Below are 142,136 nucleotides of genomic sequence, written 5' to 3' on the forward strand. Positions count from 1 at the left end.
GCTGACGCTCGTTTCAATGTAGATGGACCTTGAACACACGGCGCTCGTGACAAAAGCCAGAAACACAAGGCCACACCGTGTGTGATTCCATTTATGTGAAATGTCCAGAGCAGGCACGTCCACAGAGACAGAGAGTGGGTTAGTGGTTGCCAGGGTCTGAGGGTTGTACGGTTCCTTTTTGGGGTAATGGACATGTTCTGGAATTATATAGTGGTGATGTTTGCACAACCTTGTGAATGAATGGAGACCCACTGACTTGTACACTTTAAAAGAGTGATTTGGATAGTAAGAGTATGTGAATTCTATCTCAATTAAAAAAAATAGAGGTATTCAGAAAAACTCACAGTTCCTGGCACATCCTAAGCAATGAATAAATCAAAGCTATTATCATTATTAAGTAAACATAGCACAGAGAGATGCAAAAGTGTTAATTTGTTTGACATTTATTAATTTTATTTAATCCTCATAACAATTCTATGAAGTAGGTACTCTTATTTTTCCCATTTTGCTGATGGGAAGATGAAGGCTCAGAGAGGTTATGTTTCCTTCCCAGAGTTGCACAGCATGTAAATTGCAAGTGCACAAAAATTGTAAGCGCTGGAAGTTCCAGAGTGAAACCCAGGCCACCTGGTCCCAGAGTCTCTCACTTACCCACCGCGTTGTGAGACCACTCAGTTACTGAGTGATTAACAATGAGATGTGTGCATCTTAATCCATGCAAGTAGGTCCCCTGCAGGGCGGGGCCGTGGCTGGTGCTGTTGCTCCATGCCCCCCTGCCCAGTGCTGACATTGAATGGATGCAGACTGGGGCCTTGGACAGGTGACAGGGCCAGGTGTGGGTGGTAGGAGTTCGAGCATTGGCAGTGGGGAGAAAGAGCCAGGGGGTCTCGGCCATGTTCATTGATTTCATTGATTCAGCAAACTCTTCTTGAGCGCCTACTGGCTACCCAGCACAATAGGTGTTGGGGACACAGCTAAGGATAAAACAAGTTGTTTGTGGTCCTCAGGGAAGTCACAGCCCAGTGGGGAGGGCACAGGCATCAACAATGAGGCAGTGGGATCCTCCAGGGAACCAGTGGGTCAGCAGGGAGACAGTGGGGGTGTTGAGGGGTGCATTTACTCCCGGTGGTTGGAGTAAATGAGAAAGGGGTGCCCCCTCTGCCTCTTCCCATTGCTGAGGTGGGGAAGCAGTTCAGGTCAATCTCTCTCCCTCTTTCTTTTTCTTCCCTTCTCCAACATCTTTTCCCCCTCCTTCTTCCTTTTCTCTTTTCCTCCTTCTCTCCTTCCACCCTTCCCTCCATCTTTCCTTCCTTTCTTCCAGCCCTAAGGTATTCAGATACATCTATTTATCAGATGCCCTGCTTGTGATAAAAAAGCAGACATTCTACAGTAACAGCAACGCCATTGTAAACAGATGGTTCAACACCTGTGCCAGGCACATGCGTGCATTATTCACGTGCATCTTGGCATGTATTATTCTCTACAAAAATTTACTGAGCCAGCACCTACTGTGTGCCAGCACCATTCTAGACACTGGAGTGTTCGCAGCAGTAAAACAAAACAGCCAAACTCCTGGCCCCATGGCACTTGGTTCTCTAATCCTCACTGTGGTGCTCAGAGGTAGAGGAGGAAATTGGGGCAAAGAATGTCCCCCAAACCCTGACTGGACACACCTTATGAAAGCAGGGACTTTGTTTTCAGGCACTTCTAAGGTCCTTGAGCACATAGTAGGCATTGAAGGATTAGTTGTTGAACAAATGAATGAACAAATGAATGAATGAATGAATGAATGAGAAGGGACCCCGTGAGTCCAGAGATTCAGGGCTGGGCTGGCTTTGGACATGATCTCAAATGGTACTTTTCCTGCCTTGCCGAGTCTGGGTGGGGCCAGCGGTTGGGAAACGTGGGGACCCAGCCCTGGAGGTAGGGAGGAGACCCTGGCATCCTTTCTGATGCTATCAGAGGCTCTGGAGCCAGTGCAGCCCATTAGTCACAGGCTCCGCCTGTTGCTCTGCCCTCGTTTTGCACATTTGGGCATCATTGAAAATTCCTGTCTCGGTTCTGGCCCCTGAGCTTGGAGCAGCTACACACTGATAAGCCTGTTATTATTACTGCCCTCAATAACAACAGCAGCAGCTCTTACTATTTATTGAAGCAGGGGGTCCCCTCTTTATCATCACTACCTATCTAGTCCTCCCATCTTTCAAAACAGAAGTAAACCAACCTCTGAGTCCCCTGGAGCTTTGCAACCTCAGAGAAGTTACTCCACCTCTCCGAGATTCAGTTTTCTTATCGATAAACAAGAACTAGAAAGCTGGGGGTGTGCAGAATTAAAAACAATCTCTGCAAGGGAGTGTGGGCAAAAGTAGAGAGAGGAACACTCATAGCTCCTTCTACCCAGAACTTTCTAGATGCAAGATTCTCTGTCAAATGTTTTCACGCACGTGACGGTGATCCACCCGAATCTGTTTTGAAGTCTAGTCCACAAGAAACATTGATTGAGCAGCTACCGTATTCTGGTTCCTGAGGTTACAATGTAGAATGGAGAAGACACAGCCCGTGTTCTCAAAGCCAGGTTTAGCGGGAGAGCCAGTCAGTTCCAGAGCAGCTGGACAAGTACTGGGAAAATGGGATGGCATTGGGCACAAAGGAAGGCCACCTGACCCTGCCGTGGGGGATTTGGAAGTCTTTAGGAGAAGGTGATACCCACGTGAGAGATGGAGTCGTAGTTGGCCTGGCAAAGAAGGGTAGTGGAGAGGGAGAGTGTTCCAGGCAGTGGGAACAGCATGTGCAAACTCCTGGAGATAAGAGGTAAGAGTAAGTATGGATCATTCAGAAAACTGAGTTATTCTTTCCACCTGGATTATAAAGTCGAGTTGAGAGAGGCGTGTAATGGAAGGAGTTTATAAGCCAAGTTTAAGAGTTTGGATTTTACTTATGGGAGTCACGGGTGTGTGTTTTAAATGGAAGCTTTAGAGTCTGGGAGACTGGTTGGTTCAGCATCCTCGGGTGTGTGTTGATATGCCCAAGGGCTGGTGTTTGGTTGAAGGCAGAGGGGATTTTGCCCATGCAGTATCCATGGCTCCATTTTCCTTTAGACAACTGACTGCTCCTCCCCTACTGGCTATGGTCTCGATGGGATGGTCAGTCAAGGTGTTACCCCTCCCCTGGCCAGGGGTGGGATGTGGTCCAGGCTATACTGTCCAGAATTTGAATCTTGGGCTTGAACATGAAGATGGAACATAATTGTTTTCATTCACGTCCAAAGTTTCCCCCTAAAGAGATTGTCCATTTGAGGGCCAGAGCTGTTCTGGTTTCTGGTTTTCCTTGTCTCTGCAGTTCCTTTGATTAATGAACTCCCCACAATAAATTAACTAATGAATAAATTAATTAACTATACACACATACATACTCACATATGTTTATATTTACAGTGTAAGTTCACCAGAATCATTTTCTGTTGCGTGCTACCAAAGAGCTCTAGCTAATATATGCATAGTGATGATTTAAGCAGTAGAAAGCTAGCTTAAACAAAAAACAAAACCAACCTCACAAACCCAAAAAAATATGTTATAAAAATACTGAAATATTTTAGAAAATGGAACGATGAGTTGCTTGGGAAGGTTGAGGCCTAGTGCAGGTCTGGAGGATTCAGCAGAAGGGGAAATACTACTCTTGAATGTTGGCTTTTATTCTCAGCCTCATCTCCTTGTGGTGGCAAGGTAGCTGCCATATCTTAAACATCACGACAATATCCCAGGGCATCTCTAGAGAGTTGTCAACAATGAGACTCAATTTTGGTGAATCCCAGGTGGTGTCTTCTTCAAGTTTCAAATTCCCAAAAGAGAAAATCTGATTGCTCCTGTTTGGGATAGGTGTGTACTCCACTGGGGTGGGGGTGGGTCTCGTGATACGGAGCAAGTGTTGGGGGTACCTGTCTGTTCTGGGACAGCTGTTATGAACTGGTGGCTGTCCAAGAGATGTGTTTGACCTTGTCCATTGGTAGAAACCAGAGACCTTGGCATAGAAAAGCAGGATGTGGGTGAGACCATGGGGTGGGACACCAGTTTGCCAAGGCTGGGTCCTCCAATTGTTACTTTTGAGCTGTTTCCACCATGAGCCAAGGAGAGCTATGGGCTTCCCTAGAATCAGGAGGACACCTGCCTTGGGAATTTGCACGGGTCCCCAGGCTCAGAGATGATGACATTGTATCAGGTGAATGATTTTCCCACACCCACTACTATGCTCTATATTTTTGAGTCAGTACCCTTAAGACCCAGGTTCCAAGAAATAACAGAGCGACCTAGTTAACAGAGCATGGTTCCTTTCCCAAGATGGGACACAGGTAGTCGAGGAGACCTTTACAAGGGGAAGATTTTATTGGGGAGCGAAGGGGGTAATTGAGCAAACCAGCCAGCTGACCTCAAGTTGGCAGGTCAACAAGACCATGGGACACTTGACAATGAACGCATGAGATACTGTGGCCCCGACATACGTGGGGGAACCTGTGAGGGGCCTTGCAGTGCTGCATGAGCAATTAAGGACTCTGAGCCATTGAATTCTGGTGCAAACGTTCTTGTGACCTTAATTGTACCCATGAGGGCTGGAGGCCTTTGAATCAACAGCACGAAGAGGCAGGTGACGTTATGCATATGTCACAAATGCATTAAAAGGGTTAAGGCATTGAAGTTACCTGCTCATGGCCCCACAGCCATTAAGGGAGCATGGATCCAAGCCCACATCACTTGGATCCCGAAGCCCATTCATTGGAAAGCTTTGGTTTCAAAGGAAACACCCAACTAAAACCAGATTAAACAGGAAGGACAATATCTTATTTTAAAAAAATAGGAGTCTGGACCTAAATGGTTTTGGAATAGGTTAACCGAGCAGCTCAACATCATCAAAATACTCGGCTCTTTCTGTCTTTCTGCTGTGCTATCCCTGAAGAAGTGGTTCTCACAATATTGTCCAGGGACCTCCTGGGGTCCCTGAGGCCTTGTCAGAGGTTCCTCGAGGCCTAACTTATTTTCATAATAATATGAAGATATTATTTCCCTTTTTCAATCTGATTATCTCATGAGGATACAATGGAATCTTCCAATGGCTACGTGACATGTGATGAATCCATCTCTCTGGTGGCCAAGGGAATGTGTGCTGGTGTAGTCATGTGTTTTGAAAATTTCTTGGATTCAATTTCTAATACCGTCGATTTTGGTTGATGTAACTCACATAAGCAAAAGGTCTTTGAGGTCCTCGGTAATGTTTAAGAATATAAGAGGGTCTTGAGACCAAACACTTTGAGAACCACTGTTTTTAAATATTTGTTTTTGCCCTCAGCCTAGTTTCCTCCTGGATGCAAAATGGCTGCCTCGTCTTAAACTTCACAATACTGTCCAAAGTCCTTCTCACTGGGCCTGATTTCAGTAAAGAGAACTTTCCCAGAAGTCCCTCATCAGCTCTTCCATCATGTTTCACGGCCAGAATTCTCTCACACATTTATTCCTCAACCAGTCGTTGGCCATGGTAATGATTCATGCCTTGGGCCTAAATCTTGCTTCCCTGAACGCCATGTCCTACTGATGCTTGAACACAATTCAGGTTTATTTAGCAAGGAAGAAAGGGGATATATATAATTTAAGATGTAGGTTCAGCTGCATTTTGGTTCACAGGAAGTGAAAGGCAAGCCTTAAGCTGCTTATTAAGAACAGACCTAGAAGTAATAGATTCATTTACATGCCTCTCCTATTGACCAGACCAGGTGACAAGGGCACAGTACATTGCAAGGACGGCTGGGAAATGTAGTCTTTAGCTGAGTAACTGTGTGCCCAGCTGAAACTTGGAGGATACTATCTCTATAAGGGAAAGGGGGAGAATGTGTTTAGAAGGCGAGTAGCGAGTCTTTGCCACACTCATTGGGTGAATGAAGCCCTGGGATAGTGGATGGCGTCATAGGTTGGTGACTGCTGATGACTCGCTGACTGTCAAGATCAGCTGACAGAGTGACGGACTCTGGGATGATTCATTGCCTGAAGGAAGGCAGGTGACCGCCTGGCGAATGACTGGGAGTTCGGACTTAGGGGCAGATGCCCTTTGCCTCCCCGTCTGACACCCTCTCTCTGTGTCCTCCTCTTCTCCAGTTCAGCAATGTCACCTTCTTCATCTTCGGGCCTCTCATGATGTTCCTGATGCACCCCTATACCCAGAAACGCTCCCGCTACATTTACAGTGTCTCTGTCCTCTTCATGGTCGTAGGTAGGTGGGAGCCTGTGACCGTGGGGTGGGGGTGGTGGGCAGGGCCACCCCTTGACCCCCTCCCTTTGTCTCCTGCTGCAGGCCTGTTCTCCATGTACTTCCACATGACACTCAGCTTCCTGGGCCAACTGCTGGATGAGATCTCTATTCTGTGGCTGCTGGCCAGTGGTTACAGCATATGGATGCCCCGCTGCTACTTTCCCACCTTCCTAGGGGAGAACAGGTGGGGCGGGGGGCGGGGCTGGCCATCTGGTGATCCTATCGGAGCCCAGCTAGGTCCCTGGGTTGCCTCCTTGAGCACTCTTGGGGTCCTTGGAATCCCTCCCCTGACCAGCCCAGGACTTTCTTCTGACTCTGCCTAACTTAACTGGGCTCCTAGGGACCCCGCCACTGAATGTACTTGGAACTTCTGGAATTCCTCCCAGAATTCCTCCCCTGATGTCAGATGGATAGCCTAGGACCTTCTCCAGACCTTGTCTGAGCCCACCTGGGGGTTCTGGGACCCCCTGCCTAAGCTTACCTGGACCCCTCGACCTCTCCCCTGAACCTATCAACTGAGCTCCCTGGAATCTTTTTATCTGATCCTCCTGGGCCCATCTCATGCTCAAGACTCATCTGCAACTCTCTCCTGACCCTGCTCAACCCACCCCAGCCTTCAAAAACCCCTCTCCTGACAGCCCCTGGGACTACTGTATGTCCTCCCTTAATCTCACCTGGGCTCCCCCGAATCCCTTGTCTGGCCTCACCTGGCCTCTGACAACCTTCACTGCCTCCTGGGCCTTGAGACTCTGCTGAGCCCACCTGGAGCTTCAAGACCTTTTTCTGAGTCCCTTTGGGTTCCTTGGAACCCCTTCCCTTTTCTCCTCCCCCTCTGCCACAAGGTCTCCATGTGACTCTGCCTAGCCCCCCAGAACCCTCCCCACCCCGACCCCCAACCCCCACAGCTGAGCCCTTCTCCTTCCAGGCCCCAGTTCGTCTGCCTGGTCGTCGTCACCACCCTGGTCAGTACCTTCCTGTCCTTCCTGAAGCCCACGGTCAACGCGTATGCCCTCAACAGTATCGCCGTGCACATTCTCTACATCGTGTTCCAGGAGTACAAGAAGTGGGTGGTGGCTGCAGGCGCCGGGAAGGTGGCTCCCATACCCCCTGTACCCTCCCCCATGCTGGCCTGCCGGTGTTCAAGATCATCCCTGAATGAGGGGTGGGGCCAGGGTCTGCACCTAAGGCTGCCTGACTGCAGAGCTTGTCCTTCTTTATTATGAACCCTCCACATGTATACAAACAGAGAGTCTTGTACCCCAAACCTCCATGTACCCACTAACCAGCCCCAACAGCCATCCACATTTTACCAACCTACATTATATATTCCAGATTTCATATCATGACACCCATTAACTTTTTAGGTTTTTAGTCTCCTAATAAAGAATTATTTTTTTCACCCATACTAGATCTTAGCAGGAAAAAGAGGAACTCACAAATGAGGCCATTTGAGGAGAGTTGAATAAAAGGTTATTTACAAAGGAGAGGGCAGGGTGTAGGAGAATCATTAGGGATCATTTAGAATCTCTGCTAATAAGACTGGGCTTCTGTGACGTCAGAGACCTGAGGTGAGGGGTGATGGGGGGAGTGATTGCAAGAATGTGGAAGGAGAGAGCCTGCATACAGGGAGGGTCTCCTTGGCAAGAGCTGTGACCTCCAGTTGTACTGGTTGCAGTCAACCTGTGCCAACTCCACGGAAAGATGCACTGGAAATAAATCTAACATCACCTGCTCCCACCCTTTGGTTTCCTGCTGGTGCCCCCATTGGCCAACCCAACAGGAAACCATTGGCCAACCCAACAGGAAACCATTGGCTAACCCAACAGGAAACCATTGGCCAACCCAACTGGAAGCCCAAGATCAAGGGAGCCCTTGGATTTGGTCCACACAGTTCAGTCCCCCTTCCCCCAGGGCAGAGGGCAGAGTGAAGAAGGGTAGGGAAGAGTCTAGACGGACAAATGAAAGCTATGGCACACATACTTCTAACGAAGTTAACATACTTCCTTAAAATAGTATCTAATACCCAGGTCTTATCGATGTTTGCTCAGTTTCTCAAAGATGCCTTCTTACACCTGATCTTATTTAAATCAGGATGCAAACACAGTCTCTTAGGTCTTTATTTCATGACAGTGCCTTCCTCCCCCTTTGCTCATGCCTCTGATTTGGTAACAGACACTTGGTCATTTGTCCTGTAGAACATCCCGCCTTCTGGATTTGACTTACTGCTTCCTGTGGTGTGTTTCCTTATTTTTGTATTTTCTGCACATGAATAGTTAGATCTAGATTTAGGTTTTGATTTCTTTTAGGCCAGAATATTCCATGTGTGGTGCTGGGTGCTTCTTGTTTTATCCCATTAGGACCCCAGAATGAATGGCTGTCCCACGTTTAGTGCTGTTAAGGAGGATCAGGGGATTTGGAAGGTGTCACCCCATACCTTCGCTATAAAGTTTTCCACCGACCTTTCACCTAATGACTTCAAGCAGCCACAGATGCCCCGCCTCCATCCATGAGCTCATTAGGGATTGTGAAAGGGGTGATTTGCAGATTCTGTTATTCCTTCTGCATCGATTAGCTGGAGTTCTTCCATCAAGAAAGACTTTCACTTACCGACCTTGAAACACAGTTGGAACAGGAAAAACAGGTGACATTATTGATTCTTTCTCCTTATTTATCAATTTCCAGAGGGATGAGTTAGTGCCGCAGTCATCTCTTGTAGGGACCACTGAAGTTGGTTTTGTTTTTAAGTGTCATTATGAACTCAAGAATGTTTACATCTCTAAAGTGTTTTAATCCATTTCAGTCACTGTGCTATATTTTTAACTTTTCGTTTTGAACTAATTACAGACTCATAGCAAGTTGCAAAAACAGTACAGCTTCCTGTGTGCCCTTTCCCCGGCCTCCCTGGTGGCAGCATCTTTTTTTTTCCTCTCCAAAATCCAGTTTTTATTTCCTTTGGATATATACCCAGAAGTGGAACTACTAGATCATATAGATCTATTTTTAATGCTTTTTAAAAAAAGATTTTATTGGGAGAAGGGGAACAGGACTTTATTGGTGAACAGTGTGTACTTCCAGGCCTTTTTTCCAAGTCAAGTTGTTGTCCTTTCAGTCTTAGTTGTGGAGGGCGCAGCTCAGCTCTAGGTCCAATTGCCATTGCTAGTTGCAGGGGGCGCAGCCCACCATCCCTTGTGGGAGTCGAACCGGCAACCTTGTGGTTGAGAGCTCACTCTCCAACCAACTGAGCCATCTGGGAGCTCAGCTCAAGGTGCCGTGTTCAATCTTAGTTGCAGGGGGCACAGCCCACCATCCCTTGCGGGACTCGAGGAATTGAACTGGCAACCTTGTGGTTGAGAGCCCTCCCAGTGGCAGCATCTTATGTGACAATAACACAGCCTCAAAAGGAAGAAATTGACAATGGGACAATATTGTTAACTAGAATGCAGACTTTATTCAGATTTCACCGGTTCTTACTCATTGTGCTTATTTTTTGATGTGGAGACTGTCTCATTTTAGGTTAGTGGGCAGGGCCTGTGCTTTTAACCAGAAAGGAGTTAATGCCTTATTAATCCCGGATATGCTCTTTCCTAAGGGACACTGAGTAAGCTCTGCTGTCAGGGAAACAGAGTCTGATCCCGAGTCGTCCCAAGACATGGCCATCCGAGAATCACCCTGCCACAGACAGATATGCATGTTCTCATAGCACACAGACAGGGATTTTCACACACTTCCTCACAGGCGCCGTCCCTCCCCCACCACACACACACACACACACACACACACACACACACACACACAGAAGGGCTTGTTGGTTAAAAATTCTGCAACCTGACAACCCTGGTTCAGACCCCAGCTCTGCCCCTTACTAGCTCTGTAAACTTGGGGTGGGGTTGGGGCATGACAATGTCATGGGCCTCAGTTTTCTCATTTACAAAATGGGAATATTAGCGTTGTTGTGAGGACTGAGTTTCTATCTGAAGCACTTTTAGAACTGCACTGGGCAACCTGTAAGTGCTCAGTAAATGTTAGCGATAAGCACAGATGAGGCCCCATACCCCTGGCACCCTGGTCCTTCCCTCCTCCCAGCCTCATCTCCATGATGGAGGAATTTCCCATCAGCCCCTGCAGGCTCTACTCTTGGAGTCAGGTTCTCATCTCCCTTCTTCCCTCTCTAGGACCAGCAATAAGGAGCTTCGGCATCTCATTGAGGTCTCTGTGGTTTTGTGGGCTTTTGCATTGACAAGCTGGATCAGCGACCGCTTCCTTTGCAGCTTCTGGCAGCAGATTAATTTCTTCTACCTGCATAGCATCTGGTAAGCACCTATCCTATAGTCTGGGGCCCCAGACCAGAATGCCAGAGCTTGGAGCAGCAGCCTGGGGACAGAGAGTGTAGGCACAGATACTGGTTTGTGTGTGTGTGTGTGTGTGGGGGGGGTGACTGACTGTAATCATGGGGGCAGTTCCAGAAAGTTCCTTTGGATGGTCAGGATCCATAAGAAGTAAGCAGAGGACGCAGGGGGCTGCTGTGCCCTCACCGCCCTCTCCTTGCCTCCACAGGCATGTGCTTATCAGCATCACTTTCCCTTATGGCATGGTCACCATGGCCTTGGTGGACGCGAGGTATGAGATGCCAGACCAAACCCTCAAAGTCCGCTACTGGCCTCGGGACACTTGGCCCGTGGGGCTGCCCTACATCGAGATCATTGGTGACCACAAGAACTGTTGAAGTCTGCCTATTTCTTGACTACCCAACCACCTGCCAACTCACCTGTGTCTCGAGGAGAGAGGCCTGGATGAGGAATCTGAAAGATGCTCACAGTTCCTTCCTCCAGCTGCCTTTTCCCATACTCCATGTCCTGCATGGCCTCTCCCCAAGGCAGGGCATGGACCACAGCCTCTCTGTGCAGCAGTCTGACGGCCCTGGGGGGCTGCGAGCATAGCTCCCCTTCATGACCTGCCCGTTCTCTTCCATCTCTCCTGTGTTCACTGCTTCCTCACTGGCTCCTGACCTGGTGGAGCCGAATCACCAGGTGCTGTGGTTATGTGGCATCTACTGGGAGTGACCTCCGGCTGAGGCTTCGTCCATGGTACCTAACTAATAGTGGCGGTCACTACCAGGCTCTTTGGACCTGTCTTTGGCTGTGCACTGTCCCTGGTACTTGGGGACCATCCCAGAGAAGGCACGTGTTTTCCAGTCACCTCGTTCTACCCTCACTCATGCCTTCAGAGACTCTGTAGGCCCTCACACACACTCACACATGGACTTATCTGGCCATCTCACTGGTTGACAGCTGAGCGATATGGACACCTGGGTGCTGGAGGTGCAGTCTGGGTGCCGTTGGGACATGGGCATCAAAAGGGGAGCAGGGGTGGCCACTACAGGCTCTCAAAGTGAGGGAGGAGGGGAGGAAGAGAGGAGGAAAAGAGGGGAGGATATTTTTCATGGTGGTTAAAAGCACAGGGCTTGGAGTCAAGAGACTTAAGTTTGAATCCTGCTCCATCATTTCCTAGTTGTATAATCTGGGGGAAGTGATTTTTCCTACCTCTGAAGCTCAAAGTACCTTGTCTGTAAAATGGAAATGTTCTTTCTTTCATGGGATTTCTATGTGAATAAAACAAGAGAATGTGTGTAAAATGCTTAGCATGGAGTCTGGCAAACATCCATCCATCCAGTCATTTTTTAATTTATCCATCTGTCCATCTGTCTGTCTGTCCATCAGTTCATCCATCTGTCCATCCATCCATCCATTATTCATCCATCATCTGTCACCTAGTATCCTTCCGTCCATCCATTCAACTGACTGTTATTTATCCCTCATCCTCTACTAATCCACTCATCTATATTTAGCTATCCATTTGTATTCATTTATCCATCCAAAGCATTTCATCATTCTTCCATTCATTCCACCTATTCATTCATCTCTTCAACAAATATACATTGAGAGTCTACTATATGTCTTCCACCAGTCCCCGGGGATACAAGACAACAAAGACATGCAAAGTCTCTGCCCTAATGAGGAACATAGGTCAGACAAAGGCCATTCCAGGTACTGATGAGTGCTTCCTAAAAGATGAAGCATCGTGTTCTGGAGAGCCACGAAGTGTGGGAGCAGCCCCTTTACATGGAAGGTGATGGGGATTGCACTTTCCAGCTGAGACCTCAATGAAAGAGGGAAACCGGACGTGTCAGAGCTGGGGAAGACCATTCTGGGCAGAGAAACGGCAGATGTGCAACTCCTGGGTGCGAATGCACTGGAACAACTGAAAAAAAGCTGTCGCTGGAGCTTAGTAATCAAGGGAGAGCGCAGAGTAAGAGGTTCTTAACCTAGGGGTCCTGGATGGGTTTTAGTACCCATGCACCATTTGATATTCTCTGCAAAAGATAGGTGTTGAGGGATGTTATCGGTGTCCCAGGAGTGCCTCACTCCAAAAGGAGTAGAGGCAAGCCCTCTGGCCCACTGGAGAGACGGGGGAAATTAAAGGGGAGGGCCCACTCATATTTACTGAGTGACTACCATGTGCTCGATGCCCATGACATGTTATTGAACCTAATACCCGCCCCCCCCACACACACACACGTCCCTTCAGACAGACATGAATATTCTCATTTTATAGAGGCAGCTCAAAGAGGGCAAGCAGTGTGCCCAGGGACACACAGCCTGATATGATCCAGCAATTCCATTCATAGTTATATACCCCAAAGAATTGAAAACAGATATTCAGACAAACATTTGTACAGAAATGTTCACAGAAGCACTATTGACAAGAGCCAAAGGGTGGAAACAACATAAACGTCCAACAATGGATTAATGGAGAGAAAAAAATGTGGTGTGTCATACAATGGAATATTATTCTGCTATAAAAAGGAGTGAGGCTCTGCCACTCGCTACAACATGGATGGACCTTGAAAACAGTGTTCAGTGAGAGAAGCCAGACAAAAAAGGGCACACAATGTGTGATTCCATCCACATGCAATGTCTAGGAATAGGCAAATTCATAGAGATAGGAAGCAGATTAGTGATAGGAGCTGAGAGGAGGGCATGGGGAGTGACTGCTAAGAGGTACAGGGTTTCCTTTTGTGGTGATGCAAATGTTCTGGAACTAGATACAGGTGGAGGCTGCACAACATTGTGCACGTTCTAAATGCCACTGAATTGTACCCTTGGATATGGTTAATGGTTAATTTTATGTTATGTGAATTTTACCAGTTAAAATTTAATAAAGCTCCCAGAGTTACTCTCTGCTGGTCTTAGGTCATGCCCCCTCTCCCTCAACCAATCCCAGTAGCCAGAGGGATGCGCTAGTCCTTTGATTGGTCAGGCCCGGTCATGTGTTTCCTGGGGGGTGGGAGGTGAAGGGGTGAGCCCGCAGGAGCCCCACTCTGACTGTGGTCTGAGAGGGGGTAAGAGTGGGCAGGTGAGGGCTGAAGCCCTCCCTCAAGCGGTGTGCTCCTGTCGTGAGTTGACATTCTCCCAGAAGGGCTGCCATATTAAAATTCATACAAAGGTGTCTTACAGGCTCATATTGGCCTGGGAGGACTCCCCAGATCAGGGACTGTTGCCAGAAAAAAAAAAAGGGAGGGGTGAATTATGCTAAGAGAGAAAATTTCAGTGCCCAGTGTACTGCCATTTTCTGGGGGAAATACCTTGTTGCACGTACTGTGTTTCCCTGAAAATAAGATCTAGCCGGACCATCAGCTCTACTGCGTCTTTTGGAGCAAAAATTAAAATAAGACCCAGTATTATATTATACCCGGTCTTATATTAAAATAAGACTGGGTCTTATATTAATTTTTGCTCCAAAAGACTCATTAGAGCTGATGGTCCGGCTAAATCTTATTTTCAGGGAAACACGGTAGTTTTAGTTGGCTCCAAACCCATTCATGGCTCCTCACTGCCTATTGGATAAGGGTCCAAGGCCCCAGTGTAACAGTTAAGGTATGCTCTGAGTAGAAGTTAATCTGGGGTACGTCTCCAACTGGCCCCTGGGCTCTGCTCCTGCTTGGTCATATTCAGTATTGCCATGAGTGGCTGTGTGTACATTTGTAGCTAGCAGGAAACTGTGCTGAGTATATTTGTTGCTGTCAAGAAACTGGGAGGTACAGGAAACATGCTGGAGGCCAGGAAAAGGATTCCAAAAACACATCTTGAAGGGCTGAACTATCTATAGGGTGAAAGGTGAATAAACACCAACTCCTCCCTTTGGGTGCAAACAAACCCGACCGCTAGAGAGCGTAGAGAGCTAACGTAGTAGCAGTTCAATTCAGACCGGAAGTTACACTCCCTCTGCTCAAAATGTCACTTTCTAGCTGTAGGACTTGGGTCCACTTATGTTCCCTCTATGTATCAATTTCATTCTTTGTAGCACCAAGATAACATGTATCAATCATGCACTCTGCCAAACGCTCAAATTATTATTTGCTTTATGTTTTTCTTTAACTCTACTCCCTTTGCTCACATTGATGTGTTTAAATAGGCAACATTGTGTCACTTCAATAACTCATTTGCCAGAGATCAAAAATAATCATAAAACTAGATACAGTAACAACGAAAAGTGCTATTAACTGCAGCCCAGAGAGTCCTAACCCAGTTTTCCCGTTACAGTCCCCAGCTGAACTTTAAGAAAAGGGGCTCTTCGCAACAATTGTAGCTTAAAAGTTCTTCACTGCAAGCTTTCTTAAGAGACAAATTGCTATTCACCCCCATTTTTGTCCCTTTACCTGGGGCAGTGGTTTTGAAAATTGAGTAAGTCACAGAACCATGTGCAGAACTGGTTAAACCAAAACTCTGGGTGCTACCCACGCACCCAGAGTTTCTGATTCCATAAACACAGGGACAAAAGAATTGGCATTTCTAACAAAGTTCCCAGGTGATGCTGAGCCTACTGGTTCAAGGACCACATAGAACCACTGATCTACTTATATCCAGTTACAGGATTAAAAAAATACTAGAGTTGTATGGACATTAAAGTTGCGGCTATTTTCTTAGCATGATCTCCATTCCCACCCCCCCAACCCCCACTCCCCACGTCTTGACCTAGATTAAAAAGTACAGTGTATGTATGATAGTGATCTGACCTTCTTCAGAGTTTTTGTCTGGACTGACAATCCAAAGTTACTGATTTTCCCGCGTTGTTCTTCGGCGCAAAGGGCCAACCCCACCACCTAATGAATACTTGCCTGACACTTAAATGCGAAGTGGAAGGGAAAAAACCCACCCAAACAACAAGAACAAAAACTGATTTTTAATTATAAGAAACAATTTTAATCACTGCATGAGGGTCGCCAAGTCATAGGCAGAAGTCCTAATGTCCGAGAGACAGGTGGCTTACAAGATCCTGAAAAAGATGGAGGGATGTGTCTATATCCATCTAAATAGTTTATAAGTAACTGAAATTATAAGATCATAGGTATATTTAAAAATCGCTTTTTGGAGGGCTTACTATGATAAATTTCGTGGATAAAGTGAGACCCTCTCGATCGTTTAAATGTAGCATGATTTCAAATTTGTATCATTCAAATTATCATCAACTAGCATCACACCCTACTATGACTGTCCCTATTTTACAGATGCACGAACTAAGACTCGGGGAGAAACAGTTGACCAGGCTTGCCATGGAGCAGATCCAGGATTAGAAAATTAACCTGTAGTTCCAGAGCCCGTGCTGCTATCACACGGTAGCAGAACGAGGCCAGAAAACAAGTGTCCCTGGGGCTCCCTCTCTCGAGCTCGAACCTGCCACCTCAGCTCCAGCCGGGGAAGGTTCGGCCGGGGAGGATCCAGCTACCAAGCAGCGCCCCCTACGGGCCGCAGTGCACAGGCGCGGCGCGGCGCGGCGCGGCGCGCCCGTCCCGCCCCCGCCCCCCTCCACGTGCGGCGCACACCTCGCGCTCCCTGCGCGGGGCTCGCCTCGCGCCTCCCTCCCTCTCTCCTCCCGCCCCTTCGGTCCGAGTGTCCCATTGGCTGAGGACTTCGTCCCTCCGAGAGCAGCCCAGCCGGCCCGCGCCAGGAAGGAAGTCCCGCCCCACAAGCGGCCTTCCGTGCTGTTGATTGGCCCATGTGGCTGTCAGTTGGGGCGGCCGGCCCGACTCGGCGGCGGGGGCCCAGGGTCGGTGCGCGACCCGGGCTGGCGGTGGTTTCCGGTTCCGCGGGGCTGGCGGGCGGGCGGGCAGCCGGGAGCGGCGGCGGCGGCGGCGCCTGACAGACAATGAGGGCGGCGGGGCGGCGCTGAGCGGCGGCGGCGGCGGCGGCGAGCGACGCGGGGCCCGGGGGCGGGGCTGGGCGCCAGCCATGGACAATCAGGTGAGGAGCGGCCGCGCCGCCCCAGCGCAGACCGCACCGCCCGCCCGGCCCCCCTCCCTCCCTCCCTCCCTCCCTCCGCCCGGCCCTCCTCGGTCCCGGCCTCCCCGCCCCCGCTCGGCGCCCGCCCGCCCCGCTTTGTGCGCTCCCGCCGCTCCCCCGGCCTTTATGTGGGGCGGGGGCGCCCCTCCCCCATCCGGGACCCTGGCGGGCCTGACCACCTCGGACCTTCCTGAGGACCCCGGGCCGGCCCAGGCCAGAGACCCCTGGGACGCACCTCTACCTCAGTCCGACCCAGACCTGGCTGGGACGCCGCTGGTGCTCCTAGTCCGGCCCAGAATCCTCTGGGACACCCCTCGGCAACCCGGCCCAGCCCAGAGGCGGCCCAGACCTTCCGGGACGCCTTTTGGGACCCCAGTCCGACCCAGTGCTCCCCGGGACATCCCTTGGGATCCCGGCCCGGCGTCCCCACAGGCACCCCTGGGACTCCTCAGATTCCTCAGGGTCCGGTACCCCCTTTCCCCTTTGGATCCAGGGCTGGTCTGTGTCTTCTTTTCACCCTGGACCCTTGGCCCTGAGTCCCTTCAAACTCCCTGAGTTCCCAACCTGCTGCGTCTTCTCTTCCTTAAACCTTGGTTGGGATTTGAGTCCCCCCAGAACCCCTGGGACCTTGGTGTGCAGCCCTCTCCTTCCTCGAACCCTAAGCCTTCTTACCTCTCCTCCTCTTCTAGGCCTGAGCCCTCTCATCCTGCCCCTGCCTCAGCCTGGCGTCGCTTTCCCCTCAAACCCTGGCTAGGTCCTATGTCTTTCCGCACAAGGACCCGGGCCTGTGTTGAGCGCCCCCATCGTTGGTCCTGGGCTTGCAGACCTCTGTGACCCACGCTGCTGCCTCAGCCTCTTTTGGTATGAGGCCGAGTCACCTTCTGTGCCACCCCGGTGCCCGGTGCCCGAGGGGCTGTATCTTTCATGTTCAGATCTGGCCCAGGGGCAGTTTCTGCTCTGACCTGGGGCCCCCGCACCCTTCACACACCAAATGCTTCACTCCCCTCAGCTTGGGCCCTCTTTGCCCCTGGGACCTTGCTTTACACATCCCCACATTTCTTTCCCCAAAATCCGAGTCTCTCAGTCCGCTTCCTCCAACCTGGGTCGGCCTCCCTTCACAGACCTGCAGTCTCCCCAGCACTCTCGTGCCTCTCCTTACTTTCAGGGTCTCCCACTTCATTCCACTGCTCCCCAGCCGGATGCTGTGACTTTCAGCCACTGCCCTCTCCTCCCAGCACACCGATTTCCCTGCTTTCCCCAGCATCCTAGAGCCTCCACCGGGAGCCTTGCTCCAAACACCTGGTGGTTCCCCAACCTCCATAAACTCTCCCCGTAGCCCCTGTCCTTTCCTTCTGGAAACGGAGCCAATCCTGTCAGTTCTGGAAAACCCAAGACCTTTTTGGCCTCCGGTGCCCCTTCACCAGCTCTGTGCTGTGTCCCCTTCAGTACCCAGGCCCTGTCCCCTTCTCAAGCCCAGGACCACTGCAGCCCCCAAGAGAGGATCATTTATTTCTTCATGCTCTCCTGCTGCCCTGGCTTCCAGGGGCGTGAGGCCAGGAAAGGCGTTGTGGGGCTGTGAGGGTGGCAGCTGAAATCTCCGCCATTAGCGAGGGCAGGTTGGGGCGTCCCTGGCTGCTGGCGCCACGGAGGCGGCTCTGCCTAGTAAGGCACTGTGTGGCTGTGCGGTTTCAGGGGGTTGGGGCAGGAGACCCCCCCCCTTACCCATCCCAGCCTCTAGGGCTGGCACAAGATCATTGAGACTTCTGTTTGTGGCACTCTCTCACCATGATTTCCCTTGTGGCTTTGGTGTTACTATCTTTTTCTTGAGGGGTGAGGAAGAGTTTATCACAGTTGAATGGTGGATTTCTACAACGTGGTGTGAGTTCACTTCCCTTGAAGGGACAGAGCTTGTTGTCTCCAGTTCATATTGAGCTAAAACAAAACAAAACATACCTTTGGTGTCCCCTTTCAACAAAGTCCACCTCTGGGAGAGGTGGGAGACCCTGAAAGTAAGGCTTGGTGGGCACCACTCAGTCACAGAATGTCGCTCCTGCCTCTCACCCTGTCGGTTAGTCCCCTGGGAGATGTCTCAGGCCCAACAGTGTCCGTTCCCCTTGTGATGTGCCGCGCCCTGGCTGCCTGGATGGTTGTCATTTATGTAAACGGAATGGTGAGAATAGGTGGCATTCTTGGTCTGTGACAGAGATAGCGCCTCGCTTGGATGGATTGGTGAACACACGGGCCACTAGCGCCTGTGGCTCTTTAAATGGAAACAAACCAGGATGAAAAAGCCGCTCCTCAGTCACACCAGCCACATGTTAAGTGTTCAGTACCCACCCCTGCCGAGCTGTGGGGCACCTCATTGGGCAGTGCAGAGAGATGGCAGGAAGTTCCATTGGACAGTGCTGGTCTAGGTCCTTGCAGAAATATCAGCAAGTGAAACTGGTCCCAAAGGAAGGTATGTGTCACACTGTAGACTGCTTCTCCATCCTTGGCTGTGTTTTCATGCAAATTTGGGCAAGGCCCAGGAGCTCTGTCCCGTCCTGACAGGGACAGCAGCCCCCGGGGAGATGGGAGAGAATAGTGTCTTGTTCCCCAATAGGCAGGTTGGCTGTAAGTGTTCCAGAATGAGTTCTGATGCATGGCAAAGGTTTTGAATCCTGCAGAATCTCAGCCTTCCCTTTCTCCCTCAGGCTGCCCTAAACCTGTAAATGCCCCAGTCTGATGGGGAACAACAGGACTTTCCCTTAAAATGCTTGCTGACTTTTGAAGGCTTTGCTTCCCTTTAACTTCCTGTTATGTTCTCTAGAACTTTCAGCCCAGCTAAGAAGAGGGGTTCTGCATATTGCTCTGGGCTCCCAACTTCTCAGTGTTGAAATCTTTCCCCATGGATAGGAAAAATCTTTCTGGTTCCCTCTGCCCTGACCCCCCAAGTCTGTACTTACAAGTCCATTGTCTGTGGGATTTGTATTTTTGGGGTGGTGGGGTGATTACTTTGGGGGACAGGTCTTCGTTTACTTTGGGACCATTTCTGGGAGGTGTGCGATGAGTCCCCAGGGAATGGGCATAGTTAAAGGCTGAGTAGATGCTGAAAATACCAGGAAAGGAGGATGTAAAGGGGTACCTGGGTAAAGGGGTACCTGGGGAGCTAAAAGTGGTGTCAGCGTCTCGGTGGCCATGTTCTCCAAAGGACCAGGGAGTCCTCCCTTCAGAGAAGCTCGGGTCTGGCACCTCGGGGGCAGATGACCCAGCGAATCACACAGTTGAATTGATGCCAGTTCCTCAAAAAGCTCTCCTGAGTTTGAATTTGGGAACAGCTGCTTGTGACTGTACTCTGTTGTTCTGGAAGGGGAGCTTTTTTCTAACTGTGATGGCCCATTTTACAGATGTGGAAGTGCAGGCCCGGAAGTTCCCAAGAGGAGTCCAGGCCTGGTGGATTCTTAGGTAGCTCTGCTCTTTCAAAGCCCGAGAACTTGTGGAGCAACGCTCGGAACTGTGCAGAGCACTGATGTGAGGGTGACCACGTTCTCCCCACCCAGCTCAGAAACTACTACTTGGAAAGTCGACCTGCCAAGTTTCTTTGTCCTGGAGTAAATAGGTTGTAAAGTACTTGAGGGCAGGGACCCGAGTCCCTTTGTGTCTGCCGTCATTTGTAGCACAGTGTGGCATGAGCTTCACCAACTGTTGGTTAAATAAAAGTAACTAGGAACCAGCCCCCTGTAAGCAGGGGCTGGCCACAGATGCCTGCATTGGTGTGGTGTGTGTTCCGAAGTCTCCCCAGACTGCTCCCGGAGAACTTTGGAGACACTTGGCGCGCCGTCTGCCCATCTTCGGGCATCCTGTGCATGTATAATATATTCCCTGTCCCAGGCCTTCCTGGCAGGCTAGTGAGGGTCTGCCTTCCCGGGAACCTGAAAATTAAGGATTGCATGTTTGTTTGCGTATCCACATGGTCTGCACACTTATCCTTAGAGAGTTTCCGGAGAGTATTCATTGAGTCCCTTCTCATCCCTTTGTCATTAATTTGTGCCCTGGGTGAAAGGGACCAGGCCAGATGGAGCCAGGAGAGGGTAGGTGCAAGCTGTCAGCCCCCTGTGTGCCAGCGGTTAGAAGACCAGGGCCTCATTCCACTGTGACTGAGAGGTTCCTGCCCTGGGTTCTGTCCCCACCTCTGGCCAGGCTGCCCTCCTCTTGAGAGGATTGTCGCAGAGGTATATCGTTTCCTGTCTTTCTCACATTCTCATTCAGTGGCTGCTCCTGAGAGCCCCCCGCTGGGTCTGGAGGGAGAAAGTTCTTCAAAGTATTTTATTTGGTCTCGTGTTGCTGTTGCTCCATGGGGCCAGTACCTTTTCCCATCTTTGTGTGTGTGGACCACGGTGCAAGCAGTCTCAATCCCACGTGACAAGGGAAAAGGCTCTTGGGTGCTTTCTTCTCCTGGCAAGGGAGGGAATTGTCACATCTGAGGGAATTAGGTGCAGTAGGCAAACTCCAGGCATAATTATGCCTATGCCACTTGGTAAAATGTGAATTCCCAGAGGAAAGGTCAATCTGTTGAAGAGAATTCCCACCAGAAAATCAGGAAATCTTAAAGATAAACTCGTGGTTGAAGATCTGCCTTCTGGGGACCAGGCTGAGGGCAGGGTTCACGGGGTGCAGAAGGGATCTGATGAAGACAGGGCATTGAAAGGGTGCAACTGTTGGGACCAGTCTGACTCTCTTTGCCAGGTGGGGGCTCTTTGAGTCCACACTGGGGCTCTGTGATTTAGTGACGAGGTGCCTGGAGAACTGCCCTCCAGGATCTGTTTGTCTGGCTTGCAGGACTCAGGAGTCCGGCCCTTGGGTTCCAAGTGCCCTCTGCCAGTTGGCCTGGAGAGAAGGCAGTGCCCGGCGGAGGCCCTCTGCCCAAGGTTAACTGTCCCCAGATGGCCCTTGGAGGCCTTGTGCTGCTCCATCTCTGTCCGCAGGTCTTTGGGATGATGTCCCAGAAGTAAAATATAAAATAGTTAACCCTTTCCAGGGCACGCTTGGAACGTGCCCCTTTGTTCAAGGCTTTTGTTGAGGGAGTGGGTGGCATAGTGGCCCCAGGGCCACTTCCAGGCACCCACTCTGGAGGTTCCACAAAGGGCCTCTATGCAGCCAGGATGGCCAGAGTCTTCATTCAGAGGCTAAGGCAGCTTGAGCTTCACCTACCCGACAATAGCCCTTTTAGCCAGGCACCCTTTCCAGAGACGGAGCTGACTGACTTGCTTCAATTCTTTCGTTCTAATGGCCAGGTAGAGTAAGAAAGGGGAGTGGGGTGGGACCCCTGGAGTGGAATTGGCTTAGCTGTGCTAATAAATTATCAGGACAAGTCAGAGTAGTTGGCCAGAGCTCAGCTTCTTGCTTGCCTCTAGTTCAGTGTAGATGGAACGTCTTCCTGAATCAGTGACTTCTAATACAGTGGCCCAGAGTCTGTTATTCTACCATCTTTATTTCTTAGAAGATTCCAGCATTCAGGGGAGTGATCCTCTCCTGAGTGCACCAGTGTTACAGCAGTCATTGGCACCTTGAACCTGGGGTGTGGAGGCTGAGTTGATGCCCGCCCCCAGGGCCCAGATGCTGCCCAGGGAGCTGTGGGCGTGGCCTGCCGGCTGCAGAGATGAGCCACTGCTGCTTCCGATCCGTCCTGTTTACTCTGGCCTCTGGGATGTGTTTTTGGCGCTTCCATTTTCCCCTCTCTGATGGGACTGTGGTCTCCATTCTTTCAGAATACAGCTTGGCCGCGCGTGCGCCTGGGGTAGGAAGCCCACATCCTCAGAAATGCTGGCAGGCAGCTGGATTGGTGAATAACAGAACCTGAGGAGGGTCTCATCACGAGGGAGTTAACTCCAGAGAGCGAAACGCCATTTGCCAGTGTATCATTGTTATGATTATAGGTATTTAGTTTTCCACCTGTAACTCGCTCAGCAATCCAGGGATTGTCTCCCTATTTCTCAGTGTGAAAAGGTTGGAGAGAAAGGCAGAATTTTTTTTAATATACATGGACGTGTGTATGGTGATCACGCTTTTTGGGATAATGTAAATATCGCTTGGGTTTGTTTATGTTGAACGTTGTCCATATGCAGTGCTCTGCAGAAAGTGGCTTGTGGTTGATTTGAGCATTACATGTTTATCCAGACGTTTAGTGCCTTGTCTCTGGCTTTGGGTGGGGTATTTCCCCTGGAGTGTCCCCAGTCCCCTGCCCACCGTTCCTTGGCATCGCAGCATCTCAGCTACCTGGGTCTCCCCAGCTCTTCTCCTCCATCCACCCTGAGGTCCTGCGAGTTCCCCCATTTCAGACCTCGACTCAGTCTCCTCTTCCAGCCGTACCCTCTGGTTGCCTCCGTGCAGGCTTGCTTGTTTGTTTGTCCTTCTCTGCCTTCAGCCCAGACTGCACAGATTGCCTGAGCCCTTTTACTCGTGTACTGTGGCCTTGCGTCTGTCCTCTACTTACACTTGGCTGTCATTTCTGTTGTGTTGAATCTAAACGCTCCATCCCTGCGGTGCCTGCTCCTCCCTCCAGGGGACCCAGCCCCAGCAAGTCCCTGCTCTTCCCCCCTTCCCCCCCAGGAGCCCCACGGGGCGGGGGAACTCCTGCCCCGTTTTCACAGCTGTTTCCCAGGTCCTCAGCGCTCCCATCAGCTTTCCATACATCGGGCCACACTGTGCTCATTGCCGTCCTTATTGGTTCTTCCTCTTGGAAAACACCACTTAGAACTTGTTGATCTAGCAAAGTCCTCTAGTTTGACTCATCGAGTATTGTTGATACCTCATGTACTATGGTTCCAACATAGAATTTGCAAGGACAATGGAGACATGGCCCCTGGGGAGGCAGCAGAGAACACTGGCAGGATGAAGTGGGCACCATGGAGATATTTGTACACAGATTGCTGTGGAGACTGAGAGGCAGGTTGATGTCCAGTGTGGCGACTGGAAAGGACTCTGGCGAAAGTAGCACTTAAGCTGAGGCTTAAGGGACGGGTGGAATTCGATCAGCAGAGAAAGGAGAGCAGGGCCCCGCAGGCTGGGGCTAGAAGACGTGCAGGCAGACAGCAGTGGGCACTCCTGGTGTGTTTCGGTGTGGCTGGTGTCCAGCTAAGCTGGCGTGGACGTGTGTGCGTTTCCTGTGCTCCCTCAACTCTGAACCTCTCAGGCCCGCCGTCTGCCTAGGGAAGCTTCTTTGTGCATGCGCACGCATTGGTGGTACCCTCCGCACAGGAACCTTACACGTGAACTATAAGATACACTCCCACCTCAAAAGGGTTAAAAAGTGAAAAATAATGAGCATCTCAGACTTGAGGAAACAGGTGGGAGACACGTGGTGTGCTGAGGTGTTTGGACTTTATTCTGAGGGCGTGGAGAGACATGGAAAGCTGTGAAACAGGGCAAGAGATAAAAATCTGTGTGCCCTGCTTTCATCGCAGTGACTGAGCAGCATGAGGGAGGGCAGAGGGAAGGAGAACACTGGTGGCAGGGACTGAGCAGCGTGCTGAAGCACAGAGAAGAGGAGGGTCCGGAGGGATGGCCATAGGGACACACGCAGTCAGTGGGTCGGGTGAGAAAGAGGGTAGAAAGCGCAGAGTGGGCGAGATCTGGTCTGGACCTGGGGTGGTGGTTCCGTCGACGGAGGGCTGAGGAGCCCAGCCCTGGGGAGCGTCCTTTGGGAAGTGAGGCATCCACACCACCCCCGACTTGCTCCTGGTTATCTCAGCACTTAGGAACAAGTATCTGCTTGGCCTCTGCTTTCTTTGTATCATTCTTGCAGTTGATACTAGGTGTCAAGCTGGATCTGTTGGAAGTCCGGGGAGGATCTTACCCAGGAGAGTGGCTGTTTACAGTAGGTTCCCTGGCCGAGTGTTTTGGCCCCCCAGGGTGTTGCCAGTGCTTTGAAATTTTGGGGCTTTGCGTCCAGTGGAGTGGAACTGGCATGAGTTGCCTCGTTTCAGGGCAGAGCATCAGACGTGTGTGTGATGCAGGGAGCCTGACTTGGGGCTGCAGGTCCCCCTGGGATCGGTCCCCAGCTGGCTTCATGCTTGCTCCTCTCTTCTCACCTTTCTACTTTTCAAACAGCCAGCGTTTGTGCGGATGACTAAGGTGACCTTGAGGGTGTCTGTTCTCTAGGAGGCATTCTGTAGGATGAAGGAGAAGGAAAGATGCTTTAATCAAGGAATATGGGTGGCGTGAGCAGGGAGGCAAGCTGGCAGAATGGCTACGGGAGCAGGCCCTTGGGGGACACACCTGGGTTGGTTGGAGTCTGGGCCCTGCTCCCTCCCAGCTTAACCCCCTGTCGTGGGCCGTTGACAGCTCACTCTTGAAGCCTCGGGCTCCACATCTGTACGAGGGGATAATTGCACTCCAGGTTGCACTGTTGTGTCGTGGAAGAGCTTGCTGGGAGTCCAGCTCTGGAAGGAGCCACTCCTGATGAGTCGACGTTAGAACAGAGCAGATGAACCACTAGCAAGATGAGTTCTGATAGTGAAAAATGCTAAGAAGATAGATGACGTGGTGGGGGGCGCTTCCATATTGGACGGTTAGAGAAGGCTTCCCTGAGGAGGTGACAGTCCAGCCGAGACCTCAGGGACGGGAAGAAGCCTGCCATGAGAAGGCCTAGGGCAGAGTACCCGAGACAGAAGGAGCCCCAGGTGCCCAGGCCCAGAGGGAGGCCGAGAGGCCGAGGGGGAGGACAGAGAGGAGACGTGGGGCCTGGCCTGGCCTGGGTGAGCTGGGGACAGGAGACACACAAAGCATGTGCACAGGGCCTGCTGCAGGGGAATTCGGAAGCCACGGTCCTGCTCAGGGTTTCGATTTGCTGTGGCCAGTGCTGACCGTGATGGGAAGGTGACAAGGCAGGACAGCTGGCAGTCCCTCCTCTGGGCTCTGTGCTGACCCTGTGCCCGCCTCTTTCTCCCACCAGTGCACTGTCCAGGTCAAGTTAGAGCTGGGACACCGGGCCCAACTGCGCAAGAAGCCCACCACGGAGGGGTTCACGCACGATTGGATGGTGTTCGTCCGCGGCCCCGAGCAATGTGAAATCCAGCACTTCGTGGAGAAGGTGGTCTTCCGACTGCACGACAGCTTCCCCAAGCCCAAGCGCGGTGAGTGCCCCGTCCTCCCAGTTGGGCAGCCCGGCAGGGCTGAATACCTTCAACACTACCCATTTGATAATCACTTTCTTCCTGGGGAGCCCACGTTGTGAGCTTCTGGCTGGCACCCCTCAGCATGCCGCTGAGAAGTTGCCCGGCCAGCATGCGGCCCTTCTCTGATCCTATGAAGGTCCCTCTCCCTCCCTTCTGCTTCTCCTTCAGCTGTCCAGTTCATTGCAGGGAAAACCCACAGGAGCTGGTGACTGTGTCTCATGTCATTATTTAGACTCAGGCTCTGAGAAGAAGCCTCCAGAGAACATAGTCAGTGGCCAGGGGTGGGAAGGGTGATGTACTCCTACGTGGTGAGTAATCAGGAAATTGCTTATTGGGCCTACGTTTGACGAGAGATGCCATTTTAAGAACTCATGATATTTGGGGCAAAAAGCTTTTATAAAAGTCACTCGTTTCACCACTCTTGTTTCTTACGTCTTCCTTCTCTGTGTCACCCCTCAGACTGACGTTTGATAAGCACAAGTGCCTCATTCACATTTTCCACAAAGATCTTGATTTCCTGTGACCTGGCAGTCTGACTGGGTTGAGAGAGAGGAACTCACCCAGTTTATGGGCATTGGAAACCACTTCCTGGGGAGTTGGACGGGGAATTTGGGAACAAAGTTGGTGGCCGTCTTGTGAGCTCTGTGAGGGCCATGTCCTTCTCACCATTGAGTCCCCAATATGAAGCCTGGCACGTCACAGGAATCGTGTGTGTGTGTGTGTGTGTGTATGTGTATTACGCAATGCAATGCACCTCACTGATAACATCAATAGAAAGATGAAACTGGATTTGCTAGGAGGAGTTAACATTTGAGACGGGTAGTTGACGCCATTAAATATTTCTTGAATGGGTATGTAGATAAAGGCGCGAAGGCCTTTCTGCTGCTGGGCTGCTGACCGCGCTGCCAGCAGTCCAGGTTTCAGGGGCACCGGGGGCTGAGCCGTAGCCAGATGGATGGCCTCCGGCACAAGCAACAGCACCTCGTGGGACCCACTGGGGCCTGGGCCAGCAAATGGCTTACAGCCTAGTGGGGAAGTGAGTGAGCCATGTTACAGAAGCAGGAACTTTTGGTTCAGAGGGAAGGCAACTTGAGATTCCTAGTGGCATGGTAGCTATTTCTTTTTCTTCTGGTTTCTTCCGTCAGCTTTCAGCTGTTCCTTTCCCTCATTTCTCCTTTGCGAGTCTTCCCCTTCTCTCCTTTTCCTTCCTTCTTTCCTCCCTGAGCCTCTTGGAGGAGAGCAGCTAGGGTTACTGACAACAGCAGATATCTATAATAATGAGCGATAATAGTACACGTCCCTTATCAAGCACTTCCTGCAGGGTCTCCATTCTCCTCACAACCCTCTTTTGCAGATGGGAGAGCAGGCTCAACGGGGCCAGGTAAGCTGCCTGAGCTTTAAAGCAGGGGTCTGCACGCTGGGCCCAGGGGGTCTGGTAGCGCTGCCTGTTTTTGTTGGCACTGGGCATGCCCATTCATTCAGGGAGCGTCTGTACTTGCTGTCAAACTGACAGCAGAGTAGAAGCTGTGGCTGTCTTTCTCTTGGGCTGGGCCCTCCTTGTTTCTCTGGCAGCTTCTCCTCTGGTTCCTTCACCATCTCCCTCCCTTGTCCTGTTCCCTTCTTGCTGCATGGGCCCAGCATGATGGTTTCCATTCACCTTTACACTGTTGATTTCGTCTTCGTCCCCACAGGGTCAGTAACCAAGCAGCGACTAGAAGTAATACTCATAACAGTCTACATTTGTCCCATACTTGCTGTTCTGTGTGCTGTGCTCATGACAGCCCTGTGACATGGGATCTCACAGAATCCCTGCCAGGTAGATACAGAAACAGGTTCAGAGAGACCCAGTAACCTGCTTGTGGTCTCGTGGAAGCGGCACAGGCACGGTCTCGGAGCTCTAAGTACCTGAGAAATGGGTGATGAGTGAGGCCCACTTTCTTCAAGTGTCAGTTTGTGGGCGGAGTTTAAGTTAGTATATTTGAATGGTACTTGGTGCAAAGTCTGCCCAAGATGTATCAAATAGTAAATGGCAGGTTAGCTATTTGTTGTGTTGAGCAAAGCTCAGTTGGGTTACACTTTGCCGTTGTCAATGAAGAATGGATCAGGTGAAAGAATGAATGAGTTTCTTCCAGGACTCCCGCCTCTGAAATTATACATTATGTCCTTGAAAAGAATCTTTAAAATCAAATATATGCACATAACAAATCCAACAGAAATGTGCTGGGTGGGAAGTTTCCATGTCCTGTCTCATCATTGGTCAGACTACCCCAGGGGCAATCTTTCTGGCTCTTTCTGGATTATGTCCTTCCTTAACACCTTAAATTAGTGGGAGAGAATTTGCTTCTTAGTACTTGATTTTTCAAATTTAAAAAACAAAAAAATGATTAACTTGCCAGCGTGAAACGCCCTTTATCCACTGTGTGCCCTAAACGTTCTATAGTTAAGTGATTCGTCTTTGTGGCGATAGTCTTTATGGCTTTCAATGATGAGCAAGCCTCCTTACTTTTTGGATCCCCCACAAAGGCTCCCTGTCATCCTGCTTTTAGGAAGTCCTCTGGCCCCCAGGTCTAGCTCGCAGTTTCTTTGCTCAAAACACCTAAACAGCCTCATGCTTCTAGCCTTTTTTTCTATTTTTCTCCTTAGCACCATCTTAACATATACATATATGTATATATATGTATTATTTACTTATCTTGTTCATCTCCCCACCTCCTTCAAGTGAGAGATTTGGGTCTTGCAATAATTTGCTGCTATATCATTGGTGCTGAAAGGATATGAGCAACCCTGTCTTTCCTTGAACCTTTCACCCCTCCTTTTGGGAGCTACACTTGACATTGTTAAGGTTGTTGAACTAAAACTGAGACTTCCACTCCCAAATCAGAAATTGACTAAAAGTTGGAAACCAGTAAGTGGTATTGACCTTATTGTCTCTGTTTACTGTCGGGCTGGCTAGGATGCCAGGATTTCATTCATCCTCTCTGTGAACTCAGGGCCACTCAAAGGACACTCAAGGTCATGTCAAGGTCAGATGGGTTATTATCATTCTCGGTTAAAATTTAGCCCTGTTTACTTTGCTTCATGTTTGTGCCCTGACTTTGTGAATGTCTTTTGCTTCTCCTTTTTCTCTCATTTCATTGTATGTTCATCGTACCTTCCCTTTTTTCCCCATCCGCAGTCATGTCATTTAGACATTGGATTTCTGCCCCCTGCATATTTCATTCTGGTTCTCTTGTTTTTGTCTTTTTCTCTAATCAGGACTGACTCCTCTTGAGGCTACCTCCTTAGCTATCAACCCGGGAGGTTCCTTCTCCTGCGGGGATTTGTTACCCTATGTTTTGTTTTTTTTTTTTTGTTTTTCTGAAGTAATTTCTCAAGTATTTTCCCAAGAAATTAATTATTTAGGAAATTTCCCAAAAAAGGTGTGTGGTAAATGAACTCTTTTGATACCTAGTATTTAGTATTTATTTAAAAGTGCCATCGTTCTGTTCTCACACTGGAATGATAGTTTGGTTGGGCATAATATTCTAGTTTGAGAATTACTATCACTTAGAGCTGTGAAAGCTTTGTTTTCAGAAAAGTCTGAGTTCTCGTTCCATTGCACATGAGCTTTTTTTCCCCCCTCTAGAGACATTTAGGATATTTTTAATGATGTTTTCTGGATATTGTTTCTGGGGTCTTTTTTTGACTGTGTTCCTTGTGTTGGGTGCTTGGTGTCCTCCATTTAGCTCTGGAAAGTTTTATTTCTTTGACAGGTTCTTTCCATGTTTATTATCTCGGTTTTCTCTTTTTTGGATGCTTATTACTTGACTTCTCTATTATCTAAACCTTGTATCTGTAAAGTGGGAACATGTTTATCTGCCTCTGGGTTGGTTCTAAGGATTAAATGAATGAATATGTATCAATTGCTGACACCAGTGCCTGGCACATAAACACGAGCAGCTGTTAGCATTCATTTCATCTGCTGAATTGTTTCTTCATGTCTCACCTTTTTAAAACAAAAGTCTTTTTGCTCTACATTCTGGGACATTTCATTGGCTTTATTTTCCAGTCTTTGCACTGAATTAAATAACTGTAAGTACTGTATTTATAATACCAAAGAGTCCTTCCTTATTCTCTCATTTTCCTTTCTGAAAGTATCTTGTTTTTATTTGTTGGTCATATCTTGGATTTAAGGACAATGACTCCAGTTTCCTTTTTGTTTTGTCTTTTTCCCAAGTTCTCTTGTGGTCTTTAATGATTCCTGTTTCCTTGGGCTCTTTCCTGCAGGTGGGAACTCTTACTGAGCGCTGTTGGGTCAGGATGGGTTGTTAACCAGTAGGCTTTTGGCTAGTGAGATGGGCCCCCCCATTTCCTAGATGAGGAGGGCTTTGCTCTGGGTCCAGCTTTCGTACTGTAGGCTTTAGCTTCCTCCACACAGTTGCCTGTTCTCCCCAGACATGGAACCACCTGGATTTCCCCAGAGGGAAGCTTGAAAATGCTTGTGCCTGGGTTTGGGGGTGGTGGTTGGTGGCGGCAGGAATCCCAGGGCTGTTGTTCAAATACAGCCTCTCCGTTTGTTTGTTTGTTTGTTTGTTTGTTTGTTTGTTTTATAACTGTTTTACTGAGATAAAAGTCACACATGATAAAACTCACCCTTTGCATGTGTACGATTCAGTGTTTTTAGTGTATTCATTAAGTTGTGCAGCCGTCATCACTCTGATTCCAGAACATTTTCATCACCCCACAAAGAAGCGAGCTTCTTGCCCAGCGTTAGCAGTCACTCCCTGTCTTCTCCCCGATTCTCTTCTGCCCTCCACTGAGCCTGTAGGTGCCACACCCCTGGCCTTTCAGGGTTCTGGCACCAGCTGGGCTCTTGCCTGCCTTGCAGCGCCCCATGGCATGTTCTGGGCTGCAGCTTCCTTTTCCTGTTTCCTTGCCCAGCATGCTCGCATTCACTTTGTGCCTTCCAGAAATTTCTCCACTGCTCACATCACCTCCCTCCTCCTTCACTCTCCTGGCTTTATTTCCTATCGTGTTTGACTCGCTTTGGTTTCTGTGGGCTCTCCGGTGGGATGGCAGGCCAGGGCATCCACCTGGTCGCCTGTGTGGGTTTGGAAGCCTGCGCTCTGTGGTCCCTCTTTCCCATCTCTAAACGGATAGACGTTTTTTAGCCTTGGAGTGCTTGTCACGTGATAGGCCTTTGGAGAGAGATTGAGAAACACACAGCAGATCTCTTCCTTCAGAGGGTTTGTAGTCTGATAGGGACTTGGAGATCAGGTGTGACCTGTATGTACTCTTGGAAAGATAACTTCCCTCAGTGGAGAAAAAAGTGACCTGACGGTCAGAGGCCAAGGGAAGCCAGGTCTGTCGCTGCCAGGAGGTTGGCCCTGACTCGGGCCTTGATAGCTCTTGGGATTTAGGCTGGGGGTGGGTGGGAGGACATGGGCAGGGGGGCGGAGTTGGGGGCAAGTCCGCAGGCCTCTCAGATGGCCCTCCTCTGTGGGGGATTTTGCAGTGAGGACGGGCCACCTTCCTGTCTGCTCCACTTCCATGTCCCATCCTGGATTCAGATTAATTCAACAAGCATTCTTGTGTCTGCCAGGTGCCCCGCTCTGTGCTAGACTCGGGCGCAGAGGCCGACTGCAGGGTGAAGGGGGGCAGAGCACCAGGCAGGCAGCTTTCCTGCAGCTGGAGAGACCCCACTTCCTCCATGGTCTGTTCAGAAAGGAGCGAGGGGCTCCGGGAGAGCTGGGCCATGACCAGCCTCCCAGGCCACGTTACTTCCTGCTCGTGGTCCATCCCCTCACTTGGTGGAGGACCTGAGGAGGCGTGGTATGTGACTGCTCAGCAGTGTTGGGCAGATACTCAGTGAATGTTTTTGAAAGGTCTCGTCCTGGGGAGGTGACCCTGAGTGAGACGGAGCTGATAGAGAGCTGAGAAAGGTGGCCCGAGTAAGTACTGGCGTCCTATGACAGAATGACACAAGGTGCTGGAGGCCTGTGGGAGGGGGCCGTGGCCTGGAAATGGGCATGCCCCGAGCAGGGCCCAGGAGGAAGTGCCCTGTGATCTGAGAGGTTCACTGTGCCTGGACCTTAGGGCCTGAGGTCAGGCTGGTGAGGGAGAGGCTGGAGGGGCCGCAGCGCCCTGCGGGAGCCCTGGAGGGGCTCGAAGCTGGTCCTGAGGGCAGTCAGGAGCCATCAGGGGACACAGTCAGGTTTGCAGTTCAGAGCTGTCCTTCCTGCTGCCCATGCAGAAGATGCCCAGGAGTGAGCCTGAGGCAGGACAGCCAGCGAGGCTCTGGGCAGTGACCCACACGAGAGCCACGGGGCCGGGCAGTGGGGTGCATTCCAGGGCAGCTTGGAGCTGGACCTGGTAGTGCTTGGTGACAGGTGAGCTGTGGGAGGGAGGAGTTGGTGTCCTTAGTTCTTGGGCGAGTGGTGGGTGGCCTGGGTCCCGAGCTGGGACCCTGGGAGAGGTGCAGGTTTAGGAGGGCTGAGGAGGTGGGGTGGGCTGCCTCCGAGGTGCCCATCCAGCTCCCGGGGAGGATGTTCGAGGAGCAGGAGATTGGCTGGAATAGAGATTTGGGGCCGAGGTCACCCATGACAGCTCCTATCTGTGGGGCCAGCGGGGGTTCCCCAAGCCTGAGCCATAGCCCTCCCCTGCCCCCCTGGGGTTTGCACACTGGGGCCCACACAATGCTGTCCAGCCAGCCCTACCCTGGAGGGTTGCTCGTGTCTGCAAGTCCACCCTGCCTGGCAGTTCTGTTTGGATAGATGAGATACGAGATATTTGAGATATATGATATTTGATGAGATTTTTGAGAGCTGAAAAGGTTATTTTTAAAGAAGAATCTTAATAGTGTTTTAATTTTAAAAGTCACCTTTCATTATGTTCCATGGACTGTTTTTCAGCAATTTCTGACCCACTTAATTATTTGACCGGTAGAGACATATGTGCATTAAGATTTGAACAATTGGCAGGATTTTGCTTGTCTCAGTAGTGGCTGCCTCTGGAGAGGATGGTGAAGAGGTCAAGGAGGATTACTGTTCTGATTTTTTCTTCAAAGTGGGCAAACAGTATTTTTATGTTATTGATGTAATAGAAGTGTTATGTGTCAAAACATTGACAATGCATTTTGGAGGATGAGATTGAGGAAGATTATTTTACCTGTACTTTGCTGTTCTTAGTTTCAACTTTTTTTTTAATCACTAGGTTAATCAGTCTGTTAGTGTCACTTGGGAACGCTTTTGTTAGGTGCTAAAATGGACCCAGGAGAGTCCCAGCTGAGACCAGGCCATCTCCGTCTCCTGGTATTAGTACACGTGTTTGAGCAAGTGATTGAAGGAGGTGGACGCTGTAGTGTGCACCGCCCTGCCTGGAAGACCGGGGCCCACTGGGTCTGGCCCCTCCCCCGTGCCACGCTCACTGCTCTGAATTGGTTGACGCCTTAGCTCGTCTGGGAAACCTGTCCCTTCCCGATAGCTGTCCCACCATGGCGTGTTGGGGTCTCCTTTCTCCTTCTCTGCTCCTTTGATGCCCTGTGACCCCATGGAGTTCAGCACAGGATTCAGTGCTCACATGGGGAGTTGGCCTCCTGGAAAGCTGTGCTCCTGTGAGGACAGGGAGTCCCAGAGAGCAGGAGCAGAGGGTGGCGGTCTTCCTGCTGCTGGTGGCTGGGCTTTTGAACAGGCAGGAAGCTGACGGATGCATTTTCCCTTTCTTTTTAGTGTGCAAGGAGCCCCCCTACAAAGTGGAGGAGTCGGGCTATGCTGGTTTCATCATGCCCATCGAGGTGTACTTCAAAAACAAGGTAGGATCCTTGCGTAGCAACAGGAAGGACGTACAGTTCACCAAAGAGGAAGTAGAACCAGTGACGCACGGTGATGGAATGCTGGGATCATTGGTGGCAGGGATCACAGAGCCCTGGTGGGCCAAGTGTTGCGTCTACCTGTCCCGTGGAAGGTGGGGGCCAGGAAAATGGGCACGCTGTGACGGCAGCGGGGAGTGGGAGTGGGTGTGGCTTCTCCGGGGATCACCCAGCCCACATCCTGGTCGGTGGTCCTGAAAGTATGCAGGGTCCCTGTCAGCGTCGACATGCTGTGACAGGGCCCGATTCCGTGGCTGGTCCTAGAGGGTTAGTCCCGGGGCCGTGAGGAGGAGTGCAGTTGTGGAAATTCCCTAAGTGCCCCGCAGTGGGTGATGGTTTAGATGAATTCATGGTGCGTCTGCCGAATAGAATCTTTGATGACCTGGTGTGGGACAAAGTTTTTAATATTAATGAATGAAAAAGCAAGTTATATGTGTACTATTTATAGGAAAAAGGAATTACTGTATATATTAAAAATATTATCTGGGTGGTAGGATTACAAGTGGTCTTTTATTTTACTCCATGTATATTTTCTAAACATTTACAGTGAATATATATGGATTTCTATTGTCTTAGTCCATTCGGGCTGCGTAACAAAATACCATAGACTAGATGGCTCATAAACAATGGAAATGTATTGCTTACAGTTCTGGAGGCTGGAAGGCCAAGGTCAAGGTGCCAGCCCCCCTTCCCGTGACCGAGTCCTTGCTGTGTCCGTGACGAAGGGGCGAGACGAAGGGGCGAGACGTCTCTGGGGTCTCTTACAAGGGCACTGATCCCATTCCTGGGAGCCCCACCCTCAGGGCGTGATCCCCTCCCAAAGGCCCAGCTCCTAACACCGTCACCTTTGGGGCTTAGGATTTCAACATGTAAATATTTGGGGAACACCTTGAGATCATAGCTTTTCTCTTTTTTTTGTTAAGCCTAATTAAAGTAAAAATGCCTTCTTGGTCGCCTGCCTCTGCTCCTTCTCACAGGCGCCACCCAGAGGCCATGGTGACCTTTACTGGCTTGGAGGTGGCTTGGCCGTGGCGGGCGCTTTTTCACAAGTGCAGTTAGACTGGCTGCAGGCAGCTCTGCTGTCTTTCAGGAAGGAGATCTCCCTGGGGCCTGCAGATGCCACCGCTCACTTAATGAGTCCCTTGTTTACACCTGACTCTGCCGCAGACCACCTGGTGTCAAGGACCTCTGGGAATAGAGCTCAGGTGTGCTGCCACACTGGGAGCTGAGTGACATTTCAGCAAGTGCCGCGCAGCGGGATTTGGCTCTGGGGCCTCCGGGAGCCTAGTTCTCAGAAGCCTGGATCACCTGAGGCTTTCATGGAACTGAGGCCTGAGGGTCCTGGTGACCGGTGCCCTTTAGAGCGGAGCCCAGCCTGTCTGCGCAGGCTGTCCGTCTGTCCTTTCAGCAGGGGAGACACTGCCCTGTGGGGGGCAGTCTTCCCACTGCCTGCTTAGGGAGGTCAGGCCAGGGCCACCTCTGCGCCTGGGGAGAGTGGAGAAGGGGGCGGGGAGTGGAGCGGTCCAGGGACCCATGCTGGGGACTGTCCGGGCAGCTGTCCCAGCCTGTCCAGCTCCCTGGTGCGGAACCTGTGGAGAGGAGATGGTGAAAGTGGCCCGTTGGGCGGTCGGGGAGACAGCCCCTCTGTAGAAGGCATCAGTGGCCCTGTGCACTGGTATTCTAGGGGCTGGGCAGTGGTCACGGAATCCTTGTGGCCAGTGAAGCTCATCTCTGGGTTTCGAATAAATTCTTCTGAGGTTCAGAAGCGGTTTTGGATCCCACGGGTCAGCGAGCTTTTATGTTTCGAGACCTGTCTGGTCCCTGACATGCAGCCCTTCCTCTCCCTCCCTGCGGTGGCGCCCACTGAACTTCCCGCTGTCCCCAGGGTCTGCCTGGAGGCTCCAGCTCACCCCGGTGGAGGGAGCACCACGCTGAGGCTGGACAGTAACACAGAGGTGGCCAATGGGTCTTAGTGCCCTCTCTCCTGGCCCAGGGGATCTTTGCTGGTCTCCAGGTTGGGGAGAGGCAGGGGTGCTTGGTGCCTGTGCCTCAGCTCGGGCCTTTCCCTGTGGTGGCCTCTGCGGCCTCCGTTAGTGCCTCAGACCTCTGGGGGATGGTGGTGAGGTGCACAGGTGCTTGCTCTAAAGGGCACATAGGGAAGTGGCGGCTCCTTGGGGCAGCACCTCTCAGCGCTTACCTGAGCGTGCTGACCTGGGCCTCGCGCCCAGACTTCAGGGCCGTTCCGGTACGGAGTCCCTGAGGCTCTGCTGGGTCCTGGCCCTGGTAGGGAAGGGAACAGGCGACTCTCTGACCATAGGACTTATGTCCCTGTGGGGCCTTGAGAGGACTGAGAGGGCCTCTCTCTGCGTGTCCTGAATCCCTGTGTGCGATTTCAGGACCTCTGGACTTGCCTACTTGGGGTGTGGGGGTTCAGGGTGTGCCTGTGCCTGTGTGTGTCTTTCGCAGGCAGTGCAGGACCCTGTGCTCCTCTTTAATCGCCTAGTTTCTTGGCAAGGCCGTGAGATGCTTTCCCCAGCTGTCGCCACTGCCCCAGGTGCCCCTTTAGAGGGAACACGAGTGCGCTTCACCCCTGTGAGCACCCGCCGTCATGGCAGCAACTGGTTTTATGTTAAGGGGTTTTATTCTGGTCCAGTTTCTTGAGATATAATTGACTACAGTAAAATTTTCCCATTGTAGGTGTAGTAGGTTTTTCACATTTCAGAACGTGTTTTCATATGAATGCTTTTGGAGGATGGCTGGCTTTTCCATAGCAAAACACGGTCACGTTCCATGGGGTACTTGTGCGACCAGTTCCTACAGAGGCTGTGTGGCGGGGGCCAGAGTGCCGCCGTGAGCCCATGCTCAGAGCTGCAGTGTGTTCGCTCGCTCAGGACAAATGCTGGGCGCTGTGCTCTTTCCCTGGTCTCTGGAGTCCTCTGCTCCTGGTGCTGGTTTTGCTCTCAGAGCTGGAAGGGGCACTGAGCATCTGTGGGAGGTGAGGCCACCACGGGAAGGGCCTGGGGTACAAGTGCAGTCACAGGTTCTGTGGGTCCTCAGCCTTCTCTGCTGAGCGGGTGCCTAGTCTCCAGACAGGCCGCAGGGCAAGGTCATGTCCACGGTGTGTGGATGAAGGCGCTCCTGGGTGCTCAGTCGTGTGCTCAAGGCCACCCAGTAAGGGTGGTGCTGGGATTAGAACCAGCAGAGCATGTGGTCCTTCCTATGTGCACACCCTAGACAGGCTCGAGCTGGAACAACAGCTGCTCGTGAGTTCTGGCTTTTGCTGCTGTCTAGGTTGCATGGACGAGGATTTTATGTATTGTGTTCTGCAAATGTTGTCTAAGTGTGGCTCCCTGCTTAGAAGTTTTGTAAAGATCAGACAGTTGTGGAGAAGTGAGTGCCGGTTCATTGAAAGCAGCTTATACGGGTTTGCAATAGGGTTGGAAACAGGGTCACCAGGAATGGACCCGCTGACAGCTTTCCTTCCCGGGGGTAGGCAAGGGTTGCATCTGGTTTTCAGCCGTGACTTACTCCTCCGCTGCAGGTAGGGTCAGTGGATTTGTGAGGTAGGAAGCGCAGGGGGAAGCGACTGCGTGGATTACTTCTGGGCCTCAGTCGCCCTGTCCATAGATGGGCTTCCTGTTGTGTCTGCTTCTCCGGGCTGTTTGGAGACTCACGGAGAGATGGACGCTGAAGCCCCGGGCCCAGTGCCAGCACAGATGAGGCATTCCGTAAGTGTGTGTTGTTACTGTTGCTGCTGAGGTGGGGGTGCCTCTTTCCAGTTAATCTGGGTAAGAGGTGAGGGGCCACGTGGCCTCGGATGCTTCAGGTCCGGAGGTTGAGGTTTCAGAGGCGAAGAAAGACGATTTTGGCTTCCCTGGTGCATGGGGTGGATGTACAGCCAGAGCAGAAAAGACACTTTCTTAGACACCGGACGTTTTCTTGTGTGACCAGGGGTGTTTTGAGCTGCGCTTGACCCTAAATATGACATTGTCTTTGAAATGAAGGAATTCTGTTTTATGTGGTGTTTGGCACTAGAACTTATCTGAGGCCGCCTTCTGTTTGACCTGTTGGCAGGATGCTCTTTTACAGATAAACGACTCCTTTTCCCCCGAGTAACAAAAATGGGGTGGGGGGTGGGCTGTGTCTGATTACAAAAGTAGTATTTGTACATCGTTGAGCTGGTTTTACTCAGTGTCACTGCTGACGCCAAATGAGAGGGTTTTTTTTTCCTTTCTGAAACCAAACATACCAAACGGCCTTTTCCAATATGACTTCTCCAACTTTCTGATTCTCCAGACATCAGTGGAGTGCCCAGCAGTTCATTCTGTTCTGATACGATCTGCCTGGAGTTATCGCAGGTCCCACAGGTTAAGGGCTCAGCCCCACAGGACTGCCCCCACTTCTATAAATAAGGGGTTTCCATGACCCTCTCCTCAGGTTCCCTAATTTGCTAGAACAGCTCACAAAGTTCTTATAAACATTTTACTTATTGTTACTTGTTGATTATAGGGGATACAACTCAGGGACAGCTGGGTGGAAGAGATGCCTGCATGGGGCAAGGTGGGGGGCAGGCGTGTGCCGTTTCCGGTGCTCCGTCCCAGCACCTCCACCTGTTCAACTACCCGGAAGCTCTCCGAGCCGCATACTTTGGGGTTTCTGTGGAGGCTTCACCATGTAGGCGAACCCAGTCAGCTCATTGGCCGTTGGTGATTGACGCAGTGGCCAGCCGCTCTGCCCTCCCTGCAGGTTGAAAGTGGGGCTGGAAGTTCCAAGCTTCTATTTAAAGCTTGGTCTTTCTGGGACCAGCCCCATGCCAAAGCTATGTGGGGACCCACTAAATTCCCTCATTAGAATAAAAGATACTCCTGTCATCCGTCACTCAGGAAATTCCAAGGGTTTTAGGAGATCTGTGGGACGAAATGGGGACAAAGACCAAATATCTTTCTATGAGACCACAATTAATAAAAATAATTGATGAGGTGAAATTGATTCAACATACAATTAATTAACTGTTTTAAGTGCACAATTCATTGGCATTGAGTGCATTCACGATGTGCAGCCACTGCCTCTCTAGCTCACAGTTTTTATTTCCCCACTCTCCCTACCCCCACCTTCTGCAACCTGCTTGCTTTCTGTGCTATGGATTTGCCTATGCTGGACATTTCCTATAAAAGGAGTAACCCACTGTGTCCTCTTGCGTCTGTTCTTTCACTTAGTGTACTCTTCCCAGGGTCATCCATGCATGTGTCAGTGCGTCTGTCCTTTCTATGGCTCAGTAATGCTGCGGTACAAACAGTCCGTTCTCGTTACTCGCAATGGTGATGTCCTGTCACCACGGGCATTGCCGCAAGGGGGAATAGAGGGTTAGGTTCCCGCAAGCCTCGGGCCATGATGCTTTCAGCTGCTGAGCAGTGCACAACCTGAGCTGTAGCTAACATGCGCTGTTGAGTCATTAAAATTGGATTCACAAGCCAGCAGCGCTGTAACTCGTGCCCAAACCACGCTTATCTGAAAACTGTTTTCTCTGGAAGGCTCCTCACAGGCCCTCTACACAGCACTGCAGCGCTGTGCTTGGGGCCATTTCAGACAGCAGAATCTCCAGCAAAAAGCACAAAAATGCAAAAAGCAGGGCACTCACTATACAAGGAAGACACTGTTTACTGTCTGAGTGGAAATAAGGAGGCAGCGCGTCGCCTTGTTCGACGTCAGCTGGCACTGAGCACGTTAGGCAGCCCAGAGTTTTCACCGTGATGCGTGTCTGTGATTGAGTGTGAGAACCACGCGTGCTGGTTTGGGTTATAAGTAAGTTCTAGTGTAAAGGTGAATGTGTAAGCATGGCACCCACGAATAATGGAGATCCACTTCCCAGGAGTGGTTCACCTGTCCATCTGTTGTTGGATGCATTTTGGTCATTTCTGCCCACTCCTGCTGTGAATGTGCGTGTATGTGGACATGTTTGAGTACCAGTTTTCAGTTCCCTGGGTGGCTACCTGGGCGTGGAATTGCTGGGTCTTACGGTGATTCGTGTTTAGCTTTTTGAGGAGCTGCTGAACTGTGTTCCACAGCAGCTGCGCCAGTTTATATTTCCACCAGCAGCGCACGAGGGGTCCGATTTCTCCACGTCCTCTGCAGCACTTGTCATTCTCCTGTCTTTTGTTACAGCCATCCTGGTGGTATGGAGGCCCATCCATGCTGCAGCGTATGGCAGCGCTTCACTGCTTTCCAAGGAGTAATATTCTGCTGTGTGCATGGACCACACGTGTCACCCGTCCGCACTTGGGTTGCTGCCACATTTTAGACGCTGTGAATAATGCTGCTATGAACATGAGTATTTAAATATCTCTTTGAGACCCTGCTTTCAATTCTTTTGAGTATATACCGAATAGTGCAATTGCTGGATAGTATGGGGAATCTATTTTTAATTTTTTGAGGAACCACCAGGCTGTTTTCCACGGCAGCTGTCCCATTTTTCATTGTTACTAACAGTGCAAAAGGAGTCCAGTTTCTCCACATGCTTCAACACATGTTTTCTCTTTTTTTGATACTATCCATAATAATGGGTGTGAGATGACATCTCCTGGTTTTGATTTGCATTTCTCCAATGATTGGTTAATAACGTCTTTTCATGTGCTCATTGAGCATTTGTGTGTCTTCTTTGGAGAAATACCTGTTTTGAGTCCTTTGCCTGTTTTTGAATTGGGTTGTTTGTTTTTTTGGTTGTTGAATTTTAGGTGTTTTCTATATAGTCTAGATAATTAATCCCTTATCAGATACATGATTTGTAAATATTTTTTCCCATTTTGTCAGTTGCTTTTTCACTCTGTTGATCATGTCCTTTGATGCATAAAAGATTTTTCATTTTCATCAAGTCCAATTTGTCTATTTTTCATTTTCTTAACCTGTGCCTTGCCTATATCATATCCAGGAAATCATTACCAAATTGAGTGTCGTGAAGCTTTTGCCCTATGTCTCCTTCTAAGAGTTTTATAGTTTCAGCTCTTACATTTAGTTATTTGGTCCATTTTGAGTTAATTTTTGGATATGGTGTTAGGTAAGGGTTGAACTTCAGTCTTTTAGATGTGGATGTCCAGTTTCCCAGCACCATTTGTTGAGCAGACTGTTCTTTCCCCATTGAATGGTCTTGGCACCCTTGTTGAAAATCATTTGACCATATATATGAGGATTTATTTTGGGGCTTTATAGTCTCTATGCCTGGCTTTATGCCGGTACTACATACTGGCAAAGTGTTTCAATTACCATAGCTTTATAGGAAGTTTTGAAATCAGGAAGTGTGAGTCTTCCAACTTTTTTCAGAATTATTTTGGCTATTTGAGATCCTTGAGATTCCATATGAATTTTAGGGTAGGTTTTTCTATTTCTGCAGAAAATGTCATGGGGATTTTGATAGAGATTGCATTGAGTCTATAGGTCACTTTGCATAGTATTGACATTTAAACAATCTGAAGTTTTCCAATCCATGAACATGGGATGTTTCCCAATTATGTCTTTTTTAATTTCAGCAGCATTTTGTAGTTTTCCTTTTATAAATCTTTTATCTCCTTGGTTTAGTTAATTCCTGAGTATTTTATTTTTTTCAGTGCTATTGTGAAAGAATTGTTTTCTTAATTTTCTTTTCACATTGTTCATTGTTAGTGTATTAAAATGGAACTGACTTTTTGTGTGTGTTGATTTTGTATCCTGCAAGTTTGCTAACTTGTTTATTAGTTCTAACTGTGTGTGTGTACTCTTAGGGTTTTCTACATATAAGAGCATATCTTCTGTGGACAGAGATAATTTTATTTCCTCCTTTCCAATTTGCTTGCTTTTTTCATTTTCTTTTTTCTTGCCTAATGCACTAGCTAAGACTTCCAGTATTGTGTTGTGTAGAAGTGGTGAGAGTGGGCATTCTTGCCTTGTGCCTGATCTTAGAGGAAAAGCTGTTAGTTTTTCACCATTGAGTGTAATGTTGCTGTGGGTTTTTTAATATGTGGCTTTTATTATGTTGAGGTAGTTTTCTTCTGTTTCTAGTTTGTTGAGTGTTTTTATCATGAAAGGGTGTTGAATTTTGTCAAATGTTTTCTCTGCATTTATTGAGATAATCACATGATTTTTTTTTTGATTTTTTTTTTTGTAATATTGCTATCCCTCAGATAATTTTAAACTTAGGAAAAAACTGTTTAATACAACGTAGGCCAGGGGCTGTGTTAGGCTTTTACACAATAGTTCCCATAATCCTCACACAGCTCCACAAAGGGGTTGGAGAAATTGGAACCCATTTTACAGGTGGGAAAATGAAAGATTAGAGAAGTTAACCTGCTCGAGGTTCACGGTCACGACGTAGGATAGCCCAGAGTGATCTGCTCTGATCTTCCATCTGAATTTGGTCTTCTCTTCTTCCTCTTGGTGTACTTTCTCTCCTTTTCCATAGTACTTAAATGAACATGTGTTTACTTGTCTAATGTCTGCTCTACCACTAGAATGTAAGATCTCGAGGGCAGGGCCTGTCAGTTTTGTTCTGTATGTACTGGCCTTTAGCACAAAGATGGTACTTGGTAAATATTTGTTGAATGAATGACTAAGTGGATGAACCAGATTGATTCTAGCGGGGGCATCTGTTGTCTGCCGGGAAACCTCATGACACAACTAGTGTGTAAGTGCACCCCCACCTTTTAAAAATTGAGGTGAAATACACATAACATAAAATTAATCATTTTTTTCTTTTTTTTCCCAGTGAAATTAAAATTAATCATTTTTAAGTGAACGATTCAGTGGCATTTAATGCATCCACAGTGGTACCTCTGACCACCTCTGTCTAGTTCAAACATTTTCTTCACCCCAAAAGGAAACCTTGTACCCATTAAGCAGTTGTTCCTCATGTGACCTTTTTTGTCTGGCTTCTTTCACTTAGTATAACTGTTTATGAGTTCGTCTATGTTGTGGCATGTATCAGAACTTCATTCTTTTTCATGGCTGAATAATATTCTGCTGTGCCTATATCAGTTTGCCTTTCCATTCATCTGCTGATGGACACTTGGGCTGTTTCCACCTTTTGGCCGTTGTGAATCACCTGCTGCTGTGATACAGTGCTGCTATGAACACATGTATACATGTTTGAGTACCACTTTCAGTTCCTTTGGGTACATATATATACACCTAGGAGTGGAATTGCTGTGTCATGGTAATTCTGTGCTTAACTATTTGAGGGACCACCAGACTGTTTTCCACAATGGCAGAACCGTTTTACATTCCCACCAGCAGTGTTATAAAGGTTCCATTTTTCCACAGCTTTGCCAACGCATGTTACTTCCTATTTATACTCATTTTTAAAATTATAGCCGTCTTCCTGGCCGTATGAAATGGTATCTCACTGTGGTTTTGATTTGCATTTCCTAGTGACTAATGGTGCCGAGCATTTTTTCATGCCTGTTGGTCACGTGTATGTCTTCTTTGAAGACACGTCTGTTCCAGTCCTTCACCCATGTTTGAGTTGCATAGTTTCTCTTTCTGTTGTTGAGTGGTAAGAGTTCCTTATGAGTTCTGGATAGGTGCCCGTTTTTCAGTTCTGACAATAAAGCACGTTGCTGGGCAGGATGAACGTGTGACGTGCACTTCCTTGAGTTGGGAGCTCGAGCTCATCGAGGGAGAGCCAGGTTGTCACCCTCTGAGCACATGTCGACCCAGAAGCCTCTGTATGTTGTGGCTGAGTTGTTCCTTTGGAAAGTGAACTGGGCATGGGCTGTGGCCTGGGAGAGCATACTGGTGCTGGCCTAGGACAAGCCATGCGTCCTGGACGCGTAAATTGGTTCCTAGGTGTCCTAGGACTGATCAAGTGAATGGAGTCTTGCTGACATGCTCCCTTTATACCTGCTCACTGTCCTGGAATTGGCCAGTGGTATTTGAAGCCTGTCTTGTTCCAATCAGTGAATTACCTGTTGCACCTGGGCTGTCTACTAGTAATATGCAAGCCACACATGCAATTTAAAATTTTTTAGTAGCCACATTAAAAAAGGCCAAAAGAAACAGGGAAACTAATTTTAATAATGTAACTTATTTAACCCAAAATATCAACATATTATCATTTCAATATGTGATCAATATTTTAAAATCACCAAGCTATTTTACATTCTTTCTTTCATACTAAGTGTTCGCAATGGTATTGCACATCTCAGTTTGGCCACTAGGTTTTATCAGAAAGACTTGATGCGTGCTTAGGTTCCACAAAATTCAGAGTGAAAGAGAGATGTAGATTCACAGACCCAAGTTGCTCCAAATGTGTATAAAGATCTTCTAGTAACTCAACTGAGTATGGGCTTTTTAACTTTGAATTTTGCAATAATTTTACGAACAGAGAAGAACTGTATAGATCATACAGAGTTCCGTTATACTTCACGTCCTGCTTCCCTAAACTTAACACCTTACCTGACCACTGCACGTGATCAAAATGAAGAAATTAACATATGCTTGCTGCCAACAGATGTTCCTTGGATTTCCCTGTTTCCTACTGATGTTGGTTTTCTGTTCTAGAATCCACTCCAGGGTCCTCCGTTGCATCTGGCTGTCATGTCTCTTTCACCTCCCTTGTCTTTCATGGCCGTGGAGTTTTTGAAATGTGCCAGTCAGGGATTTTATAGAATGCCCCCCACTTTGGGTTTGTCTGGTGTTTTCTCATGATTAGACTGGGGTTGTAAATTTTGGAAAGACAACCACAGAGATTAAAAGCCCCCCTTGTCATATCACGGTAGGGCGGACTTGATATTCCTGGGGACGTTAACCTTGACCCCAGGCTAAGGTGCTGCCTGCCAGGTCGCTCCTCTGTAAAGTTACTGTCTGTCCCTTCCATACTCAGAAGTGAGTCACTCAAGGGCAGCCCACTCTCAAGGGGGAAGAAAGTAAGTTCCACATCCCAGGGGACATACTTAAAGTCACCACTGTAGCTGATGTCCTTTTGGGGGCAGATGCTTTGAAACTATACAGATCTCCTGTTTCTTTTTCATGTTTTATCCACTAGTTTTAGCATTCATCCATCAGCGGTGTTTGGTGGTGATTTCTATTTCCTTCATTCCTTCTACATTTATTAATTGGGATTTTCCTGGAAGGAAGGATTGTCCCTTCTACCCCATTTATTTAACTGGTGTTCAGTCATTTATTTATATCAATATGCATTCATGGACATTTGGGATTTTTTTCCTTTGGGTTATAATCCAGTCCTGCTGTTATTTCTTTTGTTCCAATTGTGCTCCTGTGGTGGGCGGGAACTTCCACAGGTTGGCCCTGTGCCTTTTCATTGTGTTCCCATGGGTTTTTGGGCGCTTCCTCACTTTCTGGCACCCAAAGTACTCCAGGCTCATCTTGGTTTTCCTCTGCCCCAGCCCTAGAATCAGCCATTTCTCCAAGGAGCCCTGGTCCCTTTTATTGGAGAATGGTATTCGCTCTGGGAGCGAAGTGTGTTCATTGCTCCTGGGGTGGCATTGTGGTTAGCCCCTCATTTGACAGAGCTGGGAAATGTATGCATGCATGCTGACCCCCCATGTTTATTTCTGTATCTATCTGTCTGTGTATTAAAATAAACATCAGTTCAGACTCATGCCTCCAACTGCCATCCAGCACCACTGAGTTCATTCGAGCTCTGTTGCTTGTTTTAAGTTCTTTCTCTGAAGGAAGAAACCTGGCGGTCATTATTTACAATATATTTGCTTGTTGGTTTAACCCTAGTGTACCTGGAAGGTAGTTTCAGGATTGCTACCGGTACTCCTGTGAGAAGTAAGTTTACCAGCCAGAGTACAGTGTCTGGGTGTCATTGTTCTTGTCTTTGGCCTACCAGTGTCCAGGTAGAACCTCGCTTGACTAAGTTATTGTGACACTGTCTTCGTCCATCTGTGTCAGCGTGGCTATGTCATACATTTGTAGTATCATTAGATGCATTAGTCACAGCCTGCGCCCCATCTTGGGTCCCCTGCCCCAGCCCATCTGGTGATTATTATTCTTATTTTCGTTTGTGTTCAGTGAAGTTCTCTCTGGGTTTGGACGTGCGTGGAGTCACGCTCGCACCATGACGGTTCCACACAGAACTGTCCCATGCCCCACGCCCCTTTCTGCTGTCCCTTTGAAGCCAGCTCTAACCGCCACCCTCGGGCTCTAGAAACCACTCAGCTGTTTTCCATCCCTGTAGTTGTGCCTTTTCCAGAATGTCATATAAATAGACTCACACAGCATGCGGCCTTTGTGTCTGGTTTCTCTTACTTAGCAAGACGCACTTAAGATGCACCCGTGTCATTGGCGTGAATGAAGAGTTCGTTCCTCATGATTGTGTAGTCATGCTGCTGTTTGTCCATTCACTGGTGCAAGGACACCTGGGTGCGTTCCAGGGTAAGAGGAAAGTTGCCCTAAACGTTTGCACACAGGTTTTTCTGTGTACGTACGTTTTCAGTTCACCTGGATAAACACCAGGTGTGGGACTGCTGGGTCTTTGGGACAGGCTCGTATGTTTACCTTCACAAGAAACTGTGTGACACTTGTCTAAAGTGGCTGTAGCCCTTTGACTGTTCCCAGCAGCAAGTGAGGGTTCTTGTGGCTCTGCGTTCTCGCCAGCACTTGAGAAGGTCGTTTGTTTTCTTTCTGTCTTGCTGATGGGTGTGTAGTGATCTCTCTCTTTTAAAAAATAGCTTTATTGAGATATAATTTATACGCCATGTAATTCATCCATTTAAAGTGCACATTTCGTTAGTTTTTAGTATGCTCAGAATTGTACAACTGTCACTACTAATTCTAGAACATTTTCGTCACCCTAAAAAGAGACCCTGTCCCCATTAGCAGTCACTCCCCACCCCCTCCCCCAGCCCCGGGCAAGCACTAATCTACTTCCTGTCTCCATCGACTTGCCTGTTCTCAACATTTCATATGAACGGAATCACATCCTACGTGACCTTTAGTGACTGGCTTGTTTTATTCAGTGTAATGTGTTCAAGGTCCATCCACATTGTAGCGAGTGTCAGTGCTTCACTTCTTTTTATGGCTGAGTAATATTCCTTTGTGTGGATGGATCATATTGTGTCTGTTCAGTTAATGGGTATTTGGGTTGTTTTCAGTTATTAGGTATTTTGCGTACACGGTTTTTTTTGTGGATATGTGTTTTTATTTCTCTTGGGCATATACCTAGGAGTGGAATTGCTGGGTCTTTTGGTAATGCTGTGATTAACTTTTTAAAGAACCTCCAGACTGTTTTCCACAGCGTTGGCACCGTTTTACATTCCCACCAGCTATACAGGAGGGTTCCGATTTCTCCACGTCCTCGCCAACGCCACTTTCTGTCTGATTATGGCCATCCTGGTGGGTGAGACGTACTGTCATTAGGTTTTGGTTTGCGTTTCCCTGGTGGCTGATGGCACTGAGCGTTTTTTCGGGTGTTTTTTGTAATTCATGTATTTTCTTTGGTGAAGTATCTTTTCAGAATTTTTGCTTTTTTTTTTTTAAGTTGGGGTAATTGTTTTCTTATTGTTAAGTTTAAATAATTATAATTTGGATACAAGTGGTTTATCCGGTATATGATTTGCAAATATTCTGTCCAGGTCCGTGGCTTGTGTTTTTGTTTTCTCAACTGTATCTTTTGCCCAGCAAAAGTTTTGAATTTTGGTAACCCAGTTTATCATTGTTTATTCTTTTATGGATTGTGCTTTTGGTGTTGTATCTAAAAACTCTTTGTCACACCCCACACCCATGAGTTTCCTTTTGCCACCCACTGGCAGTTGGCACCAAACCCCTGTTTAAAGAGGCAGAAGGAAATTGCCAATAGGATGATGGTATTGAGTAAGGGGATGCCACTGTCATTGATTCTTTGCAGTTGAGGGTTTGTTTTTTTAGAAAAATTTGTGTATTTACAACGAGGAGGAGGAATTGCTTTTCCTCTGTTCTTTGTTGCAGTTTCATTGATTGATTCAGGAAGCAGGGATTTACTGAGTCTAGGACACGCTGGGTCCTGTGGAGCTTCCAGAGCGACGGGCGAGAGAGGCAAATCACACGGCAGTGAAGTGACTGCATCAGAACAGGCATCCGTGCGCTGAAGCGCGGTGGGGCCGCCAGTGTAGCACAGCCACTCGGTAACAAAGGGCTGGCGGTGCTGTCTGGCAGGTTTCCCTTAGGAAGCGAGCTTTACTCAGAGACGTGTGGTGGGGAAGAAGGCAGCTGGGCAGAGAGGACGGGAGACCCCCTCCCAGTGAAAGCTGCCGAGGGTCAGGACATCTGGGTTTAGACGGGAGGCTGGGGTAGGCAGGTGAGGTGGGCAGGGCCACTCGTCCCAGCACGTTGGGGCACCATCGGAGGGGTGTGCTGGGGAAGAAGGACGTGATCAGACTGGCTTTATAAAAGGGCCTCTTGGCCTGTGTGGCGTGGGGATGTGCTGCTAGACCCTCCATGAGGGGCGGTCCCTCTGACCCCGGTGGGCTCATCTGCCTCTTTGGGCATAAGGTCTCAGGCCGCTCCTTCAGAATCCCTAGCGCGTCGCCGTCTTCTGCGCAGACGCCCCAGATTGTTCTGTGGTAGCACGGTCACGTTGCAAAGCAGCCTTTCCAGGAAGTAGTTCAGTGGCTGCCAAACAGGAAATACTTGTCTGAGTTCTGTTAGGAAGCAGGGTCGGTACCTGGGGAGGAGGGCTGGGGGGGGCCGGGGGGGCGGCCGGGGACCCGGAGGGCTTGGTGTTGGTGTGAGCAGGTGCGGGGAGCTGATCTAATTCTTTATTTTTCAGATTAAAGCTGCATGCCCTTGAGTTCTGACTTTCTGGCTCGTTGTGGTTGGTGACACTGAGAGGAGAGGAGAGAATCAGGTGTAGGATGGAGACGCGGGTTTAAGTTTAAAGAAACCTGCTCCCTGGTTTCTCACGTCCGCCTCTGCTCTGGGTGTCTGTTGGGGTGTGAATGCTGGCCTGGGCACATTTTGGTATCAGACCGGCAGCTCTGTCATTTGGGGCACAAAAACACACCTTGCAACTGACCTTGACCCAGTTTCCTCTAGTCTGTGCTTCCTTCATTTAGAGAGGTGCTGTCAGTTTAATAACACACTTTATTGGGAGGAGAAAAGGAAACACAACAAGTGTCACTCTGACTTTAAGAGACAGCCCAGTTTTCACAAAAGATAAAATACGAAGTTTAGTTTGGTTATTTGCCACCAATGTTAGACATCCCCCTGCCCCCCACAACAAGCTGTTACTGGGCAGGGAGCCCCAACCATCACTGACGTCCCATGGCTTTACTTAAAGTCTGCATCTGAAAGTCCCAGAAAGGGCATTTTGGTACATTTTATTAGGAAGGTCACGTGAATGTTTTTTTACGGACAGGGTGTTTTAAAACGGTGGTTTCCAAGCTTTAAGCCCTCAGAGGAATCTTCTTGGACACATCCTGGCAGACTTGTGTTTGGCTGTGGGGAGACCGCCGTGTAGGGTGTGGCAGGCCCAGCGACATGCTGTCGAGGTCCCAGGGCCACGGAGTCTTCCGCCCCTGCCCACACTCTAGAGTAGAAGTGGCCTGGGCTGCGAAAACTGGCTTATGTGGGGCTTGGGTGGGCTTTTCCCACCAGTCCTTAGTTTAAATTGAAACTCGCTGGGCTTGAGTGATTACGCAGGGAACCCAGATTTCCACACCTCCCCCCATTCAGCACATCTCTTCTTGGGGTGCCATTGTTTCCTCCCTTTGCCCTCACCCCGGTTGGCAGGTGGAGGAGCTGCCCACGCCGCACGCCCCCCGTGGCTCCCAGGCTCTCTGGGGCTTCCCAGAGTTCAAGAGGCGGGCAGCCGGGTGCCCTGCGCAGGGACAATTGGCTGGTTCATGTGGCTGCGGGGGCCGCCCTCACTGGTGGATTACCACCGAGCCAGAACAGAAGGGACATTGTGCGAGGAGACCCAGGGAAAGGTCAGGGGGCTGCTGAGTTGTGACAAGCCGCATGAATGCAGCCAGCTGTGCGGCTCGGTTTGTCTTTCCCTGGGGCATCGTTCTGTCCCTGGACGTGGGACCCCAGAAGCATCTGTATTTCCTCGAGGGCAGTCAGTGTCTGGAGCTGCCTAGAGAAGTGCCTCGAAAGAGCGAATGTGTGCGAGAAGAGCTGAGGCTGATCACTGTCACCCCAGGACCCGGGAGGGGTGGTCTGCCTTCTCCATAAAGGGGCGGGAAGCGTGGGCTTGGCGTCAGCTTCCTGACTGACCTATGTGTTTTCCTACACAAATAGGAATCGTGTAACTGAGTCATTTGCACTGTCACCACCCAAAGTGAGGGAGGGTGCAGCTGAGTAGGGGTGGGGCAGGGTGTAACGTGGGGGAGCTTGGAAGCAGCAGCTCAGCCCCTCGCTCTGCAGAGGTCGGGGCTGCAGCTTCAGGCAGTCTCAGCTCACCATTTGAGAGAGGTTGTCCCATGTCTTGCATACCTGGCTCTTGTGTCTTTGTTTTACAGCCTCTGTGGGTGTGGGAGTGGTGATCTCTCTTGGACAGGGGAGCAGTGAGGTTCAGGAGACCCATGATTCGTGGCCCCCCCAGGCTTCACGCTTTCATGGGCTCATCCTGGGGACACAACATCCTCTCCTCCTTTTTGTTTGTTTTTGTCCAGGATTCTTTGTCAGATTGTCATTTCATGTGTGTGTTTATATTGCAGGCTATTTTCTCACTCTTTCTGGTGTTATATTGGGGACGAATCATTAAGTTAGGGATCCAGATAGTAGAAGCTTACTTTAAGCATAAAAGCATTTAATTATTTATACGGCAAGGTCTTCAAAATGTAGTATGTGCCTTTCTGCCTTCTTGTTTTAATTTGTAATTCTTACCAATATGTGAATACGAGGTCTGACAATTAAGTTTGCAAACTCCTCCTAAAAAATGTCTTACGTACCTCATTGCTGAATATCATTACTGTCACCTTCAAAGTACTCCCTTGGAAAGCTACTGTGTTTCCCCGAAAATAAGACCTAGCCGGATCATCAGCTCTAATGCGTCTTTTGGAGCAAAAATTAATATAAGACCCAGTCTAATTTTACTGTAAGACCGGGTGTTATAATATAATAATAATATATAATACCGGGTTTTATTTTCCTATAAGACTGGGTCTTATAAAATAGAATAGGATAGAATAGAATAGAATACCGGGTCTTATATTAATTTTTGCTCCAAAAGACGCATTAGAGCTGCTTGTCTGGCTCGGCCGTCAGAGCTGTCGTCGCATTACCCTTGATGTCCTGAATGTCACCAAAATGTCTTCCTTTCAATATTTCCTTTATCTTTGGATAAAGGAAGAAGTCATTGGGAGCCAGATCAGGTGAGTAGGGAGGGTGTTCCAATACAGTTGTTTACTGACTAAAAACTCCCTCACAGACAGTGCCGTGTGAGCTGGTGCATTGTCATGATGCAAGAGCCATGAATTGTTGGCGAAAAGTTCAGGACTTTTTCGTCTTTCACGCAGCCTTTTCAGCACTTCCAAATAGTAAACTTTCTTAACTGTTTGTCCAGTTGGTACAAATTCATAGTGAATAATCCCTCTGATATCAAAAAAGGTTAGCAACATCATTTTGACTCTTGATTTGGACTGAACGGAACTTTTTTGGTCGTGGAGAATTGGCTGACTTCCATTGTGCACTTTGACACTTTGTTTCGGGGTCGTATTGGTACACCCATGTTTCGTCACCAGTGATAACATGGCCCAAAAAGTCTTGGCAAACTTCGACCCTCCTTTGCTTTTGTTCACTGTTCAGCTCCTTCGGGACCATTTTTGCTCACACCTTTCTCATGCCAAGATTTTTAGTTAAGATTTCCCTGTATCCATGTCGATGTTTACTTGGTCTGCTGTGCTTCTCACAGGCAGCCAGCAATTTTAACACACAATTTGACGATGTTTTGCAATGTTTTCGTCAGTTCTGCTCGTTACTGGCTGCCCTGACCTCTCTTCATCAGTGACGCGTTCTCTCCCCTCAGAAAAACGTTTAATCCATTTGTGCACTGCCGTTTTCTTCATGGCCTTATCCCCATAAACTTGGACTAACATGTCTCTGATTTCACTTTCACTCTTGCCAAGTTTAACAAGAAAGCTAATGTTTGTTCGTTGCTCTAATTTAAGCTCAGACATTCTCGCGATGGCACACAAAAACATGCACAATAATGAACGCCACTCAACAAGACACCATCACATGTCGACACGAACACAGCTGTGAGACACTGATATACCAAGGTTATGAAACCTCACCGAGCTGTTTGTACAGTGCTGCGAACGTAAGCGCACAGTGGCAAGTTCGCAAACTTAATTGTCAGACCATATATATTCAAGTTACCATAAATTCAGGTAATACTGAATCATGCAGAGTAGAAAAGTGGGGCTCTTTCCTTTATATCTTTACCTTCTCCCCCAATCTTTTTGCTCTCTCAAGAGGTGAGGAGTTGAACGTCTGTCATTCAGAACGTTCCCTGTTTTACAGCCACATATAAGTAAAGTCCCTAATCTGAAAGTGGTGGGATTCCGTTATACTCACAGTTGTGCAGTTGCTTTCCCATGAACAGTCTGCCTTGGAGCTCTTTGCACATCTGTGCGTAATACGACCCGCGATTTCTAGTGCTCATATACGGGTGGGTTCTGTTATTTCCATTTCACAGGTGAGGAAGCCGAGGCACAAACAAGTGACATAACCTGCTCTAGGCGACCCAGTAAGTGCAGGAGGCAGCTTAGCTCCAGAGTCGGCCCCCTTGGTCACTTTTCAATGAGGGTACCCTCTGTGGGCGTGCACAGTTTTGTTCAGAATTCAATGTTCCTTGCGCCTCTGACCTCCAGGGACAGCTCCTTCTTGACAAGCGTTGCAGTGGCCTGCCTCTTGCTGTTGCCTGCAGTGCTGCGGTGACTGCCCTTCCTGCACCTGACAGGCCCCCAGCACGTCTGCAGGAGGGTCCCCTGGCCTTCTCGGCAGAGCAGTCAGTTGGATGTGGGGCGGGCCTGACTGATGCTGCCCACGCTGGCCCGCCAGCCAGCATTTTCTCCCTCCTTCCACTGTGCACCCAGCACTGTGTGATTTTATTTCCTCCTTTCACTGAGGACTCAGAGAGTGGGGCTGGCTTGTCCAGAGTCACACAGCAAGATGGTGGCAGAGCTGCTTTGGTATCCAGGAGGTCCGGAACCCCAAACCCCACGGTTTCTAGCCCACATTGCACTGTTTTCCTTACACTCTTTAAAAGCTTTTCTTGTGCTTCTAGCTATATAAGTGATACACTCCGTATCGGTTACAAGGAATTGAAGTCCTTTCTAACTTACTTCCGTGTAACCATTATCAGCATTAGTTGTAAGTCCTTCCAGAAACATTGGTTCTGTGGCGTATGTGGGCGTATGTGCACATTTTAAAACTAAATAGCTGTGGACCCTCCCGTGCCAGCACATACAACTCTGCCTCGTTCTTTGTGGTGTCTGCATAACGCCCCCGCTCCCGTAGCTTAGACCAGCTGTAATCCCCCATTGTCCCCGTGAACTTCTGTTCCATCTCTAGGCCTCTCAACATTGCAGCGCTGCCTCGGTGACCCTCCAACATTTGTTCCCAAGCTCTGTCCGTAGGATCCTGAAAGTGGAATTTCAGGTTTGGTAGTGTTTGCTTCCCTTGCTCTCTCCGCTAGGTGGTCAGCAGTTACCTCCTGCTGCCCTGGAGCGGTCAGGTTCTAGCAGTTCAGCGTGGGCTGGGGAACCGGAGGGCTGGGCGGGTTCGAGCTGCGTCTGCCAGAGACTGCAGTGCACGGGTCCCAGGACCTGGCCCCTGTTGGTTCCTGTGGCCTTGGCAAATGATTAAATGCCACTAAACCTCAGTTTCCTCTGCTGGCAGATGGTGAGAACAGTGACTCACTGAGCACGTGTGAGGATGAAATAAGGTGCTAGGTACCCTGCCCAGTAGCGCAGCTCCTGCCCAGGGAGGGCTGGCTAAGTGGTGTTGGCTGCGGGCAGCCACTAGAAGCCAAGGGGGGCAGTCTCCGGGTGGCCTAGGAGGACCCAGATCCTGTCGGGCCTCGCCTGGGCTCTGTGCTGTGTGTGCTCCCTCGTCCCCAGTTCCAGGATAGAGCTGGCTCACAGCAGATCGGCGGTACGTACTCAGATGCAACACTATGAGGAAGGCTGGGGTGAATTTATTTAATGTAGAAAGCCTAAAAATACATAAAATATGTACAAAGAAAAGCAGAGTGAACCATCGCCCTGGCAGTGCCCCAGAAGCTTCAGCAGGTGCTTGCTTGGCACAGTGTCGCTGTCATCTTCACCCCAGGATATTTGGAATCAGGTCCTAGACATCCTGTCTTGTAATCTAAATATTTCAGACTGTGTCTGTAAAAGATAAGTCTCTCAAAAAACAAACAAAAAAAACCTAATGACAATATCTTATCTAGAAATCAATAAATTAATAATTATTTAATAATTCTCCCATAACATCCAAGTTTCCCTAATTGTCATATGTATATAATTTGTTTGTTTAAATCAGGATTCATATAAGGCCAGTGCATTGCTATTAATTGCTGTATCTCTTAAGTTTCTTTGAATCCTTTTTCTCCCTCCACCTCTCTTTCCCTTTCTCTTTTGTTCCCTCCTTGCAAAGCATTTTAAGGAGCTGTATCATTTGTCCCATAGGGATGTTGTTGGCAGCAGCCTGTGAACTAGCACTTCGCTGTAGGGCCACGGTCAGACTCAGGTTTGACCTTTTTTTCAGCCCAGCGTATGTGAACCCCAGGGCGTCTGATAGGGGAGAGTCAGACAGGCCCCAGGTATGCGTGGGCAGAGCAGAGATGGCAAGGTGACAGCTGGGCTTCTGAGGAGCCAGGTGTCCTCCCGGACTGCCGGGAGCCTGAGGATTGGTCACTCTTCCATTTGTACGAGCTGGGCAGTAAACCTGGGAGGTCCTCCATGGGTAGCCCTGCCAGCTACACGAGAGGGCAGGGCCCTGGAGGTGGCCGGGGGCCTGGGGGGTGGTGCTGAGGTGGGGGGCGGCAGCATCGGGAGCTCCCAGGGTGGCCAGCTCGCCCCGTTTGCCTTGGTGGGCCTGTACCAGGCCCACTTGGGCTCCTGTGCCTCGGTCTTCCCACGCACTGAAGACGCGTGCACACGCTGCTGGCTTTGGGCGCTGGCACCAGTTTAACCAGTTCCTCTGCATATTAGTTTGCTGAGGCTGAAGGGAGATGCTGGCCCGTGGCCAGTGGCCTGGGGGTCTGCCCACAGCCTGGCCTGAGAATACTTGAGGCTGGTCTCAGCTGCCTTTACGGAGAGCGGCACACGTGAGGGGTCCGGCTGGACTGGCCGTGGGTGTTGCTCTTGGGAATGTTGGCCCTGCACACCTTGCACGTGGTGTGGCCACTCCTCACCGACAGTGCTGCTGGCTCCTGGGGCACGGGCTGTGCCTCCGCGGTTTTTGGAGGCTGGTTTCCCCGGGGGCTGGGCAGGAAGTGGTGTGTTGCCCTCCTGGAAGTTCCGAAGCTTCTCAGGCCCAAGGTCTTGTCCAGAAGGAGTTCCCATCAGCCATCCTCAGGGTGCTCTGACGCACACGTCAGCTGCAGGGCACACGGTGGTCCCTCAGGGAGGCCTCTGCCTGGCCCTGATGCCGCCCCGGCTTTGCCCCGCACCACCCATCTCTGGGGAGTCATCCAGAACTCTTCCTGGTCTGTTTGCGAGCTGTTGCCTCGCACTGTTGGGTTTATGTGGGCATGAGAACCTCCCCGGGGCTTCCAGAGAACGCCACCTGCTTAGAGGGACTCTTAGTTCCCTCTGAGCAGCTGCGTGGCACCAGGCAGGTCTTTGCCTCTGTCAGTTTCTTCACCTGTGAAATGGGAACAGTAAGAGCACCTGTGCTCTGCGCTGTGAAGCGTTCGTACGTGTTCAGTGCTGGACAAGTGCGTGGCCACAGTACATGCTCCACGGATGGGACGTTACTAGGAACGTCAGTATTGCTGCTGCGGCGACCGCCTCACCTGCAGACCCCGAGGATCCATGAGGTTCCTCCTCAATCTCAGTCCCTGTGGGAACACACGGCAGGCACCCCTTACGTTTCTGTAGGATAAACAAGTATGTGGGCACGTTGAACAGACACAGGTGCTTAGTCAGTGTCAGGCTCATCGGGAACAAAGAAGGGTCCCTTTCTCCATAATGCTCACAGTCTGGTGGGGTGGGTGGACAGAAAACAGACATCTGTCCTGTGGACCTTAATGAGTCCTACTTACGAGAGTGAACCGCACACTGATTGGGGACAGTGGCCCGAAAAGGCCCACCAAGGGATGAGTGCCAGCCAGGGAGAGCTGGGCTGGGGAGTGGAAGATGGCCGAGGACAGGAGGGCATGGGCCTGCCATGGCCACATCTCTCTGGCCATGGTGACGATTTGGCCTTTGCTCCAGGCTCACGGAGGCCATTGGCAGATTTTGAAGGAGGGGGTTGGGGGTGAGCAGGAGCTTCTTTAAACTCTGTGGATTCAAAAGGGGGCCGTAGTGGAAGCAGCTGGACGTTTAGGAGGAGGTGAGTGGTTCAGGGAGGCGAGGTGGAGGGGCTGGCTGAGGGGCCAGGGAGAAGCGGCTGGGCCTGCCGTGTAGCCGGAGTGGAAAGCTGCAGTGAGGGAGGGGCAGCAGGAAGGGTGCAGAGGAGAGGCTTGGGGCGCTCCTGTATTTGGCAGAGCTGGGGAGTATCCTCTCAATGTCCTTGCAAAGCCCCCTCTTGGCCCCCTGGGGAGTCCTGTGCTTCAGGTACCGTCTGTCTGCGGCATCTCCCCGGTGCCCTCCTCCAGCCCAGGTCTTTCTGGTAGAAAGAGTACTTTCCACGTATTGATGGCATCGAGTTGAGCTGCGTTATCGCAACGAATCCTCCCCAATTGGCAGGTGACGAGACCGAGGCTCAGGACAGGCCTGTGACCAAGGCCAGGCCCCAGCCTCTCAACTCTGGCTAGCTGCCAGCTGACCTCCCACGGTGTCCCTGAGGCCCCAGGGCACCCTGCCCTCCCTGACACATTCCCTGAGCCTCGCAGCCCTCCACCCCTCCAAAGGTTACCAGGGAAACTGTGAAACATCTGCAGGAGGCGGCGGAGTAACGACGATTCCAGTGTCCTCACACGTGGCCACGTCTGGTCTGTCCCTGGCCCACCACTGCCCACATGTCATTTTGCAGCAAATCCCAGACGTCAACATTTCATGTGACAGTATTCTAGAATGTTCTCCAAAAGATAAGGACTGCTTTTTAATAGTAATAATACTGTATCATACCGTATCGTACCAGTATCAATACAGTATCAGTACAATATCATACCTACAAATTAATAGTCCCTTAATAGTCAGCGTTTAAAGTTTTTTTCCTGTTGGAATCAGGGTCTAGGTAAAATCCACATATTACGATTCATGGTTTTGAATCTTAAATCCCTTTTAATCTGTAGAGTCTCCCTCTACCATTTTTTTCTTTGTAGTTTGTTGAAGAAACTGGGTCATTTGTCCTGTAGAGTTTGGTACCATCTGGCTTTTTGCTGCTTCAGTCCGTGCGGTGTTTATTTAGCACAGCCCTCTGGCTTGTGTATTCCCCATCAATTTGAACTTGATTCTGGAGGGGAGGTCTGCCTGGGAAGGTGGCGCTCGCGCTCGTCTGCTGGGCTGTGTGTGACGTGCGCGGCGCCTGAGAGTTACAGAGCGCTGAGGATGTCCTCCCGCGCCACGCGTAGTCCTGTGTGCTCACCTGTGGGGAGGCAGGACAGGTGCTTATTTCTCCTTCCTTTATTTGCCAGCTTCAGACCCTGCTCCCGGTCACCACGTCCTGCAGGCCAGAGGGTGTTCGTTTCCCGGGACACGGGTCTGGGTTGTTTCTTCCTGAGCCCACGTCCCTCTGCCTCAGGAAGCAGCTCACCCTCCCAGTGGTGGCCAAGGCCCTTCTCTCCGGGCCACCTGCTGCCACCACCCTCTACCCGCCCTTCCAGATGCTGCCGTGTGGGCCCTCGGGGCTCCCAGAGCGGATCCGCTTCTCCCTGACCCTTCTTGAGTTGACTGACTCACAGCCGTTCTCCAAACCTGTCACACTGTCCAGGAGGCCTTCTTGGCCCCTTCCCTGCCCCTCATCCATCCTCGTATTCCATTCTTTTGGCAAATACGGAATGCTTCCCCTGTGCCAGCACCTGGGGGAGTGCTCGGCAGGGGTCCCCAGAGCCCTGCCTTCACGAGCTTTCCATTTGGTGGGGAGACACACCCACTGACAGTGCTTCCATCAGGGTGGGCACGGGGCAGTGCAGGCACGGAGGGGCACTTGGCTGTGTTTAGGGGCATAACAGGAGAGTCTCACTACAGGAGTCTTTCTCCTTGACAGGACAGGGAGGCAGCTGAGGGCCTTGGGGCAGCGGCTCCGTGGTGCCAGGGCTGCCTCCTGGCTTCCTCCATGGTCCTCCCGTGGTTGGCGCTGTACCGCCAGGCATTGTGCCACATGGTTAGGCAGGAAGAAGAGGTGCTGAGACATTCTCCTTGCATGTATATTTTCAATTTGGCAAGGAAAGCCCTCTCTAGGCTGACTGCCTCCATCTTTATATTTCATCACCCCAAACTAGATCACATGTCCACCTCGGACAGGGGAATGTCTCCAAGTCTGGTTCAATTAGGCTGGGGTATAAACCCACGTTACTTGAGACGAGGCACTGTGGGGAGGGGCAAGATCATTGCCACCTCACTAGCTGGCAGTGGCTCGACAAGGCCTGTTTACTTGTCTCCTCACCGGATTCGGGGCTCCCAGAGAGCAGGGTCTGTGGCTCTTTCATGTGACAGGTGCACCTTCTACCTTTGTGGCCTGGACGGGTTGGGGTGGAGGGGACAGCGTCATCCACGTGGACTGCGGGACCCTGCTCTTGTCCCCTTTGTTCAGAAGTGGGCACATGGCCAGCTGGTTCCTGTTCTCTGAATGGGCGTCGCCTATTCAGCAAGGTTCAAAAAGTCTGGCGTTGCTCGTATATACCACAGGGGCCTCGCTGGGGAGGCTGAGGAGGAGTGGCCAAGCTGCCAAGCCCGCAGGATTGGGAACCTGCAGGCCCAGGCTACAGGAGGCAGGGGTGAAGGGACGAGGGTGTCAATGCCAGTGTGAGCGCTTCTGCTGCTTCGCTCTCCCTTCCTTCCCCTGACTGACCTGTTGTAAAGTCTCCTTTAATTGCTGGGAAATCTTCCCTGGCTCCCATGCTCCCAATTTTTTCTCTCCCAATGGAGAACATTTAAAAAAATTGGGGTGTAATTCACATTGCAGAAAATTCACCATTTTAAAGTGTACAAATTTGGTGGGTTTTAGTATATTCACAGTGTTGTGCAATCTTCACAGTTTTCTAATTCCAGAATATTTTCATCACCCCAGAAAGAAACCCAGTGCCCACAGCTGTCACTCCCCCCAAACCCCCCGCCCAGCCCCTGACACCCACGAGCTCACCTCTTGTCTCTGTGGACGTGCCTTTTCTGGACGTTTCCCATAAGTGGAATCCCACACTGTGTGGCCTGTGTGTCTGGCTGCCCTCACTGAGCGCTGTGTGTTCAAGGTCCGTCCACGCTGTGGCGAGTGTCAGCCCTTCACTTCTTTTTCTGACAGAATGATGTTCCATTGTCTGCTTGGGCCACATGTGTGTATCCGTTTGTCAGTTGATGGGCACTTGGGCTGTTTCCACTTTTGACGATTGTAAATCATGCTGCTATGGACGTACCTGTGCACATTTTTGTGTGCATGTATGTTTTCATTTCTCTTGGGTATGCAGGTGTCTAGGAGAGACATATGGGTCATATAGGTATTCAATTTTTAACATTTTGAGGAACAGCTTTCCAAAGTGACCACCATGTCCCATTCCCACTAGCTGTGCACAAGGGCTCCATTTTCTCCACATCCTTACCAACAAGTGTTATTTTCCATTTTTTTAATAATTGCCATCCCTAGTGGGTGTGAGGCAGTATGTCCTGGTTTTGATGTTCACTTCCCCAATGATTAGTGATGTTGAACATTTTTTCCTGTGCTTATTGGCCATGTGTAAATCTGTGGAGACATTTTCCTAGGAAAGGCGAAAGGGAGGAGGCTCTAGGGTCGTGGGCCTCAGCACTGGCACTTAGCAGCCGTGTGTCTTTGAGCCTTGGTTTCTCCATTTGCTGGCTGGTACTGGGAGGCTTTCAGGGGGAATGTGTGCGCGGGGCTGTCCACCCATCAGGAGGAGTGTTGCCATTTACCATCCGAGAATGACAGTCTTCATGTTCTTTGCCCCTGTCGTGCAGCCTGCTTTGCCAGTCCCTCTGCACATAGTAAGTTACCATGTTTCCCCGAAAATAAGACCTAGCCGGACCATCAGCTCTAATGCGTCTTTTGGAGCAAAAATTACTGTAAGACCCGGTCTTACATTATGTTATGTTATGTTATGTTATATTATATTACATTATATAATATTACAAAGACCCTGTCTGATATTATAGTAAAATAAGACCGGGTCTTATATTAATTTTTGCTCCAAAAGACACATTAGAGCTGATGGTCCGGCTAGGTCTTATTTTCGGGGAAATGCGGTCATTCATTTTGGGTAACCTGATGGACGAGGAGGTGGCGTACAGAGAGAAGCGAATAAGGGTCTGAGGGGGCGAGAAGTGGGGGCCAAGCAGAGGGGAAGGAAGTGCAGGGGCCGGCAGTGGGGCGTGCATGTCCACCTCTACCCAGTGACTGTCCCTGCAGCCTCCCACCTGCCCCTCTGAAACCGACTTCCTTGTTTTCTTTGTTTAAGGAGGAGCCGAGGAAGGTTTGCTTCACCTATGACCTGTTCCTGAACCTGGAGGGCAACCCGCCTGTCAACCACCTGCGCTGCGAGAAGCTCACCTTCAACAACCCCACCATTGAGTTCCGGTACAAGCTCCTGATGGCTGGCGGGGTGAGTGTGCCCCGAGCGGGCGCCCTGCCCGGCGCCGACGGACGTGGCTGCTCCATCTGCTCCATCGTGGCTCCTCTCGCTGTGCTGGGAGCCTTGGTGCTGGGGGTGCCTTGGGATCTTGCGGGCTCGTCTCTGCAGCTTATGACTGGGTGCTGGATACCCGAGGGGCAGGTTGCACAGGTAGCACCTGGCAGCGCTGGATGGCACCCAGGTGTCCCGAGTCTGTGCTGGGGTGTTGTCAGCTTGGAATGACTGACTAGTCGTTAGTTGTCCCCGTCGCTTCCTGATTGGCTCTGGTTAATTAGTGTCTTCCTCCATAAGGGCAGGCAGGGGGAGGAACGGCGTGAGGCAGTGTGTCAGCGTGGCGAGGCGCTGGAGCCAGCTCTTAACTGGATTGGCAAGGCTGCGCCGGGGCTGCGTCATCTGGGGAGAGAGCACCGGCTCTGCGGGGTTCCCTGAGGATGCACGCCGCCTGGCACTTTTGTCCTTACGAGGCCAGATGAAGGCGTCTGCTCTCTCAACCTGGGTCTCTGCCCCGAGCCAGTGATCCCATTGTGGTGGCAGCGTGCCAGGAGCATGTGTGATCCCAGTGTGGTGGCAGCATGCCAGGAGCATGGAAGATGTGTTTGGGGTGCTTGGTGCTGATGGATGGTTGGTTGGTTGTGGAGGAGGCTGTACTGTGTGTGCCAAGGGAGGTGCAGCTGAGGACGGCACATCCCAAAGCCACCTGTTAGTGACCCAGAGTCACTGAGCATTTGCCTAGCTGCCAGAGGTGCCTGCGATGGTGGGTTTGGTCAGGATCACGAGTGTGTGTGGGGGGGTTGAGGGAGGGCGGGCCCACCTCCCCAGTGAATACAGGGAGTTTGGGTTGAGTTTCTTTGGGTCTAGGGAGCTGTCCTTACTCTTCATTTAATTTAGTTGGGTCTTTAATTAACTTTTTATAAAAAGAAAAGCAGTCATTTATTCATTGCAGATAATTTGAGTGAGTTCTGCTGTGTCCCTAATAAAAGATTAGTCTGGGACTCCAACCTTGCCCATGGTGGCTGATGGAGTCTACAGACAGAACAGGGAGGCATTGGAATTGATTGACACAGACGTTTATTCTGAAGTTCGCCCGCCAGTTGTTGAAGAACCGAGAAAGAGCGAGAGAGAGGTGGGGGGTTGCCAGGTCCGACAGTCCTTCCCAGCTCTGCTTCTCCACCTTACTTTCCGAAATACTTTCCTGAGGTGTCATCTAGAGGCTCCACCGTCACATCTTGGAGACAGATAGTCACTGTTCCTCGGGCCTCTCGGAGCTCCAGGACCAGGGCACCGTCCCCATGCTCCTTGTGGTCAGGTTTTCTTTTCTCTGAAGAGATGAAGGCTCAGTGTGCGTCATCTAAACATATAAAGCCAGAGGAATGGGAGAGAGGGTGGCAGGGCAGGTCAGCCTTGCTGTTTGGGAAGGGCCAGCCTGGGAGGGAGGAAGGTAGAGTGAGGCCTGACAGCCGTGGCGGGTGGTCTCTGCTGGGCTCTTCACCCTCAGCGAGGGCTGTCCAGAGAGCTGGTTGGCTCATCAGGAACTTTCTTGCCCTTTGGGGTTATGGGCCTTCAGGGCTTGCCCTGGGCTGATGGCAAAGCATTGCTCTCTGGTCTAGGAGCAACCTGGGACCTTTATGGGACAGTGTCACCCAAGACTTGAGTTGTAGCCCTTGTGTTAGCCAGTCTCTGGAGCTGTGAGTGTCCCCAGTGGGGCTGGCATTGGCCATCTAGTGGCAGATGACCGCAGAGCCCGCCGTGCTGATGGCGGTGCTAGAACTGGAGGAGCTCAGCGTCTGTAAGGGCTGAGAAGTGCTTTCTGCACCGCCCCTGGCTGCTGGGCACTTGGATTCTGTAATTCCTCGTGTGAGGTTCAGACACCTCCTCAGCGGTGAGCAGAGTGGCCGGGCTGGTTTTCTGGACGGTCAGAGGCCAGCCCTGGGGCAGGCGGCTGCCTGTTCCCTCACAGCGTTGTGTCTCATCCTTTGCCCTTTCTGCGGCTGAAGGTCAGTATTTCCATCAGGTGAGGCGCGTCTTTAGGCAGCCCCGTGCTGGAGGTGGAAGTGGGTCCATTTATTTACTTTACCTTTTCTTAAAGGGCTGTTAGAAGGAGAGAAGAGAGAGAGACAAGGCACGCTGCATTGTTCCGAATAGGGTCAGTCTAGGCCGTTCCTGTGAAGGAGAGAAGAGAAAGGGCAATGAAGGAAATGAATGAATGAGCGCAGGCCTCCGAGAGGACCTGTCTGCTCTCCTGGGGTGTCAGTCGCTTCTCTAACCCTGTGCTTGTCCTTGCTGGCCTGAGAGCGTGGTGATTTCCTGAGGCCTAGGGAACCTCGGCCACACCGGCCAGGGGCAGCTGGGTTTTAGGTTAAGAGAGTTGTGGTCAGACAGGCTGCTGAGCAACTCGGCTTCCGGCTTCACTGCCTCGGAGTCGGGGGTGGGGGTGGCACAAAGGGCTCCACTGCTCTCCTTTCAACCTGGTGTCCCCGTGACCATGACCGGGCATTACATCAGCCTCCTCAGATGAAAGGTGCAGCTCCTAAAGGACCCAGGAGCTCGAGGTTATTAATGATGTGTGTTCTACCAAGCTAAGGGCTTTTTTCTTTCTTTTTTTAATGTGCGCTTTATTCTTTTGTTCTGTCTCATTGCCATCTGGAAGGCTCCCTCCGAGTGGCTGCCTGCTAATAGTGTGAACTTCCAGTGTCGGTATTACGAGAACTTGCCCCCGAGTCTTCTCTCCCTTCAGCAGGTGCCATGGGAGCCCTGCTGGACCTGGGCCGGTGTTTCTGGGAGCACCTCCTGGCAGGAGCCCAGGCCCTTCCTCCTAGTAGTTAACAAGGGGCAGAGCGCACTTCCTCCCCTGCAGGCTCCAGCGAGGTGGCTTTTGCAGAGAGCTGGGCCCGCCCCTGTGCAGTTCCCTGCTGCTCGGCCTCGCTGCTGGCGCCCTGTTTCAGTCAGCTTGACCAACCTGAGAGTGGAGGAGGGCTGGTCCTCCAGGAGATGTGGGACCCGGCGAAGTCACACACGCGCACGTCCAGCAGAAGTTGCTTCCTCCGTGTCTGCCTGGCTTCTCGCCTTTATGCTTCTGGTCTTTCGTAACCGCAGCGCTCAGGCAGCTTTGGCCACGGCAGCCTCCTCGTGCTTCTCGCACCCTCCGCCAGTCTTCTTGGCCCAGAGCTCTCCTCCCCGAGGTCGCACCAGCTGCACCCGGGCCCAGCCATCCTGGGACTCCGCTTCTCTTCACTCTCTACGCGAGCCTGCTTCTCTCCAAGCACTCAGCACCCAGCCCCTCATGGAGGAGATGCCTTTGACTCTCTTGGGAAAGTGACGCCCAGCTCTCCGTGGCCCCTCGCCCAGAAGGAAGCTCCTACACCTCTAGCCACACTCCCACAAGTCGAATTCCTCTTGCCCGTTGGATTTCCAGCCTGCCTCCTTGCTCGTTGATAACATCTGTCTCTTCTTTATCACTAGGTGATGGTAATGCCCGAAGGAGCAGAAACGGTGTCCAGGCCCAGTCCTGACTACCCCATGTTACCCACAATTCCACTCTCTGCCTTCTCTGACCCCAAGAAGACCAAACCATCCCACGGCTCCAAGGTTAGTGAGGTGGAAGGCCCAGTTACGTGGGAGCACTGAGGCCCAGCGGAGGGTCCTGGGCGCAGGGCACGCCCTCTGCTGAGCTGGGCCTTCTGTCCCTGGATTCCTTCCCTTGGCATCTTCCTCTTGGAGCAATCCATGCTCCCCCTGGCTGCTTTCTGCCACTTAGTCAGAAGGGTCAGCCCTTCCTGGATTGCACGGAGCGGCCTGGTAATCACAGGCTCTTCGCCCTGTTCCTCTTGAGGCCAGACAGCCCGCCCTGATGTCCTTCCTCCTGCCAACCACGTAGGCACACCCCCGAGACAGTGTCATGTGGTTGGGAGCCATGGACAGAGTGTGTCCACTGCATCTGCTACTGCCCCCCGTCTCAGGCCCCCCCAGCTCAGCCAGGACACCCTGTCTACCAGGGCTGGGTGCTTCCTACCTGGGCTGTTCCAGGCTTGGCTTTTTTCTCTGGTAGCAGCTCCCGGCAGAGAAAGCTCACTTGGGGGAAGGGCCAGCTGGAAGCATCTGGTGAGAAGCTGATTTCCCCCAAGAAGAAACGTTTTATCGTCTTTTCTCAGACCCGTCAGGCAGATGGCTCTCTGCCTTCTTGAGAGCGTTCTCTCTGAAGCACCCTGGAGTGGCCACCAAGGCCCTTCTGATAGTGTCTCAATGTGCACCTAAGCCCCTAAGTGTGCATCTCGTTCCCCTGCCACCGCCTACATAGCTCTGTGTCCCGGAGGCCCGGCTCCATCTTGCTCTCAGGACAGTTGCTTGGCTTGGCGTCACCGACCTCACAAGTTTATCTGCTTCTCATCTTTGCATTTTTCTTGCTTCAATCACCTGCTGGATATTGTGGGCCTGGGGCACCCCAGGTAGGACAGGCTGAGCTCTCAGGCCATCTTACAGCCTTCCTCATTAGCAGTGCAGCAGGAGAGCCATATCACCCAGGCAAGCTCTTTCTGGCACTTTCCACAAGGCCAGTCTCGGAAATTCTCATATTCGTCTGACTTAAGCCCTCAAGACATATGAGGCCAGAGTCTTAAGTCTGGAATACAGCTCTGGGGGGTCTTGCCCACGCCAGCCTCCCCGGGCCCATCTTTCTGAGCCTCACGGAGGTCAAATGGAAGAGACATTCTTGCTAGAGATCTTGGCAGCTTCTCTCTCAGCCACTCACAGTTTTCCAGAAGTCTGTGCAAAATAGGACTGGTAGGAATTGTCATTTCTTCTGTACATGTCACTTGCAAGTCACCCAAAACCCTGTGAAGAGATGCCCTCCAGGTGGCAAGGACACTCCAGTGGCCGGTGGGGTTGCTCCTGGCATCTCTCACCAGAGTGTTTTTGCGACCCCCCCAGGGGAGTCCCTCGGCCAGATGGGTTCATCTGTCAGGTCCAGAGGCCTGTAGGCAGGGTCCTTGGTCTCCACCCCACCCTGTCCCAGCGTCTCTCTCCAGCCACCTGGGCAGTGTGGCTTAGAAGGTGCCTGCGTAGGTTTCTCAGGCAGCGCATGGCAGGTTCTTCTCTACTGGTGGCTTTCCAGGAAACCACCTCTGTCTGTTACATAGTTCTGGCTTCTAGGCTGCCAGCCTCACTCTGCTCTTCTAGGAAGTCAGGGCCTGTGCGCCAGCCTCTTCCTCCAGCTGAGGACCTTCCTTTGGGTGCTGGCTGTGTCCCCATCCCTCAGATGGGGCCCAGATTGGTTCTCCACTGCCTCGACCCAAAGAGTGATAGCCAGACCACGTGGCTCCAGGCAGAGAAGGCTGGGAGGGACAGGGTGGGTCGTACAGGGTCCCCAGCTTGGGGGCCACTGGAAGGTCTGGCTCTTGTTGCCCTAGGGGGGTTGGTCCCTGGTGGTCTACCTCCACCTCAGGGCTCCTCAGAGGGTAGCATGGCAGACAGGAGTTGGAGGCTCCTGAAAGAGGAGCCTGACCAACGAAGGCTCATACTTTGCGGATGCTGTTTCCTTCGGTTCATGCCCCACGGCACCCCTGGACGTGTACCGGTAGCTTCTCCCTGTCTGATGTCAGCCAGTTGTCCTGGTTGACCTTTCTCAAGAACTTGGTTCTTGGCCATTTCTGGGTCATTGACGGCTTTGAGAGTATGACTCCGAGGGGCCCTCGCCCCTGGGAACGTACATAGTACACTCAGAACTTAGTGTGGGATTGCAGAGAGCCATGTGCAGACTCCCGGGGTGAAGAACTGCTGCTCGGAAGGCCCCTGTTTTCCAGGTGGCCCTGGACGGCAGGGGGGCTCCGCCGACCCCAGGGCTGGGGGGCGCGGCAGGAGCTGCGCCGAGGCCTTTGGTGGACATGTCCATCAGGTGTGCTCTCGCCCTGCCCCTTGGGGCTGGAACCAGCTCTTTCAGCCCAGGTGGGTTCCCTGACACTGTGAGAAGAGGCTGGAATTGCACGTGGGGTCTCTGCTTCCTGCCTCCCTTGGGGGAGCAGCTTGCTGGGGGGCAGAGACCCCCGAGACTGGCCCCATTCTGTGTGCCAGCCCTGAAGGGGACGCCCCTTTAGATGGTCAGCTGGGGGCTTGTGGTGTGAGTACCCCTTCCCACTGCCCTGATGACGGAGAGTCATTTCTCCAGGGAGGTGGCAGGAGCCTAAGGCCATGCAGGCTGTCCCTGACCCTTTGGCCCTGCTGTGGGTTGTGGATTTGCAAGATGGCGACCGAGTAGATCCGAGGTTGTCGAGGCTGTGCCGTCTGTCCCTGCGGCTCTTTAGTGGGGTTCTGTCATTGGATCCTCAGCTGAGCTGGGACGGGAGGAAGCAGAGGCCTCTCCGTTGGGCATTTAGCTGGCTCACCCATCCCCTCGGCACTTGGGGTGGTGAGCTGGCAAAGTGTGGCTGCCTCAGGTAGTGCGGGCCACCCTCGGGGTCTGGCCGCTGTGGGTGTTCTGGTGAGCTTTGATCTGAGGGCCTCTGGGCCCAGCTGGGCACCTGGCTGACCGAATCGGGAAGGAGCCTACGCAGCTGACAGCAGCGGGCACCTGTCACGCTCGCCTGGATGTGTGGGGTAATGAAGGGGTATTGATAGGGAGAAGGCAAACAAGGTGCCAGACGGGGCTCCCACCCTCAGGGTGCACTGGCTGTGTGGGCGTGGCTGCAGCCCCCTTGATTGAGCGCTTGCTGTCGGCCAGGCCCTGCACCATCACCGGTGAGGTAGGTGGTCTTGCCCTTGTTGAGTGGAAGCACAGGCACACGGGGTTGGTGGCACGCGGCAGCCCGGAGCAGGGTCGCTCACTGCCGCTGACCCCAGCTGGAGCTGCACAACCTGCCTGACCCGCCCTCATGCCTCTGCATTTCCCAGGAACCGTACGTGTTGTAGAAAAGCTGCCTGGGCAGCTTGGACTCCGAGAGGTCTAGGAGCTGTTGGTCCTGCACAGCACCTGGGAACCCAGCGGGCACTTGGTGCTAGCCGTGGGGTCACAGGGCACTGTGCCTGGCTGTGCACTGGAGCCAGAGCTGGGCCAGGCAGGCGGGGTGGGGGCGCCAGGCAGGAGGCACACAGGCTCTGTGGTGGGGACAGAGAGGGGGGCCCGCTAGCGCCCCCCAGTGGGGAGCTGCGAGGTGTCGGAGTGGGAGCGGGTCTGTGTGGCTGCCTTTCTCTGTCTGACTCACCGTGTGCTCTTCTTGAATCCCTCAGGGAATGTCAGTTCAATTCAGAGGGGAGTCTTAGCCTGCAGTCGCCCGGGACCTGCTGACACTTCCTAGTAGTTTAAAGGGACAGCTCCATTTAAAACTCTCACCTGCTGCCTTACTTTTTCGCTTTTTGGAAGATTTTCTCTAGCTGAGTCTGAATCAGGTGGATTATACTTTGTAGGGGTCGGGGGAGGCGGAGCAGGGCGACCCCGAGATGCCGTTTGACTGTGTCTGTCTCCCTTCCCTCCCGGCATTTCAGGACGCCAGCAGGGAGAGCGGCAAGGCCTGCAAGGCCCACAAGGCGGCCAAGGAGCACCGGGAGCGGCCACGTAAGGACTCGGAGAGCAAGGGGGCCTCCAAGGAGCCAGAGCGTGAGCAAGCCCGCAGCGCCAAGGATGCCGCCCGGAAGCTGGGCGAGGGCCGGCCACCCAAGGAGGAGAAGGCCCCGCCACCCAAGGCTGCGTTCAAAGAGCCCAAGATGGCCTTGAAGGAGACCAAACTGGAGAGCCTGTCCCCCAAAGGTGGCCCCCCGCCGCCGCCCCCGCCCAAGTCTTCCAGCAAGCGGCCGGCTGCCGCCGACTCACCGAAGCCCAGCGCCAAAAAGCAGAAGAAGAGCAGCTCCAAGGGGTCCAGGAGCGCCCCCAGCACCTCGCCCCGCACCTCGTCTTCCTCATTCTCGGACAAAAAGCCGGCCAAGGACAAGGGCAGCACCAAAGGGGAGAAGATCAAGGCGGAGAGCGAGCCCCGGGAGATCAAAAAGCCCCTGGAGGTGGAGGAGTCCAACTCAGAGGATGAGGCCTCCTTCAAGACTGAGGTGAGGTGCCTGCCCCCCCCTCCATCCGCTACCCCTGTCCTCGTCCTGTGTCCCGGCTCTGAGCCGTGGGAAACCTGTTGGGGAGGCTGGGACCGGGCCCTGGTCTCCCACTTGATCCTGGAAGCATTAGGCACGCCCACGTACCTCGCCACACCTCAGTTTCCCCTTCTGTCGGGTGTGATAAAAACTGCCTTGTGAGCACCCTGGAGGTGGTGCTTAGGGAAGGCTGGCTCTGGTAAAGCACGATAATCTGGTGCCGGGGTTCCAAGCACTTCTCCTTGGGAGCCCCTTGTAAGGGCCACGGTCTCAGTGGCCGCGGTGGGCGATCATGTCTTACCCCTGCCCTGGCTCCCGCTGCCAGTGGGGCACCCTTGCATGTCCTCATCCAGCTGTCCTGGTCTGGAGGATTCATCCTGGCCACTGAGCCTTGCCCGGCTCCATTCCCCAATGGCCGGTGGGGTCTGTGACCTCACCACACCGTCCAGCCATTCGCTCCTGCACACACAGTCCATACACGGGAATCCGTCATCGGCAAGGCTTATTTTCTAAGCATGGGTCAGAGCCCCTGCCCAGGAGCGGTGTCCTGTCACTGGAAGAGGCTGCTCCTGCGGTGGCATTTCCAGGTGGCACTCTGAAGTTCACCATCAGAGACAGCCTGAGCCACAAAGGAGCCAGGAGCCTGGGTGGCCACACGCGCTGGGGCCGCTGTCATCTCTCAGGGCTGTGTTTGGCATTGATGCCTGGGAGGGTGGACGGGTGGATGGACAAGTGAGCGAGCGAGCAAGCGACCCCTCGCCTGGAGCACCACCTTGGCGCCCGTGGCCTTCTGCTCCTTCTGAACCCTCATTTGCTCTCAAAGGCGGAGTTGCTGCTCAGGCTCTCTTGGGACTTTGAAAGTGGTCCCCAGAGACAAAGCCAGAGCTGCTGTGTTAGCAAAACGGATGTCATGAGTGGGTCGCTTCCCGGGGTGCCCCAGTGGAGGGGACACCACTGGGAGCGATGATTCAGCCCAGAGGTACCTGCGCCCACCGGCTTAGGGGCACATGGGATTGGTGGTGCTGTGTGCCCAGGGCTTCTCACGGCTTGGAGACACTGTCTGCCAGGGAACCCAGGGGTAAGGACCCTAGAATGCCTCTTATTTGGAAGGCTCCTAGCCATCAGGGCCATCTCAGTAGCCCACTGGGTTGTTGCAGGTTCTTCAGGCACTAAACAGTGCCCCAGTCTATCTGTCGTCTGTCTCATGTCTGCTCAGCGCCCAGAGCTCTGGGCAGGTGCCTTTTCCTCTTTCGACCCTAGAGGCTTCCAGGTGACGCCTTGTGGCTCCCGAGGCTGGTGCACCTCGGGACCATTGGGAAGAGATGGAGGCGTCCACCAGGGCCCTGGGTGTCCATGCTGACATCTGGCTGTGATTGTCCTGAGCACTTGGGACACTGGGAAGGCTCTTCCCCAGGTGCTGCTGCTCAGAGTGGGCTGCATGTCTGGCATCTGTGGCCTTGGGCACCTCGGACCTCTTGTGGAACCCTGGGGGGGTGTGGGGCAGTTTCCCGGCAGAGCCTCATGGCCCAGCCTTTGAGACTGCTGAATGACAGAACTTAGCCACTTGAGGTCCATGCAGGTGTGAGACACAGGCCACCAACAGAATGCCCGTGGCTCTCTAGGGCTGTAGGACGGTGACTCAGTGACATTTGCCAACCCTGGGACCTTGGCAAGGCACAGATGTCTGTGGCGGAGGAGGTGAGACAGCCTTCCAGAGCCAGGCCTCCCAGCCTCTCCTGACTGTCTCAGGCCATCCCACCCTAGAGGCTGGGTGGAGTGCCACCACTGGACCGCTTTGGCCATGGCGTGGAACCTGAGTCACCTCCTCCTGCTTGCTCCTGAGATGTGGTCGCATGGCTCCTCATCTGAGTCCCTCGGTCGAGCCCCCAGCTCCTCCAGCTGCTTCTCTGTGGTCTCTTTGGCCCATGGGGTCTGGTCAGTCATGGGCCCAGGAAGGCTGGGAGAGTTAGACCCCTCTTCTCTGTCCTCCACTGTGTGTGGCCAAGCACCGAGATGCTTTGGCAGCAGTCTCAGCGACCCCTTGTGGGCATTCGGATCCACACCTCTAGGCCGTTTGGCTGAAACCAATTCCACCCCTTGGATTTGTGTTGAAGGAAAAGGGGCAAGTGCATCTGAAAAGCTTGACTGACTTGCTCCCCTCTGCCACCTCCCCACCAACACACACAGCACAGGGTCCAGAGTGGCCTCTTATGGCTCCTGCTTGCCGAGCCTGCTTCCTGCACACTGGGCGGCCACCACCCTGGGTCCAGCTCCTGGCCTGGCCCTGCTATTTTCTGTCAGCTTCATGGACCCTGCCACCCATGACCCCGGCCCAGGAGGTCTGAATTCTCTGCCCCAGATGTCAGAGGCACTATGGGCCTCAACCTGCACGTACGGTGGCTGGCACACTCACATGCTCAGCAGAGGCCCCGGGGCAGCTTTCACAGATGGGAAACTGAGGCTTAAAACCAGGGATAGCTTTGGCCAGTTGGTGAGAAAGCCAGGGTTAGAACAAGAACCCCTGAACCAGAATAAGAACTCGAGGGTCTGCATACAAGAGGGGCCACCTGGCTGAAGGCCTGTTGTTGGGGGTTGTGGGGGTCACACTGGTCTCTCTAGTACCCTCACAGTGGGCGGTAGTTGATGGCCAGGTTTCACGGTTCCCAAGGGAACACGTTTGCCAGCCTGAAGGTATGTGAGTAGGGGGGCGTCAGCAGGGGTCTGTTGGGAGGGCCTGGAGCAGGTGGTTTAGGCCGTGGCAAATCCTAGAAAAGAGGCCCCTTAGCTATGTGATGAGTCTGTTCCCCGGTGTCCGGGTCAGTCTCTGGGTCTATTGAGTGAGCAGACTTGTGCCTTCCTGGGTCCCCTCTGTGTGCTGGGGGCTGCCTTGGCCCACAAACCATTGGGAGGGTCAGGGTCTCCTCTCACATGGCACGTGCCACGACTGGGCAGACACTGCTGGGTACCCCTTGCCTGCCTCCTGGTCCCCTCTTTTCTCTCAACAAGGGGAGGTGGCTGGTCCCAAGTGCTCATGCTGCTCCATTCCTTCAGATGGCTCCCTAAGGCGGCCTCCCGGATGCCTGGGGTGCTCCAGGCCAGGCAGACTTTCTAAGCTGTGGGCTTTGCCCTGCTGCCCTTCAGAGCTGGTGCTTGTGCCACAGGCCTGTTGCCCACTCAGCCACACGCACCTCCCGAAAAGCCTGTTGGCAGACACCACGGCCCCATTCTGGCTCAGTGCTCTCTTCAGCCAGGCCAGAGGCCCCTTCCTCACGAAGGGGTCGGAAGTGACCGGTTCCTGTCCACTGGGGAGGTGTATCCCCCAGTCATCTTGCCCCCGGTATCCTGCCTTCGAGTGGCTTAGTTTTGGCTTTTACTGCCCCCTGGTGGCTATGTCGGGGGTGGGGGAGGACCTGCTCTGGGTACTGTGGGGCCAGGCGGGAGTCCACTGTGTACTCAGCTGCTTGTCACATGTATACACACTCATCGTCACCTCGGGGCAACCTGGTGGGTGACAGCAGCAGGTGGCAGGGAGATGGCTTTTTTCATCACTCAGCCTCGGGACAGGCTGAGAGGAAACAAGGGGCAGAAGGCGAAGCTGCGTCTCTGTACCTGCCTTTCCTGTTCCAGACCTTTCCACTGTTCCCGAGGCACCACAGCCAGCTCTCACCAGAAGAAGGCAGGGCCCACAGACGAGCAGTCACAGATGTGCTGCCCTCCCTTTCATGGAGAGCCCAGTTCCCTGTCCTCCTGCCCAGGCGCAGGGGAAATGGAGATGTGATCTGAGCTCCTGGAATGGCTAGAAAGTTAAAGTTCCTCAGTGGGAGAAGAAAGGCCATTGCATTTGCAGTGAACATTGGTGGTGTCATGGGGCTGGGTCCCGTGACTGAGGGTATGTGCACGGTCCTCCTGTCGGCCATGGGCCGCGGGTACTCGGGACCTGGCGCCTCGGGGACCTTTTGAGCGAGTTTCTGGGGGGAGACCCAGCTGTGTGTTGCCTCTGCCAGAGCCCCTTTCTTGCCTGCTCCTCTTCCTTGGACTGAGACTGTTCTTGTCTTCTCCGCGTGCTGTCCTGCCCCACCCCGTCGTGGGCTGAAGTCTGCGCAGTCGAGCCCGTCCAACTCCAGTTCCAGCTCTGACTCAAGTTCAGATTCGGATTTCGAGCCATCTCAGAACCACAGTCAAGGTGGGTGATGAAAAAGGAAAGAGACGGAAGGTTTTCTGTGGCTTACTGGGGAGCAGCCCCTGGCTCTCCCCAGGTCAGAGGTCAGTGGGATACTGAGTTTGGTATCGAATTTGAAAGGTTCATGAGCAGTTTCCTGAAGTGATTGACTTTTGCTTGGGGGCGCACTCCATGCCTCAGTTTCAGCCGCTGCCACTGCCAGAAAAACCCACTGCCACCTTCTGCTAGGGCAGGGAGTGATGGGGGAAGGGTGAGGGCGTGGGGGAGGGGCTAGCGTGACGGGGAGGTGCAGGAGGTTCCTGCCTGGGCTGAATGACCCTCAGCATTTCTTTAGTAAACAACTGCTTGCCCACTCTGGGCGCTCAGAGATCCATGTCCATAGGTTTGGGAAGTGCAGGCAGTCTGTATTAAAAAGCAAAGCAGAAATGGGTCACCTGACCACCAGGTGTGGGGCGTCTGCTCCTTCTGCTGTCCCTCCCTGGGCCGTGCCCGTTTGTATGACCAGGACTTCAGGCTGTGCTGAGGAGGTGCCAGCATTGGGGCTGGCAGACAAGGACCCCAGTCTGCTTTGGGCCCTACCCGTGGCCAGATGCCCTCCTCATCAGCTCCTCCCAGACCGAGGCGGCGTCAGCTCCTCTGCCCGCACTCCCGCCCTGTGCCACCCCAGCCCTGCTGTCCTGGGTCAGGGCACAGTGGGGCTGGCTGGCACTCTGGCCTAGGCCCCCAGCAGTCTGCATTTCTGCCTTTTCCCTGCAGAATCCGGGGCGTGGGGGCTGGGAGGAGAGGACATAAGGGCTGCCCCAGGGTGAGAAGGGTGCAGGGTGGGCCTGGGTGCTCCCAGCCTGAAGGCTTGGGTGTGAGACGGTGATGTGCCCACCAGCTTAGCCGACACCACCACCCGCCCTCAAACCGGAAGCGGTTCTTCTTGGGGATTGGACCAACAGTCTCCTTCCCCCCCCACCCCCGCCCCCGCCCCCGCCTGGAATCCTTTTTTCAGGATTATGGAGAGCTGGGGGAGGGGAGTGTATGGGGGGGTGGTATCTGACCCGGAACTCAGGCACTCAGTCACTGAGGGGGCCTGGGGGATGGGGTGCTCAAAGCCCACACTCTCTCCAAGGGTTCTTATCTACAGGGAAGGGAGGGGGAACCTGCTGAAGCGGGATCATGTGACCAAGGTAATTGAGGCCTTTGTGTCCCTCTGTTGCCTTGGTAACAGGAATATAAACCAAGATGCCGTCTGTAGGGGCCTGGAACCGGGTGCCTCTGGAGAAAGGGGAGGACGGTGGGCTGGGAGCAGCAGAGAGGGTTGCTGAGGGTCTGGGCAGGCCTGAGTAGGGGCACAGGCCGGTCAGGGGATCTTGTCGCCTCACCCTCCTGGCAAGGCTGGCTGGTCCTGGCTCCAGGCAGAGGCTCTGATCTCAGCATCCGCAGCAGAGGAGGGCTGCTCCTTTGGCTTTGGCAATGGAAGGGCCCTGTGGTCCTGCCTTGGGCCAGGGGCCAGAGGCCTGCGAGCAGCGCCCGGAAGGTAGGGGATGCGGGGAGCCAGAGGATCCCTTAGGCAGGGGCGGCCTTGGGGGCAGTACTTGGAGAGACGGGAGGCAGGCCCACCTGGCAGAGGGACTTCCTCGGAGGATTTGCGTGGGTGGTTTTGGGAGTCATGGTGTCAAGCTCCATGTGGCCCTGGGGGTGGTGGAGATGGCACACTGCAGGGCCCTGGCAGAGCCCTGACCACCCCTCTCCCCTTCCTTGCCGCCCTCCCAGGACCCCTGCGCTCCATGGTGGAGGACCTGCAGTCGGAGGAGTCCGATGAGGACGACTCTTCATCAGGCGAGGAGGCCGCTGGCAAGGCGAACGCAGGGAGGGATTCCAGGTGCCCGGGCCGGTGAGGGGCGAGTGGGGCTGGGGGACCTGGGTGGCTCTTCTGAGGGTGAGAGGCTTCAAGGAGGCGGGGCCAGGACATTGGGGTCTCTGGGCTTGGGGTAAGGGGAGCGTCCGAGCCTGCTAGAGGGCGCTCTGCCTGGGGGCCACGGGGTCTCTTCTGTTTCATGAAGTGGCGGGGGTGGGGGGGAGGGGTCCTTAGGTGGCATCCTTCCTCCTAACATTGGAAGGTGTGGGCTGCCTGGCAGGAAGGGGTGAGATGTTGAGGGACAGAAGTCCAGTCACCATCTCAGAAGCGGGGAGAGGCAGTGCACGGCGGACCGAGGTGGGGCAGGGGTGGACGGCTGGCTCTTCTGCTCTCGGGCCTGGGGACCTTTTCCCCCTTCCCCGCGTGTGTGGCATGGGGTGAGGACAGACTCTGAGAACTGTCCTGGGGACACCCCCAGGCCCCCAGAGTGAGTTCACTGGGGATGGCTGTGCGTTCTCAGCCTCCAGCCCAGAGCAAACTTCAGCCTTGGCCCCAGGCCTGCAGAAGGGGCAGACTCAGGGGTCATAGCGGCCCAGTTGGCCCAGATGCAGCCCCTTCTCCCCAGGAGGCTGAGGCCTCTGGGCCTCAGTGGCTCTTTAAGCCTGGCTGGTCCCCGGGTCTGCACCCCCAGGCATAGGGATGCCTCCTGGGGCTTGTCGGTGGTAGTCTGCCAGTACAGCGGATCGAACCCACTCACTGTCCTGAGAGTGGATGTGGGAGGCTCCGGGACGGCCACTTGGTGGGGAGGGGCCCAGGGAGGACCGGCGGCGGTCTCCTAGGGTGGGGTTACCAGCACCGGCTCCTGCCCGCTTGGGGCTGGACGCATGGAACAGGGAGCGGAGAGGGCTCATAGACATGGTCCCCTTGAGGGGCTCCCACAGTGGTACAGGGACCAAATGTGTACCTGGAGTATCTTCTAGGGGCAGGCGTGGAAGGCCTGGGGCTTTCCTGGGCACCGGTGGAGGCCGCATCTATTGTCAGGCAAGGGGCCACTAAGACCCTGATGTTGGCTCTGCAGCTGCTTGGGATGAGCTGGCAAAGCCCTGTCTCATCCTAGTCTGCTCCCTGGGGCAGCCCGCAGTCTGCCATGGCCTCCAGCTGCTTCCTGGTGGGCCCGGCGAAGAGGGGGAAGCGAGGGGTGCACAGGGCAGTGAGGCCATGCCTGGGTCTGGCTGACGTGATAGCGTTACCTGGGCAACGAGGAGACACCGCCTGCCTTTTCCCCTGCAGTGATCTGTAGCTGGCTAGGCGGAGAGAGCTCTGAGCCGCCAGGAGGGCAGGGGCTCTGGAGCCCAGTGCTTACGATGGGAGAAGTTTACCTGAGGAAATGAACCACCTTGACCTTGCGGGAGAAAGACAGGACCCCCAAGGCTCAGACTCCCACCGCACACCCTTGTGTTTCCTGGCGCTGCACTCAGTGAGGCCTATTTAGGCAGAGGGTGCAGGAGGCAGGCGGGGTTTACCGCGTGGCGATGTGTTGTGGAGGAGTGCTTGTCAGGCTCCCCCTCACTGGATCAAGCCCAAAATCCCTGAGGGACTGGGGACCCCATACAGAGCCTCTCACAAGGGCAGCCCCCAGAGGAAGAGGGAGGAGTGCGGGGCCATTCTCGGCCCGGGAGGCTAGAGGGGAATTTGCTCTCTACATCCCTGTCGTGCTTCGAGAGATTCTGAACAAAGCTAAAAGGACCAGACTAGCCCATGTGATCCAGACTGAGATCCAGACTGAGATCATGAGAGAGAAACATAACCCTGAGGGGAGGCGTTCCGATTCAGGCCGGCAGGGAAGCTTGCGTAGTGAGTAAACACCCCGTTTGTCACTGTGAGCCAGCTCTCCCCAGTGCTCTCCTCGGAGACCTCCTTTTACTGGTGAGGAAATCGAGGCAGAGGTCGAGGACCCTTTCAGGGCCCTGCCCCTCAGGAGCTTCAAGGTTGAGCCACCACCAGACACACCGTGTTCAGGGCCCCGCGCAGACAGGGACGCCGATGTCACTGAGGAAGCCTGCCGGCCAGAGGGAAACTTACTGGCAGCCCCACCTGCAGGACCTCGTGAAGGGAGCAGAACTCAGCACACCCCCGTCCATCAGGCTTGCTGGGGCCTCCTGCCTGGTGTGCTGGCCCCGGGAGATGCAGCCTCTCAGAGTGTGTGCCTTCACCTCTGGGTGCTTTGCTCTTTGAAGGCAGCTCAGGCACGTTCATTTTTTAAGTCGGCAGTGGCCGCCCAGAGCCAAATGAGGTTGGTTTTCTGAGGTGTAGGGGGAGCAGGGAGCCCAGACTGTTGGGCGCACGCTTGGCCCACAGGGAGGGGCCGCCCACTGTGGAGCGAGTGTGGGTCAGGCATGGCTGGTGGAGGCCTGACAGGGCTCCTTGTCCTTGTTCAGGTTGAGCTTCAGTGACAGTGACAGCGACAACAGTGCCGACTCCTGCTTGCCCAGCCGTGAACCCCCTCCCCCAAAGAAGCCACCCCCACCCAACAGCAAGGTGAGCACAGTGGAGGAGGTCTTCCTGGGGTTCAGGTCTCTGTCACATCCTGGAGGCAGGGCTGACGGCTGGGCCTTTGCTGGGCCTAGGCCTGGGGTTCTCCAGGGGTCCCAGGCTGAGGGTGGAGGGTGCAGAGGTCAGCTTGGTTCACCCCCAGATCCCAGGGGTATATCTTCTCACGGTGGGCTTCCCTTAGATTTGGGGGCCAGGGAAGGGAGGACTGGCAGGTCCTGGAGTCCCAAGCTGGCTCTGAACAGTCAGCTGTGGCCAGGGGTCGGGGTCAGAGAGCCTGTGGGGGGTTAGGGAGGGGCACAGGTAAGAGCTGATAGCAGACCCGGATTCACCCTGCAGGCGTCAGGCCGGAGGAGCCCCGAGTCCTGCAGCAAGCCTGAGAAGATCCTGAAGAGGGGTACCTATGACAAGGTGGGGGGCTCAGGTGTGGTGGGAGTGGGGGGAAACCCTGGGACCCCAGGACTGGACGGGCCAGCCCAGGCATGCCAAAGTGCTGGCCCCAGGGGCATCAGGCCCTTCTCTATCCCGAGCCTCAAGCTGACTTGGGCAGGACCATGGGTGGGATCCCACAGGGCTGAGGCCACCCACTGAGTGCCCATCTGTCACCCTCAGGCCTACACGGACGAACTTGTGGAGCTGCACCGGAGGCTGATGGCCCTGCGTGAGCGCAACGTGCTGCAGCAGGTACTGGGACGCAGCCCGCTCTGCCCCTCGCGGTCCTGACTGAGAACAGATTGTCTCAGGGGAGTCCCTGGGACAGGCTGCCTGTAAGGCCTGCGGGCTGCTGGACCCCCTTACTGCAGCCCTAGGAGCTGCCACCTCCTCCTCGGGGCCCTGTGGGGGTGGGGCCAACCCCAGCTCAACCTCCTTCCCCTGAAGTGGTCCTGCCACCACCTTCCAGATCGTGAACCTGATCGAGGAGACTGGCCACTTCAATGTCACCAATACCACCTTCGACTTTGACCTCTTTTCCCTGGATGAGACCACCGTGCGTAAGCTGCAGAGCTACCTGGAGGCCGTGGCCACATGACCCTGGGCCGGGTGGCCGGCCCCTGTCGCCGGGGTCCTGGGAGGCCACGTCCGGGCCCCACCTGCCTTCCTCTCTCTCGACTCGCCCGCCTGCAGCACTGCCTTAGTGACCGCCCTGTCCTCGGCCCACACGGCCAGCTGCACTTTCCTCATTGGCTCCCGGCCTGTCCTCCCCACCAGCTCACCGGGAGTCCTGGGGCCGAGGGGGGTCAGGCTGGTGCCACTGCTGCTCCCCGACACTTAGGGGCTGTCACCTGGGCCCCCCTTGGAAAGCGGCTTGTGTTGAAGGCAGCACTGGGCCTCATTCCCAGAGGGGAAGAGACGTGCCCAGCGGTGGGAGCCTCGCTCCGTGGTGGAGCTCATGGCACAGTGTCACTGCCCAGGCCTTTCTGAGCGGCCAGGAGACCACCTCCAGCCCCCCCTAAACGGTTCCGACACACCCACCGCACCCCAGGACCTCAGGGTCCAGCTGCGCCAGGCCGGGCCTCGGCTTGTCCTCCGTGTGAGCCGGACGCAGCCCCTCTGTCGGCTCTCGCTGTGCTGGGACTCCGTGCTGTATAGTTCTCTCTCTATTATATATGTATGTATGCACTGTAGGTACCTGAGCGGTTTCCGGGTGTGCATTTCCGTGGCAGCGGTGCACGTGGGGGGTGGGGGGTGAGTAAGGCGGGACTTTTAGGTTAAGATGTCTCCACTGGTCTTGTCGTTGGGCTGGAGGCTGAGCCGGAGCGCCCGCGGGCCCTCTCCAGGTGCGGGGAGGAATCCTCCCTCAGTGGTACGAGGACGCCTCGTCCTCCTCCCGGGACGTGGAAGGCATAGCCCAGGGCCCGTGAACACTACGTTGGAGCAGGAGGTCTTCAGGCACCTGGGCAGTGTGGCGGCCGTCTCCAGGAGCAGACCTCCCGGGCTCCAGCCAGCTGCAGGCCGCCACTCGGAATGGCAGCCCGGGGCTCGGCCTCTCCCTCCTTCCATAGGATCCTCTTCCTTCTGTTGATCGAGTCTTCGAACTTTGAAAAAAAAAATGAGCTTTTGCCAAATAAGACGGGATAGTTTGTGTAGTTTTGCGAGGAGCGAGGAGTGCCAGGACTCAGCCAGCCCCTCATGCCTGGCCCCTGCCAGCAGCAGGCCCTCCCAGGCATGCCTGCCTCTCTGGTTTGGGCCCGGCCCTCACCTCTGCCATTCACACTGGTCCAGAGCCCGGAGACTCAGTTCCTCGCATGCCCGAGATTCTCCAAGGGCCAGACCGTTTCTCCTCCCTTCCGGCCCACCTTCCAGGGCCAGAATGCCCTCGTGGAGTCAGCCTCCTTTGGGTGGGGCTCCTGGGGGCTGGAGGCCTGTTTACTCAGCCTCTGTTCCCCCCAGACCTCGACTCAAGGTTCCTCTAGTCGTCTGCCCCCACCCCCCGACTTTTGCCCTGAATGACTTGTGGGGAAAAGGAGTAGGAGCCCCAGAGGGGGCTCACCTCCTCTCTCTAACCCACAGTCAGCCCCTTCTCCCCCCAGTTCTAGAGTTCCAACATGGGGAGCGCCATGCTCCCCTTCCCTGTGGTCCCCGACTCTCATGTCCGTGTTCTGATTCTGTCTGTCACTCTCTGGGGAGCCTCTCCTCCAACGCTTCCCTGAACTCCAGCCTCCCTACAGCTCGGGGAAGGCCCGAGAATTTTCAGAGGAAACCACCATGTCTCCTTGCCACCATTGGGATTCTCTCCTTACCCCGCTGCCTTGAGGTATTAGGAAAAGGTCAGGCCTGTGTGACAGGCCCTGTGCTGTCACCAGTACTCCAGGCCAGCAATACTCCAAAATGGGCACCTTTCTTTGGAAAATCTCCAAGACATTGGACGGAAGGAACTGGCCTGACACAGGCTGCTCCAGAAGGCAGCAGCTGCCCGGCCCTCTCCGCACAGAGGCTGCCGGGCATCACGGGCGGAGCCCCAGCCAGTTAAGAGCACAGACCTTTCTCCTTCACGAGGATCTCCTGGAAAGGGCATCAGGCTCCACACAGCGACACAGGCAGCCACCTGCTCTGGAGCCGGGCTCTCCCTGGAGGCAGCTGGAGAAAGGCTCCTGGGCCCACCCTTTATGCTGTTTCCAGGGCCTTAGGAAGTACCGGCCCGTTTTTCAGTTACCTCCTCTGGCCAGAAGGCCTCCAGTGCTGTCCTCTGGAGCTGCTCTGGGCCCAGTGCTGGCCTGTGACCACCTGATGGACGTGCCAGGCAGCCAGGGCCCCGATGGCAGCATTCCCAGCTGCTCCCCTTCCCCAACCCCAGCTGCCCGGCAGCTGGGCCCACTAGGGCTCTGGGGACGCTTCCATAGGAAGGGGCCAGCACTTTGTGATTGCCGCGTGTTTAGTGTTAAGCCCCCTACCCCCAGTGCAAATCCCTGTGTTTTGCTATCTCCTGAACAAAATGTAAACCAACGCCTGAAAGCAAAAGGTATCGAATACCTTTCTTACCCACAAGGGTTTTTACAAAGAATGTGTCTCACTAGGAACTAGGACACTCATCAGCCCGAGACCAACTCCTGGATAAAAGGAATAAGGAGAACCGTGTTTGTAATAAGTTACAGGATTGTTTCTGTCCTGGATTTTAAACTTTTTGTTAAATTGTGAAATTATGGATGAATTTTATAGAAAAAAAAGTGAAATAAAGTCAGATGGGAAAGCGGACCTATGTGTAGAGCCTCGTGCATCTGCTTGGTTCCTCCTGTTAATGGAGTTGGAGGGGGGACACACAGTACCATGGGCCCCCTGCCCTCTCTCCCTGTTTCAGTGATTCCAGATCAGTGACCAGGAAGAGATGAGAGGGTTAGGACCAAGCCTGGGGAGCAGCAGTGGGGACAGGGAGTGTGAGCAAGGTTGTCCCGGAGGAAGAATAGAGATAGTGCCACTGGAGATCGGAGAGAGGCAATATGGTGGAGAACTGGATCTCAGGCCTTGCTTTTGATGATACGTTCTTTCCTTGGTGGCTGGCAGCAAGGTTTGGGTTGAAAAGCAAGCCTGACATTCAGAAGATGGTTAGAGGGTTGGATGAAAGAATGGAAGGGTCCATGGGAGGATCGGTGGGTGGATGGTAGAAAGCTAGATAAAAAATGTGGGCAAAGACATCCTTTGTGGAGGCTGGGGTGCCCATCTGCCAGTTTGTCCATGGTGTGTGATGCTCTGGACTCAAGTATGGCAGAGCTGAGTGACCCCAAGGGGACAAAGCTCTTGCAGGCCCCATTGAAGCAGCCCTGTGCACTGTGTGGGCTCCACTCTCACCAGAGGAGCCAGAAAATCTATTCTTAAGTGGTTAACATTGCAGGCCAATACCCCCTGCCTCCCTGCGGACAGCAGCTGGGGAGACAGGAGTGGTTCCTCTCCCTTCTAGTTGGCAGCCAAAAATTCCATTTTCAGCATCAGGGCTGTGGCCTCCCCTGCCGATGTCTTTCCTACCAGAGAAAGACCCTGCAGGCCTTTTGGGAGTGTCTGATCTGAGCTCCTACAATAGGGATACATAATGAAAGAGGGTCCAGAGTGGTTCTCATGGTTCCCAGACCCCCAAGACACAGTGGAAGGACTACTTAGAAATACAGTAGGGCTCGCTACAGGCTCGCTGCGCTAAGAACTACGTCACAGATGCTTCACAACCACTCGAGGTTGGTGCTGCCCTCAGGATCCCTATCGGCAGATGAAACAGCATCTAAGAGCTGACTTGCCTATGACAATATACAGCTAGTAGGTGCATTTCTAATTTTAGTATATGTGCTACCGAAGCGAGCACTGTCGGTGCATTTCTGAGACTCAAGCCCAGGTGTGTGTTGTTGCTTATGACAGTCCATACGTTTTTTGTATTTACTCACATAATTGCCCCTTGTGTCACTCCTCTGTCTTTTCAGTGGTTCCCTCTGCGGTCTCATCCCGTAAGCCTGAAGAATTCTTAGTAGCATTTCGTTTAGTGCAGCGATGAATTCTCTCAGCTGTTTAACCAAAAACATTTGCATCTCACCTTTATTTTATGAGGATATTTTTGCTAGGTATAGAATTCAAGGTTGGCAGATGTTTACCTTCAAAACGTCACCCCCTTTTGGCTTCCATTGTTCCTGTTGAGGAGTGAGTGGTTAAGTCTCATTGTTGCCCCTTTGAGGATAATGTGTCTTTTGTCTCTGGTGCTTTTTGTTTGTTTGTTTACAGCATCGATTTATTCTCATACAGTTCTGGGGTTCAGAAGTCTGAAATCAGTTTCATGGGGCTAAAATCAAGGTGTTGGCAGGCCTGCGTTCCTTCTGGAAGGTGTAGGGGACAATGCATTTCCTTGCCTTTCACAGATTGCAAAGGCTGCTACCATCCTTGGCTCGTGGCCCTTTCCTCCATCTTCAAATCTCTCTGTGACCCCTATTTCTGTTATCACTTCCTTCATGCTGGTCCTCTTAAGATTTTCTTTTTGTGTTTTAGTCGGAAACAGTTTTGTACATTTTGGTGACTTGTTTCTTTTATCAGTATGACACCTCTGTCCCTTTTAAATATTGTTTAGAATTTTTATCAAATCTTACATTTTAAATTTATATTTTGCTGATGCAGGCACACGTCTGAAAGTTCCCGGGGCATGTGCACAGTGAGCGACGATCCTCATCCTGCTTCTTTCCCTTTTTCAGTTTCTTACGCTTCCTTTGAGAGGCATCTGTGCATGAGCAAGACATGCTTCCTTTTACAAATGGTAGCACACTTTTTTCTTAATGTATCTTAGAGTTAATTCCAAATTAGCATGTTCAGTAAGTGCACCGTGACTTACATAACTAGTCCTGCTGGTCGTCCTTTAGACTGGTTTTTTCGTTTACTTCCATGACTACCCATAAGTACACGTGTGACTGGATCTGGAAGCGATGGCTTTGGCAGCAGACGTCCTTTTTTTCTGCTGGGTTTCTTGGCATTTGTGTGTATGTGTGTGTTTGTATACTTGTGTGTATTTTTATGAGCTTATAGAATATGAAATGTAGCTCTTTGCAGTGTATTATATTCTCCCAGTTTGCTTTAATTTGTGCTTATGGCATTCCCCCTTATGCTGAAGTCTTATATATTGATGACTAAGTTTTTTTTTAATTAAAAACTTTTTTCAATTACAGTGGACATTCAATACTATATTAGTTTCAGGTGTACAGCATGGTGGTTAGACATTTATATAACTTGTGAAGTTATCCGCCCAATCAGTCTAGTACCCACCTGGCACCATACATAGTTATTATGATATTGACTATACTTGTGCTATACTTTACATCCCTGCGACTGTTTTGTATCTACTAATTTGTACTTCTTAATCCCTTCACCTTTTTTAACCAGTCCCCAAACCCCCTCCCATCTGGCAACCATCAGTTTGTTCTCTATATCTATGAGTTTGTTTTGTTTGTTCGTTTATTTTGTTTAGATTCCACATGTAAGTGAGATTACATGGTATTTGTCTTTCTCTGCCTGACTTATTTTACTTAGCATAATACCCTCTAGGTCCATCCATGTTGTTACAAATGATACGTTTTCATTCTTTTTATGGCTGAGTAATATTCCATTGTATATATGTACCACGATTTCTTTATCCAATCATCTGTTGATGGGCATCTCCGTTGCTTCCGTATCTTATCTATTGTAAATAGCGCTGCTGTGAACACAGGAGTGCGTATATCTTTTGAAATTAGTGTTTTGGATTTCTTCATCTAAATACTCAGAAATGGAATTGCTGGATCATAAGATAGTTCTATTTTTAAGTCTTGTGGAACCTCCATACTGTTTTCCATAGTGGCTGCACCAATTTGTAATCCCACCAACAGTGCATGAGGGTTCCCTTTTCTCCACATCCTCGCCAACACTTGTTTGTTGATTTATTGATGATAGCCATTCTGACAGGTGTGAGGTGATATCTCATTGTGGTTTGTATTTGCATTTCTCTGATGATTAGTGATTTGAGCATCTTTTCATATGTCTGAGGGCTATCTGTATGTCATCTTTAGAGAAATATCTATTCAGGTCCTCTGCCCATGTTTTAACCGGATTGTTTGTCTTTTTGGTGTTAAGTTGTATGAGTTCTTTATGTATTTTGGATATAACCCCTTATTGGATGTATCATTGTTGAATATTTTCTCCCATTCAATAGGTTGTCTTTTCGTTTTGTTGATGGTTTCCTTTGCTGTGCAAAAACTTTTTCATTTGATGTAGTCCCATTTGTTTATTTTTTCTTTGGTTTCTCTTGCCCAAAGAGACATATCCATATCAAGCTTTTCCTTAAATGGTTTTTGGGTTGTTATTCCTCGTCTAGGATAATGTAAAAAAATAAAACAAAACAGTTCTCTCATGGTTCCTCCCCGGAATTTGATTATTTCTCCCTTCCTCCTTCCCTCCTTCCCTCCCTCCCTCCCATCATTCTTTCTCTCCTCTCAGTTTGTTCCACCTGGAATTTATTTTGCTGTGAAGTAGGGCCCCAATTTTATTTCTGCAATAGCAACACAAGGTGATCCACCCCATGTATTGAATAATCTCTTCCCTCCACTTATTTGAAATACCATCTTTATCGTATCACTCAATTCCTGCATATATTTGTGTCTGTTCTTGGTTTCTATTTTCTGCATGTCTAATAATGCCCTATCACTGAGCTTTTAATTACTGATGCTTTATAACTTCTTTAGTATCTGGTAGGGCTAGTCCCCCCTTCATTCTTCTTTTAGAATTTTTCCAGATATTCTTGCATGTTTGTTTTTCCATATAACCTAATCAGCATAAATTTAAGATATTTTTGTCTTATTTTGAAACTCATATTTATATGCTGTTTTTAATTCTAATTTTTAAAAAGATCCTCGCTGGCATTTGCTGGGCCTTTGGATAATTCCCAGCCATCATCTCTTCAGATGCTGCCTCCCCTCTTTTTCCCTCCTCCTATGATACAGATTGGAACCTTCAGGATTCACCTGTCAGATCTCTAACCATCTCCCATTGTGTGTACGTTATACCTTTTGGAATTATACCACAGTTTTTGGATATTCTGGTTCTCCCCACCACTTTCATTCTTTTTTCTCTGACTTCATGTTCGGGAAGTTTCTACTGACATAGCTTTCAGCTCCCCAGCAGTTATTTCCTTGGCTGGGTCCAGTCTACTGATGAGACCATACAAGGCCTCTTGGTTTCTGTTACAGTGTTCTTAATTTCTAGCATTTCCTTTTGATTCTCTCTTGGAGCTTCCAGCTAACAGATGCGTAATTACTAATCTGTTCTTGCACATTGGCCAGAATTCATAGCAACTTAATTGTGGTTGTTTCAAATTCACAGTCTGATAATTCCAAAATCTCTGCCACATCTGAGTCTAGTTCTGATCCTTGCCCCGTCTCTTGTGTTATTTGCTGTTTAGCATGTCTGGTAGTCTTCTGTTGGAAGTTGGACATGATTTACAGGGGTGAAAGGAATGGAGGTAAATCGGCTTTTAGGGTGTAGTTTCGTGCTTCTCTGTCTAGGAGTTAGGCTGTGTTCACTATGGGCTGTCGCTGTAGGTGTCATAAGCTGAAGTTTCTTCAGGTGTCCTTGTTTTTATCTCCTCTGCCCTCATGGGTTTCCCTAGATATTCCTTTTAAAATCAGATCTGAGCCTTGTAGTTCTTTTCGTCTGAAATCCTGTTGTTATATAGAAGCCCTATGATGTGATGGTAAAATACGGAGGGTGGGGAAACGTTCTGTCATCTCAGTCTGATAAGCTTGTGCCCTGGGATTGTGACCTTCACAGATTCTGCTCAGCTTTTTTCTTTTTTTCCATCCTTAGCTGAGAGGAAGGGTAGACAAGGCTGGAGTTAGGTGTTTCCCTTCTCCCAGCTCGGGTGGGCTCTGGTAAAATCCACATTTGTCAGACTTTCGTAAAACGGTGTTTGGAGGGCGGGCCTGTGTTAAGGAGAACAGAATGCCCTGGACATACTTCAAAATGGCTACTTTCCCCTCCTGCAGGGAGCACCAGATCCTGGAGGTAATACTCAGAATGTGCAGCCACCCCCTCCCCACCCAAGGCTGGGTCTCCAGGAGCTTTTATGTCTCCAGCTCATTCATGCTTAGTCTCCCGCAATTAGTCAGGTCCCATTAGTGTTCCCATCAGATGCTGACTCCAGCAGTGGCTTCTGCTCAGGGTCAGCTGGGATTCTCCACATCTACCTCTCCTGTTCCTGGGGTCGGAGTTTGCTCTGGGACCTCCATTCACTGCTGGATCTAAGGAGAATTGTCAATTTTCAGTTACTCAGTTGAGAAAACAGGGATGACAACTTCCAAGCTCCTTTCCTGTCGGACTGCAAACCACTCCGACCAACTCCCTGTGTTTATTTCTCAGGTGCGATTTCCTAGTATTTCTCCAAGGAAATAGCTCTACTTCCTTGGGTGTAAGTCCTGTGTGCAGCCTCTTCTGATGTTGGTCTTCCCCCCTTGTTTCAGGGTTCTTATTTGTGTACGTGACCTTGAAGGAGGGTTCCCTTGAGCACGTCCTGGGCCGTGACGGCCTCTTCAGGCCCCATCTGAGCCTTGCTTATGGCCGTGCTCCCTGTTTGAGCCAGAGGCCCTGCGGTGCAGCTCGATCGTGTCTACGAGCTGATTCTCATCTTTCCTATGGGCTGGGTGCAGGGTGCTGTAATAGGGACCATTTGAACCACCAGCCTCCCAGGAGGTTCTGAGCAGCCCGCTGTGTGAATCCCTGAACCTGGCCCCCGATGTATAAACCGGTGCTGGTCTCAGCCCTTCCCTCCTCAGGGTGACAGGTGACAGCTGACAGCCGGGAGCTGTTCCTGCACCGCTCCCAGAGGAAGCCATGCCTGTGCAGCCACAACTTCGCACTTAAAGACTGTGCATGTGTCTCAGAGTAAAAGCAGCTCGTGAACTTCACCCTGTCAGTTTTTGACTCTTCCAGAGCCCTCAGTACAAAACTCCTCACCCACTCGGCACCACTGACACTTTGGGACCCAGCAATTCATGCTGTGGAAGGTCGTCCTGGGCACCTGGGTCGTCCATGGGGTTTGAGCAGCATCCCTGGCCCCCACCCACCAAATGCCAAGAGCACCCCCAGTCATGACAACCACAGCTGTCTCCAGACATCACCCAGTGTCCCCTGGGGGATAGAGAGACCACACATAAGAAACACTGCTTTAGTGAAACCAATTTTATTCTTTTACATTTAAATTTAAAATGCTTCCCCAGAGAGCGGCCTCTTAGTTAAAACCAGGCCTCTCACTGGGAGCAATTTCCCTCCCTCTAGAAGGCGGCTCTTGGATGATGGCTAACAGGAGAGGCGAAAGTGGGACCTCAGACACGCATGAAGAAAGGAGCCCACGGGCTCTCCCAGCTGCTAGTATTCGCCCTCGTACAAACGTTCAGTTTCAGCGTGGTATGTCTTGGCCACTGTGGTCCTCTTCCGCTTTGTGGTTGCTCGTGTAACAGAGTCAAGTCCAAGGTGGGGCCTTCCCTCTACCCCTAACAGGAGCCCCCAGCACGACTGGACAAGGTGTTAGCGGCCGAGTTTGTTCTAAAGATGCAGAGGGGTGAGTGGTGTTGGAACACTAAGGCTTTGATTGAGGAGCCCGAAAATGAGGGAGGTAGTGGGCCTGTCCCAGAGTGCCCCGAGAATTTCCCAGTGGTCACGAAGGGGGACGGGCCTCCGCTGGACTGGTGGATTCCTGCTGCAGCATATCCCCAGGAGAGACCAGGTACCTCTTACCCAGCCACGATGGCACCAGTGCTGGCAATGACCCACTCCTCCGAGTTGAACCCCACAATCCCCATGCTGTGGAGGTGCTCCAGGCCCAGATGGGGGAGGAGGCCCTTGTGAGGTACAGAGAGGCCCACCCCCACCTGCCCAGGGGCCTCAGGCTGAGAAGCTGGGACTCCCTTTGCTCTGACATTTGGCAACATCTGGAGACATTTTGGGGGAGGTAATGCCGCTGACATCAGTGGAAGGGTACCCGAGATGCTCAGAAATCGTTTCCAATGTACAGTACAGACCCCTCTACAAAAAATGACCAGCCCCAAATGTCAATATCTACTAGATTGAGATAATCTGAGAAAATCCAAGCAAAATGCCCCTGACATTTTTATGTATAAATATTTGACAAAATCAAGGCAGTACTATGCATTTGTGATTATAACTTGCTGTTCACAAAACTCTACGGCTTGACTATTTTCCCCAATCTTTATTTCTCTGTGGTATCAAGTGTAACACTTCTACGATATTGTGTAGTATAGAAATGTGAGAATTTAATGATCCCCTTTATTGGTTGATATTTAGGTGGGTTCTGTTTTTTCTCTCCATTTTTATTAGATAAAATGTTGGGGTGAACATCTATCTCCATAGCTCAGGCTCTACCTACATGCATGATTATTTGTGCTACATCTGGATTGACTTGAAAATTCAAGATGGTGCACCACTCATTTGTCCTGGTAGAACCCGGTGATTCCATCTGATTCAGGTGGGACCTTTCTCCCCTCCACTCCAGACTCTTGGATACAAGTGTCCACTCCTTGTGTCCTCATCTAACCAGCATCTTAAACTCGACCTGGCCCAAATAGAATTGCTGATGTTATCCCCACCCCAGCCTTCCACAATCTCAGTTAACAGTAGCTCCATCCTTCAAGTTGCACAGGCCTAAGATACTGGTCATCCTCAGCACCCTTCATTCTCTCAGGCACCCAGTCCATCAAGTAATTCTGTTAGTTCTGCCTTCAGAATATGACCACTTCTCATTCTCTCTCCTATTACTATTCAGATCCAAACCTGCTTCATTCAACCTCAACTTGTTTCCAATAAATCTGTTCTTCCTACAGCAGCCAGAGGGCACCTGTGAGTACCTGAGTCAGACTCCACTGCTCTCTGCCCACAGACCTCCAGGGCTCTCATCTTTCTCAAGGTAAAAGCCCAAATCCTCCCCTCAGCCCACAAGACCCTGTACGAGCTGCTCCACCCCCACCCTGTCCTCTCTCTGCTCTCAATTCCTCCCTTTTTCTCCCTCACTCATTCTGCTGTAGCCATGTGGGCCTTCTCCCTGTTCCTCCACGCTCCAAGTATGATTCTGCCCCAGGACTTTTGCACAGGCTGATACCTCTGCCGGGAACATCTTTCCCCAGATATTCACATAGCTCCCTCCCCTCCTCATTTAAGCCTTTGTTCAATATCACTCTCTCTCAGAGACACTGTCCTTGGCCACGATATGTTAAAATTTCGCCCCCACCCCCGACTTGTCTACCCTCTTCCCTGATTTAGTTGTCTCCAAATCACCGAAGCACTGTATACCTACTGCATAATTTCCTTGTTTATAACGTTGGCTGGACAAGTCCCTTCTGGTCTCTTATCCCCTTTCCTAATCTGAAAAGTGGGTGTGCGTTCATGGAACACACTCCCGAGGAGCCATTGCAGTTCTAGATCTTGGGGACCCACACTGAACCAGCAGTCTGCCCTCTTGCTGTCATGGAACTGACCAACTAAACAAACAAACGACACAACCACGATACCAGGTGGCTGCGAGAACTGGGCAGGACATTTTAAAAGGGGCTGTGATAGAGAAAGGGTGAGTGAGTCTTCATAGCCAGGGTGATGAGGAAGACCTCGCTAAGGAAATGAGACACATTGGAGAAGAGACACAATAGCAACCATAAGAATAATAGCTAATGCTGATGCAATGCTTACTGGGTGTCAGGAGCTAGTGGATATGTGAAAACTCACTGAATCCTTGTAGCAAAACTTTGTGCTAAGTGCTATTCTATTCTATTTTATACATTTATATATAAAATGCTAATATAAATGAATATAAGCTTTGATATAAAATAAAGTATAAATAGATATGTTCACATAGAAATTTCATATTTTTAATATTGTACATGTAAACATATAAATTAATATATAGAATGCCTCATTTTACAGGTCGGCAAACTGAGGCACAGTGAGGCTAAGTAACTTTTTTTATTATTTATTTCTTTTTTCTTTCTTTTTTTTTTTTTCTCAAGCTGGCATAAACTTTTTTTTAACAAAAAATTGCATGCATTTAATGTATACATCTTGATGAGTGAGGCTAAGTAATTTTAACAAAAACACACGGGTAATGGTGGAGCTGGGACTCGAACCCCGGAACTCAGGCAATTTCCAAGAAACCAGCCAAGCGAGGATGTGTAGGGAGCGTGGGCCTGAGCCTGAGAAAACAGAGGTGCACAGGTGCAGCCGGGAAGGAGCAGAGCGGAAGGGCAGGGGCAGAGCAATGCGCAGGCGCAGGAGGACCATGGGGGCGGCAGTGCGCAGGCGCAGGCGCAGGCGCGCACACAGTACCTTGAGGAGGGCCTCGATGGCTTGGCGACGCTCATCGTAGTACTCGATGTAGGTGAGTAGGTGCCAGCCTTCCTGGTGCTTGGAGCTGAGTGCGACGTAGCTGGCATACTCGATGGCTGTGCCCATGATCGTGTCGTGCATGGTGACGGGCGTTTTGCTACGGAAGGAGGCCTCTTGCGGCAGGCGCACCTGGCCGTCGCGCTGTGTCGTCCAGTAGTGGTGGCCTGTGGTCAGGCGGGACTCATGGGCGGCCGAGACTTCAGATCGATGAGAGAGGGAAAGAAGGAAGGGGGAGACGAGGAGGAGCGGGGCACGGAGGCAGAGGTGTGGTACTGACGGGGGTACAGGCGGGCTGAGGAAGAGGCACACGGGTGAGAAAAATGGGCTCGCGGAAGGAGAAAGGGAGAGAGGAACAGGGAGACGCAGGAGAGGATTCAGGGACAGGTGCTGTGGGGACAGAGTCCCAGAGAGCAGTTTCCAGGCTCTCGGCCTCACGTGGGAAGGTGCTGCTGGCTCGGTTATTAGGTGGCCGTCAGCTGTAATCAGATGGCCATCGCTGTGGCTGGGTGGCCATCAGCCGTAACCAGTGAGCCATTAGCCACTGATGTAACTGCCGTGGCTACACAGGCAAGCGCGGCTTGCAGTTAGCAAGGGGTTGGTTGGTTGGCTGGCAGAGAAGTGGCCGGTGGATTGTGGCTAGCAAGTGTGGTTAGCAAGTGGATTGGGGATTGCGGATCGTGTTGATCCTACTTCCTATGTCTCACCCGGCCACCAGCGAGACTGGGGTGCAGGAAGACCCCTCGTTGGGGTGCTGGTGGATGTTTGCTTTTGTGTCTCGACCAGCCGTCATGAGACTATAGTGGTATGAACCCCCTATCCATGGCTCCGTTGGTGTTCCTTTTTGGCCTCACCATATCCTGTGTTCTGGTGAAGGGAGTGGGACCAGAGTCCCTGCATGACAGGTGTCCAGACAGGTGCCCTGGCCCAGAGAGGGAATAGTGCAAACCCACCTGCGAGCAGACAGCTCAGCAGTAGGCCCACAAGCCCTTGTGTGGACCCGCCAAGGGACAGGCTCCTCTGACAACTGCTGACCACCTGCACACGTGGAATCCCAGTCCAGCATCCAAGCAGAAGGACAGCCCCTCCCCGCCCTCCACCCCAACCTCCACCCCTGTTTACACACAGTCCTGGCAAGACCTCAAGGATCCCAACGCTGGCTCAGCCCCTGCCTTGACTATCCCTGAGGGGCAAGACCCCCAAACTGGCCTCTCTGGGAACCCCACCAGCCACACCTAGGGCCCAATGTGGCCCCGACCTCTAGCTTTCATTTCTAGTGGGTGAGCTCTCTCCTTGGCTGGCCTCAGTGTCTTATTTGAGGACATAGTGTCCAGAGTACCTTTGCCTCCATTTTCACTGTCGTGGGAATGTCGGGCCTCTTGGGACTGGGCAGACGGATATTCATACAAACACAATTACAACTAAGGGGAGGGCTGCGAGTGTCCAGTGGTGGGGAGGTATGGGGGTCCCAACTAGTCGAGGGGGTGGCCAGGGCAGGCTTCTGAACAATGGGTAGGAGCTGACCAGGCAAAGAAAGGAGGGAAAAGTGTTTGAAAAGAGAGTAATGTGATAAAGGCCGTTGGGGCTGGAGTATAAAGCAAAGTGGGGGGCATAGAAGGAAATGAAACAAGACTGGTGGTGAGAGACATATCCCGTGGGGTCTTGCGTATTAGTAAAAAATTGCTTTCTGTTACCTTCTGCTAACCCAGTGTGCCAACTGGTTTACCCTTGGTAGGAGCTGAAATATCTGGGTGCGCCCAGCCCCCCTTCTACCTACAGCATATTTTTACCCCTCTCTGTTGTCAGGAAGCAGTGCCTACTCCTGTCTCCAGCTGCTTTTTATCAGCTTTCGTCACCCCCCTGCTCTAGCCACGGGGGCAGCAGTCTCCAGACTGCTTGTCCGGGACATTCCTGCCTGTGGCCGGCTCTTGGGACATCACTGTGGTTCTGTAGCCTGTAGCCATGATGGCAACATGGCCTGCTGCCCCTTTGCAGAGGCCAGTCTTGGGGGCAGGGTTCCACTTAAGGCCCTTCGTTGTCTGTCCCCACATCCAGTGGTTCCCAAAGTGACAGTCCCCAGGGAGGAGCCAGCAGTAAAGTCTTGGGTTCAAATCTGGCAGCTGGAGGGATTCCATAGTTACAACTCAGCACCGTTGGCTTTGAGTGAAAGAGCCCAAAAGGGAGCCTGACAAAATAGTGAGATGGAAGAGGCAGACTCAGAAGCTGTGACGGCATGGAGGCCAGGGGAGCACAGTGTTTCAAAAAGCAAGGCCAGGCCAGCAGAACTCGCGAAGAACTTTGAGTTGGTGTGCCTGGGGGTCACCAACTCATTTGCCCACCACACATGGTCTATAGATAGAAGCCTTCCAGATGTGTGCACAGCTGCATTTTCACATATTGTTGGATGTTGCTGAGATAAACAAATCATTTAAAAGCCTCTCTGGTTCCTCAAAAAATTAAACATAAAATGACTGTGTGACCCAGCAACCCCATTTCTGGGTACATACCCAAGAGAATTGAAAGCAGGCACTAGAAGAGATATTCACACACCCATGTTCAGTGCAGCATGATTCACAGTGGCCAAAAGGAAGCAACCCATTGTCCATCGACAGATGATGGGGTTAACAAAATATGGTCCAGCCACACAGTGGAATGTCATTCAGCCTTAAAAAGGATGTTCTGACACCTGCTCCTACAATGTGGATGAACCTGGAGGACATCACGCTCATTGAAACAAGTGAGTTAAAAAAGACAAACATTTTTATGATTCCCTCATATGAGGTACTTAAAGTAGTCGGATCCACAGAGGCAACGTAGAATGGTCTGCCAGGGGAGGTGGGCTGTGGGGAGTTGTTTGATGTACAGGGTTCCAGTTTTGCAACATGCACAACAATGTAATGTACATAATGCCACTGAACTATATATTTAAAAATGGTGAAAGTGGTAAATTAACATAAAATGATAAATTTTGTGTTTACTGCAATTTAAAAAAGTAAATGTTACAAGTCTTTCTGAATTTAGTAGTTTCTTGTCTTTTCTTGAGGAACAGCTATTAAGAGGCGAGGGTGAGAATCACTGAGGAAATATATGTATTTCTCTACAGAGTTTGAGCATTTAAAAAATCTGGTCAACTATTTCTATTTCCTTAATAAATATTGAATAGATATTAAAAAGGTAGTGAAGACTATTTGCCAGAGGTATGCTCATCTATGTAAAAAGCCTATACATTTTGAGAAATAGTTTGGCTGGGAAGTGTCTAGATATAGTATTAACATACAGAAATCGACATTGTTCCCATATATCATCAGAAAAAGGGGAAAATCACATCCACAAAGAAAACAAATTATAAACTAGAATTCACCAAAAATTATACAAGATAGTTATGGATAAAATTATCAAGGTTTACTAAAGAAAAGACATGAATAAATTGAAAAAGACACCATCTTAACTAATGGGAAGGCTAAATATTGTAAAAGTTATTTTTCCCCAGATTAATCAGTAAAAATGCAATTTCAGTCCAAATCCCAACTGGAATTTTTATGGAATTTGAGAAGTTGTTTTTCACGTTTATGTAGATAAAATGAAAGATAAAAATTATATAAGGGGAGGCTTTGTCCTGCCCAATCAAAACATAGTATAAAGCTATAGTAATTAAGACAGCATAAAGGACTTGTAACCAGAATATATAAAGAACTCTCATGACTCACCAATAAAAAGACAGATAACTCAGTTCAAAACTGGCAAAGAATTTGAATAGACATTTCTTCAAAGAAGATACACATGTGGATATATGTGGTACATCCAAAGAGTGAAATACTACTATGAAATACAATATAACCATGAAAATGAATGAACTATTGTGGATGGACTTACGCTAAGTAGAAGAAGCCAGACACAGAAGATTAAGTGCGAGGTCTGCAATTCAGTTCGCGAACTCATCCTAGAAAAAGTTCTACATGCCTCGTTGCTGAATATCACTACGGTCACCTTCGAAGTACTCCCCTTGGGAAGCTGTGCACCTAAGCCAGTGCCTTGTCCACCCTTCAAAGCAATTTTAGAACTCTTTTTCTGGAATGGCCATCAGAGCTGTTGTCATATTACCCTTGATATTCTGAATGTCACCAAAATGTCTCCTTTTCAATATTTCCTTTATCTTCAGGTAAAGAAAGAAGTCATGGAGGGCCAGATCAGGTGAGTAGAGAGGGTTTTCCAATACAGTTATTGGAACTCCCTCACAGACAGTGCCATGTGAGCTGGTGCATTATCGTGATGCAAGAGCCATGAATTGTTGGCGAAAAGTTCATGTCATCTAACTTTTTCCTGCAGCCTTTTCAGCACTTCCAAATAGTAAACTTGGTTAACTGTACAGTTGGTATAAATTCATAATGAATAATCCCTCTGATATCAAAAAAGGTTAGCAACATCGTTTTGACTCTGGATTTGGACTGATCTAACTTTTTTTGGTCGTGGAGAATTGGCTGACTTCCATTGTGCACTTTGAGGCTTTGTTTCAGGGTCGTATTGGTACACCCATGTTTCATCACCAGTGATAACACAGCCCAAAACATCATCTTGCCTCTCCAAAAGGTCTTGGCAAACTTCAACTTTGCTTTTGTTCATCGTTGAGCTCCTTCCGGACCATTTTTGCACACACATTTCTCATGCCAAAATTTTCAGTTAAGATTTTCCTATTTCTCTATAGATGTTTACTTGGTCTGCTATGCGTCTCACAGTCAGCTGATGATTTTGATGCATCACTTGATGAATTTTTGTAATGTTTTTGTCAGTTCTGCTTGTTACTGGCCGCCCTGACCTCTCTTCATCAGTGACGCATTCTCTCCCCTCAAAGAAACATTTAATCCATTTGCACACTGCCATTTTCTTCATGGCATTATCCGCATAAACTTGGACTAACATGTCCCCGATTTCATTTCCATTCTTGCCAAATTTAACAAGAAAGCTAATGTTTGTTCGTTGCTCTAATTCAAGCTCAGACATTCTCGTGACGGCACACAAAAACATACAATAATGAGCACCACTCAGCAAGACACCACCATACGTCCACATGAACACAGCTGTGAGACACTGATATACCAAGGTTGTGAAACCTCACCGAGCTGTTTGTACAGTGCTGCCAGTGTTCATGAACTTGATCGTCACACCTCGTGTTGTACGTAGTTCAGTGGAGTAGAATGCGAATTCTGGGCTCAGGCCTGTGAACAATGGCCTGACAGAGGAGCAATGCCATCCCCATTCTAAGAAGCAGAAGTTTAGAAAGCTAAACACTGTTCCACAGAATCCCATGCAGGGAAGCTTCTGGACATGACTCAGTTTCCTCTAATCATGATGCATTTAGAAGTGAGTCGTGACAGGGAGAGCCAAGGCACTTCCCGGCAGAAATGACGTCGCCCTGGGGTCAGCAGTGGTAGCATCGCCTCTCTGCTTTGGCCGGCAGTTTGCTGACTCAGCAGCTTCTTGGGCATGGGCAGTCTTCCTGAGCACAGTTAGGGGCAGTGTGAGTCCCCTGTCGGCTGCTGTGGAGATGACACTCCTTCTCACCTATGAAGTAGGTAGGGGTTATTCCTGGAGCATGCTCTTCCAGCCCCACCAATGATTTTTTTCATTGGATTTTTTTGAGCTATAATTTACAAACCATAAAATTCATCCATTGGGAGAATGCAGTACAACAATTTTTAATAAACTCGTACAGTTGTGAAGCCATCACCACAACCTAGTTTTAGGACACTTTGCATCGCCTCGCAAAGCTCCCTTGTGCCTGTGTGAGGTCAGTTCTGCTCCTGTTCTCAGCCTCGGCTGCTTTGTCTCCACAGTGTTTTCTTTACTAGATATGTCAGGTAAGTGGAAGAATACCACGTGTGGTCTTCTGTGTCTAGCTTCTTCCACTTTGCCTACGTTCATCTGCATGTTTCACTAGTTCATTCATTTGTACGGTTGAGTAATGTTCCATTATTTGGAGGGACCATGTTTTGTTTCTCATTCATCAGTTGATGGACATTTGGGCTCCCCCACCCCGACATTTGCTGATTATGAATATTGCTGCTATGAACATTCATGTACAAGTTTTTGTGCAAACGTAGGTTTGCATTTCTTGGGCATATACCTAGAAGCTGAATTGCTGGGTTGTATAGTAACTCCCATGTTTAACAATTTAAGAAACGTCTGAATTGCTTCCCAAAGTGGCTGTGCCATTTTCCGTTTCCAGCAGTGATGTTGAGGGTGTCGGTTTCACCACATCCTCAGCAACCCTTGTTTGTATCAGATTTGTATTTTCCCCATCCTGGTGGGTGTGAAGTGGTATCTCATTGTGGGTTTGATTTGCATTTCCCTGATGACTCATGGTATTCAGCATCTTTTCATGTGCCTACTGGCCGTTTGTATATCTTTAGAGCAGTGTTCATTCAAATACTTTGCCGTTTTAAAATTGGGTCATTTGTCTTTTCATTGTTGAGTTCTAAGAGTTCTTTATATATTCTGGCTACAAGTCCTTGAGCAGATAAATAATTCTTAAATATGTTTGTCTTTTCGTTTTCAAAGTTGACATTTACTTGACAGTATCTTTTTTTTTAAATTTATTGGGGTGACAATTGTTAGTGAAATTACATAGATTTCAGGTGTACAATTCTGTATTACATCATCTATAAATCCCATTGTGTGTTCACCACCCAGAGTCAGTTCTCCTTCCATCACCATATATTTGATCCCCCTTACCCTCACATCCTAGCCCCTAACCCCCTTACCCTCTAGTAACCACTAAACTATTGTCTGTGTCTTTGAGTTCTTGTTTCTCATTTGTTTGTCTTGTTCTTTGTTGTTTTGGTTTATATACCATATATCAATGAAATCATATGGTTCTCTGCTTTTTCTGTCTGACTTATTTCGCTTAGCATTATACTCTCAAGATCCATCCATGATGTCATAAATGTTCCTATATCATCTTTTCTTACTGCCGAAAAATATTCCACTGTGTATATATACCGCAACTTCTTTATCCATTCATCTATCGAAGGACATTTTGGTTGTTTCCATGTCTTGGCCACCATAAACAAAGCTGCAATGAACATTGGAGCACACATGTCTTTATGTGTAGATGTTTTCAGATTTTTTTGGGTAGATACCCAGGAGAGGGGTTGCTGGGTCATATGGTAATTCTATTCGTAATCTTTTGGGGAACCTCCACACTGCCTTCCATAACGGCTGCACCAGTCTGCATTCCCACCAACAGTGTATGAGGGTTCCTTTTTCTCCACAGCCTCTCCAACACTTGTTCCTATTTGTCTTGTTGATGATAGCCATTCTGACTGGGGTGAGGTGATACCTCATTGTGGTTTTTATTTGCATTTCTCTGATGGTTAGTGATGTTGAGCATTTTTTCATATGTCTATTTGCTATTTGTATGTCCTCTTTGGAGAAATGTCTCTTCAGGTCCTCTGCCCATTTTTCAATTGGGTTGTTTGTTTTTTTGTTGTTGAGTTTCATGAGTTCCTTGTATATTTTGGATATTAGCCCCTGATCGGAGGCACTGTTTGCAAAAATCTTCTCCCATTCAGTTGGTTGCCTCTTTATTTTGTTGATGGTTTCTTTTGCTGTGCAGAAGCTTTTAAGTTTCATATAGTCCTATTCGTTTATTTTAGCTTTTACTTCCATTGCCTTTGGAGTCAAATTCATAAAACGCTCTTTGAACCCAAGGTCCATAAGTTTCGTACCTATGTTTTCTTCTATGCAGTTTATTGTGTCAGGTCTTATGCTTAAGCCTTTGATCCATTTTGAATTAATTTTGGTACATGGTGACAGATAGCAGTCCAGTTTCATTCTTTTGCACGTGGCTTTCCAATTCTCCCAGCACCATTTATTGAAGAGGCTGTCTTTCCTCCATTGTATGTTTTTAGTTTCTTTGTCAAAAATTATCTGTCCATATTTATGTGGTTTTATTTCTGGGTTCTCAATTCTATTCCATTGGTCTATGTGTCTGTTTTTCTGCCAATACCATGCTGTTTTGATTATTGTAGCCCTGTAGTACTAAGCTAAAGTCAGGGAGTGTGATTCCTCCAGTATTGTTCTTTTTTCTTAAAATTGCTTTGGCTATTCAGGGTCTTTTGTGGTTCCAAACAAATCTGATGATTACTTGACAGTATCTTCTGAAGGGCAAGAGTTGTTAATTTTGATGAAGTTTTGTGTTTTTTTTTCCAAATATGGTTTGTGCCTTGGTATCATGTCCAGGAGCTAAGAAATCTTTACCTAATCTAAGGGTACAAAGACTTACTTCTATTTTTTTCCCTAGAAGTTTTATAGTTTTCATTTTTATAGTTAGGTCTTTGGTACAGTTTGAGTTAATTTTTGTGGATGGTGTGAGTAAAGGCGTAAGTTCTCATAAGTTATTTATTTACTTGTTTTTGCATATCATTTCAGCATTATTTGTTGGAAAGACCGTCTTTTCCCCATTGAACTGCCTTGGCAACCTTTACCTAAAATCAGTTGACCTTAATGTGCACTTTCGTTTCTGGACTCTCTGTTGTGTTTATTGATCTACAGTGTTTGTCCCTGCACTAGCACCACACTGTCGTGGCTGCATAGCTTTATAATACGTTGTTAAATAGAAAGTCTGCCACCTCTGTTCTTTCATTCACAACGAGGATCTGCTGGGCCTCGGGACCGGAAGAGTAGACCTCTGTGGGAGACGCCAGAATCCCAGGAGTTGGAGTTAGGCAGGCTATTTAGGACAACGTGGGAGGGCTTAGAGAACGGCAGGCTCTGAGTTCAAGTTCTCACCTGAAAGCATATTTAGAGAATCCGTTTCTGTGGTTGCCTTCCATGACCTCTTACCTCTTCCAGCTGCTGGTAGCTGAATTATAATGTGCAGTGAATTCACAGCCTTGCCAGACCTTTGGGTGAGACCAAAGGCATTATTTGAGAAAAGTGGTACCCCGAGTATTGGAATGGAGTAATTTGGGAGAATTTACGAGGTATGATAAAAAAATACAGTGAATGTTTAAATTATAAAAAAATTATTACAGTAAAAGACACATTGCCGTTAATCTCTCTCAAAATACTCCACCCTCGTTTTGAACAAACTTGTCCCATCATTCTTGCCACTTTCTGAAGCAGTTCTGGAAGTCCTCTTTCGTGAGTGTCTTTAGTTGCATTGTCGTGGCTGCCTTGATGTCCTGAATTGATTCGAAACTTTTACCTTTCATGGTCATTTTGACTTTGGAGAAGAGCCAGAAGTCTCACAGTGCCAGATCTGGTGAATAAGGTGGATGAGGACACACTGTAATGTTTTTATTTGACAGAAATTGCCATATACCAGAAGTGATGTGTGACACAGAGCGTTGTCATGATGGAGGATGAAGTAAAGACACTCACAAAAGAGGACTTCCAGAACTGCTTCAGAAAGTGGCAAGAATGATGGGATAAGTGTGTTCAAAGTGAGGGGGAGTATTTTGAGGGGGTATTGATGGCAATGTGTCTTTTGCTATAATAATTTTTTTTATTTAAACATTCACCATCTTTTTCTACCGTGCCTCATAGATGACTTTGAGTGTCCTGAACTTCCAAAGGCCACTCTGCCTCCCTTGCCAGTAATGGCAGCCCTTCCTCCCATCTAATGAGGCAGTTACCTTGCAGGTAGGGGCCAGTTACCCTGTCTCCCACACCCGCCACCACCTTGCCTCCACACCTAAAATGGAGTCAAATATCAGAGTGGTCCAGAAGGCCAATTACAACGTCAGACCTTAGAGCTAAAGACCTGCAAATGTCTCACAAGACTTGCCTAATTTATATAGGGCGAAAGACTTGGGTCCCGTATATGGGCTTAGACTCTAAGGGTGCTACACCAGGGAGGGAGGAACGGTATGGAATTGGACGGAATTTGTCAGGGGAGGTGTGCTGAGACTGTGGATTCGTTAGACTAACCCAAGCAGCTGGGAGCTGTTGTAGCTGTAACAGTGGTTGACGGGCTGAAAGCTGAGCTCCATGCTGGCCTTCGTGACTCCAGCTGAGATGCCAGAAGACTATCCGGTGAAGTAAAGAAGGAATCTGAAGAGATGTCCTCTATGCACAGGGCAACACATACAGGTGCTCCCTGTAGCCTGGCTTTTGTTAGTGAACAGCTGGAGTGTCAGGGAAATGAGTAAGTGCCATGCGAACCCGTACTCTGGAATGCTGAGTGGTATTAGACAGAACGAGGTGGCCGTATTTGTTCTTACAGAGGAAGGTGTTTGCAGCTTATTTTTTAAATGGGAGAAAAATCAGGTATGGGTCTTTTAATATATCCTTTAAATAATTTATTTTGAAATAATGAATGTCAGGGTTACAGAAAAGTTTCCCAAAAACTGTACAAAGAACTCTCCTTTGATGCCGACTCACCAGTTGTTAACATTTAGCTGCATTTCCTCCTGCATCATCCACCCCCCTCAGATGGTCATTTTCTTTTTCTGAGCGTCACCTACTCCTGGGAGTCGCAAGAAAGTGTGTACTTTCCCCAAACAAGGACACTTTCCTGTACACCCAGCACAGAACCCTCCAGGTCAGGAAATCAACACCGCTGCGTTCCCACCCAGGCGTCCCATCCCGTTCACGTTCCCCAGCTGCCCCTGTGATGTCTTCTTCCTTTCTGGTCCCGGACCACGTATTGCACTCAGTTGCCCTACTCCCTTCAGTCAGGAACGCTTCTCCACTCGTTCTCTGTCTTTCATTCCTGGTCGGTCTCAACGAGCACAGGCCTTACATTCCGTAGGATGACCCTCAATGTGGCTTCCTCTGGTGTTTCCTTATGACCAGACTCAGGCCATGCTTTGCTCATATAATGGCCCCACGTTTACTTCTTCACTGCAGTCTGGGACCTGTTAGCTCAAAGCCCTCTGGTGCCAAACTAATTTTTTTGTTTTTTAGCTTGGAAAAAATGATTTTCTGGGTTGGCCCGGTGGCTCAGGTGGTTGGAGTTCTGTGCTCCTAACGCCGTAGGCTGCCAGTTCGATTCCCACATGGGCCAGTGGGCTCTCAACCACAAGGTTGCCGGTTCGATTCCTCAAGTCCTACAAGGGATGGTGGGCTCCGCCCCTTGCAACTAAGATTGAACACGGTACCTTGAGCTGAGCTGCCACTGAGCTCCCGGATGGCTCAGTTGGTTGGAGCGCGTCCTCTCAACCACAAGGTTGCCGTTCGACTCTCTGCCCCCTGCAAATGCAATTGAAAGGACAACAACGTGACTTGGAAAATAATCCTGGAAGTACACACTGTTCCCCAATAAAGTCCTGTTCCCCTTCCCCGATCAAGTCTTTAAAAAAAAAAAAAAAAGATTTGCAGGTCCACAGGGCATACGAGCATTAAGTTATATTATAGCACCATACACCATTGGAAGGGAAAGATGGGAGCAAACTCAAATTCTTACCTCCGCTAGTTGTTTGAAATAGAGCCTAAATAAGCAGATTTGGGGCCATTTAGAGCCTGTCTGCTTTATATACCAGGAGAAACAGCACCCATTGTGTCACAGATAAGATAAAACCCAGAGCTGTAATAGGTCCAGGCCACCACTGCCCTTCGGAGCTCTCTGACCCAAAGACCCCCTGCCCGGCTGCTGAGCAATAGCACTGGACACATACGCCCTCTCTCCCATCCTTTTCTCCCCTGGGGGAGGGTCCCCTTGCCCTCGTCCCCTCTGGGTGGTAGCACCTGTGCCTTTGCTTCTGGAAGGTCTTGTGCTGTGAGGGGCTTCCCCTATTACAGTGCTGCTTAAATAAAACTCACCTGTGCTATTGCTGCCTTGTGGTCGTATAATTTTTCAAGCTTGGCCCCTAAGTGCCCTGAACTCATACGGCTTTCTCAGTAGGAACGTGACAAAAAACCATGCTCCATTCTTTTTAGTGCAGTGTATCAGGGGGCATCAGTGCTGCCCTGTCTCGCCTTTGGTGACGGTAACCTTGATCACCTGGTCAAGTTGCTGTCTCTCAGGTTCCCCCACCTTAAAATCACCTTCCCCCTCTTTACAGTTGACCAGAATTTCATGGGGAGGTGTTCTGAGATTACAGCAATATCCTGTCTTGTCAAACCTCCAAACACCAACCTTAGCATCCTCTGATGACTGCCTCTTGCGTCAGCCACTTCCGTAATGGTTGGCAAATGGAGATTTTCTAATTCCATCATTCCTTCTGCATTACTTGGCTTTCTGAGTGAGGAAGAGCTTCCTCCTCCTCTCCTCCATTCATTCATTAATTTATATTTGCCTGGATTCATATTTTCAATAAGTCCCATTATTCAGTGAGTTATTCAGTGGGCTATAATCCATTACTATCATTATTTCTCTCTCTCTCTTTTTTTTAAATCAATTTTATTGGGGAATATTGAGAACAGTGTGTTTCTCCAGGGCCCATCAGCTCCAAGTCGTTGTCCTTCAATCTAGTTGTGGAGGGCGCAGCTCAGCTCCAAGTCTAGTCACTATTTTCAATCTTTAGTTGCAGCGGGCGCAGCCCACCATGTCATGTGGGAATTGAACCGGTAACCTTGCTGCTGAGAGCTCACACTCTAACCAACTGAGCCATCTGTCCGCCCCATTATTTCTCTTTAGCTCAAATTTCCCCAGATTTGGCCAGTGGAAAGCCCTTCAAGCTGGCTCCTCTGGCTTTTTAACAGTTCCCCCAGATTTTCTGGTCATTTCCTTAGTTTTTGGCACAAGATATTCCAGGCTTATCTTATAATTACCCTGCCCCAGCCCTGGAGTCAGACATTTTCCCAAACAGCCCTGGTTCCTTTTAGTGGTTGGTTGGTGTTTAGAAACCAAGATCTGGCTGTTCAGTGTGCTCACGGCCACTGGGTGTCCCTGCTTCTAAGTCCTCTGAGAAGACGGAGCTGGGAAATGTACCAAGTGTGATAGAAAAATACAATGAATGCTGCTGCCGAGTGCCATCCAACGGAAAGGCAGGGATCTTCATTATGGGAAGCAGTGCATCGACACTTAGGAACAGTGTGTGACAAGTTTCAACTTGTATGGTCAGTTGGATGTGAGCTACGGTTGAGAGAAGGTGTGTTTTAAAGTGTGCCATAAATCATGGATCACCAACAACGCATTAACATGAAATGGGCAAACGGTTTTATCGTCCATCATGACAATGCTCTTGTCTCACGTCGCTCTGGTACAGCAATTTCTCTCAAATAAAAACATGACGGTGGGTCCTCATCCAGCTTATTCACCAGAATCTGGCGCCATGAGACTTCTGGCTCTTCCCCAAAGTCAAATGATTTAGGACATCAAGGCAGTCACGACAGTGCAAGTAAAAGACACTCAGGAAAAGAGGACTTCCAGAACGCTTCAGAAAGTTCTGGAACAATGGGATAAGTGTGTTTGAAGTGAGGGGGAGTATTTTGAGGGAGATTAAAGGCAGTGTGTCTTTTACTGTAATAATTCTTTTTTAATTTAAACATTCACTGCATTTTTTCCTCACACCTCATATGTATGTGCATATACATGCACGTGTGTGGGAGTGTACGCACACAAATATATAGACATATGTACGTATCACACATCTCTATTACTGTATCTGTATTATGAAACTGTGAATTTGTACCAGTACCTTCAATTCCAATCTAATTTTCTTAGACGACTTCTCGGCTTCTACTGTCTTCAGTGCATTTACTTATTTGCTCAGTGTATCCGCTCTCGCAGCCACACTGTCCATCCGAGCCCGCCACCTCCGTGTTCGTGTTCTGCGCACTGCTCCACGCCCTTGGCCTCCAAGCCTGCGGCCTGCTGCTTCCTGCAACTGCCCTCCCCATCCCCAGCCCACATTCCCAACCATTGTGCTGAGTCCCGCCTGCCTGGAAGGGAACATACGTCTTTTATATATTTTATATGTAAAAATAAATTCTCCCCTCCCTATCGCGTGCGCGCACGTGTATTTTTTTCCTATAGTGACACGTGTATTTGTATACAGTCAGTTCTCGTTATTTGCGGAATTGATTTTCTATAAAGTTGCTATGAACACTCAGCCAGCAAACACTGAATCATTGCTCTTAGGAGAGATCTAGGATTAGGTTCCTGGCAGACTCTGGTCACAACGTTTTTATCAACTGATCAAATACACAGCCTGTGTTACGTGTGCTTCTGTTCAAGGATACCTTATTTAATATACAGTGTTGATTCCTTACCATTTAATTCATGGCCAACAGCACTATAATGCATGCTTGAACGAAACTTACCTGACATGTACTTTTTCCATAAGGCACATCACAGCCTTCTTGCACTCAGGAACACTGGACAGCACTTTAGCACTACTCAGGGGCCATTCCAACAGCAAAATCACCAACAAAAATGCAGGGACAAAAAAGCGCTAAATAAGCCCCCTCCCCCCCAGAGGACGTGCATTCATTTACGGTATGAGCTGAAGGAAGAGGGCAGAGCATTGCCTTGTTTTAGCTCAGCTGGGAATGTCGGGCCATTCAGATCTTTTAGAAGCCAACACACTCTGTGCATGTCCACAAATGACCGCAAAAGTGCCTGGAGCATTGAGTTTGGGGTTACAGGTAAATTTTAATAAGCAGGCAAGCTTGCAAATACGGAATTGGCAAACAAAGAGGATTAACTGTACTTACATATTTAAAAAAATGAAAATCAGCCAGATATATAAGGAGGGCCATCAAATATGACTTAAGCCTTACCTGCGTCGAATTAATTTTTTTCTGCAAGGAAAATGGCTTAATACATTCCTCATCTATTTACAATTTTACATTTTAAAAAGAAAAGGGGCTCCGGGTTGCGTCTGGGTATCTAGAAGCTTAAGGGCCTAGAAGTTTTCTGTCTCCTGTCATGATGGGCTGTCCGTCTCTGGCCTGGGAGATGTCCCATCCCCTGCTTCCTCCACTCATATTCTGTCAGAGACCAAGACCATGGATATGCCCTCCCAGCTTTGGTCTGCCTGTGCGTGGACTTGAGATGAGAGAGGAATAAACTTCTGTCTTCTTTAAGTTGCTATTATTTTGGACCTTATGACAACAGCAAAAACTCATCCCAAAAGATGGAATTCATCAAGAATCACAGCTGTTAACCAAAACTGCTTGGGTGCTTTGGTGATAATCCTTTACATGTATCAAGGGCTTTGGGGCGTCAGATGCCACACTCCGTTTGTCATCCCAATGAGCCTTCATAGCCACCCTGTGAGATGGGGTTCTATTTATTCAGATTAAAAAAAAAAAAAAACCCAAGACTCAGAGGTTGAACTCACACACAGCTAGCCAGAATTTCAACCCAGAGGTGATTTCAGAGTCTGAGCTTCTCAACAAAGGGCAGAATGTTTGTGTCTGGCCAAAATTCAGAGCACGGGATGCTAATGTGCTTTATTATCAGAATTTATTGGAAGGGTTTCCAAATTGCTTCCCAGAAGGTGAGTCGGTCTGGGGGCCCAGTTCTTCAATCTTGTGAATGCCTTTCTTTCTGATGTCTCATTCAGTCCTCTGGGGAGAGAAAAATATCCAATTGGAACCCACAAGGTCTCATCTTCTAAACCAGGCAGTTCTTCAGAGATGTCTCCGGAAGCTTCCCCTGGAGGGAAACCACACCTTGAAGGTTCATCGGAATTCAAAGATCTGTGTTGATCCTATTGCTTTGAAAGGCATCGCAAGTCCCAATGGGGTCACCACTTCAAAGGGTGAATAATTGAGAGATGGATCCACAGGGAATCTGGCTTCTTAAAAATAGGAGCAAAAGTCCCTACCCAGAGCAGTAAATCATATGTCAGGATGGGGTCTTCTGGTTGGAGGCTGGAGAGAGGAGAAAGACAAATTGTCACATGGGGATTCTTAAAATATGTGTATTTATTCTCTGAGACCCTGCAATTACCATAAGATGAAAATATTCCAGAACGAAAAGGTTCATTTATAAATTAGAAAAATTTGAATTCCGCTGAAGTGAACTTTAGACAGTGCTGTCCAAGAAAAATACCACGTGAACCACCTATATACTTAAACACTTTCTAGTAGTCACAAAAAAGGAACTGGTGAAATTGATTTAAATATTTTTTGTGACCCAGGATATCCAAAATATGATCATTTCAACATGTAATGAATATTTTAAAATATTAATGAGACATTTTTATTCTGTTTGGTACCAAGCCTTCAAAACCCCGTGTGTATTTTACACGTACAGCACATCTCAGTTCGGACGTGCCACATTGCAGCCAGTGGCTGCCACATGACAACACGGGCATAGAGGTTCCCCTACCCCCTCCCCAGTGTCAGTGGTCTCTCACCCATCTGCAAAGTGAAACTGGAAACCTTTCAAAAGATGTGGAACGATGAATGTTATTTAACTGCTGGGCTTTGGAAGTGAAGGTGTGGAGGAGTTAAACCAGTTAATGATAAAGAAAAAGAAAACGAACACAGTGATCTTATGGCTGCATTATATCCCCCTCCCCCCAATTCATATGGTGAAGTCCAACCCCCAGGACCTCCGAATGTGGCTTTATTTGGAGATAGGGTCTTCACAGAGGTCATCAGGGTGACACCCAATCCATGTGACTGGTGTCCTTATCAAAAGGGCAAATTTGGACACAGAGACACAGGGAGAAGATGGTATCTACAGGCCAAGGAGAGAGGCCTCAGAAGGAACCAGCTCAGCTGACACCTTGATCTCAGATGTCCTGTCTCAGAACTGGGAGGAGAAACATTCCTGTTGAAGTCCCCAGCCTGTGGTGCTTGGGTACAGCAGCCCTAGTAAATGAACACTGGTGTGTTGGCTGGGGGCGTCAGGAGAGAAAGGCTTGACATCAAGGGTTACAGGTAGCCCTTAGGACAACTGACCATGCCTCTGTCTGTGTGCACCTTGCATTTAGTGACTCGCGGTGACGTGGGGGCTCCCTGTGGACAAGACTTGGGGTGAAGGAGAGGAAAGGGATGGTAGGAGCAGTTCAGGTCTCCCTCCCTTAACATCTGTGATGGGTCAGTACACCTCATTCCTTGGCTTCCTGGCAAGTAGAACTTTCCCCACCAAAGTTTCTGACAAAAGGTCTTCTCCAGATAAGCCACAATGAAACATTTGGGTGTTTCACGAAAAACTCTGGTCCTGGACGGGGAAATTACGCTGCTCCCTCTTTGAGACAAGTGGGAAAAGCCAGAAGAACAGCTAACAACTTGGGTGGCCACCGTGAAGGAGTTTGCATGCCCTACCATGACCCTGGTAGAGAGAGCATGAGGCTGGACACCTAGGCACCCATGTCAGCTGATCATGTATGTGTGTATGTGTGTGGCCTCTGCAGTTCTGCTCACAGGCATGCCTGCCACATGAGAAACCACCTCTGTTGGACTCATTTGAGGCACAATCCAGCAAAGCCCGTTCTCACCATTGGGACGGCCAATAGCAGCTCCACCAGTGACGTCAGTGGTAGAAGTTTTCAATTTGCTGTTTGTATTTCTGGGTTATGAAATGTCTTTTAATCTTTGCCGATGGACCTTTTGAGAAAGAAGAAACCAGTTCACTGGTGGGGAAAAGTCCACATGCCCTGGGCATGAGCAGGCAACAGGGTCCTGTGGCTGGGGCTGGCTGGGGCCCATTTCCTGGGTGCACCGCCTTTCCCATCAGTGGATGGAGTAACTGAGGGATGGACAAGCAGAAGTCAGAGGGGAGAGATCACACCGAGCCATAGTAAGGAGTTTGCCACATCTATTGGGGGATGTGGCTGCCCCGGGGTTCTGTGTGTGTGTCAGGGTGTGTGTGTGTGGTCAGGAGGAGCTGGGCACCAGTCGGCTGGAGGTGGCAGCGTCCCTCTCCCACTCCCCGGCTGGTCCCACGGACCCTCTAACCCCCAGAAAGGGGCATGTCTCCTCAGAGCCACATGGCCCTGGACACTAGCAAGAGACCAGCCTCCAAGTGCCAAAGCCACCGGCTATCCAGGCCACTCACCCAGCTCTCCGCCACTGATGGAAAAATCCTTCTCCAAGATGACCCACTTGTGAATCTTATGCGCTTTGGAGGTGGCTTCCTGATTCACGGCGTCAATACCTTTCTGGATGGCCATGTAGACCAGGGGGTCCTGGAGCTCCACAATCTCAGTCACGGTGGACGCATGGCTGCCCAGGTTCCGGCAGAACTTGATGGCCTCCAAGCTCAGTCTGTTCAGTGGCTCTCCGCTCATCTTGTCCATCTCGCACTGCCCCAGGACACCCATGTCACCACACCCAACACCCACACACACTGCCTGGCCAGCCCGAGGACCACGAAACAGGCCTTGAAGCCTTGGATGCACCCTCCGGACCCTGGGGCACAGACCCCGCAGGACAGCCATGTCACCTTCAGCGTCAGCAGGAGGCTCAGAAACTTGGCCTTATCTCCCACTAGCACGGCATTACTGACGATGGGGATCTTCTCCTTAACCATGTTTTCAATGGGAATGGGGAGCACGGTCTCGCCGCTCGCCATGATGAGGATTTCTGAAACAAGGCAGGGCTCGGGGGGTTCGAGCACAACAATTCAACACCTCCGCCCTCTCGAGGATCAGAGGGGACAGATGTTGGCACGGACAGCCACTCACCTAGGAAACCCCAGAAGCAGAGGAGCACCCCAGCCTGTGGCCAGGACTCCCACCATGCTCTTCTCCAAGCCATACACCCAAAGTCATTCCGTCGCCCTCACCCCGTCTTCTTCAGATTTCTCTCAAGTGTCCAAGTCTGGTGCATTCCATTTGGATAATGTCTTCTTAAGTCATTGCCTGTTCCTCAGCTTCCCATACCCTGGTCCACTCCCTCCAATATGTCTTGCTTGGAAGATAGTGAAATGCTCTGGCCACACCATGTCTGTCTGTCCCCTGATTTTTCCATCACTTGGCAACCCCAAAAGGACCTAAGTCCAGCCTTACCCCGAGGTGTTGTGTCGCATCCCTCATTTCAGCAAAGTCTAAAGAATTGTGTCACTTTCTCCCCTGAGCCTCTAAAATTCTTCTCGAACTCCTCCTCCTGCCCTAGACATACTCTTCACTTCTTCTTTCATCCTGGGATGCTTGCCACTTCCTGTCCCATCCACCCAAACTCTCTCCATCTCATAACATGACGTTGCAGTCACCTTTACTGAGGTCGTTATAACGGTACTAATAATATGATCATATCATGGACATTTGGGGTGTTGTCAGCCCCGTGACTCCTCAGGATAAATGCGCCCTGAAATTTCCTTAGGGAATTCCTTTCCATCTTTATGTGGTTTGGGCAGGTGAACTGCAGGGTGAGCATGTGAGCCAATGAGAGTCAAGACTAAAACTTTTGCTGAAACGATTGGGAAGAACACACTCTTGTCCTTTGGGGGTTAGACTGTTGGCAGCTGTCTTGTCATCAAATGGGAAAAGCCTCTTCAGGAATGGCTCCAACACAAAAGAAAGCTCAGTATGAGGTTAGAGAGACTTCTGTGACATTGGCACTTGTATCCAGCCAAGCCTGAAGCAAGACCATTTGAACTTTTCAGTTTTTGAAACGTTTCCCTTTTTCACTCAAACCTGTTTACGAAGGGTTTTCTGTTGCTTATCATGGAAATAATGCTAAGAGAGCTCACTTATTACGTAGTTACTCCCTATGTAAGGCCGAGTGCCAAATGCTCTGTTTACATCAGAGGTTGGTAAAGTGCAGCCTGCAAGCCAAATTCAGCCTTCTGCCTGTTTGTGTATGGCCACAAGCCAAATGGTTTTTACATTTTAAATGGTTGGAAGGCAATCCAGGGAATAAGAATATTTGTGACACATGAAAATTATATTGGCACGGGGTCACATCCACTCATCTACATATTGTCTGTAGCTGCTTTTATTCCACAACTGCCAAGCTGAGTAGCTGTGACAGAGACCTCATGTCCTGCAAATCCAAAAATATTTACGATCGGGACCATTACAGGAAAAGTTGGCTGATCCCTGTTCTACATCATTTCATTTAATCCTTATTTAATCAGTATAATTATTATCCTCATTTACAGGGTAGGAAGGAGGGTCCAGGGCTGGGGTGGGTGTCTTTCCCAGGTCTATCCTGCCGAGGGCCAAATGCTGGGCACAAGGACAGAGCTGGGATGTGTGGACCAGGGTGACCCTGCACGTTCATGCGAGGCCTCCCGTGGGAGGGGCCGCTCAGGGTCTGTGCTCATAAGTGTTCCGGGTGGGCGTGCTTGCAGGAGGTCCCTGCAGAGCCCAGTCCCCTTACCTTTGATATAGCCGGTGATGTAGAGGAAACCCTCCTTGTCCATGCGGCCCAGGTCCCCGGTGTGTAGCCAGCCTTCCTCGTCAATGACGTCCTTGGTCTCTTCCTCCCTTTCCAGGTAGCCCATGAAGACGTTCCGGCCCCACATGCAGACCTCCCCAGTGCCGTCGCTGGTCTGCTGGTACAGCATGTTTTTACACCCACTTAGGATTTTTCCGCAGCTGCCAGGGAATGGGAGGGGGAAAGTGAGGCTCAGAGAGACAAGGTCACGCACACAGGTCAGCCTGGGTCTGCAGCCCAGGCTCCTGACACTACCCAGCTGGCCCCGGGCTGGATCTGCTTCTTTCAGCCTCTCCAGGACCTGGGGGTGGGTGGTAGGGGTTGGGGTGGGTGGGTGGTGGGAATAGGAGGTGTTTGCCGAATGGAGAAGAGAGGGAGTGTTCAGTCCAGTGAGGCAAATTCCCAAACACTTTGTGAACTGGGGCACCCAGCAGAGTTGTAGGTTTTAATCTCCACATAAATGGGAGAAGGATAGAGTGTGCTTCTGGCTTAAGAACAGCAAAACCCCTCATCTTTTAGAAAGCAGATATATAGATCTGCATGCAATGACCAGGAAAAGCTGCTATTAAGTAAGACAACCAGCTGGAATCTCCTTAGAGGTTAAAGTTACTTCCATAAGACAGAATAGCAGTACCCGAAACTGGATTCTTATGACTTCTTTTCCTAGAGATAACATTTGGGAGGGCGATTTCAGCATGCAGAAAAGAAAGTTATTTTCTGTTGCTTTGCTGCGATCTCTTTCATTGGTAGTTAGAAGGGTCACTGGTTTTAGGGCTAATTGTAGGGGTTCCACTAGATGGCAAGAGAAAAAGAAGGCACATCCAAGAAGCTCAAAGTTTACAAAGAGCCTCCTTATGACTTCCCCATTGAAGGCCTTTGTAGGAATGTGGAGAAACACTTGGAGAAGCCATAAAGAAAAGATTGGTGAATTCAACCACGTAAAGAGGAAAAAAGATTTCTGCACAGCAAAAACACCTTAACTAAAACTAAATACCAATGATAAACTTAGGGGCAAAATAGTTGCAACTCATATGAAAAACAAAGGGCTGATTTTCCTAATATGTAAAGAGTGCCAGCAAACCAATAATAAAGGGACTGATAGTCCGGTTTTAAAAACTGGCAGATACATGGACCCATAGTTCAGAGAAAAGAAAATACAAATGGCTTTTAAATGTATGAAAGGATTTTTTCAACTTGAAAGGAATGTAAATGAAAGTTATGATGAGAAATCACTTTCCACCAATTGGTTTAGCAAAATATATGGTGTATATAGAAAACATTCATGTTAGCATTGTTTGTGGTGACAAATGATGGAGAAAAAGCACTAAATAGCAACAAAAAAGGGACCACTTAAATTATGGTATATCCACTTGGTGGAATACTATGCAGCTGTTAAAAATGCGGCAGCTCTATTCACCGACAGGGAACATTTTCTAGAAGAATCTCTTACTAACCAAATCTGGTTCCTGATCTTGGATGGTGAGAGCCAAGACTGAGCGCAAGTGGATTACGAATCCAGTAGGGTAGTGAGGGATAGCATGTTATTTGAGCTTTTTTGGTGCCTGAGCTCCAGGTGGCAGGCAATAGTTCAAAGAGGATGCGTTTCACGTCCATTTTACATGGAAATGCTTCCATTGGGATTAAAAATATGTGTCAAGCACTGCTTATGTCTGCTTAATTTAAAGGAGCATGATGTGGTGGTTTTGCCTCTGGGAGGTTGTTATGGGATGAATTTTGTCCCCCTCCCACCGCCAATTCATATTTGCAGCCCCTAACCCCTAAGACCGCTGAATGTGGGTTTATTTGGAAATAGGGTTATTGCATTTGTAGTGGTTAATTGGGGAGATCACCCTGGAGTGGGATGAACCCTAATCCAGTATGACTGGTGTCTTTATAAAGAGGGACATTTGGACGCAGACACACACATAGGGAGAACAGCATGTGAGATAAGGCAGAGATGAGGCTGACGCTTCTACAAGCCAGAGATGGCCAGCGAGCACCAGAAGCCGGGAGAGACCGGAACACGTTCTCCCTCGTGGCCTCAGAAGGAACCAGCCCCTGCCTGCACCTTGATCTTGGACTTGTAGTGTCCAGAGTTGTGAGGAAATAGATTTCTGTTGTTAATTGTATGGAACTGCGTCCTAGCAAACTCACCCGCAGTGAGATGGAGGTTTGGAGTGGGACGGAGGAAGCTTTCCACTCTGTCATTTCAGACCCTCTGATTGCCTTTTGATATGTGCATGCATACCCCATTGGGAAAAAAGAAGGTAAAGATAGAGGGCTGGAATTTGTCCCAACCCTTTCCTCCCGGTTCATTTTAGGGAAGGACCACCCTTTGGTTTTGGAAAAACTCGAGTGGGCATTTGCATTCTGCAGAAAACAGACCTGATAGGATTATGCACGAGGGGGAGATACTGCAGTGGAAATCTCCACTGAAAGGTCAAGTAAGAGGCAAGAGATGGTTTTGCCAGGCTAGGAAGATTGAACTTAGTTTTTGCTAAGTTCAAAGGCCGTTGGAACCTGGCCAAGCTTGAAAGACAAACTGAACTTGTAGGAACAGGGCTCTCAGACTCCGTGTGGAACTTGCCTGTGGCATTGTCACTGTTTCAGTATTACTGAGTTCAGTGCTGCAGCCTGGAGTGAAGTGAACTTGGGAGGAAGCCAGAGGGGGCCCATGGACGTGTTTGAGATAGAGCATCATGGAGGTGAAGGGTCCTGAGGTCCCTTCAGGGGACCTCATGGGCGGGCCTGGGCTGGGCTGCCTGGAGGCAGAGCTCACTAGTGACAATCGGCAGGAGACCATGGAACGTTCTGAGAGCCCTCCTCCTTGTTGGTGAACTCCCAACAAATTGGGCTTCCCACAGTCGTGCAGATTTGGGGCTTGGGAGATGGAGAACAGGGATTATTCTGCAGACACCAAGTCAGGATTCGTCTTAGCCCGGAGCCCCACCCACCTTCCCATCTCTCTCCCCCGACCCTGTGCTGCTGGAGGACTGGGGGGGTTGGGGGGAACCTGTCTAGGAGGCCGGTACCTTAGAATCCTGTCGTTATCCTGGTTGGATACAGTGTGAGGTCCTGAGCTTTCAGTCATACCGTACATCTCGCTTATGGGTATGTCCAGGCTTAGAAAGAACTCAGAGGTCTCTGGCCTGAGGGGCCCGGCCCACTGATACAGTAGTGGCAGTAATCAAGGCCAAGGGCACTCCTGATTTTGTTGAACACGAGTTTCTTCGCTATGTGGTAGCTCATGGAAGTGTCATTTGTCCTGTGAACAATGCCAAGGAGAGCTCTCTGGCCATGGACCCAAAGGGGGCTGATGGGTCCCAGGTGGAGAAAGCTGAGCCCCCTCACCCACCACCCTCCCTGCCTGCACCGCTGCACCCGCCACCTACCCCAATCCCAACATCTTTTTTGTATTGATCTTTAAGCCAATAGTTCTTGCCCATAAAAACACCTTCTTCTTCAAGTTAGGGGCTTTGGCGTTATTTTCCCTTATCTTCTCCTGCAACTTCTCCCAAATTCGGGGCACCCCCAGGAAGACGGTAGGCTTTGTCTCTTGCAGAGAGTTGATCAAGTGCCCGCATGGGACAGAGCTCAGTTAGACATACCTGCACCTTCCATGCACCCCAGATGTCCATCTCTCCGCAGCCACCCAACTCAGCCCAGGAGAAATTTCTCCTTGGCTGATTGGATGGACCAGGGTGAGCTCCCCCCCCAAGAGAACCAAGCCGTTGACCGGTTGGCAGCCAATCAGATCTTCTTACTCTAGGGTGGAGAGCAGCAGGCTGGTGGAAAAAAACCTGTGGCCCAAGCATGCGGTAGAATATTATGCAACTGTTAAAAACGATGCAAGATTCTCCCCCAGAATTGATCTATAGGTTCAACATGATCCCTATCAAAATTCAGGCAGGCTTATTCTTACAAATTGACAGCTGATCTTAAATTAAAATTTATATGAAAATGCAGAGAATAGCTAAAGCAATTTTGGAAAAGAATAAAATCAGAAGAACTACTACGTGATTTTGAAATTTATTATTAAGAAGGTGATCAACTGTCCCAGTTGCCCAGAAGTGAAGGAGTTCCTGGAATGTGGGATTTTCAGTTATAAAACTGGGACGTCCCAGGCAGACTGGGACAAGGTCGTCATCTTACCATAAAGCCAGTAAAACCAAGTCAGTGCAGTTTAGGTGTAAGGATAGACATAAAGATCAGTGGGACAGAACAGAAAGCCAAGAGATGGATCTTTACATTTGCAACCAGTTGACATTCAATAAAAGTGCTGAGGCAATTGAAAGGTGTAAAGGATATCCACACCCCAAAAAATTAAAAAGAAGAGCTGAGCTTTCTCGCCAAACACAAAAATCAACTCAAAATGGATCACAGACCTAAATGTAAGAGCTGAAACTAAAAGCCTTCTAGAAGAACACTAGAAGAAATCGCCGTGACCTTGGCGTAGGCAAAGGTTTCTTATATAGGACACCAAAGGCATGCAAGAAAAAAAGAAAGAAATTGGACTTCAGCAGAGTCAAAATGAAAAGCCACCGAGCTGGGAGAAAGGATTTGTGAGTCATATATTTGATAAAGGATTTATATCCAGAATGTATAAAGAACCCTTAAAACTCAATAAAAAGAAGATATGCAACCACATTTTTAAATGGACAGATTTGAACAGACATTTCTCCAGAGAAGATACACAAATGAGCAAAAAGCACATAAAAACTAAACATAATTAGTCATTAGGGAAATGCCAATTAAAATGACAAGATATGACTTCGAATCCCCTGGGATGGCGATGATGACGATGACAAGGATAATAAAATGGAGAAGGAGAAATCAGAGCCCTCGTACACTTCCGGTGGGAATAGAAAGTGGTGTAACCACGTTGGAAAACAGGCTGGCAGCTCCTTAATCTGTGAAAGATAACTTTATCACCTTTCAGGCTAATTATTTTAAATGTTTTGACGATATTATGGGCTTAATAAGAATGTGGGAGGATGGGAACTTCTTGGTCCTGTAGGTGAGAGTATGTGTATATATACATTATCTATTCAGCCAAAAAGTATTCATTGAGTAGCTGCTACATCTCATACACTGAGCTTAGGGGATGTGAGACGGGTCAAGGAGAAATGTAAACAGAGAACTAAATGACAAGGAGTCCTCTGACATACAAAGAACAAGAGAATGCACCTTCTAGAAGGAATTACAAAGGCCCTCAGACAGCCTGCATGATAGAGCCCCCGAACCTGTGACTATATTATCATTTATGGCAAAAGAGACTTTGTGGGTGTGACTAAGTTAAGGATCTGGAGATGGGTTTGGTTTTTGGAGCTTTGTGGAGTTGGGAATACTGACTTAAAAAACAAAACAAAACAAAAAAAACCCACTGACACGCACACGTTCTGCTTTCAATACCATTCATATCTTAGTCTTGGGTTGTTCAGTGTACAGTCTACACAACCGTATGTGGATGCCCTGACTTGGGTAAAGATGAAAACTAAAAGGATGTGGTCAGCGGTTTCTAATGCTGCTGAATGGAGCATAAGGTGAGGACAAAGAAGGAACCCCTGGGACTGAGGCTTCACGAAACCATCCACTCACCCCGAGCCGCCCTCAGCCTTACCTTGAGCGCGTCTGGCTGAGCAAAGTAGATGAACGCCCCGATCTTCATGGGCACCCAGATATCCATCATCTGCGCTGCAATGTGGCTGAGGGGAAGGTAGCTGACCACCACCTCCTGCTTTTCTCCGGCGTGGGACAGGCCACAGTCCCTTGCCACCGCCCCGGCAGTCCACGTGATCTGGAACACAAGTGGGGGTTATGATCCAGCACCTCGTCCTTGCTGGAGCAATTCTTTAACAAACACAAAATTCCTACTAGGTGGTAGGCACTATTCTCGGCCTTTACAAACATTAAGTTGTTTAATTCTCATCATAACATGCTGGGGTTATTTCCCTATTTTATGGACGGAAATAGTTGCACAGAGGGTTGAAAGGAGATTGTAAAATTCAGCCGCAGCTTTGGGAGGTTAAACAGACCCTCGTGGGTTCAACAACAGACTCTAGGGTCAGAATGTCAACTTGGAAAGTCAGAAATCTGAAGGATGCTGTAAGTGTCCCAGAATCAAATCCTGACTCTACTGTTTGCTAGCTGGGTGACCCTGGGCTATTTGCTTAAACTCCCTTGCCGTCGCCTCTATTTCCTTATCTTTTAAATGGGCAGTGTCTCTTGTCCAGTCTAAAACTATGGAACCAACATTGTCCAACAAACAAAAAGGCTGCCCATAGTCCCATCCTATAAACACGAACAATTAGCATATTAATGTTTTTCTTTCACCTTGATGTAAAGTTTTAGCACATCTATAATTTTGCAATCTGTATTTCTCATTGGTATCATAAATCTCTGGTGAGCAGTTACCGCGTTAAACCAGCTACCCAGGCCTCTGCATCAGGCAGGGTCCAGCCTCAGAGCCATTGCACTGGCTTTTCCCTCTGCCTGGAATGCTGTTCCTCCACCTTTCCACGTGACTGACACCTTCTTGCATGTTTAATTTCCACTTAAATGTCATGCCACCAAACTGAAGTTTCCATCTAATTCTCTGGGTATCACTCACCACAACCCAAATGGTTTTATTTTATTTCATTAAAAATTTTTTTTTCTTTATTCCTATTCCCACATCCACCTCCCCTTTGGCAACCATCAGCTTATTCTCTATATCTGTGGGTCTGTTTCTGTTTTATTTTGTTGATTCACTTGTGTATTTGTTTGGTTGGTTTATTTAGATTCCACATACAAGTGAAATCATATGGTATTTGTCTTTCTCTGTCTGACTTATTTCACTCAGCATAATGCCCTCTAGGTCCATCCATGTTGTCGCAAATGGCAAGATTTCATTCATTTTTATGGCCAAGTAGTATTATATACATATTTCACATCTTCTTCATCCATTCCTCTATCGATGGGCACTTAGGTTGCTTCCATATCTTGGCTATTGTACATAATGCTGCAATGAACATAGGGGTGTATACATATTTTTGAATTAGTGTTTTTGTTTGCTTTAGATACATACCAGAAGTGGAATTGCTAGGTCATAAGGTAGTTCTATTTTTAATTTTTTGAAGAACCTCCATACTGTTTTCCATAGTGGCTACACCAATTTGGAATCCCACCAGCAGTGTATGAGGGTTCCCTTTTCTCCACATCCTCATCAGCACTTGTTTGTTGATTTATTGATGACAGCCATTCTGATAGGTGTGAGGTGATGTCTCGTTGTGGTTTTGATTTGCATTTCTCTGATTGTGACATTGAACATCTTTTCATGTGTCTGTTGGCCATCTGCATGTCCTCTTTGGAGAGTGAATGGTTTTATTTGTTCATTCCCTCTCTGTCTTACCAAGGCCATGATTGGATCTATTTTATTCAATGCTGTATCCCCAGCACATAGTACGTGCTCAATCAACTTTTGTTGACTGAATGAGGAGATAGAAGGAATGAAGTGCAGTGATGGACGCAAAGCACTTGGCCCATAGTAAGCCCACAAGATGGGTCCCACTTCCCTCTCTGAGCCTTAGGATGGAGGGATTTTACTTCTGTCCCATAAGTACTGTCTCTCACGCCGGTGCTCCAAGGCACCCTGCACCCTTTGTTGAGGGAAGGGGCTTGGTGTGTGTGGACCGTGATGTACAGTGGTGTAGGCACTCCTGGGTTCAGATCCTGGCTCAGACCTTTCTTTGTTCTGTGACCTTCAGCAAGTCATTTCCCCTTTCCGAGCTTCACTTTCCCCATCTGTGAAAGCTGTTAATGACATACCTTACCTCATGGGGTTTTTGGGAGGGGTTTACGTGTTTATCTCAGCGTGATACATAGTATCCTATAAATGGGAGAAACTTTGAGCTGTTGACATATGGCGAGAATATTGGGTTAGCTTTAACTTCTTGCTATAAAGAGGATGATGATGATATAAAAAATAACAGTAGCTAAACTAATACTGCTATGGCTCGCTATGCGCCAGGCACGGTTCAAAGCACTTTATGTGTGTGTGGTAGATTGAATACAGCAGCAAAGTCTCTGCCACCGCTCCCATCCACAGCTGGAGTCTGTTTTCCTTTCCTTTCCCAGTGACTTGTTGACCAACGGAATGGAGCAGAGTCACTCTGTAACTTCCGACGTTGAGCCTTCAAAGATACATCTTCTGCCTTTGAATCAGGGAATGTGCTCTGAAGGACAGCCAGTTGCCATGTTAAGAAATTTGACAACCTGGAGCCACCGTGCTGTGAGGAACCTGAAGCCACGCGAGACATGAGTGAAGTCTTTCTTGGACCTTCCGCCTCGCCCGGGGAACCAGCTGAATATAACCCACCCCCCTAAGCCACGACCCCTCTGACATCTTCTATAGCTGTTACAATACCATCGAATATCTTCCCTATGTTGTGCTCCACATCCCGTGACTATGTCTACCTATATATTTAGTTATAGTTGCCATTCAGTATTATTCTACTTCAGCTCTTCAGGTGTATAGCGCATTGGTCAGGCATCTACACATCTATGACGTGATCCCCCTGGTAAGTCCAGTGCCCACCTGGCTCCTTACATGGTCTTTACAACACTGTTGATTATATTCCCCCTACTGTATTAACTACCAATTTGTATTTCTTAATGCCTTCACCTTTTTCACCTGCCCCCCACCCCATTCCGCTCTATCACCCTGATAGATCTAGTACCTCTCTGGCACCACACCTAGTGATTACAATATTATTGACTATATTCCTTATGCTATACCTTCCAGCCCCATGACTACTGTATAACAACCAATTCGTACTTCTTAATCCCCTCCCCTTTCACCCATCCTTAACCCCCTCCCATCTTAAAGAAGTCCCCTAAGATTCCTTGTAACACTGGTTTGGTGGTGATGAACTCCTTCAGCTTTTTCTTGTCTGGGAAGCTCCTTATCTGCCCTTCAATTCTAAATGACAGCCTTGCTGGGTAGAGCAATCTTGGTTGTATGTCATTGCTTTTCATGACTTGGAATATATCTTGCCACTCCCTTCTTGCCTGCAAAGTTTCTGTTGAGAAATCAGCTGCCAGTCTTATGGGGGCTCCCTTGTAGGTAACTAACAGCTTTTCTCTTGCTGCTTTTAAGATTCTCTCTTTGTCTTTGGCATTTTAATTATGCTGTGTCTTGGTGTTGGCCTCTTTGGGTTTGTCTTGTTTGGGACTCTCTGTGTTTCGTGGGCTTGTATGTCCATTTCCTTCACCAGGTCAGGGAAGTTTTCTGTCATTATTTCTTTAAATAGATTTTCAATTCCTTGATCTCTCTCTTCTCCTTGTGGCACCCCAATAATGCAAATGTTGGTACGCTTGATATTGTCCCGGAGGCCCCTTAAATTCTCCTCAATTTTTTGGATTCTCTTTTCTTTTTGCTATTCTGGTTGGGTGTTTTCTGCTACCTTATCTTCTACAATGCTGGTTGGATCCTCTGCTTCATCTAATCTACTGTTGATTCCCTGTAATATATTCTTTGTTTCCATTGTTGTATCCTTTATTTCTGACTTGTTCTTTTTCATGGTTTCCATCTCCATTTTTATGAGATCACTGAACATTCTTATAACCAGTGTTTGAAACTCTGCGTCTGATAGAGTGCTTATCTCCATTTTGCTTAGTTCTTTTTCTGGAGCTTTGTTCTGTTCTTTTATTTGAGAAATTTCTTTGTCTCCTCATTTTGGCTGCCTCCCTGTGTTTGTTTCTATGTATTAGGTAGGGCTGCTATGTCTTCTGGTCTTAGTAGAGTGGCCTTATGTAGTAGGTGTGCTGTGGGGGTCAGTGGTGCAGTCTTTCTGGTCACCTGAGCCACATGCTCCAGGTGTATCCCTAGTGTGGGTTTTGTGTGCCCTCCTCTTGTACTTGAGTCTTGGTTGATAACTGCACATCAATGTGAGGGACTGACCCTGGGGCTCACTGGTTGTGAGGATTGGCTTTGACTACAGTGGAAGAGTTGTTGTGCAGGGGCTGCCCCTACGGTTCAGGATCTGCCTCAGCAGGGCTCTGGTGCCTGCCCAATCCACCCTTTGGGTGTGTGGTACTTGGAGGCAGCTGGGTGATGCTCCAGCTTGTTTTGAAGCTGGCCACGGGGGGCGCCATCCCCAGGACCACCTTAGAGGGGATCCACTGCAGGTCAAGTTCAGCCACAGCCCATGCCCCACCCGGGGCTACCCAGTGGGAGCCAGAAAGAAATCCACAGATGGCTGCTGCCCGTGCTGTGCTTGGAAGCGCTTTGAGAGGTCAAGCTGCAAACCAAGGCTGGCTGCCACTAGTGCTGGCTTAGGGCTGCTCAGCCAGAGGAACAGTACACACTCAAGCCAGATCTTGCTTGTCTGGGTTCTGCGAACCTTTGAGAGACCCTAGGAAAGTCTGCAGCTTGAGGCAAGGCCGGTGGTCTGCACAAAAAAGCCACTGAAAGCAGCCTGGGTGTGCCCCAAAGTTGGTCAGGGCCAGGTGTCAAATCGCCAATGTGGGGCAAATGACCGGCGGAGACTCAGAAATGGTGGCTGCCTGTGTTTGCACGCTGGGAAGGGGGCAGGCTCAGCAAAAAAACAACGGCCTCCACCAGCTCCCCCATCCAAGAGAAAGCTGCCCCTCTAGCCCCCGTCCCAAGCCAGATAACTAAATTCCCCACCCTTTGTCTCTGCTGCCTTTCCAGCTGCTGCCCCAGTGCTGGAGCTCAGAGCAAGTGAGTCTGTTGGTGGGTGAGTCCGCGCACAGTCCCCTTAAGAGGAGCACCTGTGAGTGCAGCCGCCCTCAGTCTCCCTCAGTCACAATGTCCGCTGGTTTTCACAACCAGAAATTATGGGGACTTCTCTCCCTGGCACTGGAACCCTGGGCTGGGGTGGGGCTGGACCTCTCACTCCTCTGGGGGATGGGGGGCCCCCACAGCCGGAATAACCCTCCCTATCTTTAATGGTCACACACAGGAGCGGGAGCAGCCCGTGCCACGTCTCTGACCTGCCTACCAGTCTGGAAGTGGTTTCTTCTGCAAGTCCTTAGTTGAAAGGTTTCAGTTCAGCTCAATTTTAGGCAATTCTCAATAATGGTTGTTTCATAGATTAGTTGAAATTTTGATGTGGTTGTAAGGTAAGCCCAGCGTTTACCTACTGTGTCATCTTGGTTGTCCAAAACTCATTTTTCTTTTTTTAAAATTTACACAGGTGCATATTGTTTGGTGCCTTTTTAAGGTTTTTAACAGAAATCGCACTGTGTTCTGAATAGTGTTCTGCTTTGCTTACATTAAATGTTGACATTGCATCTTTGGACATCTTTACACATTAGCCACATAGATCCTATAGTGTAGTTAACAATGTGGACTGTGAAGCCAACCTCCCTGGGGTTCAAATCCCAGCTCTGCCATGTTGCTGCTGTGTGACCTGGGCCAAATAACGTAACCTCTCTGGGCTTCAGTTTTCTCATCTGTAAAAATAGCATCTGATAGCATCAATAGAATCGCTGTGAGAATTTACTAAGTATAAATCTCTTGGACTGTTACATCACCCCCATTTTAAGATGAGGCAGCTGAGGCTTGGAGATGTGAGATGTCTTGCCCAATATCACAGAGCCAGAATTTCAACCCAGGTCTGCTTCAGAGTGTTTGATCTCAACCCCTGCTGTGCCCTTGGAAGAGTCCGCATGACTCTATACCCACCACTGGTTAAGGGCTGCATTCTAAACCCCTAAACACCACCCCTCCCCTGTGGGTCAAGACCAAAAACATCCTGAAGGCCACTGCCCCAGAGTGAAGGGACTCTGGATGCTACCAAGCTGGTCACTCTCGGTGGAGAAAGCACTTACGTTGTCATGGCTGAGCATCACTCCCTTGGGGTTGCCCTGGGTCCCGGAAGTGTAGATGAGCACAGCGCACTGATTGGCTTTCTGGCTTGCAATGATCTGGTCCAGCTGGGAGTCAAGGATGCTGTTGCCAAGGTTCATGAAATCATCCCACTATGGAAAGAAGAGACAAGCAGAGGGTGGGGACTTGGGGTGTGAGAAGTGGCCTCAAAGCGCCAGGGGTTCCCTTCCCCAGTCAGATCTTGTTCCATCAGCTTCTCCTAAAGCGTGATTTTCAGCAAGAGGAAAGGCTTAGGATTGCCAATCCTGGTTCCTCTTCCAAAAGCTGTTGTTTCATATGGGAGGGTGTTACTGGCATCTAGTAGGTGGACACCACGGATGCTGTTCAATGTCCTACAACGCAAAACTGTTTACTTCTGGCTTCTCCACTCCTGGGCAGGCCAGTTAAGCTCCCTGTACCTCGGCTTCCTCATTTGCAAGATGGGAATGATATCAGGACCCAGCTCCTTGGGTTGTTCTAAGCAGTAAGTGAACTAATATATGTAAAATGCTTAGAATAGTAGAGTTCGATATCATTTGATCTCTCCCTTCCCAGATTTCACTCTGCACCCCAAACTTCTTGATGACCAGATTGATGGGGCCGACTCCACCCCCAACTCCAGAAGTCAGCCCTGATTGGTTTAAGGAAGAGGGTTCTATCTGGGCCACAGTGATTGGATTGGGTGTGGACATGTGACCTCAAGTGGTCCAATCACAGTGAAGGTCAGGGCTTTTGCTGGAAGTGCTGTCTGGACATGAATGAATGAAAATGATTGATTTTGAATGAATCAAAATGTAGAGCTGCTGGACCATCTCAGAATATGGGGGAAAGCAAGGCTAGAGTGGAGTCAAGAAACCAGGAGGACAAAATGGAGTTTGGGTCACATTTGAGCTCATAGTTCTAGCCATGCCTGAAATCCACACGTTAGGTAGTAGTTACATGAGCCAATAAGTTATCCTTTTCACTTAAGTCATACCCTTCATGCCAAAAAAAAGCCTCTCAAAGGCCTGCCGACTTCCCTTGTGAATCCCTGTCTTCTCTCTTGCTCACCTCCCACTTCCCCTTTTAGGCTCCACCCACCCCTTTGCTCACCTCCCACCTCCTTTGAGAAGCCCACCCACTTCCCTTTAAAGACTCCACCCTCCCTTTTGCTCAGCCTCCTCCTGTACTTACAGAGTACAAGTTGTTTTTATTGCTGTTGGTCATTGGCAGCTTGTACTGGATGATTGCTTTTAGGGTCTCCACTCTATTCTGTGGAATCTGAAAGAAAGTTCAGCATGGGCCTCATGGCAGCCCAGCCCTGGGAAAGACAGAAGCTGGATGCAAGGCCTAAGCTCTCTCCTACTGCAACCCCAGCCTCTTTTTATTCCCTTCTTTTCCTTGTCTTGACTGACACGAAACAACCTGGTTTTAGAACTCCTTGGTTCTTTGTGGCAAGTATCAGTAGCTTCCAACGATTTGAGGTGGATGAAGACAACAGTCTCCCTGGGACAACATGTCTCAGCCCAAATTCTGCTGCACACAGTTGTTGAGCTGGCGTTTTGCACTATGCAGCCACTAGACTCCTTCTAGTTGGAGTCAGGCCACAAAAATCCTCTGTGAAGGTAGCTGGAACCTGGGCAGGTCCAGAACTCTCTACTTATACCTAGAACTTGAAGGTTCAGGTGACCGGGGCTGCGGGATGCTTGTACCCTGTTCATGAAAAGCAAGGAGTGGACCTCTACGACATTGCTAGTCAATCCCATGAGAAAGTCACTTCCCACATCCATTATCATGATTATAACCAAGTTATAATATCTGGTGTAGATTGGAGAGAAAAGATGACAGCTGTGCTTGTAACGGCAGATAAGAGTTTTCCGGAGAGAGGGAATACACATCCCAAGAGCCTGGAGCTGGCAGTAGCTGGGGATATTTGAGGAATAGAAAAAGTCCAGGATGGAAGGGAGAGGGTTAGTGATAGTGCAGGAGGCAAAAGAGGATGGTAAGGGCCTGGTTGGCTACCTTGGAGGCAACGGTGAGGAGTGTGAGGTTTATTCTAAAGGAGACAGGAAGCATTGGAGAGTTGGAGGATAATAAGCCACGAGTATCGCCCAGAATCAGCTTTGCAAGTGGAGCTGAATATCTGGTTTGGGAGCAGCGTATCAGGAGCCTGGCTTTGCACCTTCCATACAGAGCCACCAGAACCACACATCCCCCAGAAAAAGTACTTTCGGTGACACTATGAGAAATAATTCAGATATTGCTTTATACATGTGAGGTCAAACATACAGGAAGCAGGACAGGAAGCCACAGCAGTGAGGTTGGTGCAGGGGGAAGGATGGGGTGCACGACTTTTTCTAACATTGGAAAAACCCAAATCATAGGCCAGTATTCATGACAAGAAGAAGAAGCACCCCACTTGTCACCCATCCCCCCCCCCCCGCTGTGTTCTGCTATGAACAGAGGTGACAGGGCATGACACGAATACCAGGGACCACAGAGCCATCATGGAAGAGAGCAGTTTCAAAAAAGCTCAGAGCTAGAGGTAGACATCTGTCCTTCCTGAACCAGGTCAGGAATTAGGTGTGGAAGGAAGCCTGATGGCACAATGTGTTCTATTTCACTGAGTCTGGCTAGGACTTCACTGAGTCTGGAAAATGGACCCTAATTTCAGAGGTGTGAAAATGTGGGAAGACATGTAGGCAATGGTGATCTGAGAATACTGTCAATGGCAAGGCCCATCTCAACTCCAGAGATGTGAAAAAGTGGAGAAATACTCAGAAGTATGAAATAGTAAAGAAACAGCCACAGTGGCCCTTAGGCCGGGGATAAATCTGTTCATCTAGCCTCACTCCTCCCCAGGACTCCCCTCCCCTTAAGATCTTCCTGCTAAAAGCTTGTTCAGGCAACTGCAGCTCATTCAAACATAATTGGAAAAGTTCCTACAATATCCATACAAAGATACTATAAGGAAAAATAAAAGAGACAGAAATAAGAGAGAAGCCAAATTTCATTGTACACAAAGAAAGTCACTGCAAAGAAAGGAAAATTGCCACCCAACATTCCAGCATAAAATTTTAAATGTTATGAAGTAAATTCAGCTGGTAAGAAGAACACAAAGCAAACATACAAGCACTGAGGGAAGAGAGGGCCAGATACCAGAAAGAAGTGAAACAAGAGGCGGTAGAACTCAGGAAGGAACTAGAAGAGAAAGGCAAAAGCATTGCAGAAATGCAGACAGTTATAAGAAGTAAAGAAAATCACAAGGCTTGAAATAATCACACTTCTAAAAGAAAAAACTAACGGTGGACTGTATATAAAGGAGTACGTAACACATTTTTAAAATGGAAGCTGAGTAGGAAATGAAGTTAATATGGATTGGAAATTAAGCTCTGCCACCCCATCTTGCTGCCCCCAAAAGCAGCTTTGCCGGTTACACCAAGTCCTTACTGAACCCGCGCCTGCGCCTGCGTCTGCGGGAAGCCCCACCCCCGCTGATCATTAGCATCCACCTGGGAGCACAAAGACACCTGGGCAGAGCCCTGAGGTCCCCCTGGGGGACCGGTTTTTACCGAAAGGATTTTCTGTAACTGTAGGTCGTTTTCAACCAGCACGATGTTTACTTTGGCACGAGTAATGACGTACTGACAAGCCTCCGCAGAGTTGGTGGCATAAATACCAACACAAAAGCCCCTGGGAAAAGAAAACACATGTGCCTGGGATATGTGCTCATGCGTGCGCGTGCACACACACACACACACCTAAAGGGGAGAAGGCCCTGGAAGGTGGTGGGGAGGGGCAAGGTCTGCAGGCAAGTTCTGAGTTTGCAGCCTTGGCTGGAGCTTCCCTCTTTCCACAATGTAACAATGACAAAACCAAAAATGATCATGATGAAAGTGGCAACTCCTACGGTGTCATTATGACATCGGATCATGGAACCCTTGCAAGCACCCCATTTGATAGATGAGGAAACTGAGGCACAGGGCAGGGAAGTCACTTGTTCAGGGTGCCATGGCAAAAAAATGCCAGAGGTGGGGTTCGGACCCCCACTCAGCCCACCCGTTCCCCTCCTCACAGTCTTGGTTCTTTCTTTTAACCATTCTGCCGTGGTTTTCATTTGCATTTCCCCGATGGTAGTGACATTGAGCATCTTTTCAAATCCTTATTGCCTACTTGGCCTTGCGAGCTTTCAGAGCGCTTTCGTATTCAAGTCTTTTGGCCATTTGAAATCTTTTTGTCTTTTTATTACTGAGTTCTGGAAGTACCTTATATATTCAAGATACCAGTCCTTTGTCAGGTTGATTGGTTTGTGTGTCTCACTCCTGCAACCTGGGGCTGTCTGAACTCTGCTTTCACACCTTAGTGGGAAGTAGCCCAGGGCAGCCGGGCCCAGAATAGCAGCTCACCCACCTTGACATGAACTAGCTTCGTAGTCTTACCCTGCTAGGATGGCGCCAAGAGAAGCAATAAACCACTCAGCGGAGTTAAATCCCAGGATGCCAACTCCGTGGAACCGCTGCAAGCCCAGCTGGGGAGGCAAAGAGACAAACAGAGAATGGAAACACAGGGCTGTTTTGCTTCTGGTGGGATCTTCTTGTAGGGATGTGGGAGAGTACCTTTCCAAGCCCACCGAGTCACATGGGGGAAAGCCAGTGTGGAGGCTAATATCTGGGGGATGATATTTTTGTGACTATTGGGAGATTGGTTTGCCCCCTCTATATTCTTTTAAAAAAAAAAATTATTGGGGAACAGTGTGTTTCTCCAGGGCCCATCAGCTCCAAGTCATTGTCCTTCAGTCTAGTTGTGGAGGGTGGAGCTCAGCTCCAAGTCCAGCCACCGTTTTCAATCTTTAGTTGCAGGGGGCGCAGCCCACCATCCCATGTGGGAATCGAACCAGCAACTTTGTTGAGACCTCGCGCTCTAACCAACTGAGCCATCCAGCCAACCCCTCTATATTCTTATTTTTATCGTGATAAACTATTTGCAGCATAAATGTACCATTTTAGCCAATTTTGAGTGTAAAGCTCGGTGGCATTAAGTGCACTCTCATTGTTGTGTGACCAACCCCACCATCCATCTCCAGAACTTTCTCATCTTCCCAAACTGACACTCTGTCCCCATTAAACACTCACTCCTCTTCACTCCCTGGCCCCACCACCTACTTCCTGTCTCTGTGAATCTGACTCCCCTGGGGACCTCCTGTGAGTGGGATCACACAGTGTGTCCGCCTGTGTCTGGCTTCTCTCACTGAGCATCGTGTCCTCCGGGGTCATCCATGCTGTAGCAGGTGTCAGAACTTCCTTCCTTTGTAAGGCTGCATAATCTTCCATCGTCTGAATGGACCACATTTTGTTTACCCATTATCTGCCAATGGACACTGGGGTGGTTTCCACCTTTCGGCTTTGGCTGTTATGAATAAAGCTGCTGTGAACGTGGGCATGCACGTATCTGTTCGAGCCCTTGCTTTGAAATCTTTGGGGTGTGTACCCAGAGGTGGAATGGCTGGGTCAGGTGGTCATTCTGTTTTCTTGTTTCGAGGAACCTGCCCACTGCTTTCCACAGCGGCTACGTCATTCTCCATTCCCGGCAGCAGTGCATGAGGGCTCCAATTTCTTTACATCCTCACCAACACTTGTTATTTTCTGTTCCCTTTCAAAATAATAACCATCCTAATGGGTGTGAATTTATTTTATTTTTAATAACCAAAGTACTCAGAGGGATATCCTATAGTGGTGATAAATTGCACTTTTAAAAGTGTGACCTTGGTTTGAACATGGTTGTGGATGAACCAGAAATCCAGGACTTGAAGGTGACTTGACTCTCCTTGGGAGAGACCCCATTGGGTTGGGCTAACTCCAACTTTGTTGGCTCTTTTAGTCACATGAAGCAAGGCTGGCAGTGACGCCCTGGTCTTGGTGAAAACGTAAGCATTTGGCAGGCATCTGCTTGCGGATGCCTCCAAATGTGATGCCAAGTGTTGGTGCTTACTGACAAATAGGATACCTTCATTATACACGTGTGTCTGTCTCAGTGTGTAGAGAAACTGATGGGTTTCTGATTGGACCCCTCCGGTGTGGAGAGTGTGGGTCCGTGAGCCTCAGAACTAAGGGCATAGCTAAAGAGGGGTGAACCAACCACAGCACTGAGGCGTTGGGTGGGGCAGCCAAGGGGAAAGCCACCCCAAGCCCATGATTCTGAATTGTGACTTCTCAGTCTCTCGATGAAGACACATAGGCATCGGAGGAGGGGAGGGGGACCCTGGGGTCTAGGTCAAAATGTGATCGGATTTCCTGTGGGTCGAAACCAGCAGCAGATACACTTTCACAGTAATAAATACCTATTATATTTGCTGTCTGTTGCTGTGTCATACAGCAGCACAAACTTAGCAGCTCAAGACAACACACATTTATTATCTCAATGCCCACAGGTCGGGAGTTCGGGGCAGCCTAACTGGATCCTCTGCTTATGATCTCCCAAAACTGCAAGGAAGGCATCAGTGGGGACTGTGCCCTCTCGGAAGCATGGAATCCTCTCCTGAACTCACACATTGATGGCAGAATTCATTTCCTGGTGGTTGAATGACTGAGGTCCTGTTTTCTTGGTAGCTGTCAGCTGGGGATGGCTTTCAACCTCTAGAGGCTGCCTGCCATCTGCTGCCCCGTGGCCCTCTCCACAACATGGCGGTTTGCTTCTCTGCAAGACCCGCAGGAGAATCGCTCGTTTAGTGCCTCACCTGCTTAGGTCAGGCCCATCCAGAGCATTTGCCCTTTTGAGGAGCTCAGCGTCAACCGATTAGGGCTTTTAACGACATCTGCTAAATCTCTTTCTTCACCTTTGCCACCACAGGAAGGAAATTCCGTCGTAGTCACGAGTCCTGCCCATCATCAACGGGAGCAGACTACACAGCATGACTGTCCAGGGGCTGGGACTCGCAGGGTCATCATAGGATTCTGCCTCACTGCCCATCAGACGGGCCAAGATGAACGTTTTTGATGACATGACGTTGGTAAGCAGATTATCTCATACGTTGTGAATGGGCTTATAGAGGCACTTCTTTGCAAGAATTCATTGTACAAAGGCGGTTCACTGTGGCACCTTGTATGTTAGCAAAAGGCTAGAAACAACTTAAATGCCCACAAGTTGGGGACTGGTTAAGTCAATGCTGTTACGTACACAGTTGCAGTTGTTGAAAAGAATGTGGATTTGTTTACATGAATCAATATGGAAGGGTCTCAGAGTGTGGAAGCCAGCCTCCAAGCTGACCCCCAGTGACTCTCCTGTCCTGGTATTTGTGTTCTTGCATCATCCCCCCGCTATTGTATCGAGGTTGGTCTGTGTGTGGAAGAAGTGATAGCATGTCATTGCTGAGATTAGGGTATAAAAGATGTCACGGTTCCCATCCTGTGCACACTCTCTTTTTGGATCACTCGTTCTCAGGGAAGCTGGCTGCCATATTGTGACGCTACTCCAAGGAAACCCTTTGGAAAAGGCCATGGAGAAAGGAACTGAGGCCTCCTGCCAATAGCCGGACATGTAAATAGCTTAGAAGTGAAGCTTTCAACTCTAGTTAAGCCTTCAGATGATGCAGCCCAGGCTGACAACTTGACCACAGCCTCATAAGAGACCATGAGCCAGAAATATCCAACTAAGCCACTCTTGGATTTGTGACCCACAGGAGCTATGAGGTAATAAATGTTTGCCATTTTAAGTCACTAAATTTGGGATTGATTTGTTATGCAGCAGTAGCTAACTAATATTATATACAGAGAAACTATGCTGAGGGGAAAAAGGCAAGATACAGAATCACGGGTATGGTACATTAAGTATGTAAAAATTTGCGTAGAGAGAAATTATATAATATATACACATAAGTTATTCCCAAAAAAGTACAAAAAACTGACAATAGTGGCTGCCTCCATAAGGGAGGGGGCAAGGGCTGGAGGGAAACTTTTCACCAGTTAACCTTTGTATCTTGTGGTGCCTGTGCATCGTATGTGTGTACCATATGTATGTATATGTATTTCCTATTATGAATGAATGATTGAATGATAATGAATGAATGAAGAAAGGGAGAAGGAATAAATGACTCATTTACCTTGATCAAGGCTCTCGCAGCCCTCCGACAAGCCTCGTAGTACTGGATGAAATTCAGAACTTTCCATTCTCCTCTGTTCTTTGATGCGAGGGCTGGATAAGTCCCAAATCGGTCAACTGACTCCCGAAAAAATTCGGGGATGGTTCTTGGGGTCTCATGGCCTGGCCCATGTTTTGATAGCCTCAGAAGGACTTCTCCATGTGGATGAATGGTCCACAGCCCGCAAGTAAATGGTTTTATGTCTAAAAATAACAATGCACATACCTTAATTTAAAAATTCTTTATTGCTAAAAACATGCTAACTATCATCTGAGCCTATTGGAAAAATGGTACTGGTGGACTTGCTCGAAGCAGGGTTGCCACAAACTTTCAATTTGTAAAAATCGCAGTATCTGCGAAGCCCACTAAAGCAAGGCACAATAAAATGAGGTATGTCTGTACCCTAGAGTGGGTGCCTAAAACAACAGAAATTTACTCTCTCCCAGTACTGGAGACGAAAAGTCCAGGGTCAAGGTGTCAGCCAGTTGGTTCCTTCTGAGGCTGTGATGGAGAATCTATGCCAGGCGTCTCCCCTACCTTCTGGTGGTTTTATGGCAATCTGTGGTGTGCCTGGACTTCTGGAAGTATCACTGCCTTTTCTTCACATGATGTTCTCCCCATGTGTGTGTCTGTCCAAATTTCCCCTCTTCATAAGGACACCAGTCATGCTGGATTAAGACCCATCCTATCAGCAATGATCCTATTTACAAGTTAGGTCACATTCTGAGGTACTGGGCAACTATTAGGACTGCAACGTATGAATTTGAGGGGATGTCTTCGTCTATTCAGGCTGCGATAGCAAAATACCATAGACTGGGTAGCTTAGAAACAACAGACATTTGTTTCTCAGAGTTCTGGAGGATGGGAAGTCAAAGATCAAATTGCCAACAGATCTGGTGTCCTGCCTCCTGGTTCATAGAGATCTTCTCACTGTGTCCTCACGTGACAGAAAGGGTGAGGAAGCTCTCTGGGTCCCTTTTATAAGGGCACTAATCCCATTCATGGGGGCTCCACCCTCAGGACCTAATCACCTCCCAAGGTTCCACCTCCAAATGCCATCACATTGAGGGGGGTACATTTCAACCTATGAATGGGGGGGCACAAATATTGAGACCCCCCCATAGCAAAGGAACATAATTCAACCCATAACGACCTACATCCAGAGAAAGCTAGTTCATAGAGGGCCCCCCTCCACCCAAGAAGAATCAGCAGTGGGAGTCACACCAGCTTACAACGAAATCACCTAGTGGGGGTGGGGGCACCATGAGGAGAGCACCATTGAGGAAATCGAAGAGCAGCTCATCACGCCTCCCTTGCCCCCATGGCTCCAGGCGTACAGCCTGAAGCCTGTGGGATGGGAGGAGCCTTAAATTGGACAAAAATGTGGAGGGGTGTCACCTGGATACTGGCGAGGATATTTTAATGACTGCAGTGGGTTGAACAGTTCCCCCTCAAATTCATGTACAGAATCTCAGAATGTGACCTTACTTGGAAATAGGGTCTTTCTTTGCAGGTGAACTCGGTAGAGGATTTCAAGATGAAATCATGCTGGATTGAGGGTGGGCCCTAAGTCCAATGACTGGTGTCCTTAGAAGAGGAGAGGACACAGAAATGCACAGAGTAGAAGGCCATGTGAGGACAGAGGCAGAGACTGGAGTGATGAGGGTACAGACCCATGAAGGCCAAGGATCACCAGCAGCCACCAGGAGCATGGAAGAGATTCTCCATCACAGCCTCCAGGAGGAACCAACTGGCTGACACCTCGATCTCAAATCTCTGGCCTCCAGAACTGGGAGGCAATAAGTTTCTGTTGTTCCATCCACACAGTCTGGGGTGCTTTGTCATGGCGGCCCCAGGAAATTACCTTTTATTTTATTCATGTCTACTTTAAGGTCCTCAGCCTTTTCTTGAGTCATCGGGGTTTCAGCCCTTCCAGGTCTGCAGGGACCATTCTTCACAGTACTGCAAGATACAAAGCAGGGAACTTAGTAGGACTGGCAAAGGGGCTACAGGGCTGAGGCCAACTCCATACATTGGTCATGTCTGCCTAGAATCCCAGGATTGATTAGTCATGCCTGTTTAGGGCCTAGGAGGAGAAGAGAGTGATCCGTATGCCAGATCATGGAGCGCTGGTAAAGTTCAGAGAGTATTCATCTGTGAGTTTCCAGAAGAGTCTCGTAAATGGTTAGAATATAGAGGCCAAGTCTATATATGATACTGTAAGTGAGAAAACATTTTTAAGTCTCCTGAGGAAAAGCAACTCACCTCCTCCCCCGTCACCCATCTGCAGTAGGTCCATACACTGGAACTCAGCGCCAAAGAGGAATGAATTATTGATACAATAATTTGACCAAGTCTCAAAGGCATTACGCTGAGTGAAGAAGCCAGACTCAAAAGACTACATGCTTTATAATTTCTGGAAAAGGCAAATCTGTCGTGATGGACAACAGATCTGAGGTTCCCAGGGGCTGTGGCAGGAAGTGGGGTTGACTATGAAGGGAAAACATGAGGGAATTTGAGGGATGATGGAAACGTACTGTATCTGACCATGTTGGTGGTTACATGACTCTGCATTCATCAAAACTTGGTAGAACTATAAAGTGAACTCTAACGTATGTGGGAAAAGTGTACTATACTTCTTAAAATGGACAATTTAAAACTATTCTGTGGCTAATTCATTGAGTTTTCAGTATAACTAAAGATAAAATATAAAGAGGAAATAACTTATTAGCAAATAGCTTCCCATTGTCTATATAGACGTAGGTCTTATTCATATTATGTCCATTATTCTCGTATATTAGTTGTTAAAATGTCTTCATCAGTTTTACAAATATGTGTTACATGTTGGTAGAATTCTATCAGCATAAAGAGTAAAATTTGCTGCAGTCAATTAAAGTTTTATAAGTGAAGGTTTATTTTGGCAAACTAAAAAAGAAAACAAGTGAGTAAAAACAGTCTATTTAATAAATGGTTCTAGGAAAACTGGGCAGATATATGCAAAAAAATGAACCAGGACCATTTTCTTACGCCACATACAACAATAAACTCAAAATGCGGGTGGCCAGATGGCTCAGTTGGTTAGAGCATGAGCTCTCAACAACAAGGTTGCTGGTTCAATTCCCACATGGGATGGTGGGCTGTGCCCCCTGCAACTAAGATTGAAAACGGCAACTGGACATGGAGCTGAGCTGCGCCCTCCACAACTAGATTGAACGACTTGGAGCTGATGGGCCCTGGAGAAACACACTGTTCCCCAATATTCCCCAACAACAACAAAAAAATTAAAAAAAGAAAAAAACTTAAAAAAAAAGAATAAGCTCAAAATGGATTAAAGACTGAAATGTGAGACCTGAAACAATAAACCTCCTAGAAAAAACATAGGAAGTAAACTGGAAGGCATTACCCTTAGTAATATTTTTACTGATATATCCCTTCAGTCAAGGGAAGCAAAAAATAAAAAATAAACAAATGGGACCACATCAAACTACAAAGCTTTTTCACAGCAAAGGAAACCATTAACAAAACAAAAAAGACATCCTATTGAACGGGAGAAGATGTTTGCCATTGATACATCTAGTAAGGGGTTAATATCCAAAATTTACAAAAAGCTCATACAACTCAACACCAAAAAAACCAACCCAATTAAAAAATGGGCGGAGGACATGAAGAGACATTTCTCCAAAGAGGACATACAGATGGCCAATAGACATATAAAAAGATGCTCAACATCACTAGTCATCAGGGAAATGCAAATTTAAACCACGATGAGATATCATTGTACAAAAATGCACCAAATGCCGGAGAGGCTAAAGAATAGGAGCTGTCCTCCACTGCTGGTGGGAGCTGAACACCAATTGGGAAGACACTGTGGCATTAAGCGTTAAAAGTGAACTTGTGGGGGCAGCTGGTTGGCTCAGTTGGTTAGAGTGCAGAGCTCATAGCACCAAGGTTGCCGTTCCAATCCCCACATGGGCGAGTGAGCTGCATCCTCTACAAGTATAGTGAAAAACAGCGACTTGACTTGGAGTCGAGCTGCTCCTTCCACAACTAGATTGAAAACAACAACTTGACTTGGAGCTGATGGGTCCTGGAAAAACACACTGTTCCCCAATATTCCCCAATAAAAATTGAAAGAAAAAAAAAAGTGAACTTGTGTCTCCCTGACTTGGCATTTTCACTCCCAGGTATTTACCCGAGGGAGATTCTTGCACATCTGCCCCAGGAGACATGGGCAAAAATGTTCACAGCAGCAGCATTTATGAGAGCCCCACCCTGGAAACAGCCCAAATGTCCATCAACAGGAGAATTGATACATCCATTATGGAATACTATGCCATGATGAAAATGTAGGAACATACGCAGAAAATCCTGGATGCATCTCCCAGCCATGATGCGGATAAAGAAGCAGGTTGCTGTATCATTCTATTTACATAAAGTTCATAAGCAGGCAACATTAATTAGTACTTATTTAGGTGATAAAACTATAAGAGAAAGTTCTGCAGGACATTCAGGATAGTGGTTACTTCTTTCAGATGAAAGAGGAACATGAGAAAAAGGTAGGACACACAGAGGACTTAGTTACTAGTAATACTCTATTTCATAAAGTGAAGTAGGTACATAGACATTTATTGCTATTCATAAATTGTACAGATATGTTTTACATGTTATTAATATTTTATGTGCAAGATGTGTTTCACAACTTTAAAAGACCATCTTGGTTAATTGTAACAGTGCAAAAATTATTCAACATTACAGATCTGTCAACATGAGTTACTGCATTTAAGGGGAAAAGGTGAAAAATCACATGGTCTGCACAAGACAGAATTTGATGAGCTCTCCATTTCTTATGAAAATCCCTTAGCAAATAAGAAATGGAAGACATGTTCTTAACTTGATAAAAGATTATCTACCAGAAATATACAATAAATATTATACTTAATAGCAACAAAAGCACTGGAAGAATTTCCATGAAGTCAGTAATAAGACAAAGACATCAGTTGTCACCTGATACTGTCCAGTGTTGACTGGAGGTTCTTAGCCAAGGCAATAGGATAAGAAAAAAAAAGGAGAGGAATAAAGTTGACAAACAGGCAACATTGTCATTTTGCAAATGATATGATTGACTATCTAGACTATCCAATGAACTGAAACACTATTAGAAATAAAAGTTCCGTAATACACTTTTTGGCAAAAGATCAATATTCAAAACTCAATAGCTTTCTTGTGTGCCAGCAGCAACTGATGAAAAAATGCAACAGAAAAAGGTACTGTGCGTCTGACTCAAGGCCAAAATGTGTGTCTGTGGTGAGACCAAGTCCTAGTGAATTATGTTGCTGAATGACAGTCAGATGCTGAATCCCAAAGGACCCCCCGGTGCCCCTTTCCCATAGCACTGTCACCTGCCACTCTTCACAAGATGTGGTTCTGGCCATCACAGCAAGGCACTGGTTCTTGAGACATCTGGGCACTCAAGGTGTTTTCTCCTGCCAGGTGATAAACTAGGTGCCCCTCCTAGAAATCTGAACATATGCTCTCTCTTCCCAGCCCTCGTCGCTGTCTGGGTCCAGCCAGGATAGTGGTGGTGACAAGAGGCAGGAAGGTAGGCACTTTCCCTCCCTGACAACCTCTACCCTATTCAACCTTCCAGAATCTTCCGTCCCAGGCACTTCTTGTGACATCACTGGCTGTCCCTGCCTCCCCACCCCACCCCCACCCCTGGAGGAAACTGCTTCCTGGACTGGAGGATTACGGTTCTCCTTTCTCTCATTCATTCATTCATCCATCCACTCATTCATTCATTGCACTCCTGCATGTGTTCGTGACATTTATACCGTGTTTCCCCGAAAAGAAGCCCTCGCTGGACAATCAGCGCTAATGCGTCTTTTAGAGCAAAAATTAATATAAGACCCGGTCTTATATAAGATCCGATGTTATACTATATTATGTTATGTTATGTTATATTATATTTATTATATGTTATGTTATATAAGACCCGGTCTTATATTATAGTAAAATAAGACCGGGTCTTATATTAATTTTTGCTCCAAAAGACGCACTAGTGCTGATTGTCCAGCGAGGTCTTATTTTCGAGGAAACACGGTATGGATCCACAGCCTTTATGTTGTGCACTGTGCTACATGCTGGGGGGGCACAAAAATGAGCAAAATCAGATGAAGTTTGTTTAGGGAGACAGCAGGGAAACCTAGAACTGTACAAACAAATGCAAACTTACACTTGTGCAGAGAGTCCCAACGTGTGTAGAAAGGGCTTGATGGGCGATCTGACATGGGGGGGAGGTTAGGAGAGGTTCCTTGAGCTGAGGCGAAGAGGACCCTGATCTCAGCGCCTCCCGTCACACTGCCCTGCTTTGTGTGCCTTCGGTCAGCCTCCCCCACCTGGTGAGAACGATGAGCCCATATTTCACAACGCTTTGGTTATGTTTTCTTTTAGATTCACTCAAATGCTCACGACTACAATCTTGAAATGACACTTCTGAGCTGATTTTAGAAGTTAATAGTTTGTGATGGCCATATGTTATCTAAGTGATTAAAGCCAAATTCCTCCAGATAAAAGTCTTAAAACCCACTCGTGATGCTCATATATTGTAGCTATGAGTGCTTTAGTACAGCTCCATTGAAGAACAACTTGACTCTATTCATCAAACACTTAAAACATATATCCTTGTTTTCCCTTTCCCTATATTGTGTCAATTCAGTATTCTATAGGGCTAACCCATTATTTTTTCATATTTTAACTAATTTTTTTTAGAAATTTAAATTTAAAAAAACCATATACATGCATACTTTGTGATACATGTATAAGGTTTTTAAATATTTAAAAGAAACAATCCAATTAAAAATGAGCAGAGGACCTGAGTAGACATTTTTCTAAAGAAGACATCCAAATAGCCAACAGACACCTGAAAATGTGCTCAATATCACTAATCATCAGGGAAATACAAATCAAAACCACGATGAGATACCACCTCACACCTGTCAGGATTTCTGTTACCAACAAGACAAGAGATAAGTGTTGGCAAGGATGTGGAGAAAAGGGAACCCTTGTGCACTGTTGGTGGGATTGCAAATCAGTGCAGCCACTATGGAAAACAGTATGGAGGTGCCTCAGAAAATTAAAAATAGAACTATCTTATGACCCAGAAATTCCACTTCTATTTACCTGAAGAAACCCAAAATACTAATTCAAAAAGACATCTGCACCCTTATGTTCATTACAGCATTATTCACACTGCCAAGACATAGAAACAATCTAGGTATTCAATGATGGATAAATGGATAAAGAAAATGTGATATATATATGCAATAGAATATTATTCAGCCATGAAAAAGAATGGAATATTACCATTTTTGGTAACATGGATGGACCTAGAGGGCATTATGCTAAGCGAAATAAGTCAGACAGAGAAAGACAAATATGATCTCACTTGTACGGGGACTCTAAAAACAAAAACAAACAAATACATTTTTAAAAATGAACTCATGGATACAGAGAACATATTGGCAGTTGCCAGAGGCAGGGTTGGAGATGGGAAAAATGAGTGAAAGTGGTCAAAAGATACAAACTTCCAGTTATAAAATAAATTAGTCCTGGGGATGTAATACACAGCATAGTGATATAGTTAACAATACTGTATTATATATTTGAAAGTTGGTAAGAGTAGATCTTAAAATTGCTCACAAGAAAAAATTCTGTAACTGTGTGGTGACAGATGGTAACTAGACTTGTGCTGAGCATTTCACAATATATGCAAATATTGAATCATGTTGTACACCTGAAACTAATACGCCAATTATACCTCAAGAAAAATAAAATAGAATAGCAAAGAAGAAAACAAATTCAGGCAGAAGACTGGATTTTGCCCACGGGAGGGTAGATTGGTGAGGCTTACTGTATAGATTAAGCAGGGTGATTCTCATTTTTATTTTCCCAGAGTAAAACTGTAACTTTTCTCACAGCTCCCCCTGGTGGGAGCTTCCATCTCCCGGACACAAGCCTGGAGAGAACATACCATAGAATCTGGTACAATACAGGCAGCAAAGATGACGGGCCCTGACCCTGACGTTAGTCGGCTATTTTTTCAAGTTTTTTTATTAAGGTAATACATTGTTTAGTCGCCTTTCTTGTTGGAGTATCAGCAAAGGTTTAGAACAAAGATCAGAAATATTTATAACAAAGTAACAATCCTCTGTTCCACCTCTGCCCCCTCAAATCCCACAAATACCTTACCCCCAGTAGCCAACCATGATCAACTTTTTCTTCTGGTGTTAACCTCAGCATCAGACATTTTTTGACTTTCTGTTGTGGACTTGCTCACTGACAGTTTCCTACGTGTTCTGATATATATATATTTTTTATTTCAACTGCCATAGGCCCACCAATAGTTTATTTTTTCCAACGTACAATATAGGACAAGGATTGGGGGACTGCAGCCTGTTGGCCAAATGTGGCTCACTGCCTGTTTTTATAAATAAAGTTTTATTGGCACATAGCCACGCCCATTCATGTATTTATTGTCTCTGGCTGCTTTTGCACTCTATCAACAGAGCTATGTAGCTGGAACAGAGACCATATGATCCACAAAGCTAAATATGTTTACTACCTGGCACTTTACAGAAAAAGTTTGCCAACCCCTCATGTAGGATAATCTATCAGTTCCCTTTTTTTCCATCTGGGAATCTTGCTCTCTAAGCCCTCTGTCCCCCCAAGTTCCAGTCTTCCAGTCTGGCTGTTCGGGCTCTAACCATGAGAATCATCATGTTGTCCTGTGTCCTGCTTTGGCCTCCTAATATTGTATAGCACTCTACAATTTGCAAAGATGCTGCACTGGGTTGAATAGTGCTCCCCCCACCAATTCATGCCCACTTGGAACCTCAGAGTGTCACCTCATTTGGAAATAGGTGACACCCCTTTGCTGATGGAATTAGATAAGTTAAAACGAGGTCATACTGGAATAGGGCAGGTTCTAAATTCAATGTCTGGTGTCCTTATAAGAGAGAGACACACAGGGAGCCAGAAAGAAGGGGGATCACGGTGGAAACAGGTCCAGGCAAAAGCCCCTGGTTTCCATCTTCACATGTATCAGTTTGCAGCCTGCGTGTCCTTTTAGTGGGAACTAAGCTTGCAGCTGGGTGGTGACTACTTTAACAACAAAAGCATGTCCCAAAAATGAGAGTGTCATCATCATTTGAAATTCCTGGTAGAAAAACATTCAACTGGATTTAAAATCCATTCACATCATTACAAGAAATTGTCAGTGAACAAAGAGGAAGAGCAGCTGGGGTCTTCCAGTATAATTTCACTTGTTGTCATTTGTGAATGACTTGTAAAAAGCATTTGCAAATTTCCTATCACCTGTCAATTATAATTGTACCTGTTGTGATTTTTGAAAGATTTGTAAAACTGCTTGTTTTTAGTTTCTTATCCCCTGTTTATACACCCAAATTCTCTTGCCAACTGTGCCTGTCAAGAATTTGAGGAAATTGGAAACAAACCAAATGTCCATCAACAGGAGAACGAATAGATTAATAGTGGAATATTCATACAATAGAATACTACTAACAATTTTTTAAAAAGAATGAACAAGTGATCCACTTAACAATAGGGATGAATCTCGCAGGCATAATATTATGCAAAAGGAACCAGACACGTAAGAGTACATGTATAATTTCATCAATGTGAAGTTCAAGAACAAGCAAAATAACTAGGGTGATAGAAGTCAGAATAAATGGGTGGAGGTATTATCTGAAAAACGATATCAAGGCGCGCTTTGTGGGGCTGGAAATGTTCTGTGCCATGATCTAGGTCCTGCTGACAAAGGTCCACACATGTGTAAAAAGTCACACATATGTAAAAACTTAAAAAGTGTTCACTTTGACGTATGTCAGTTATAGCGCAGTAAAAAAGAAAAATGTCATAAAACAGTTAAACACATTTCATAACATTAAAAAGAATTTCAAGAGACCAGTAGCAAAATTTTTCAATCAGTAATTATATATAGTGATTATAAGCATAGAGGTTAATGTAAAAAGTTACATTCGTGCAAGGAAGTTCAGTTTTTTAATTAAAAGCTTGAAAAAGATTTCATGAGGAAATTGTATACAAATACATAAATATCATCTTATACATGCACTTTGCAGCAAGAACTATTGAAAAGCACCAGACGATGAGGTAACAGAAGGAAGGATTTTTACAAGTTAGAATTTTCAGAACTCAGAGTTGCACATTTTAATCTGTATTTTTCCATTTATTAATCTCTTTATTGCCTGTCCTCATGACAGGATAAAATAAATACATCCCAATATGAATTGAAAAATCAGCTTCTTTCCCCTCTATTTGACCACTCCATAAACCAAAAGTGAGGGATGAAACCAGAATCACCATAACTTAAACACCTAATTTTATTCCATCTGTGTTTAAAGCCCAGTGCACGTGTTCAAGGTCCCTAATATGGCTCTGTTAGACGCCTGGTGGCCGGGGAAGGAACTCGTGTTTCTCAACTTCCCCTATGCAGGCTGGACTTCTCTTAGGGAAAAAAAAAAGTGAATATTCTGAAACAGCAGTGGTCTGGAAAAAAAAACACACACACAAGGTTGTCCACCAGAAAATGCAGAAGATTGCCAAACCCACATATTTAACTCCTTCCAGAAACCCGTTCTCATCGTTTATGATATTCCGTATTCTTTTTCCTATTTGCGATTTCCTCCAATTAATAATGATCAGGGCAGAATTCACATGGAGACGTCCCCAAAAATAACATGGATAACCAGTGTCCTTTATAAAGATGTGAGTAAGCTTCAAAGAGCCCCGCACCCCCATTAGACTGTTGTGTCAAAATGTTAGGCAGGTCCTTGTATAATTTTTTAAAAGTCACTCTTTTCTTGGACTCCTGAGTAGTCAGCTGTTCCCATTACAACTGGAGCTCTTGCAATTAAGAATCAAACATTCTTAGCTTCATTTTTTGTGAAGTGGGCTATAAAAATTCTTGACCGCTTTTGTCACTGAATTGTTTCTGTTCCTGTTTTTTTTTTTTAAAAAAAACCTCTTGCCTTCTCATTCCTCTCCGCTTTTATTTGTCTCCAATTCTCCCGTTTCTCTTTTTCCCCTTTCCTTTCCTTTTTCCTTTCATTCGCAGTCAACAGGGAGCACAGGCAGGGTCATTGTATTCCCCTGCTCCCTGGTTGCCTGGAAGTGGTTAATACAGTTGGCTGAAAACATGGGGTTTAGGGAAAAAATGTGTTTGACGTGTATTCAGTCTGCTCCTTCGGCGACTGTTCGAGGTCAGGACAGTTTGCTGTGGAAATGATTCTGTGTTGCGGAGAAATGTGGCTGCGGATGGTGACAAAGCCAGGCGAGACATAAAGAACTTGATGGCACACAGGTGCTT

The 142,136-nt window shown here is 49.2% G+C and overlaps 3 protein-coding genes across 5 annotated transcripts in view; 2 read left to right on the forward strand and 1 right to left on the reverse strand.

Moving 5' to 3' along the window:
* ACER1 (alkaline ceramidase 1) overlaps positions 1–11,929 on the forward strand; it is a 17,113-nt gene extending 5,184 nt beyond the window's left edge. The window contains exons 2-6 of the mRNA XM_033134454.1: positions 6,138–6,252; positions 6,334–6,475; positions 7,217–7,354; positions 10,464–10,601; positions 10,846–11,929. Of these exons, the coding sequence (XP_032990345.1) occupies positions 6,138–6,252; positions 6,334–6,475; positions 7,217–7,354; positions 10,464–10,601; positions 10,846–11,014 (702 nt within the window). The 3' untranslated portion in view covers positions 11,015–11,929. The remainder of the gene's footprint in view (positions 1–6,137; positions 6,253–6,333; positions 6,476–7,216; positions 7,355–10,463; positions 10,602–10,845) is intronic.
* A 4,478-nt stretch (positions 11,930–16,407) lies between these two features.
* On the forward strand, positions 16,408–78,259 carry MLLT1 (MLLT1 super elongation complex subunit). 3 transcript variants are annotated; one of them, XM_033134071.1, is made up of 12 exons: positions 16,408–16,589; positions 25,561–25,741; positions 33,490–33,572; positions 60,340–60,483; positions 63,973–64,098; positions 67,984–68,538; positions 72,670–72,757; positions 74,516–74,624; positions 77,039–77,138; positions 77,490–77,561; positions 77,763–77,834; positions 78,052–78,259. In XM_033134071.1, the coding sequence occupies exons 1-12, from the start codon at positions 16,578–16,580 to the stop codon at positions 78,178–78,180; spliced, it is 1,671 nt and encodes a 556-aa protein (XP_032989962.1). In that variant the 5' UTR covers positions 16,408–16,577; the 3' UTR covers positions 78,181–78,259. The 3 variants fall into 3 exon arrangements, with proteins under 3 accessions (XP_032989962.1, XP_032989961.1, XP_032989963.1); XM_033134070.1 differs by having other exon boundaries at positions 16,463–16,589; positions 74,516–74,636; positions 78,052–78,216; XM_033134072.1 differs by lacking the exon at positions 63,973–64,098 and having other exon boundaries at positions 16,463–16,589; positions 74,516–74,636; positions 78,052–78,216.
* A 27,737-nt stretch (positions 78,260–105,996) lies between these two features.
* Positions 105,997–132,682, reverse strand: ACSBG2 (acyl-CoA synthetase bubblegum family member 2). Its single transcript, XM_033134831.1, is given in 15 exon segments — positions 105,997–106,286; positions 107,864–107,972; positions 108,424–108,670; positions 108,811–108,950; positions 110,691–110,908; positions 113,780–113,909; positions 113,912–114,012; positions 114,140–114,327; positions 116,368–116,544; positions 122,583–122,732; positions 123,793–123,879; positions 126,171–126,291; positions 127,038–127,126; positions 130,694–130,935; positions 132,597–132,682. Coding segments are annotated over 14 exon segments (2,016 nt in total). The 5' UTR covers positions 132,649–132,682; the 3' UTR covers positions 105,997–106,286; positions 107,864–107,898.
* Positions 132,683–142,136: the final 9,454 nt, after the last annotated feature.

Source organism: Rhinolophus ferrumequinum, chromosome 18, assembly GCF_004115265.2.
Source record: "Rhinolophus ferrumequinum isolate MPI-CBG mRhiFer1 chromosome 18, mRhiFer1_v1.p, whole genome shotgun sequence".
Lineage (NCBI taxonomy): Eukaryota > Metazoa > Chordata > Mammalia > Chiroptera > Rhinolophidae > Rhinolophus > Rhinolophus ferrumequinum.

Coding starts and splice junctions, on each gene's coding strand:
- MLLT1 (XM_033134070.1), top strand. Junction 25,742..33,489: donor CTTCCCCAAGCCCAAGCGCG/GTGAGTGCCCCG, acceptor CTTTCTTTTTAG/TGTGCAAGGAGCCCCCCTAC. Junction 64,099..67,983: donor AACCATCCCACGGCTCCAAG/GTTAGTGAGGTG, acceptor CCGGCATTTCAG/GACGCCAGCAGGGAGAGCGG.